Below are 140814 nucleotides of genomic sequence, written 5' to 3' on the forward strand. Positions count from 1 at the left end.
GAAAATTCAGTGACTTAAGATTTTAGCAAATATATAACCTGACGTCAGAACTCTAAATATTAAGGACATAAATATATCAGAAGAAAGGCTTGATAAACAATGAATTTTTGTATTTGAAAACACAAAACCTGCTATTCTTACTAGTTTTATATTTTCTCTGAACTTAACCAAGAGTTATTTTCTCTTAGCTCCTTGGGTTATCCTCTTCAAAGAAAATGCTTGTGACCTGTAGAGATTTAGAAAAGGTTATCCCCGACTAAAACGAGTGCTTCAATAAAGGGAAAAATTCTGTGCAGATCTCTTCCATTTGACGTTGCTAAACTTAAGTACAATAATGTCACATGTACTTACACAGTAATTGTGGGCACGCCTAAGTCCCTCCCTCTTTCCTAAACCAAATTCCCCAGATCCTAGAAATCCAGCCCTTCTGCCCTCCGGAGGCGCCTTTCCCAACGTAAAGTACAATTTAAAATTTAAGCTCCTGACTAAATAATGACTCTGTAGTCAACTGCTAGGGGATCCGGGCACCCCAGTGCCTCTGGAGGGTGCAGCGGGGTGTAGCCAAGGGCAGGGGAGTGGGCGAAGCTGCTGGTTGGTGCCTGAAATCTGTGCGTTGCCCCTTTAATTGTGTCCCCAGCCCTCGGGCGTTTCTGTCCAACGCCCACGTCAGCAAATACCTTTTGTTTCTCTCACGTTGGGGCTACTTGTTTTAGGGCGCAAAGGAACGGCTTCGAAAGGGGGTATTTCCCCTGCCGAGAACCGGGAATCTTACCCCGGCCCGCGCACGCGACCCGCCGGTGCGCCTCGGCCCGCGGTAAGTGGCTGCGCGCGGCGCGAGCGGAGGGCGGGCGGGGCGTCGGGGCAGCCCGGGACGGGCCCGCGAGCTTCGCTGCGGGCGGGGGCGCGGGCTAAGGCGCCGCGGGCTCTGGCACCGGGCGGCGGCAGCGGCGGGATGCGGCCCGGGTGCGGCGCCCCCCAGACGTCCCCGGGCCGGGAGAGCGGCGGGAGGCGCAGAGGCGAGCGGGCGCCATTTGCAGCCCCGGGCGCAGTGGCGGCGGTGCGCCGGCTCCGAGGGTCTGGAGACGGTCACAAAGGAGGCGCGGCCGGCCAGCGCAAAGGACCCGGCCTCGGGACGGCGGCCGGCGAGGAGAGGCGGCCGGCGGCGGGGCGCACCGGTTCCCGGACTGCGCGGTCACCCCGCCTGCCCAGCCGCCCGGCCCTGCCCGCCTGCGCGCCCGGGAGGGGCAGCGGGACAATGGCCGCGCCGTCGCCGCCCGCGCCCGCCCGGCCGCCCCCGCCGAGCGCCGCGCCCGCCTGGCCGCCCGGCCCGGCTCGGCCGCGGCGCGGGGAAAGGCGGGAAGGCGCGCGGAGCCTCCTGGCGGCGGCGGCTGGAAGGCGGCGCGGGGCCGGTGCCGGGCGTGTCTGGAGCCGTCGGGCGCCGCGGACTCCCAGAGGGTCGGCGGCCGGCCGGGCTCGGGCTGAGCGGCGAGTGATGGATGGCCCGCGGGATGGGGCGGCCGAGGTCTGGGGCTTCACCCCTTCGGCCCCGGGCGCTTCCTCGGGAAGGTGGCTGCCTGGGCAGTGGTCCGAGATTCTCCGTACATCCTTCATCCTTTGGTTTTATATCGTGATGCGACAGATCCGAGCTTAGAATCCAAGGCAGACTTACTATACCTAACAAATATTGTGCTATAATTATTGTTTTATGACGGAACCACACAGACGCACCTCCTATCTATGCAGACGGCATCTTTTTTAAGTTAATAGCGGTTTGGCCCCTTCCCCTTCAAATGCGCTTATTTATTATTGATCGTGTCAGTAGCCAGGCTCTGTATCGTTCAAAGGCGTGGTTTTTTTCCCCTCCCCTTTTTCTTTTTTCCCTTTTAAATTGAGATATCGTAGACATATAACGTCGTGTTAGGTTTAGTCCGAGACGTGTTTGGAAGCGGTAGATTCTCACCTATTGGGCTTTTAAACTACACACGTCAGTATTACTTCTGTTCTTAATAAACGTTTATATTTGCAGAACTTTAGTCAATGGAGTGCTTTCGCCTATATGAATTATTTCACATAAAACAACCACCCAGTCAGGCTGATGCTTTTTCCACTTTCTAGGTGAGGAAACGCATTAAGCATTTAAGCATTAAGCCGGGTGACCGGTGGCAGCCTTCCAGCGCCCTTGCCTCCTGTTCTTGCTCTTTATTTCCTCCTAAAGTCACCTCCAGAGTCTTCCAGTAAGCAAGTCATATCGCTACCGTGCTCTAAAGACCTTAACTGATCTTTATCAGAAACAAATCTAAAATCCTCAGCAGAAGAACCAAGGCTCAAACTTCTGTAATCTTCCCCAAGCCTCAGGTATGGTTAGGTTTGTGACACCCCTGGAGCAAGAAGAGCCCTTCACTGATAACCGGGGATGAGATATCTTTATTCCTGGGAGCCCCTCTGGCCACACAAGCAGTAAATGGGAAGTGAGAATCTAACCTGCCACCCTTGGCCAAATGGGCATGTTTGGGTTTGGCTGTAAAAGGTCAGAAGGAGGCACCATGAGGACCTAGGCTTCTTCCAAGTCATGTAAATTTCCAACCGCCTGAAAGACGGCCCTCTGCCAGACTTTATCTCATGGCCTTGAAATCACCAGCTCTGCTGTTGATGATTTGAGCCCAAAGTTTGTAAGATAGGGTAATACTTGATTCATCCTATATCATTTAAATCTTATTTTCTAGATAAAACGGAATTTACATCTAAGAGGCTCAACCTCTTCAGTGACCTAACTATATGTTTATAATATTTAAAGGATTTGGTGCAAGCTTTTTGATCCCCTTGAGGAAAGTTTTTGTCACTTCTTTGCTCAGAATTGGTCAGTGGCTCCCCATCTTACTCAGACCAAAAGCCAAAGGCCCCTAAGTAGTCTACAAAGTCCTACAGGGACTGGTCCCATGATGTCCTACCTGCCTCACAATCTGTCCTTCCTTTCTGACTCCATTTCTCATTGCTCTCCCCAGCCCTCCTTGATGTCCTACAATCCTCCTTGCCTGCTTCACATCAGAGCCTTTGCACTTGCCGTCCAATCTGCTTGGAGCACCCTTCCTCCAGGTGCCCAAATGACTCTCTCTCACCTCCTTTGGTCTTTACTTTAAATACCATCTTCTCATTGAGACTTTCCCAAATATGGTTTTGATTTTCTTAAACACTTTTATACTTAATTCTGAATCTCTCCAGTGTTAAAAGATATTTATCCATACAGTTACCATGCCAGTTTGCTGAAGTTCCTTATGGCCCAGAGATTTATGCTGAGAAGGCTAATGAGATTTGTGTTGGTGACCCTGATGGGACACACTAAATTCTTAGTTAAAAACTATGTGCCTTGGGCTTCCCTGGTGGCACAGTGGTTGAGAATCTGCCTGCCAATGCAGGGGACATGGGTTCAAGCCCTGGTCTGGGAAGATCCCACATGCCGTGGAGCAACTAGCTCCGTGAGCCACAATTACTGAGCCTGCGCGTCTGGAGCCTGTGCTCTGCAGCAAGAGAGGCCGCAATAGTGAGAGGCCCGCGCACCGCGATGAGGAGTGGCCCCCACTTGCCGCAACTAGAGAAAGCCCTCGCACAGAAACGAAGACCCAACACAGCCATAAATAAATAAAAATTTTTTAAAAAGGCAAAATTCCTTTAAAAAAAAAAAAACTATGTGCCTTTATAAAGATGGTCTTCTATCCCACAACCTTAATTGGAGTTACACTCGTTACCTAAATCTTTCATCTGCTTGTGGAAATTCATGTCTTTCCTTCTGTTCCAAAGACCTTTGCACTTAATGGTTTCTAAAATATGTATTGTCTTTTTCACCCACCTTTAAAGATCTTTGAACTTGATGGGAATCATTAATTCTTTAATATTCTTAGAACTATTATAGATATTAAACTCTTATAGATATTTTAAATGTTTCAAATTGAATTTGGACTGTCTACATGAACTAATACAACTAGCTGTTTCAACTTATAAGGTCAATCTACTGAAAAGAAAATTTGAAACATATTACCCATTTCCGTGACTTAATCACTTTTGTGTGTGTGTGTGTGTGTGTGTGTGGTACGCGGGTCTCTCACTGTTGTGGCCTCTCCCGTTGCGGAGCACAGGCTCCAGACGCGCAGGCTCAGCGGCCATGGCTCAGGGGCCCAGCCGCTCCGTGGCATGTGGGATCTTCCCGGACCGGGGCACGAACCCGTGTCCCCTGCATCGGCAGGCAGACTCTCAACCACTGCACCATTAGGGAAGCCCCTTAACCACATATTTTGAGAATAACTTAAACCTTTCCTGGTGACTCGAGTACAATTATGAATGCAGGTTATGTTAATGCTTTGTAGTATTATGAAGTTGTAACTGATCCCAATTTATAGGACAATTCCTATTTTCTTGCAAAGGTTCCTGTTACCACTTCTGTTATTCACTGTCCTCTGCCTTAATTTAGTTCCTCTCCATTTCTTGCTTTGACAACTGCATCAAGCCTTTAAAATGATCTCGCTGGCCCTGCCTCTCCCACTGTTTCTCTTCCTCCATGCTGTCTCAGGTTTTCTTCTGGGTATACAAATTGGATCATCATAACAATAATACCTTATATTTATTGAGCCCTAACTGCATGCTAGGTATTGTGCTAAGCATTTTGCATACATTATGGTCAGAAGAAAAGTGTGAGACTTACGAGTGCTTTGGTTTGGGGTCAGTCAGCCTGAATTCCAATCTCTGTTCAGCTGCTCATTGCGCAGTCTTGGAGAAGATTTTCTTTTCATTTCTCTGTGCCTCCAGTTCTTGATCTATGCAACGTGAATCACAGCAGCAGTTACCTCGTGAGGCTATTGTGAGGAATGAAATAAGATAACGAGTGTAAAATGCTTAGTACTGTGCCTCGTAAACATTCAAATATTAGCTATTTAGTTTTATTAAGATATAACTTATATACCATAAAATTCATCCTTTGAAAGTGTACAATTCAGTGTGTTTTTAGTGTATTCACAAAGTTGTGCAACCATCACTACCCTCTAATTATAGAACACTTTCACCACTGCATAAAGAAACCCCATATCCATTAATAGTCATTCCCCATTCCTGCATCTCCCTAGCCCCCGACAACCACTAACCTACTGTCTGTCTGTTTCATCTGCCGATTCTGGATATTTCATATAAATGAAATCATAAAATATATGGTCTTCAGTGACTTGCTTCTTTCAGTTAGCTTGAGGTTTTTAAGGTTCATCCATGTTGTAGCAGGTAATCAGTTCTTTCCTTTTTGTGGCTGAATAACATTTCATTGTATAGATCTACCACATTTTGTTTATCCATTTTCCCAAATGTTGATGGACATTTGGGTTGTTTCCACTCTTTCACTATTATGAATAATGCTGCTATAAACATTTGTATACAAGTTTCTATGGAGACATATTTTCATTTCTCTTGGACATATACCTAGGAGTGGAATTGCAGAGTCCTTTGGTAACTCTGTGTTTAATCATTTAGGAACTGCCAGACTATTTTCCAAAATGGGTGTACCATTTTACATTCCAACCAGCAGTACATGAAGGTTCTGATTTCTCGACATCGTGGCCAACACTTGTTATTTTTGTGTGTGTGTGTGTGTATGTGTGTGTGTGTGTTGTAGTCATCCTAGCGAGTGTGAAGTCGTATCTCATTATGATTTTTACTTGCATTTCCCTAATGACTACTGAGGCTAAACATATTTTCATGTGCTTATTGCTGTTTGTCTTAATTTATTTCTTATTGCTGTTAATCTTATTTATCTTAGCTATTATCTTATGTAATCCTCTTAACAGACTTCCTTAGAGCCTCTTAACAGTCAATATCCTCACTTTACAAAAAGGAAACTGATGCTTAGAATTAAGCAACTTGACTAAGTCACATAGCTAGTCATTGGTGGACCTATAACCATGTCACTCTTCTTAAAATCCTTCAAAAATGCCCCAAACCTACAAAAGTGGGGGGGCTTCAGGATCTGGCACCTACATACTGTTCTCCGTTCATCTTCCACTGCCCCTCCACAGACCCTGAGTCTCTAGTCATAGCACACTTTTTTTGAAGAGGTCATGCTGTTTAATACGTGTCTGTGCCTTTGCCCTTGGTGTTTCTGTTGAGAATGCCCTTTGTCCTCTTTTTCATGTATTAACTTTTACTCATCCTTCAAGACTCGACGGTTCTGCCTTTTGGAAACTTTTGTGGACACTCCCATGCAAAGTCATTTGCTTCCTTGGTTTTATAGTTTACTTCTACTAGGAGTATTTTCTTTCTCTCTCTTTCTCTGACTCTCTCTCTCTGCTGATAGACATTGAGTTGTTCTAGAGCACTGATCTTTGACATGTCATCATCTTTGTGTTCGCAGGGCCAGGGATAGCCTGGCATAGAGCAGATGCTCAATAAATAGGTATTGAATGAATACATTTCACATTTCAGTTTGAATATCTGACCTCATGAAAATAGAATTAAAAGATTTTTTCTTAAAAAAAAGGAAGAGAGGGGCTTCCCTGGTGGCGCAGTGGTTGGAAGTCCGCCTGCCGATGCACAGGGGACGCAGGTTCGTGCCCCGGTCCGGGAAGATCCCACATGCTGCGGAGCGTCTGGGCCCGTGAGCCATGGCCGCTGAGCCTGCGCGTCTGGAGCCTGTGCTCCGCAACGGGAGAGGCCACAACAGTGAGAGGCCCTCGTACCGCAAAAAAAAACAAAACGGAAGAGAAAATATGTATAGCTGTATGAAGTTCAGAACAGTGTAAACCTAACTACTGAATCAAGGATGAACTTGCTTTCTTTCAATTGTTTTTCTAACCCTTCAGGAAATCTGCACTGCTTTGGGTCCTGGACTCTCAGCAGCATTTGAACCGTCGAGGGTATAACAAAAACACCTTCGTTTAGGCTTCAGGTCCCTCTATCTCACTGGCTTTGTTGGATAAGGCGCAACACAAGGTTCTTACAATTTCAGGATATTTGGGGGAAGCTTTATTCCAAAATCTACAATATATTTTTTATCATCAGAGGACACTTCTGCAAACCAAACCAGGCCATCATTTTATCTAAGACCTTCTTAATATGTAAATTAGAATAGTATTCTAAGCCTAAACATTAAATTTTAAACTTTGAGATTGCAAATCTTATACACATCTCATTCTTATGAAACCTCCTCTGTGATAACATTTTAAAAACAACCTAGTTTTGAATAACACAACAACCTAATTGTTAATGGATGAATGGATGAATAAGATGTGATGTATATATTATTATTATATATATATAATATGATCATATATATACTGGAATAATATTCAGCCATGAGAAAAAAGAAATCCTGTCATTTGTGACAACATGGATGGACCTGGAGGGTTTATTATGCTAAGTGAATTAAGCCAGACAGAGAAACACAGATACTGCATGTTATCACTTATATGTGAAATCTGAAAAATGAAAGTCCAATTCATAGAAGCAGAGAGTAGGAAAGTAGTTGTCAGGGACTGGAGGGTAGGGGATGTTGGGTGAGGTTGGTAAAAAGGCACAAACTTTCAGCTATAAGATGAACAAGGTCTGAGAATCTAATGTATAACATGGTGACTATAGTTGATAACACTGTATTGTATAATTGAAATTTGCTGAGGGAGTAGAACTTAAATGTTCTCACCAAACAACAACAACAAAAAAAGATAAATATCTAAGGTGGTGGATGTATTAATTAACTAGATGGGAGGAATCCTTTCACAATATATATGTATACCACAATGTACACTTTAAATATCTTACAATTTTATTTGTCAGTTATATCTAAATGAAGCTGAAAAAAAACCTAAGTAACAAACACCCTGGTTCATAGAGCATAATTAATGAGGTAACATTTGAAATGGGAAAATGACAAAAATTGTTTCTAAAGAATAACTCTTCCACACTGTTGGTGAGAATGTAAATTGGTACAACTACTATGAAGAACAGTATGGAGGTTCCTTAAAAAACTAAAAATAGAACTACCATATGATCCAGCAGTCCCACTCCCAGAGAAAAACATGATCCGAAAGGATACATGCACCCCAATATTCATTGCAGCACTAATTACAGTAGCCAAGACATGGAAGCAACCTAAATGCCCATCGACAGAGGAATGGATAAAGAAGATGTGGTACATATATACAATGGAATATTACTCAGCCATAAAAAAGAATGAAATAATGCCATTTGCAGCTACATGGTGGACATAGAGATTATCATAGTAAGTGAAGTAAGTCAGACAGACAGAGAAAGACAAATACCATATGATATCACTCATATGTGGAATCTAATTTTTTTAAAAAAGAAACAAATGAATTTATTTACAAAACAGAAACAGACTTAAAGATATCCAAAACAAACTTACGGTTACCAAAGGGGCAATGTGGAGCAGGGGAGGGATAAATCAGAAGCTTGGGATAAACACACACACACTACTATATATAAGATAGATAACCAACAAGGACCTAGTGTATAGCACAGGGAACTCTACTCAATATTCTGTGATAACCTATATGAAAAAAGAATCTAAAAAAGAATGAATATATGTGTATGTATAACTGAATCACTTTGCTGTACAGCAGAAACTAACACAACATTATAAATCAACTATACTTCAGTTGAAAAAAAAGAATAACTCTTCCTTAGGATGAGGTCTCCAATAACTAGTTAGAGTAACTAATTAATTGACTAGTTAGAGTAGAGGTTTGCTGTCCTCAGGTACACTGTGGTTTTGAAATGATCACTCTCTCTGAGTATACAAATATGGGAACCAGTCAAATTTTTTCTGTGTCCACTTTTGTATAAGTAAGCATTCTTTAGGCTACAAGAAGATGTGTGGTAATAAAATTCTAAAATGTTTACATTTCCTACTCAGTTAAAGTAGTGTTTTAAAGTGGCCTGCATAATGAATAATAGTGATTACTATTATTACTCTGATAGTAGCTAACATCTCTCAGGGGCTTGTTATAAGACAGCCACTGTTGTAAGCACTTAGATTATCTTTTCATTTACTGTGTCACATAACTCTAGATGGTATAGGTATTATTACTAGTCCCATTTTACAGATGAAGAAACTAAGGCACAGGGAGGTTAACTTCCCAGGGACGTTAATGTGTGGCAGAGCCGGAATTTGCACCTAGGCAGTCTGATTCCAGAGCCTGTACTGGCAAGCACACTGCCCAGTACTGCTGCCCACAGACTAATCACCCTTCTGCTTACATTTTGAGGCAACTGATGTGCTAATATGTCATCTGGGCCTAGTTGCAGGAAAGAGCAACCACTCTAGCATTCTAATTCGTTTGCAGAATCATTGGAAGGGCTGAGAGGAGTGGGCTGTGGGCTGGGCCTTCAGAAACTATTCCCAGGACCAGACTGCCAAACAGGGCCTCCAAGGGAGGGAATCGGGAGGCCACCACTGGCACTTCTGAGTTCCAGATGACACTGCTCACTGCAATTCAAGGGTCAAGAAAGTGCTATTCTGAAACTGCCCCTTAACACCCACCAGCTAGTCACGGCTGTCTCCACCAAACTTGTCTCTTGACAACCATGAGGCTCTGGGCACTGGAATGCTGCAGAAAAACCCAATGTTTCCATAAATGTGCTTGCCAGCATTAACAGCCAGAGCAGCAGAAAGGTGGCTCCCACCTCATTTCTGCCTCCAAATCTCACGGAAGAACATTGATAGATGGACCCCATTTCACGTGGGGAAACGTAACTGTAAAGGAGTCTGGGAAATGGTCTTTTTAATTTTCCACAAGGAAGTTAGGATGCTGGGGGTTAATACACAAATCTACTCTTAACTAATTTCTGCCAGGGTAGAACTTCGTTATCGCTAAAACTGACATTTCATCAAGTATGTATAAACTGTTTAGGGCACAGACTATGTTCAGAAGTCAGTTCTCTTAAAAAGCCTCGGAATTAATTTTGCTTGCCCCTGTACAGACCCAGTACACTGCACAGTGCTAGTTGGTGCTCTTAAGTAGCATTGTTGAAATACTGACATTAAAGCTATCAAAGTGAATACCCTTTACTAAGTGCCCTCCTCGGGTAGATGAGCTTTTAGGGTCGGGAGGAGTTGTTCTCAAAAGTTATTTGTTTTTTATAAAGCAGAAACTAACACACCATTGTAAAGCAATTATACTCCAATAAAGATGTAAAAAAAAAAAAAGTTATTTGTTTTGTTCCTCCAAGTACAGAATCCTAGTTTACCCCTAAATTAGATCCTGCTGTTTTAATTATGGGTATTTCTTAAAATCCTTTTCATAGCCAATTCTATTCTTTGCTGTACTTTAAATGTAAACACATAAAAAGTGTTGATAAACCACTGTAAGAAGTTTGCTGCTTCCCAACTCCATCACCTTCTGCTCTTAGTTTGTTTTTTGTCCCTTTGTTTAAAAAACAAAATTTAGGGACTTCCCTGGTGGCACAGTGGTTGAGAATCTGCCTGTTAATGCAGGGGACACAGGTTCGAGCCCTGGTCTGGGAGGATCCCACATGCCGCGGAGCAACTAGGCCCATGAGCCACAACTACTGAGCCTGCGCGTCTGGAGCCTGTGCTCCGCAAAAAGAGAGGCCCGCGCGCTGCGATGAAGAGTGGCCCCCACTTGCCACAACTAGAGAAAGCCCTCGCATAGAAATGAAGACCCAACACAGCAAAAATTAATTAATAAACTCCTACCCCCAACATATAAAAAAAAAAAAAAAAAAAAAGATTAAAAGAAAAGATTTTTTTAAATCTCCCATTCTTCCCACCTATAAAGACTGTGGGACTTGTTTCTTCTTAAATAAACTTTGCCAATCATAAGAGGAAATCACATGACACTTTATGGAATACTCAGATCATCTTGGCTATTTTCTCTTTTGGTTGCTGTTCAAAAAAATTTTTTTGTAAACTTCTAGGTCAGTGTTTTAAATAGCAGTGTTTTGAATGGTTTAAGTTGCCAGAATTTAGACCTCCTCATGAGTGGATAGCTGATGCATTTGTTTTACTAACTAAAGTATATTTGAGCAGTTCTCTTTTCTCTGGTGGTGTTTTCAGGAGGCTCATTTAAAAGTTATTTCATTTTGTTTTCTTCTTTATACCTACCTGTATTTTTAAAATTTTCTGTAAGTATATAATACTTTTATAATCAGAAAAAAACATATTATTTTAAAAAGGGATTTCATTAATTTAGTCAAAATTATTTTGGCGGGAATTCTTAGCTTAATTCATTGATTTAAAAAGCATTAAATTCATTTTTCCACTGCCTATGGACATAAAGCTTTAACAGTCACTACATTAACCAAACTTCATGGTCAATGTACAAAATAGTTGAACAGATTTTTTCTTTTTTTGGTAATGAAAAAGGTTTGGAATATAGTAGAAACTGAAACGTTTTTAATACACGTTGTAGCAGCTCCTCTCGCAAATTGTGGTACACTGTAGTACAATCTGGCAAATTGAATGATAGATCTGGGTGACTGCAGTGCGGCTTTCTGAACATATGTAGTAGGACTTTTCCCCCCCACTTCCCTCTTAACCATAGAGTTTTAAAGAAATGTTTAACTTTTCAAGTTGAATCTTTAAAGCTATTCTGTTTGGTTTTCTTGCAAATCATATTGATGCCACTTGCAGGAAAAGAGTAATAGAACATATGTTGCTGTCTTGGTATTTCATCTATTGGCCTGCCTTTGAATAGCTGTTGTCTTAAGAAGTTTATTTTATTCTCAAAGTTAAAAAGTATGTTTGCTTTCAGTTTGCCATAATATATTTTAATTTTGGAAATCTTTTCTTGCAGATTTTAATTTTAAGGTTTGGGTTATAAATAGGTAGATAGGTAGGTGGATAAGATTCCCGTCAGCTAATATTCTGTGCCAGGTGATGTATTTTTGTATGCTAAAAAATGATACCTGATAAATGCTCCCATATAATTTATTTGAATATTTATTATGTACCTTAGCAGATGTTTCTGTCTCTTATTACAAAAGTTCATTGTAAATAGCTCTTTTCTGTCTCTACAGGACAATCCTTCATATACAGACTTGGAATCTTCCCTTTTTTTACTCCATTCAATCAACTTAGCAGGGTTTCAAGAGCAGCATTTATAAATTTCCAGGTATGAAAAATTTTAATTCTTGATGTTATACCTGACTTAAATATATAGATAAAAAGTAGAGTTTTGCAATTATAGATTTTATGTATCAGAGTATGGGTTTATTGCTTGAAAAGTCACTGTATAAAACATTCAACATTCTGATTTTCTTGGCCAGGTCTCCCTGTTCACTTATGGCTAAGTTTTTAATTCATTGCCTATCTTGTGTATGTATTTCTTCCATTCTGCTTTAATCAAAGACTCAAATTTACATATGAGCTGGAGTTTATCTAGACCAATACCCTCAATTTGCAGAGAAGGAAATGAAACTTAGAAAGGGAAAGTTACTTGTCTATGGACATATAGCTAATTTAGTGGTAGAACTAGTGTCAGAACTCTGATCTCCCAGCTCTCCCCGAGACAGTGTTCAAGGAGTATAGCTCATCAGTTACATCCTGCAGCTTTGGAGTCGCTGTCTGGGTTAATATCTGCCCACCGCCCCCCCTTTTTTTTTGGCCTTGCTGCGGCTTATGGGATTTTAGTTCCCCAGCCAGGGATTGAACCTTGGCTCTCAGCAGTGAGAGCACAGAGTCCTAGGGAGTTCTAACCATTGGACCTCCAGGGGATTCCCTGGGTTAATACCCTTTTCTGTAAAATGGGGCTAGCAATACCATCTACCTGGTAGGTTGCTGTGTGTCGGGATTCAGGAGACAATGCACATTGCTACTATTATTATTGCTGTGGCCCTTTCATTTCTCACCGTGTTGACCCCTTCACTGCTTCTTAAAGCTCCCCACCCTCCGTTTACATGTCACATGCTCTCCTGATTCTCCCTGTAATTCTCTGTCTGTAACTCTGGCTTCTCTTCCCCATTCTGCTCCACGGTCGGCACAGTCCTCCTGGTTCTTTCCTCAGCCCGGATTTCCTCTGAGCCCCTTCATCTCTATTTGCAAATATCTCCCACGTCTCCACCTTCAAGTCTGACTTCCCCTCTTAAACTTCAGACTATCATTTCCAGTGGCCCTCTGGCCACGGCTACCTGATTTCCCACTCACATCAAACACCATGTACTTAAAACCTAAGTCATTATTGCTTTTTCTCTAACCTGGCTTTCTTCCTCCTGGCTTCCTAATTTCTGTTAGTGATACTACTAAACAGCTATGTTTTTAAAATCGCTGTGTTCTCTTTATGTCTCTCTAGCCTTCCACAGCCAATTACAAATCATGGTACACTTTGGTACAATTAGGCAAATCGAATAAGAATTATAAGAGCTCTGGGGACTACTGTGGGGCTTTCTGAAAATATGTAGTAAGATTTTTCAATCAGCCATCAAGACCCATGGATTTATTTCCCATTCAAGACATTTGTATCTTTTCCTTCCTTCCCACTCCTGTCATCATCGCTGTGTTCAGACCAGTAAGCAGATTGACAGTTGCAGCTGTTTGTGCCTCTGGCAGTAGCTTGGTTGTTCTCTCTGTCTCTCTGTCTCTCTCTCTTTCTCTCTCCCCTTTTCTCCCAAGAAATACAACCTCTTAACATTTCATAATGGAATGTCATCTTGTCACTTGTTCATGTAGCACATGAATCTTGACTTAAGTAGGCACAGAATATCATTACTCTCAGAGCTCCCAAGATATCTTAATCTTGAATTACAACCTAGATCTGGCTAAATATGAGACTGATAGTTAATATTTCACCCACTTGTTTGACACACTTTAAAATTTTTATTTTTGAGTATATATTCATATGATTCAAACTCAAAATATTGGGACTTCCTTGGTGGCGCAGTGGTTAAGAATCTGCCTGCCAATGCAGGGGACACGGGTTCGAGCCCTGGTCCGGGAAGATTCCCACATGCCGCAGAGCAACTAAACCCATGTGCCACAACTACTGAGCCTGCGCTCTAGAGCCCGTGAGCCACAACTACTGAGCCCACGTGCCACAACTACTGAGCCCGCGTGCCACAACTACTGAAGCCCACGCGCCTAGAGCCTGTGCTCTGAAACAAGAGAAGCCACCACAATGAGAAGCCTGTGCACCAAAATGAAGAGTAGCCCCCACTTGCTGCAACTAAAGAAAGCCTGCGTGCGGCAACAAAGACCCAACATAGCCAAAAATAAATAAGTAAATAATTTTTAAAAATTAAAAAAAACCTCAAAATATTAAAAAATTATACCATATAAAGTCTCCCTTCCATCTTTGCCTCTGTCTCCCAGGTCCCACCTTGCCTCCAACTGGCAACCATCATCCTGGGTTTCTTGTTAATCCTTCCAGAGTTTCTGCTTTTTTCCCTTGTATTTTGTGTGTGTATACACACACACACACATATACTCTGTTCCTTGCTTTTTAAAATTTTTTTATTATTTTTAAAATTTATTTTTTTGGCTGCGTTGGGTCTTAGTAGTGGCACGTGGGGTCTTCGTTGAGGTGTGCGGGATCTTTCGTTGCGGTGTGGGCTCTTCGTTGTGGCATGCGGGTTTTCTCTCTCTAGTTGTGGCGCGTGGGCTCCGGGGTGCGTGGGCTCTGTAGTTTGCAGCAGGCCGGCTCTCTCGTTGAGGTGTGCGAGCTCAGTTGTTGCAGCACACGGGCTTAGTTGCCCCTCGGCATGTGGGATTTTAGTTCCCCGACCAGGGATCAAACCCGCATCCCCTGCATTGGAAGGCGGATTCTTTACCACTGGACTACCAGGGAAGTTCCTGTTCCTTCCCTTTTTTAAAAAAACTTAACTATGTGTATCATGTATCATATGTGTCATGTATGTATCATAGCCATCTTTCCATCTGACTGTCCTCCCCTACTGACGGACATTTTTCTAGTCTTTTGCTATTCCAAACAGTGCTGCAGTGAATAACTATGTACATGTGTCACTTTGATCATGTACCAATATACCTGTAGGATAAATTCCCAGAAGTGAAATTGCTTGGTCAGAGAATATATGCATTCATAATTTTGAGAACTGTTGCCAAATTGCCTGCCATGGGGTCATACCAATTTATATTCTTGCCAGTAAAGATTGAAAGTACCTGCTTTCCCACAGTCTTATCAATATTATCAAATGTTTGGATTTTTTTGCTCATTTGAGAGAGGAAAAATGAAACATCAGTGTAGTTTTATTTTTTTTTTCACATCTTTACTGGAGTATAATTGCTTTACAATGTTGTGTTAGAGTATAGTTTTAATTTGCATTTATATTTTTATGGCTGAGGTTGAACATCCTTTCATATGATAAGGGACATTTGTATTTCTTTTTCTGTGAACTATCCTTTGTCTTATTTTATCTTAGGTTACTGTGCCAATTTCTTAGAAGCTTGGTGTATATTATGGAGATTGCCCTTTCTCTAATAGACATTTTTGCCATGCTGTTATTTGTCTTTTGCCTTTTTGTGATTTTTTCTGCCATACAGAATTCTGTTTTATCTTTATGTAATTAAATGTATCAATCTTTTCTTTTATGGCTTTTGTATTTTAAGTCATGGTTATAAAGGCCTTTCCCACTTTGAGTTTATAAATCTTCCAAATGTTCTCTTAGCACTTTTATGGCCTTATTTTCACACTTAAGTCTTTGATCCATATGTAATTTATCCTGATATGCGATGGGAGGTGAAAATCCAGCTTAATTTCTCTTTCCAGAAGGCTAAAAATTGTCCCAGTGCCACATAGTAAGTTGCTTATCTTTTTATTGTTCATCATATATTAAATTCCCGCATATACTGGGGTACATTTCTGGATTTCCTAGTATACTCCACTGGTCTGTCCTTCTCTCTCTTTCTTTTTAAATAAATTTATTTATTTATTTATTTTTGGCTGTGTTGGGTCTTCATTGTGGTGCGCAGGCTTCTCATTGTCGTGGCTTCTCTTGTTGTGGAGCATGGGCTCTAGGCATGCAGCCTTCAGTAGTTGTGGCATGTGGGCTCAGTAGTTGTGGCTTGCAGGCTCTAGAGCTCAGGCTCAGTAGTTGTGGCACACGGACGGACCTAGTTGCTCCATGGCATGTGGGATCTTCCCGGACCAGGGCTCGAACCCATGTTCCCTGCATTGGCAGGCGGATTCTCAACCACCGCGCCACCAGGGAAGCCCTGAATGAATACTCTTTTTGTTTGTGGTAATTTTACAGTTGATTCTGTTGCATTTTCCAGGTATACAATCATCTTATCTGAAAACAATGGTAATTTTACCTCCTACACTCCAGTGTTCCTTTCTGTAGTTTCTTTCTCTAGTCTAATTGCATTGGCTAATGTCTCCAGAACAGTGTTAAATAATATGTAGTGGTAATAGAGGGCATCCTTGTTTTGTTGCTGACTTTACTGGGATGCTTCTATTAAGATGCTGGGTTTGGGGCTAAAATAGATATATTTTATTACCAACAAACTTTTAATAGATTGTAGACCAGACTCTGGGCCATAAAATGGGGATTAAAAAAAGATGAGTATGACTCCACCTGCCTTCAAAGAGTTTACAGGAAAAGACAGACACAAAAATTAGTGTGATATATGTCACAGTAAAGTTATGTATAGTACACAGTGAGGACACAAAAAAAGGTGATAGCTAATCAGCTTGAACCCCATGTCAAGATAAAATTCCAAAGGACAGTGTACTCAAAGCATATTAGCTTAGCTTGCCTTTGAAATGTTTTTGTTGAATTAATTATAGTATGTCCTTGACTTTATTTTATTTTTAGTTTTTAAATATTTATTTATTTATTTAGGCCGCACTGGGTCTTAGTTGCAGCACACGGGATCTTCACTGGGGCATGCAGAATCTTCAGTTGCGGCACATGAGCTCTTAGTTGCGGCATGCAGACTTCTTAGTTGTGGCATACATGCGGGATCTAGCTCCCGACCAGGGCTCGAACCCAGGCCCCCTGCATCGGGAACGCGAGTCTTACACACTGGACCACCAGGGAAGTCCCAGGACGTCCTTGACTTTAGAGGCAACATATAGGGAAAGTCATGTAAAGAACCTTTGTTAGTTCAGGACTTTCCTGGTGGCACAGTGGTTAAGAACCCGCATGCCACTGCTGGGGACGCGGCTTCGAGCCCTGGTACGGGAAGATCCCACATGCTGCGGAGCAGCTAAGCCCGTGTGCCACAACTACTGAGCCTGCACTCTAGAGCCTGCGAGCCACAGCTACTAAGCCCGCCTGCCCCAACTACTGAAGCCCATGTGCCTAGAGCCCGTGCCCCACAACAAGAGAAGCCACCGCAATGAGAAGCCCACACACTGCAATGAAGAGTTGCCCCCGCTCATCGCAGGTAGAGGAAGCCCACACACAGCAACGAAGACCCAATGCAACCAAAAATAAATAAATAAATAAATTTATTTATTTAAAAAAAAAAAAAGAACCTTAGTTAGTGTAAGGACACTGGTGCAGATATTTATTGAATGTCTACCACATCCCAAACATTAAACTAAAGTTGGGCATACCCATAGACATCGTCTCTCCTCATATGGATATTATTCAATACAATGTAGCAGGGAAACATACATCAGAATAGACAAATGCATTCTAGCACTTGCCATGGCATACCTGTATACAGTACAATGGGGCATGGAGGGAATAGCAATTAACATGAGCCCAGAGGGGACTTCCCTGGTGGTCCAATGGTTAAGACTCCACGGTTCCAAGGCAGGAGTCACGGGTTTGATCCCTGGTCAGGGAACTAAGATCCCATATGCCACGTGGCATGGCCAAAAAACAAACAAACAAAAACATGAGCCCAGGGAAGTCAAGGAAAGCTTCCCGAAGGATCCTCTGTTTGAGCTGACTCTGAACGAAGAGTGAGAGTTTCTCAGACTGAGAAGAGTGGTTTTATTGTAGCACAGGAACAATATGTACAAAAGCTTGGCGGCATGAAAGGTATAGCGTGCCTGGGAATGGCATATAGCTTAAGAGTGGGAGGTGAGGTAGCTGGTAGGAGATGAGAGTGCAGAGATTGGCAGAAGCTGGGTCGTAAAGGGTACTAAATCCATTCATAGAAATATGGACTTTATCCAGTAGGCAGGAAGGGGCCACTAAAGAATTCTAAACAGGAGAATCTGGAAAGAAAACATACTTCAGGGTGGATTGAAGAGAGAAAGATAAAAGGCAAGGAGACCAATTAGGAAGTTTATTGTATTAGTCCAAATATTCTCTATAATGAAATTTTATATCCTCATAATAATTCACATACAAATTCTTCCTAAAAGGTAGTGCCAGAACAGTGCTCATTTCTACTGGGCAAATGATGTGAGCACTATATAAATTGTTTGTATTTCTCTGTTTTTTGCTTTTGCCTTGGATTCCAGGACAAATGGTGCTAAATGTCAACCTACAGAAACCATCTCATCTCCATTTAAAATGTCTAGTTTCTATTGTAAAATGTGTTTCATATATATGTATTTAAAACTACTTTAAATCACTTTAAAAAGGATGTATGATCCTTTTGGAAAATATAGACAAATATAAAGAAAAAATATAAATTCCTGAAGTCATCTAGCCCCACCTCTCCCCAAGTGTATTCACCCTAAGTCAATGACATTCTGCCTCTACCTCAACTGCAAATAAAACTCATTACTTTGCAAGGGGGCAAATTCTGTTGTTGAACAGCTTAACCCAGTATTTCTTTTTTTTTTTTTTTTTTTTTTTGCGGTACGTGGGCCTCTCACTGTTGCGGCCTCTTCCATTGTGGAGCACAGGCTCCGGACGCGCAGGCTCAGCGGCCATGGCTCACGGACCCAGCTGCTCCGCGGCATGTGGGATCCTCCCGGACCGGGGCACGAACCCGCGTCCCCTGCATCGGCAGGCGGACTCCCAACCAATGCGCCACCAGGGAAGCCCCCTAACCCAGTATTTCTCAAAAAAAAATTTTTTTTTACCAAAACCCGCAGTAAGAAATACTACATTTTACATCTTGACCCAATACACACATACCTGGGATTCTGCTTATTAATCTCTGTCTCTATCTGAAACAAAAAATTCATATAAGAATTCTTACTATTTGCAATAAGCTCTACTATTTTAAATTCTATTTTGTGTTCTTTAAAATCCTAACTAAATTGATTTCAAAACCCACTAATGGACTGAGACAAGCAGTATAATAACCATCGACTTAAAACTTTCCAAACCTTAGTTTGCTTGCATATAAATATGAAGGCACTAGATCAAGACACCTGAGTTCAAAAAAATCCCATCAAGTTCTCATTTTTAAGAAACTGTTCTTTATACTGAGTTAACATCTGTCCCCCTTTAGTCCTATCCATCCGTCCTTCTTGCTTTTCAGAACTACACTGAACATTTATTCAACAAATATGACTGAGCATCTGTGTGCCAGACATGCTCTGTGCAAGGGATGCTGAGGTGAACAAAACAGTCAGCTCTTTTGGAACTTACGTTCTAGTGATCAGTCCAGAGGACTAGTCTACTGCTGAAGAATAATTCTACTTCCTCTTCCACATAATTGTCCTTCAGTATTGGAAGACAGCTATCATGTTTCCTTTTAATCCTTTCCCCTGGTTTCTAAACTGTGCCACATATGACATAGTTTCTATGACAACAGCTATTGAGCCCTAGTGATCAACTGAAACTTCCCACACTAAAGATGGATTTGTCAAGATAACCTCTGATAGTGATACTGAAGCAAAGATTTGTATAAAGTTGGGGAACAAGTTATGTGAAGATCTGGGTGAAGAGTGTTCCCGACACAAGGACCATCAGGAGTGCATTGGCACATTGGGAAACATCAAAACCAACGAGGTTAGAGCTAGGGGCAGGTAGAGGGAGGAAGGGAAATCTTGCAGCCCTTTTAGACGAGGGTAAAGATTTTGGCATTCTTTCTGAGAGGGAAACCATTGGAAGTTTTGAGTAGAGGAATGATATGACCTGACTTACATTTTAGCAGATCCCTCTGGTAAAAGCAGAGAACAGAAAGGAAGCTAAGGTAGTAGTCTGTTTATTCAAGTGTTCTTTTATGATCCTCATTACAGAGCTTTATCATATTCTTCATAAAGTTTCTGCATATTTCTTGTTAAAATATTTAATTTTCACTATTTTGGAAGAAGAACCTTCCATTGCAATCTGATAACTAGCTACTCATTTTTTGTGTATTCACTTTGTGTATTTTATAACTGGGATATCTTCTCAAATTCTCTTGTTTCTAAGGAGTTTTTAAAAATTGACTTTAAGCTGTAATTTACATACAAGAAGATGTACCGGTTTTAAGTGTACAAGTTCAGTGGGTTTTGATATGTATTCATGTGTGACAATCAGCATAAATAAGATATAGAACATTTCTATCACCCAGAACTTCCGTCCTATCTTTTTTTTTTCTCATGCCTTTTTTTAAAAAAAATATTTTTAAATTAATTAATTAATTTATTTTTGGCTGTGTTGGGTCTTCGTTTCTGTGTGAGGGCTTTCTCTAGTTGTGGCAAGCGGGGGCTACTCTTCATCGCGGTGCGCGGGCCTCTCGCTGTTGCGGCCTCTCTTGTTGCAGAGCACAGGCTCCAGACACGCAGGCTCAGTAGTTGTGGCTCACGGGCCTAGTTGCTCCGTGGCATGTGGGATCTTCCCAGACCAGGGCTCGAACCCGTGTCCCCTGCATTAGCAGGCAGATTCTCAACCACTGCACCACCAGGCAAGCCCTCCTCATGCCTTTTTGAAGTAAACGCCCCTGTCTCACTCTCAGCCCCTGGCAATCATCAATCTCCTTTCTGTCACTCTAGATTAATTTTGCCTGTTTCTAGAATTTCATGTGACTGGAATCACACAGTTTGTACTGTTTTGTGTCTGGCTTCTTTTGTTGAGGCTAATGCTTTTGAGATTCATTCATGTCATTGTGTGTATCAGAGGTTTGTTCCTTCCTGTTGCTTACTACTATTCCATGGTATGGATGTACCACAACTGATCTATTCACCAGTTGATGGACATTTCTTTCTAGATTAGCGCTAGTATGAATGAAGCTGCTATGAAGATTCTTGTATTGATACAAGTCTCTTTGTGGACATGTTTTCATTTCTCTTGGGTAAATACTTAGGAATGGAATTCTTGGGTCCTAGAGTAAGTTTAACTTTATTGGAACTGCTAAACAGTTTTCCAAAGTGATTGATTGTACCATTTTACATTCCCATCAGCAGTGTATGAGATGCACTTTCTCCACATCCTTGTCAACACTTGGTACTGTCAGTCTTTTTAGTTTTAGCCATTACAGTGGGTGTGTAATGACCTTTCATTGTTCATTGTGTAAAACCACAATTTGTATTTCCCTAATGATTAATGATGTTGAAATTTTTTCATGTGCTAATTTGTATATCTTTAGTGAAATATCTGTTCAAATCATTTGCCAATGAGTTGTTTGTCCTATTATTGAGTTTTTTGAAGTCTTTATGTATTCTAGATACAAGTCTTTTGTCCGATATATGTATTGCAAATATTTTATCCTAGTTCATGGCTGGGCTTTTCATTTCCTTAATGGTATCTTTCAAAGAGCACAGTTTGTCAAATTTTTCTTTACGGTCCGTGCTTTTTGTGTCCTAAGAAATCTTTGCCTACCCCAAGGTCCTAAAGATTTTTCTCCTATGTTTTCTTCTAGAAATTTAACTTTTACATTGAGTTTTATGATCCATTTTGAGTGAAAATTTGTATCAATATGTGGTGTAAAGTAAGGGTCAAGGTTTATTTTTTTCCTGTAATGGATATACAGTCATTCTGGCACCATTTGTTTGAAAATATTACTCCCCCCATTGAATTACTGTGTCACCTTTGTAAAAACAATTGATGAAATGAGCCTTACTTAAAAAAATTGATTGATAAAATATTTGCATGTCTTTTTCTGACTCTATTCTATTCCATTAATCTGTTGTATAGAGTGTTCTATAAATGTCAATTTGGCCAGGTTGGTTGATAGTGTTGATCAGGTGTTTTATATCCATATTGATTTTTCTATCTTCCTTCTACCAATTACTGAGGAGTGTTGAAATATACAATAATAATTATGAATTTCAGTATTTCTTTTTTCACTTCTGCCAGTTTTTGCTTTATGTATTTTAAAGCTGTGTTATTAAGTATGTACACATTTATCATTGTTATATTTTCTTAATGAATTAATCCTTTTATCATTATAAAATATCTTTTTAGCTCTGGTATTGTCTTGAGCCTGATTTGTCTGATATTAATATAACCACTCCAGCTCTCTTACAATTAATCATATGCTTTTTTACCTTTATTTACTTTAACATTTGTATCTTTAAGTTTAAAGTGTGTTTCTTGTAGACAGCATATATTTGAGTCATCAATTTTATCCAGTCTGACAATCTCCTTTTTAAATGCAGTTCAGAATATTTTCATTGATATAATTATCAATATAGTTGGATTTAAGTGTACCGTCTTGCTATTTGTTTTCTATTTATGCCATCTCTGTTGTTCCTCTTCCCCTTTTTTCCTGCCTCAATAAAAGAATATTAAGTAATTTTCAGTATTCTGTTTTATCCCCACTGTTGGCTTATTAGCTTAATTTCTTTGTTTTATATTTAACAGTTGCTCCAAGTGTTGTAATATGCATTTTCCCTTATTATTATCATATATTGTACCACTTCATATATAGCACAGGTTAGCAGACTACAGACTTCAGGCCAAATGGGGATTACTCCCTGCTTTTGTAAGTAAAGTTTTATTGGAACACAATCACAGCCCTTCACTTACGTATTGTTTATGGCATATTTTTATGCTACAGTGGCAGAGTTGAGTAGTTGCAACAAAGACTACTAGCCTGCAAAGCCTAAAATATTTACTATCTGACCTTTTACAGAAAAGGTTTGTCAACCTCTGATGTATAGTGTAAGGACCTTATAACTGTATATTTATGTTTCTCCTCTTTGCTTCAAATATTTTTTCTGTCCCCACCTTTTCTGGAACGTCAATTACAAATATATTAGACCAATTTGATATTGTTTAACATGTCACTAAGGCTCTGTTTATTTTTTGTCAGTTCTTTTTTTGTTTTTTTGTTTTTTTTTTCGGTATGCGGGCCTCTCACTGTTGTGGCCTCTCCCATTGCAGAGCACAGGCTCCGGACGTGCAGGCTCAGTGGCCATGGCTCACGGGCCTAGCCGCTCCGCGGCATGTGGGATCTTTCCGGACCGGGGCACGAACCCATGTCCCCTGCATCGGCAGGCGGACTCGCAACCACTGCACCACCAGGGAAGCCCGAGTTCTTTTAAAAAACTTTAGTTGGGATAATTTCCATTGCTATGTCTTCACATTCATGGATTATTCTTGTGCAGTTTATAATATCTGCCACTGAGCCCATCTACCGAATTTTTAATTTCAGATATTGCATTTGTTTCTAGAGTTTTTTGATTATTTTTATATCTTGTCTTTCTCTCAATATATTCATGTTTTTCTTCAAATTTTAAATTAAACTTAAATATAAAATTTTTAAATATAAAATTTTATTAAGTATATTAACTCTTTTTTACATCCTTGTTTACTAAGTCTAGCATCTCTTTCATTCCTGGATCTGTTTCCATTGACCAGTTTTTCTTCTGATTTTAAGGTGACTTTTTTTGCTTTTTCACATGTCTAGTGATTTTTGATGGAATCGTGAACATTGTAATTATATGTTTTTGAGTATCTGAATTTTGTTGTTTTCCTTCAAAGACTTTTTTTTTTTTTTCCTTCAGAGACTTTTGAATTTTGGTTTATGTGTTAGTTAAGTTGCAGATGAATCAGCTTGATGATTTTGAAGCTTGTTTTTGAACTTTGAGGCAGTTCTAGAGTCATCTTTACTGTTGAGTTAGGTTAGTCCTTCTACTAAGGTGTTTCTCTTCTGGGGTCTCTAGTAATTGCCCTAGGTGTTCAGTGAAGAATCTTTATCCTGACTGTCAAAACCTAATTGTCTCTTAACCCTGTGTGAGCTCTGGGAATTTTTCTGCTCACAGTTCCCCAATTGTTTTTCAGCTGAACTCTTGTAGTTTAACCGTACACATTTGTAGATTAGTGTTCAGCACAGACTCTAGAATACTCCTGTGCAGATTTATTGATCTCTTTGCCTGTGTAGTTGCCTCTCTCTGGTACTTTGCCCCACAACTGCCAGGCGCCTCAGCCTTCTTGAACACCACCTCTGTCTATTCAATCCAGTTTGATTTCCCCTCCCTGTATCAAAATCCAGAAAGCCAGAGTGATAATAGGCTGCCTCATTTGTTTCCTTTTCTTGGAGATCACAGTCTCACTTGCCCTGTTTTCATTGTCCGAAGACAATTTTTTCATGTATTTTGTCCAGTTTCCTAATTGTTTATAGCAGAAGGCAAAGTCTAGTACCAGTTACTCCAACATGACAAAAGCCCAAGAATTTTACTTTATTTTATATATTTTTTTAAATTTTTATTTATTTATTTATTTTTGGCTGCATTGGGTCTTCGTTGCTGTGCATGGGCTTTCTCTTGTTGCGGAGAGCGGGAGCTACTCTTCATTGCAGTGCACGGGCTTCTCATCGTGGGGGCTTCTCTTGTTGCAGAGCACAAGCTCTTGGCACGGGGGCTTCAGTAGTTGTGGCTCGTGGGCTCAGTAGTTGTGGCTCACGGGCTCTAGAGCACAGGCTCAGTAGTTGTGGTGCAAGGGCTTAGTTGTTCCACGGCATGTGGGATCTTCCCGGACCAGGGCTTGAACCCATGTCCCCTGTATTGGCAGGCGATTCTTAACCACTGTGCCACCAGGGAAGCCCAGAATTTTACTTTAGAAAATAGTTTTCTAATTTTACTTTTGCATGTAAAGATATATAATATCTGCAATAACAATAACCATTTCCTCTTTTCCAATATTCATATTTTAATTATATTGCCTAAGTCATTGGCTCGTAATTCCAGGACAATGTTAAATAATAGTATTGATATTTCCCTGGTATTTTTCCTTAAGGGTAGAAGAGAAGCATTTTAAAGAGATAATATCCAGAGTTAATGAAAGTGTTGGGGGGAAAGGGCACTGTCATTTCATGTTGGTAAAGATTTAAATTGATATAGTGTTTTGGGAAGGTAATCTGTCTGTACTCTTCTAGGAATCAAATTATTTCACAAGTGCTCAAGGATCTGTGTGCAAAGGTACTCATTGCAGCATTATTTATAATAGCAAAAAATTGTAAAGTCATGACCTACTACTGTGCTTCAGATTAGAATAGAGGAATTATTAGATTTTAACTGATAGGATATGATAGTAAAAGATTGGGTATTGATTTCATGCTTCTTTAGCAATATTCCCAGATGTCCTGTTTCGGCAATTGTATGATATAACCTTGAGTATATTCTACCTCTGTTAGCATAGTGTCCCTGGTTTGTCTGTATTCCAGAGACTTGGGCATATAAGGATTCAGCAAAAGCTGGATCTTTGGGCCTATAATGAGAACGTGAAGGCCCCAGTCTCTAGCCAACTGCTTTTTTAGTCTTTTTTATGAAATTTCTGGGAAGTTTGGGATTTCAAAGCCTACTATTAGCTAGAACCTAGATTATTTTAAACATGAAAGAAATTTCATTATAGACGTAACTTCTTGCGCACTAATTTATTATAGTGCTTTTCATCTCTGTATATGTTCTTATTTATAAATTTGATACAGTACTGAATTGTGGTTCATGCGTTTAAAAAATAACCGCTCAGCCAGTGAATACAATTAGCACTAAAGAGAGCTGATTTAGCAGATGGTATGTCCCTGAGTTTGAGAGCCCTCACTAATCTATTTGTGTTTCTATGCCACGGTCTCACTTTCTGTCATTATTTCATGTTCCACCGAATGATTTTGACCCGTAATAACTTATCACACGTGTTAAAGCTACCGTAAGAGTACTAAACAAAAATACTACTTTGGATGTTAAAATCGATACTTTACAGTGGTTCAAACCAGGGAAACACTTTTAAAAAACTGATCAGCTGTTAATTAGAGATTGCTGGAAGACTTCTGACATCATGAGAGCTCTCATAGGAATTACTGTAGCCTGAGAAGAAATGACTCACAACTGTCTGAATGAACAAAGTTGGAAGAAACTTTGCCTGGAGGCATCCCAGGATCTCAGGGAATATGAAGGGAAAAAATAACTGCAAAATAGCAACACCAGAAACTATGCTTTAGTGATATGATGACCTTAATGGCACTGATTCTGTTAACGTTCCCATTTATAGAAATATGTTCTCCCTGCTAAATAGAGTATTCTTGAATGGGCTATCGCTGCAGGCTTGGAGAGTGTTATGAATTAGTAATACATAACTCTTGGTCACACATGATAGAAATCCAACTTAAATTTAAGCAGAAAAGGAAATGTATTGGCTCACATAACTAAAAATCCAGAAGGAGCATTGGTTTTAGGCACAGCTGGATTCAGGTATTAAAATAATATCATCAGGACTCTCTCTGAAACAGTTCTATCTAGTTTTCTTCTGTGTTAGCATAGTTCTTAGGTGGGCTTTCCCAGTTGTTGAGGGTAACTTTTTGCAGTTCTAGGTTCATGCGATCCTTAAGGCCCATGCCCTTGCGTAGTGAGACCTTTATTCTCTAGCTTCCATAACACACTCAGACTGACAAGTGTAGTTCACATGTCCATGGAGTCAGGGAGGCAAAGGGATGAACAGCATCACCAAATTTTGGAAGGCAGTTCCCAAAAGAAAAAGAAGAAACCTATGCTGAGGAAGAGAAAGGGGTCCTGTGCAGGCAAAGGATAACAGAGGTCCAACTGTAATTACAGAAATGGAAGGAGGCTCATGTCGAAAGTACACAGGAAATATTGTGGGTGAAATGGTTTGATGCCTGTGATTTTATTTTAAAATATTCTGGGTGGAAAATGGAGGCAGATACAAGACACAAAATTAGCAAAATCGATCAGTGTTTAAGCTGGGTAATAAATACACCAAGTATTCTCCATATTATCTTTTTTACTTTGGTGAGGGCTTAAAATTTTGCTTAAATAAGTTAATGACAAAAAACAATGCACCAACAGTACCAACAACAAAATAAATGCAGTTTCTATTGACTATGGTTGTTTGTAAGAAGTAAAAGTTAAGAGAGAAGCTGAGAGGGAAGATTATATCATTTGTCCAGAAGGGCAAGTCTCAGGATAGATCCTTTTTTTAGATTTATCTCTTTTAGGGACTAGAAATGTTATCAGTCAGGGTCTCCTCAGGGAAACAGAAACCACTCTGGGTATTTCAAAGAGAAGAAATTTAATATATGAAATTGCTTCCAAAAGTTTAAGAAGGGCTGGAATAGCAAAAGGAAAAAAAAGGGGCCAGGGGAGCTAGAAGAACTTCAGTCATAGGGACTTCCCTGGTGGTCCAGTGGGTGAGACTCTATGCTCCCAATGCAGAGGGCCCAGGTTCAATCGCTGGTCAGGGAACTAGATCCCGCATGCATGCTGCAACTAAGAGTCCACATGCTGCAACTAAGAAGTCTGCGTACCGCAGCTAAGACCTGGAGAAGCCAAAATAAATTAAATAAATAAATATTTTAAAACAACAACAAAAAAGAATTCCAATCATAGATCAGAAGCTGCTGTGCCCCTGAGCTGGAGCTCTCAAGTCTGTGCTGGCTGCTGTGCAGTTGGAGTTGCTGTCACAGTCGTTCTAGATCTGCCGGAGAGGTACCACTTCTATCAGAGAGGGGAAGTCCAAAGGCTGGAAAGTCTACTGGAGTCCAGAATCACCTGCTCCTGCTGCCGCTATGCCAACAGCCAGCAGCCACCAGAAATTGCTGTGTTTTCACTGCCCAAAGCAGGAAACATTTTTCCTTTTACTGATCTCCTGTTGGCGCCTCCTACTGATAGACTCTAACAGGAAGCCAGCTGCAAGGATGGAAGCCTGGGAAATGTCATTTGCAGAATTCCAATTACATCAGTAGAGAGTAGAGTAGAGCATGGCAGGTGTTGAACTGAGAGACAACAGGTAAATGACCAATATAGTCCGCCCTCTTTGGCTACATGGCATCCACATATACCACTCTTCCCATATTTAAAATTCTAAACAAGTTCACGAGTCTGCTTTCCAGTATGCAACTCTCCTTCATACAAACAATGACACCATCATCGTTTCCCCAAAATGGGTGACGTTCATTCTTCTTTTAGGTCAGTTATGATCAAATTTAGTGGAAACATGCACTGTTTCCCTGGTGGCAACATTCCTATTTTGAGAGACAAGATCTCTGTAGGGACAGAAAGCAAGAATTCTGTAAGTGGGCTGTTAGAGGTAAAAGTGAAAGGAGGCACTGCCACTTTCATCCCTTGATTTCTAGAAGTGAGTATTCTAGTTATGGAAATAATAGCATCTGTATTGGTCAGTGGCTAAAACTATATACCACATCCATTTGGATAGCACCCCGATCTCTCAGGGTATCACCTCTCTTATGGGGCCATAATGGAATATTCAGTTGGTTATTCCACCATTTTATCAGGTAAGCTGCTTCTGGGTGATGGAGTATACAGCAAGCTTCATGGTGGCTAGGGAAGGAGGCTGCCTGACATCCACAGAACAGATCATCTTGTCTACCTGATTTCTGAGAGCCTCCTCTGCAATGGGTACCCTTTATTAAGCATTCACGTGAGACTAACGTCTCTTACCCTGTGGCCATTCCAAGAGGTATTTCCACCTGCCTCTTCGCCCCATGCCTTTTGCTCACCAGTTCTTCTGTCTGGTTCTTTCTAAATCCTTAACTCTTTGGCCAACTTGTTAGCTACTGTCCATGAATCAGGGTAAAATCTATACCTGTGTCTATCTCTTTCTCTATGCAGAGTGGGCAACCAGATGCTCACTGGGGAGATTTTCCTTCCCAGAATCTTTCAGGGACACTCCTGATGGGATTTGTGATGTTTCAACTATCCACTTCCAGCTGATGCCGGCATATGGTGCCAAACCATCTCTAAATCGGCCGTAACTTTTTCTTCCTCGGTCAACTTGTTGTAGGGACTTTGGAACCATATGTATGAGCTGAGGAAGGGCAGCAATTACACTTCATCTCCCAAAGCACTGCCTTCAATAGGACTTCATCCTAAGCAAACACAGGTGATAAGGTAGGTAGGTAATCATAGTGCTACTACATCTCCATTTTCCATTGGCAGTAAGGCCATCACTCTGTTCAAGCTTAGAGGGTCTATTTCCTGGAACCTTTTCTGTCGCCAAGATTATATAGTCCTATCCAGAAAATGGGAGTCATTCTAGATATTCCAGACAGAGATAATATAATACACGAAATTATTTTCCATAACATGTTACGGAAAAACCCAAATGAACTTTTTGGCCAACCCAATACAAGGGTGTGGGAAGGCCTAGAAGAGCACAAATGAGGATGGGGTCTAGAGGAACAAAAAGAAAGAAGGAAATGATACTCAGAGGCGACAAGCTGCTAATCACAAGGGCTTAGAGTTCACCAGCCCTTAAAGCTGAGCCCACAAGCATATACTGCTTGCTGGACCTTTGGAGACACAGTGTTAGATCTGCTGAAGAGTTGCCACCTCGATCAGAATTGGAACCACCAAAAAGGTTCTGCATCTGCCTGAGCTGCTGTCCAGAATCCTCCCATCCTGCTACTATTACAACAAACACCAGCCACTGTGAGAGCTAGAAGCTGGAAATTTCTCTCTTCCCCTGGTCTTCTGATATCCATTATGACCCATTTAGCATATCCTACAGAAAGTTAACTGATGAAAGATCCTGGGTCAGACTCTCAGCCCCAGACGCTACCCATCAGAACAGAGCAGAATACAAAAGGACAGTTGTTTGGCTTAAATAGGTAAGGAAGAGGTAAAAATGATCAGTACGGAAACCAAAATCCGTTGCCTTAGTTATGAAAGCCCTGCTTCCTGACGAGCAAAAAACAAACTTATTCATCCATAGATGGGTAGGTTAAGGAAAAATGGCAACTTCTCCTGCCTGTCAATTGCTATAGTCTAGCAATGAAACAGTTTCACCTGTACAAATCCACTGAATATTTATTGAGTATCTACTATGGTTTAAGCTCAGCTTATGTTATGATACTTTAATCTTGTGATTTGAGTGAAAAGTATAAATCAGAGTAGATTAAAAATCAGCTATACATTTTTACATTTAACTACTGTAATTCTACCACATTTCCCCCATCCTCATCATTTTCGTAAATAGTGATACTTTAGGGATCAACGGCATCTGTAATGAGCTCCCATGTCACCTCCTTCTCTTAGATATCTGTACATTTTTTCACTCTCTCTTCCTGTTGCAGAGAGGGTACCCTCTTCTCCCACCCCTCACTAATCCTTTCTAATAGTAACCATTTTAATGTGTTCTCAACCCCTTCCTGCTTCATCTGGAAGTTTATTTCTTCAGTTATTTTTTTTTCTTTCTAAAAGATTCAGCTTCTTCTTCAGCCTTGACCCCAGTTTCCTCCCTTATTCTCCTTCTCTTAAAGCAAAACTCTTTGAAAAGAGTTGTGTGTGCTTGTTTCTCTCATTCCATTCTCCCTTAAACCCACCCTAACACACACACACACACACACACACACACCACTGATAAATCCCAGTGGTCAACTCTCAGTCCTCATCTTACCCAAACTAACAGAGTTGATCGCCCCTTCTTCCCTGAAACACTTTCTTCACCTCCAGGATGTTTCTTCCTATCTTTCTGGCTTTCCTCTCAAGTATCTTTTCTTGGTCCTCTTCATCTCTCTGTTCTCTAAATGTTGGAGTGCCAAGGACTTGCCTCTGTTCTATGTAGCTTCCTCCTTTGGTAATCACATCTAATCTCATGACTGTAAATACCGTCTATATGCTGACGATTCCCAATTTTATATCCCCAGCTTGGACCTATTTCCTTAACGCTACTCATATATCCAGCTGCCCACTCTTTATTTCTTATTAGATAAATAACAGGAGATGTTAAACTTAATATGTCCAAAATTGAGCTCCAGATACCAGCCCCTACAACCTGTTTCTCTCCCAGTCTTTCCCATTTCAACAAATGGCAAGTCCCTTCTGCCAGTACTCAGGCCATAAAGCTTGGAGTCATCCTTGATTGTTCTCTGTCTCCTCCCTGCCATATGTGTGTTACCTAGATGTGTGTGTGTGTGTGTATGTGTGTGTGTGTGTGTGTGTGTGTATGTGTATGAACTGCCTTTTCCCTTTTATTTATTGGAGTCTTTTCATTAAGCCCCTGGAACTCACTCTCAATCCTATCTTGAAATTATATTTTCAAGAGTATATAGCACTAGGAATTCAGCTGCCAACTTGGGGTATTTCACTTTAGGGAAGAGTTGTGTGACTGCCCTTTGACACCGTCCGTTGCTGAAGTCATTCCCCACAGCTCTCAGCCTTTTCAGAGGTCCTCTGTTGTTTCTTCTGCTTGTCAAAGGCAGTGCTCAAGTCTCTGCAGTCAGGAGAAGAAATTTTCCACTTTACTTTCACTGTTAACATCCCCCCACTCCCTATCAACTCTCAGCAAGGAGCCTGTTTAAATTTGTACAAAGTGACTGCAGTTTGCAACTCTTAACAATACTGATGCTCACTTCAAATGTCTACAAATTGCCTGGAAAGCAAATTCTTATTGAAACTTAAACTGAAAAAGAAAATCTGTTTCCCCCCCAAGGAATTAACTTTTTATTAAATCTTTTAAGAATAGAATTTGTGTTTATGTAACACTTTTATGTCTGAAAAAGAACTGGCAATGACTTGGACATCAATTAATCTTTCCTCTGTGAAGCCAACTTTGATTCCTTTCCGGGTTAAGAATGGATTTTAAACAAAAGTTGCACTAATAGTTAGATGAAAGTTACCAAAGAATTCAGATATAACATAAATTGGGATTCTTTGGTTACAAGTTAAAAGGAAAGCCAACTCAAATTGGCTGAAGGAAAAGGACATTTATTGGCTCAAATAACTGAGAAGTCCAAGGATAGATATAGCCTAAGCCATGACTGGGTCTAGGGCTGGGGTTAGCAAAAGGAGCCTGTGTCTGTTTTTGTAAATAAAGGTTTACTGGAACACAACCATGCCCATTCCTTCTCATATTGTCTAGATGGTTTTGTGCTCTGACTTGAGCAATACAGTGGTGAAGTTAAGGAGTTGTGAGAGAGATCTATGGCCCACTACAATGTGTGGTTTTTTTCCCCAAACCAAGCAATTCTCCCAACACTAACTCAACTCAATGGCCATTGGTGATTGATTCAACCTCCAGCCTCTCTCTCCAGAGGTCATGAGGTGAGACTGTAAGTTCCAACCCTCTAATCTAATTAATCTAATCCACGGATTGGTTTCCCTGGCAACTTCCTCCAATCTTTAGGGGACTTCTGAAAGTCACCTTATTAACATAAACTCAGTTATGGTTGAAAGGGGCTTTTCATAATAACAAGATGTCCATTTCACCTTTATGGCTCTGATGCGACTTCAGGAACTGAGGACAAAAGACCAAATATTATAACAAAAGATGTTCCTATTGCTCTTACTGCTTAGGAAACTCCAAGGGTTTGGGGAGCTGTGAGCCAGGAACCATGGACAAACTCCAAAATATATATTTATTATAAATCACATTCTCACACCTACAAGCCCTAAAATATTTCCTATCTGACCCTTTATAGAAATGAATGACCGGGACTTCCCTGGCGGTCCAGTGGTTAAGACTCCACACTTCCAATGCAGGGGATGCAGGTTCTTCCTGGTCGGGGAACTAAGATCCCACATGCCATGCTGCACAGCCCAAACACCTCTGGTCTAGGGAAAGATGATGTTGATAGGAGCTGGCCTTTCTGTTTCTTTGCTCTGCTTTCCTCAGTGTTGGTCCTTTCTCATGTCGGCTCTCTCCTCATGGTGGCAGAAAATCTACTATAGCTCCAGGCTCACATCCTCATAAGAGTGGTCTTCTTTTCTGGTCGCTCCAATAAAAAATGCTAAGATTTGTTTTGATTGAACCTCTTCTTCTGGCCTTGTTTGACGTGTCCATGCCCAGACCAGTAACTGGCCATGGGAATGCAGTGCTCTGATTTGCCAGGTCTAGGTCACAAGTTGACCTCTGGAGTGATGAGTTGAGTCAATATCTCCCAAACCATAAGAACCAAAGAAGTGAAGGGGTGATCCTCTTAAGAAAAGTTGAGGAGTTATTACCAGAAAAAGGTACTGAGTGAGTAGGGGGAGTAGTAGGAATAGAATAATGAATAAACAGAAGGGAAATTACATAACAGACTGGTAAACAAAAGCATCCACTGAAACAATTAGAGTAACAGCTTTTAAATAGATACAGCTTCAGGACTTCCCTGGTGGTCCAGTGGCAAAGAATCTGCCTTACAATGTAGGGCACGGGGGTTCCATCCCTGGTCAGAGAACTAAGATCCCACATGCCACAAGGCAACTAAGCCCTCATGTCACAACTACTGAAGTCACGTGCCTCAACGAGAGAGCCCGCGTGCCGCAAACTACAGAGCCCACGTGCCTTGGAGCCCGTGCAACACAACTAGAGAGAGAAAACCCACACACAACAATTAGGGAGAAGCCTGTATGCGGCAACTAGAGAGAAGCCCACGCATCACGACGAAGAGCCCGCATGCCTCAACGAAGATCCCAAGTGCCACAATGAAGACCCGACGCAGCCAAAAATAAATAAATAAATCTTTTTTTAAATTAATTAATTTTTATTTATTTATTTATTTTTGGCCACATTGGGTCTTCGTTGCTGCGCATGGGCTTTCTTTAGTTGCGGCGAGTGGGGGCTACTCTTTGTTGTGGTGCACAGGCTTCACTGTGGTAGCTTCTCTTGTTGTGGAGCACAGGCTCTAGGCGTGCGGGCTTCAGTAGTTGTGGCACACAGGCTCAGTAGTTGTGGCGCATGGGCTTAGTTGCTGTGCAGCATGTGGGATTTTCCTGGACCAGGGATTGAATCCATGTCCCCTCCATTGGCAGGCGGATTCTTAACAACTGCGCCACCAGGGAAGTCCCTAAATATCATTCTTAATGGTAAAATTTTAGCAGCATTTCCATTCAGCTGACGAAGCCTGCTATCCCATTCACTATAGCAATAAAACCTATAAGCAACAGAAATAAATCTAACAAAAAACATGCAAGATCTTAAAGAAAATAAGGAAACATAACTGAAGAATATGAAAGAAGACCTGAGTGGCGAATTATACCATATTCATGGATGATAAGACTCAATATTATAAAGATGTGAGTTCTCCCATAAACTATAAATTCAATTCCAGAAAAAAAATCCCTATAGGATATTTTTAAGTGAAACTTGATAAGCTTATCCTAATTTTTATATAGAAGAACAAAGAGACAATCAGAATTTTAAAAAAATATTTATTTATTTATTTTGGCTGCACCGGGTCTTAGCTGCGGCACACAGGATCTTCGTTGCAGTGTGCGGGATCTTTAGTTGCAGCATGTGAACTCTTAGTTGTGGCATCAGACAGCTCAGAAATAGATCCATGAATTTATGGAAACTAGATGAATAACAGAGGTAGCATTACAGATTAGTGGGGAAAGGATTTGCTGTTCAATAAACAGTGCCAGAAAGATTGATTATCTATATGAAAAATATTAGAATACCATATACAAAATCAATAGTAGATTAAAGCCCTAAAAGTGAAAAACAGAACTCTAAAAAATATCTTTATGTCCTTGAGATAGTGATTTCTTAAACAAGATAGAGAAAACACTTTGATAAGTTGACTGTATTAAAACTGAAAGCTGCTTTTTAATGAAAACTACCTTTAATGGAGCTAAAAAGACAAACCACAGATGAGAGAAGATATCTGCAAGGCATGTAACTGATAAAGGATTAGTATGTTAGATATATAAAGGATACCTATAAATCAATAAGAAAAAGATAATCCAGTTTTACAAATAAGAAAGGATATGGTGTAGATAGCATTATTGGCCCAGTTCATCACCCCCTACCAACATTCACACACTTTGTTGTATGACTTTGCAGTTCTTCTCACTAACAGACCAGAGGATATTTCTCCCTTTTGGCCATGTGATTTGCTTTGGTCTATTAGAATATGTGACAGTGTGGCAGTTACAAGCCTAAGCCTTAAGAGACCTCATGTATTTCCACTTGGTCTTTTATACTTCAGCCACTGTTATGAGAGGAAATTGTCCGGGCTGGCCTACTAGTCCCAGGAGGAAGATGTAAGACCATGTAATAACACAGCCACTTTAGACAAGCTGCCCCATCCAACCCAAAGGCACTAAGCTAAATAAATACTATTGTATAACATTGTTTTTGTGGTTAGCTGTTATTCAGTGTTACTTGACAACATTGTAATGAGCAAGGAAATTCACTTAATCATGGTCAACAAACATTAAAAGTTGTTCAGTCCATACAAATAAAAGCAATAGCATACCATTGCATATCCATAAGATTGGCAAAATTTTAAAATCTGATAATATTAAGTGTTGGCAAAAATTGAGAAGTAGAAATTAATATATACCATTAGTGGGAGTGCACACCTAAAAAGTAGGTGACATGATTCTGGCCATTGAGTTGCAAGTGTCAGTCCCCTGGATGTGGCATCTGGAAGAACTTTTTTTTTTTTTTCCTGATAAAAGAGAAGATAGACTGGGCTGGTAATTGCCTTTTGTCTTTTTGTCTTCTTCCTGCCAGGAATATGGACATGAGACTGCAGATGGGGCACTCATCTTGCAGCATGAGGTGTTTTAATTTCATTACTTATATTTTTCATATATTAAGTTCATTTGATTCCTCTTCAAACCTACCTCTTCTTTTTTTTCCCTTTTCTTATGGATAATAATAATAAAATAAAAGGAGAATAGCTAAAATTTGTGAAGTACTTACTACATGCCAAACACTGTTTTGAGTGGTGTATGTACATCAACTCATTCAATCCTCACAATAATCCTATGAAATAAGTGCTACTTTTGGTTCCACTTTACAGATAAGGAAACAGCAATGCAAAGGTTAAATACATTGCCCAGGTTCACACAGCTAGTTAAGTGATAGCACTAGAATTCCAATCAGGCTACCTGGTTCTAGTGTCTGTGCTCATAACTATGTGCTAGTCTACATCATCTTTTATCTTTGATCATTTTAAACATACTTATTTAATAGCCTACTATATTTTTGTACTATTTTTCTCAAATTCTTGTGGTACTAATTCCCTGCTTGTTATGCCTGCTGATTCTTCTTTATAAAGAACAATTGCCTTGTGTCTTTTAGTATTTTTGACTCATTCATTCAACAGCATTGATTGAGCAGCTGTTGTTTGCTCAAGTGCTGTTCAAGGAGCTGGGAATATATAAGTAAACAAAACAGGCAAACTCTGCTCTCTTGGACCTTAAATTCTAGTAGGAGAAAACAAAGAGTAGACGAGAAAGGGGACGGAGAGTAGGAGGAGGTGCTTACACGGAATGGTAAAGGGGGCTTCCCTGGTGGTGCAGTGGTTAAGAATCCACCTGCCAATGCAGGGGACACGGGTTTGAGCCCTGGTCTGGGAAGATCCCACATGCCACGGAGCAACTAAGCGCATGCACCACAACTACTGAGCCTGCGCTCTAGAGCCCGTGCTCCACAACAAGAGAAGCCACCACAGTAAGCCTGCGCACTGCAACGAAGAGTAGCCCCTGCTTGCCTCAACTAGAGAAAGCCCGCGCACAGCAACGAAGACCCAACGCAGCCAAAAATTAACTAATTAATTAATTTTAAAAGAATGGTAAAGGAAAGCCTTTATTTAAATTAATTTATTTTAATTAATTTTTTAAAAAAGAACGGTAATGGGAGAAGAAATCTTCTCCCTTCATTCTTCATCTGGCTAACGGTAAAGGAAATGGTAAAGGATAAGGTGACATTTGAGCAGAATCCTAGAAAATGTGAGAATGTGAGCTATGTGTATATCTGGAGGAAGCATTTCCAAGCAGAAGGCATAGCAAGTACAAGGCTGCATGACAGGAACATGCCTTGAATGTTTGGGAACAAGCAGAGGTCTTTGGAGCTGGGATGCAGTGTGTGAGGGATAGAGCAGAAGGGATGCGGGCAGAGAGGTACCAGGAGGGGCAGGATGCAGATGGTGTAGGTCATGAGAAGAACTTTGGGGTTGGGTGGGGAACCTTTCTTTGGAGGGTTTTGTGCAGAGGGGTAACATGATTTCACTCGTGTTTCAGAAGCGTCACCATGGCTGCTGTATTCAGACTAGACTGAAGTTGCAAGGAGACTAATTAGGAGGCTGTTGATAATAGGTGATAGAGTGAAGTGGTAACAGCAGTAGCACAGAAGTGGTAGGATTTTGGATTTGTTTTGAAGGTAAAGCTGACAACACACAGTCAAAGATGACTCTTCATGTTTTTGGTCTAAATAAGTGGACTGGAGTTACCATTTCCTGAGATGGATAGGACTATAAGAAAGGCAGGTTTAAGGTGAGGATGAATGAAGAGTGGTTTGGGATCTGTTGAGCTCGGGATGCCTATTAAACATCTAAGTGGAGATGCAGATAAACAGATAATTTGAGTCTGAGGTTCAGGGAAGAGGTCAGGGGCTAGATATGTAAAATGGTATTTAAAGCTATGAGACTGGATGGGCTCACCTAGGGAATGATATAAGTAGAGGAGAGGTCTGAGCCCTGAGGCCTGCGACATTCCAGCTGTAGGGGAGAAAAAATTTACCTTGACCTTCTTCCGGGCTGTGTCTGAAAATCAAACTAACAGATTAGCAGGAGAAATGCATACAAATTTACTCAATATAAATTTTACATGACACAGAAGGCTGCATAAGGAAATGAAGGCCCGAAGAGACAGACCTGAGTATTTTTATGCTAGGCTTGGTGAAGAGTGGAGAGTCGTGGAAGAATGTGGTAGAATAAGGAGTAAGAGGTAAGGTTAGAAAACTGGAGCACACCCAGCAAAGCCTGTTTGTTCAGAGTCTTCTCAGCGTCCCTTTGTCTTCTGAGATAAGGAGGCTCCTTTCCTCTGGGTGTAGGGTGGACACCTCTCACCTGAGGGTTTTGTGATCTGTTGCAGTGGAAAAGGGAGGGGGTGTCAGAGTGACCTTTCTGATTCTGCTGTTTACTCAGACTCCTTCAGTTCAAAATACTCAATATGCCAAGGTGCCATCTTGAGGGGTAGCATGTTCTGAATCCCAAAGCACTTAGAGATTAGAAAAGGAAGAGCCAGGAGAGGAGACTGAGGAGTGAGCAGTAGAAGAACCATGAAGGAGTGGTGTCCTGGCAGCCAAGTAAGTGCAACAAGCGTTTGAAAGGATGAAAAGAGTGATCCACTGTGTCAGTAAAATGAGGACAAAGAAGTGACCATTGGATTTGACAACATGCAGGTTACTAATGATCTTTCAAAAAGTGGGTTTTGATGGATGGGGATGGAAACCTGATTAGAATGGGAGAAGTGAAGAAAGCAAATGAAAAAACCAAGACAAAAAACTCTTTCAATGAACTCTGTGTAAAGGGAGCAGAGAAATGGAGTAGTAGCCAGAAATAGATGTGAAATCAAGGGGAGTTTTTAAGATAGGCCATATTAGACATCATGGTGGTACAATATTGGAAATGATCCACTCTGTACAGAGACGGGAATGACTGAGTTTGGTTTAAGCAGAGCTTATTTCCCACCTGGCCTGGGTTCTGAGAGCTTCCCTCCTGAGCAGTTTGGCATTTGCTTCTGCAAGGTGTCCCCACAGACACCACCAGCCCAGGACTAATTCTCATGGTAATTTTTCAGTTTGAGGTTTCCCACACCAAGCAGGTAAAATAAATTTGGACTCCAGAACCTCACAAAGCACAACCTTGGGTTTGATATCTCACCTAGGGATTTTTTTCTTCCCAACTAAGGCCCTGCAAAGACAAACTTTCTTTGCCTTTTCCCTGGACTTCGGGGCAAAGTTTACTAGTCCTTTTTCATTACGGTTGAATCCTTAGAGAGTTCCAATTTCTGTTACTGATAAAAACCGGAGCCCATGTTGCTGCCCCAGCAGCTCAGCCATACAGTTTAAAGCTTTGGCAGTATTTTAGCCAGCATCTCTAGAGATTTGTGACAGCAAAGTTTCAGCACTTTCTAGACCACCATTTTGCTGGAATCAGAAATCTTCTCCCTTCATTCTTCACCTGGCTAATTCCTAGTCGCCTTTGAGGTCTCAGCTTAAATGTGACTTCTTGGAGAGGTATTCCCTAACCCTTTCCATCCCAATCTAAACTAGTTCACCTTTTTATACTAAGAGCACGCTCCTTCTGTCTTAGCACTTAACTTGTCATTTATAACTTCATATGAGTATTTGTTTCAAGCTGGTACCCGGCTAGATTAAAAACTACATGGAGGCAAGAATCAAGCCTGTTTAGTTCACCATATAGAGCAGAAGGCCTGATTTATAGAAGATGCTCAATCAGGTTCAGTGACTGAACAAATAATTGTCTAAAAATGTAATAACTAACTAAGAGTAGAGTCTTACATGATATCCTGAAACCCATTATCTTCTGTGTCTTGGAGACGATACTCTCTAAGGAGAAAGTGTTTTTAATGGAAAAAGGACAGAGGTTTCTGACTGTCATTTTACTTGACTTGGAGACGCAGTGTTACTCTGATTTTGGTAACCACTGTTTCTTTTCCTCTTTAGAATGGAGATCTCCTCTCATCAGTCTCACCTCCTGCAACAACTGAATGAGCAGCGCAGGCAGGATGTATTTTGTGACTGCAGTATTCTGGTTGAAGGAAAGGTCTTTAAAGCCCATCGAAATGTATTATTTGCTAGTAGCGGCTACTTTAAAATGCTTCTTTCCCAGAACTCCAAGGAGACAAGTCAGCCAACCACAGCAACGTTTCAGGCTTTCTCCCCTGACACTTTTACAGTTATCCTGGACTTTGTCTATTCCGGCAAGCTCTCTCTCACAGGTCAGAATGTCATAGAAGTGATGTCCGCTGCTAGCTTCCTTCAGATGACTGATGTCATTAGTGTATGTAAGACCTTTATTAAATCTTCATTAGACATTAGTGAAAAAGAAAAGGATCGCTATTTCAGCCTTTCGGATAAAAATGCCAGTTCTGATGGTATAGAACGCTCCTCTTTTTATAGCGGTGGCTGGCAAGATGAAAGCAGTTCTCCACATTCTCACCTAAGCCCAGATCAAGGAACAGGTATAAGTGGGAAATCTTGGAGTAAGTATAATTACCATCCAGCCTCCCAAAGGAATACTCAACAGCCTCTGGCCAAGCATGAACAAAGGAAAGATTCCATTAAAAAGTCCAAACATTTGAGGTTGTCACAGCCTTCTGAAATGGCTCATTATAAGTTAAGCAAACGAGAAGCACGAACATCTGATTCTTCCAGCCACGTTTCGCAATCTGAAGAACAGGCACAAATGGATGCGGAAATGGACTCTACTCCTGTTGGCTATCAGTATGGTCAAGGATCTGATGTCACATCAAAAAGTTTTCCAGGTACCCAGAAAGAGAATCAGTCCCCTCAGTCAGGTTCCAAGACTCTGATGTAAATCAATCCTATCTCAACATGCCCTTACTTTTAGGTGTTATGGGCAGTTGAAACAAGTGATTTTTTTTAAGTCATACTTCTCTAATGAAATCTATGCATAAAACACAAATTTTAAAAATTATAATACTGGATAAATTTAATGAAGTCAAAACAATAGAGTTCTGAGGGTCAGAAACCCATGAATTTCGAAACCTGCTTATCTGTGGGCAATTAGATTACTGTTAAATGTTTAAAGCTCTTTTGTGAAATGGTTCAATCCTTAAGACACATATTTTCACTTTATTTTTTAAAATTTTATATTGGAGTATAGTTGATTAACAATGTTGTGTTAGTTTCAGGTGCACAGCACACTTTGCTGTACAGTTATACATCATATTCAGTTATATATCATATTTTCACTTTAAATAGTTTACTTTTTTTTTTTTTTTTGCGGTACGCGGGCCGCTCACTGTCGTGGCCTCTCCCGTTGCGGAGCACAAGCTCCGGACGCGCAGGCTCAGCAGCCATGGCTCACGGGCCCAGCCGCTCCGCAGCATGTGGGATCTTCCCGGACCGGGGCATGAACCCGTGTCCCCTGTATCGGCAGGCGGACTCTCAACCACTGTGCCACCAGCGAAGCCCTACTTTTTTTTCTGAGTATTCACTCAGGAGCAGTATTTTTATACAGAAAAGTTAAATAGAGCAACCATACATATTGGTAAAGGTTCACAGACCCAGTATCGAAAAGAAATTAAACTAAATCTGATTTTATTAAGATATAAATACATGATTTTTAAAAACTTAACTAATACAACATATAATATTGATACTGTATCTCTGTACCACCATGAAGCATCTCATTTTTATGATAGTAGTAAAATCAGAGATATTATTGGAGGCTGATAGTTTCAAAGTAGAGAACAGAGATTAGAAATGTATACCATCCAGTTCCCCCACCAATTAATCAGTTAGCAAATTTGCTTAATAGTTGACATGTGAATTTAAAGAAAAATTATGATAAAATTAAACTCTTGCAGAGTATAAGATTTAGATGACAATTATACTCCAATAAGGATGTTTAAAAAAAAAGAAAAAAAGATTTAGTTGATATATTTAAGCTTTTAATTTTAGAAAAATTCCAAGTATATATAAAAGTAGAGTAGTCTAATTAACCGCCATGCACCCATTACCCAGTCCCACTCATGACCAGTCTCGTTTCATCTGTACCTCTGCCCCCGACCACTCCCATTTTTAAGCAAATCTCAGACATCATATGTTTTCATGTGTAAATATTTCAGAATGTGTCCCTAAAATATAGTCTTAGAAAAAAACTACAATACCATTATTATCTTACCTAAACAAAATTAACAAGTCCTTAATATCACTAAAAGCCAAACAATATTCACATTTCCCTGGTTGTGTAAATTTGAAAATAATTTGGTTATCGATAACATATTTAAAAGTAATAGGCAGGGCTTCCCTGGTGGCGCAGTGGTTGAGAGTCCGCCTGCTGATTCAGAGGACGCAGGTTTGTGCCCCGGTCCAGGAAGATCCCACATGCCGCGGAGCGGCTGGGCCCGTGAGCCATGGCCGCTGAGCCTGCGCGTCCGGATCCTGTGCTCCGCAATGGTAGAGGCCACAACAGTGAGCGGCCCGCGTACCGCAAAAAAAAAAAAAAGTAATAGGCAACCTGATTGATTTTTACTAATCACATTTTCCTGTAGGATACTAACATGAAAATACATGAAACTGTATCATATTATAAAGCTTTCTGAAAATGCTGAGGCACTCTACCATTGACCAAGGCAGACAGAAATAACAGAGCAAAAATGGGAAATCTCTGTTGCATTTTAAAACAGCAACAAAGTTATCCTTTCTTGGGCTTTGCACTTTTGTAACTATAAGTTATTTAAATCTAACTTGAATAATGAACAGCTGAACTTAACTGCTGTTAAATTGAGGTTTGCCTCCAACCACAACTAACATTTTGAATATGTGTGAGTTTTAAAACAAACGATTAAAGATCCTTGACACTTTATAACCTTTAAAAGAAAAGCAGTACAGCTGTATGAAAAGTAAGAGCAAGGGGGTTCAGACATCTGGTGTGTGTGCTTGGCTGCGGAGCCAATGGGGTGAAGCTACCATCTGTGGGATTATGACTGAATGCCTGCGAGTCAGATTCCTGCCCAGGTGGAACGATTAAAAAAATTTTTTTAAAGAAAAGTTAAGAGCGGGGGTTGGGAGGGGTAGGGGGTGATAAACCCATGTAAATAAAACAAATTACTTAAAAGCGTAAAGACCCTGGATTGTGTCTGTAGTTTTAAAATCTAGTAGTACTACTTCTTTACTTAAATCTAGTGACTCTACGCCATTAAATAAAAAGATGAGTGGGACAGTCTAAATCTACCCAGGCTTCGTAAATATATCAAATCCTGAAGGTACGGTTCTATACTTAGGATTACACTGACAATCTAGTCTTTATAAAATTTCTTCCTTCTCCTTGTTGCCTACCTTTCCGAGATTGGACTCTCCAGCCCCTTTTGGATTCTTGATGTTATCAGAACGGTGATTATGAACTTTCCGGTGACTTAATCAAACTGTCTCTTGACAGATGACCTGCCCAGGATGAGGTTCAAGTGCCCGTACTGCACACATGTGGTGAAGCGGAAGGCAGACCTCAAGCGCCACCTTCGTTGTCACACAGGAGAAAGGCCCTATCCCTGTCAAGCTTGTGGGAAAAGATTTAGCCGGCTAGACCATCTAAGTAGCCATTTTCGAACAGTATGTATATGGTTTTTCATCATTTTACTTTTTAGGAAATACATGCATTTATCTGCTCTAGGATAATCTAGTTCACTGAGGAAAATCTTTTCACACAACTATGCAATATTAAACAATTTTTCCAATTTAATGTTTTACTTTGCACATAATTTTATATATTTTAAATTTTTATTTATTTGTTTATTTATTTTTGGCTGTGTTGGGTCTTTCGTTGCTGCACATGGGCTTTCTCTAGTTGCGGCGAGCGGGGGCTACTCTTCTTTGCAGTGCACGCTTCTCATCATCATGGATTCTCTTGTTGTGGAGCACGGGCTCTAGAGCGCAGGCTCAGTAGTTGTGGTGCACGGGCTTAGCTGCTCCACAGCATGTGGGATCTTCCCAGGCCAGTGCTCAAACCCTTGTCCCTTGCATTGGCAGGAAGATTCTTAACCACTGCGCCACCAGGGAAGCCCCATATTTTTTAAAATAGGTTTTTTTTTCTCCTCTGAAACCTTGAAATAAGATATTCTTTTGAATATCCATTTCAATTCACTTAAAATCTATTATTTTTATATCCCGGTTTTTTCAGAGCCAAAGACAATGTAAACTTCTAAAATGTTTAAAACTTTTAAAATATCTATGTCAGAATCACCACTTCAGATATTAAGCATCTGCTAGTGATTCTTGAATCCTTGTCTGGTAGGTTGTCAGTCTAGTTTCTGCTGTCTGACCTCTCTCCACTACAGCCTCTTTCTAGTGTCTCTCCAGTTTCTCTGGTCTCCTGAAGGAATGGAGTGAGATGGGCAATAGGGCGACTCTCAATCAAGGACTGGACTGTCAGCAGTCAGAAAAATCTCAGGGAATTTTCTGTTCAGTGCTCTGGTGGTTTAATAAGGTAGTGATGGGACTTCCCTGGTGACATTGGTAGTGACATTGGAATTACTCTGCTGTTCATCTTGCAGCAAAAATTTTTTCCAAAATTGATGTTCTATTACCCATACTTTTATTTCATTTATATGAGCTCCTTTTAATTTGGAAGGGTATTGGTCACTTGATGCATTGCTTTCTAGGGATTCATCCAACAAATATATATTGAGCACCTACAATGTGCCAGACCCTTTTCTAAGAGCTAGGTATATGGCAGTGAGCAAAACAAACTCTCATTAATCTCTGAAGCTAATTTAAAAGTTAAAATAACCTTTTATTATTACAAAAGCAATAAGTATGCATTATAAAAACTACAAAAATAGACGTAAGAATAAGAAAATAAAAATATCATATTTTTACCACCCAGATATTACCATTCTTAACACTTTATCATGTGCATTTATTTTCTTTAACCAAAATGATATCATACTGTATATGCTATTTTGTAACCTGCTTTCTTTTTTTGTTTTTAGATTTATTTATTTTATTCATTTATTTTTGGCTGCACTGGGTCTTTGTTGCTGCACGTGGGCTTTCTCTTGTTGCGGCGAGTGGGGGCTACTCTTCCTTGCGGTGCGCAGGCTTCTCATTGCGGTGGCTTCTCTTGTTGTAGAGCATGGGCTCTAGGTGTGCGGGCTTCAGTAGTTGTGGCTCGTGGGCTCTAGAGTGCAGGATCAGTAGCTGTGGGGCACGGGCTCAGTTGCTCCGCGGTATGTGTGGTCTTCCCAGACCAGGGCTCAAACCTGTGTCCCCTCCATTAGCAGGTGGATTCTTAACCACTGCGCCACCAGGGAAGCCCCTGTAACCTGTTTTCTTTAGTGAATAATCTCTACCTTTCCATATCAATAAAATTTTGTGTTACACAGTTCAAATTTACCTATAGTTTCCTAAAATACCACTTATAGCTGGTGTGTCTGAGCCAGAATCCAATCCAGAACTCATCTCATTGTTAGATCCCTTAAATATGTTTTTGAGCTAGCATAGTTCCCTACCCGCCCCTGCCACCCTCCCACCTTTTTAAAAATAACATTGACTTACTGAAGATATTGAGCCAATTGTTTTACAAAATATCCTACCTCTGGATTTCTCTGCTTGCTTCTGCATGGTGTCATCTTTAGCTTGTTCTTTTATCACCCCCTGCATTTTCCGAAAACGAGTTTTATCTGGAGGCTTAATGGACTCAAGTTAAATACTTTCATCAAAGACAAAATTGTATGTTTCATATTGTGTCACATTAGGAGACACATCATATCTGGTGGACCCATCATTCATGTTGTTACAATTGATCACTGGATTAGGGTGATGATACTATGATCCCACCATTGCATTGTAATTAGAAAGGAATCTCTGTGTAACTATTTTGGTATTATATGACTATCCATTTCCCCATGAACTATTCATTTAATAGTATTAATGCCAATTGGTAATCTCTGTCCAAATTATTAATTTTACTTGGAGTTGTGGAATGATTTACTAATATTATCCTTCCTTCTATATTATTAGCTGGAATTCTATAAAGTAAAGCTTTCCTTCATCACCTGGGGCTATTTGGTTACTTTGAAATAGGGTTCCTGCAGGAGAAGCAAGATAAATGTTTAATTATTTCCCTTTAACCACCAATTTTCAAAGTAAAGAGTGATTTAATAGTAGCCTCAAATGGTATATGAGTTTTTTCTGGCTTTGTTTTTTTAAATAGCATATGTTCTCATGAATTTTCATTGGTTCATTATGTTTGGATCCATAACAATTATTATTTTTTTGATACTCAAAATTTCAGATTTGTGCAGTGGGGACCATTGAAGCTGGCTCTTGTGTCCTTTTGTCACAACTCCATTAAATTTTCAGTGCTCTTGTTCTCTGGCTCCAAAAGAGCCCTAGGCTCATCTTGTACTTCCCACGCCGCAAAACTGGAATCAGCCATTTCTCAAAGGAGCTTTGGTACCTCTTAGCGGGGAACGAAATTAGAAACCAAAATTTGGACACCCAGGGTGCTCATTGTTATTAGGGTATCCTTTTCAGATTGTTTTTGAGCTAGAAGGTATATATTTTTAAAAGAGTGAGTTCGTGATGATATTTTCAGTTTTAACATTCCAGTGTTTCACTTAATTTCTTTGTCTTCATAACTGTATTGGATTTGGAGGGGGATGAACAGGAATCTGTGTCAGAACTTTGTACTAAAAACAGTGCCACATAGGATAACCATAATACTGATTCTATCTCAGGAGAAATAAAGGTACACTCAAATTATGTACTTTCAACATTTACTGACTAATATGTCAGTGGTTAAGCAGAAGATAATAACTGTACTGAGTGGTAGTCCCATACATTTTCTTAGATATTTTACCAGACTGCTTTAGTTCTCTTGGGTTTTTTGACTATTTGTGTTTGGTGGCCCACTTTCATACCATTCTGACATTATCTAAATGAATATGCCATAAACATTAATTCAGCATATATAGTTAATTATATGTAATAATTTTTAGATTAGAATCTATAATCTATTGCTCTGACAGCTATTGAACAAAATTACTAACTATAATATACAATTATTCATCAATTACAACTTCTTCCCAAAGCATTTCACACATATTAACTCATTTGGTCCACACAACCTGAGTTGTATCCCTATTAGTAATAACGGAGCAGTTAGGAATAATAATAGACTGATATGTAGCAGAACCACCACAGTGGTTGTTTATAACCAGTGTCCATTCTGATAGTCAGGCTTCTATTTTGTTTGGGTGGTGCCCATACCTTACCAGTTGTTAAATATTTTGACAGTCACCCTGGAAGCAGGTTTATAATGTTTTAAGTTACTTGCTTCAAGATAACATCGTTATTAAATGACAAAAGCAGGACTAGAACCCAAGCTTTCCAGTTCCTAGTCCAGTCTTCTTTCTATTAGATCTTTCATTAATAAAAGTGGCAATAATCCTTATATTGAAAATATTTTTTGACAAATTTAAATTTGGGACAATATTTTTTCTTTCTCTAGCAAAATAACAAAATATTAGTATTCAAATGAAATGAGTTTTTTCCCCTGAATTAAGATATGGAAAGTCCTGGGCTTCCCTGGTGGCGCAGTGGTTGAGAGTCCGCCTGCCGATGCAGGGGACATGGGTTCGTGCCCCGGTCCGGGAAGATCCCACATGCCGCAGAGTGGCTAGGCTCGTGAGCCATGGCCGCTGAGCCTGCGTGTCCGGAGCCTGTGCTCCGCAACGGGAGAGGCCACAACAGTGAGAGGCCCGCGTACCGCCAAAAAAAAAAAAAGATATGTAAAGTCCTTAGAAAAGTATATGGCAGATATTAAGTGTTTGCAATAATTTTGTATTATTCTGGGAATGTGTCCCTTGTTACCTCAGATATAAAAGTATTATTGGATTAAGGGATATGTGAAATTATTAAGTATGTAATATTACTCATAAAAACATAGTAGACATTATTTAGAGAAAGCTGGTATTTAATATTTCTGTGACATTAATTTATCACCAAAACCTATGATTTTTTTCTAATAACTAGATGTTAATTTAATACTAATGCTTGGCTTTGAACATTTTAAATTTATGAATTGGTACTTAGAATATCAAACTGTTCTGCTTTTGAAAAATCTTTTTTTATCACTATTTAAATCTCTACACAGATTCACCAGGCATGCAAACTGATCTGCAGAAAATGCAAACGCCATGTGACTGATCTAACAGGTCAAGTGGTACAGGAAGGAACCAGGCGCTACAGACTCTGTAATGAGTGCCTTGCTGAAGTTGGCATAGACAGCCTCCCCATTGATTTGGAAGCTGAACAGCATCTTATGTCCCCATCAGATGGAGATAAGGATTCCAGATGGCACTTGGGTGAAGATGAGAATAGATCATACGTGGAGATTGTAGAGGATGGGTCTGCTGATCTGGTCATACAACAGGTTGATGATAGTGAAGAAGAAGAAGAAAAGGAAATAAAGCCCAACATCAGGTAGCTGGGATGTGAACCAACAGATCTGGCATGTCTGCAACTTACATTGACTTCCCATAACTCTCTCTTTCCATGGTCAGAGTCTGGTTAACAAATTATCAGACTGACCTGAAAGTAATGAATGACCTGATATCACTTGCATGCTTTCTGAACAGGCCATTGTATCCATTCTGAACTTTGTTGCCCTAAAATCTGTTGCTGCACTGGAAAGAAAGACCTGGCTTGAGTTGGCATGATGGATGAACAATTAATCCTCTTACTTTTATTACAGAGATACCTTTTTTTTAATATTGGAAGATCTACTTAGTGAACTTTTTTCAAAGAAAATATTTTAAATAAATTCACCACAACCAAACTGTATATAATATAATTTCAAGGTGTTTCAAAAACATATAAACTACCACTATTGAATTTTCACAGGGAACCAGGTAAGAGCACATTTAAGGCTCTGGCACCCTACCTGACTAAACTAATTAGTCCATTACCTTCAGACTGAAAATGACCTATCATTATTCCAATATCCTAAATATTTTAGAATTATGGCAGAAAACAAACCTAAACTGTTTGAAATCATTCATATTTGAAACTTTTGTCATTAAGTTAAAAATTACTCTTATGTAGTCAGTGTTTAAAAAGAACAAACTCTAAAATAGAAGCTGATCAGAGATTATGTGCAGACATCACTTTCTTAAAGCCTGAAACTGATACTGTCAAGGTAGTTTTTTGAGGATCTGTCTATATAGCTCTCTTCCTCTCCAGAGAAAAAAAGAAAACTGGAGGTTCTTACCGGTTCTTAAGATTAATTTCCTCCTTTTATATACTACTATATTACTTATAAAGTGCTCTTTCACACATCTCCCCACCTAATCAGCAAGGTAAATAGTATTGTCTCTGATTTACAAATGAGGAAATTAAGGTCAGAAAGTTTAAGTGGTGGGACTGGTGACTGGACGGGTTTTGATTTTAAACAGTCCTCTTTCAACTGTCTCTCCCTGGATAGTCCCCTGAAATGGTGAAGAAGTGAAGTCAAACCTCACCAATCTGCAATAATTATAAAAAGAAGCCTATGAGAATTAGAAAGTATGAAAGAAGAGGAATTTAATCAACTTCAACAACATATAATATCTTGAACTAGAGTTATTCAAGTAGTGCTAAGTAATGTCCCTATAGTACCTATTGACATGTTTTTATGTTATTTATATATAAATTTTATATATAAAACTATTTGAACACATTATTCTCCTAAGTTCTTTAAGCAGTTTATATAATTTATAATTTCTTCAAAACAAACTTTTCTACTAGAATACAAAATTAAGTTTTAACTCCTCCCCTATATGAATTATGAAACATTCCAAAATTACAGTCAAATTGGAGATGCATTATTTTAGTTGTAAAGATAAAATCTAAATACTAGAAGTAAAGAACTGTTCATAAAGGTCTTGGCAAGTTATCCCAATTAAGCTTGTTTTAATTTTGATAGAGGCTCCATGTATTATATTGTATTTTTAACTGCCATGACATACCTCAAGATACTTTTTATGTTATTTTCTCTTACTCTTTAATTAATGATTGTCCTTAATACCAATTTGTGGGCCAAAATGGTTAATTTCTTTAAGTTTTTTTATAAATAGATGAATAACCACTTTGTTTTATGGTACCTAATTCTGAGATTTTTTTCAAGATTCCCCTGATGGTAAATTTCCAATTGCTTCAAGACCGGATAGTGTGCATTGAGTTCATTGTCTCCCAACATGACCATTCCTGAGTCAGGAGTCTTAACAATTACATTGTTCCAAGTGAGGGAGGGAACTTGTCATTCTTTAGTCTCACCAGAGGATGATAACATCTTTCAAAATTGTAATCTGATTTTTAATCATTGGAACCAATAGGAAAAATGACTGACTTGAGCTTTATTTATAGAAATGAAGTTGTGCTTGCATGTGTATACTCTAATGCACTTTAGTCTATGATCTAAATGTTCTTTGATGCTACTATATTCTGCATGCAAACATCAGCATGATTGTCAGCAAGGTCCACTGAACACAGTGCCACCAGCACTTGTAGAGCCTTATCAGAAATAATGCTTTCTCATAATTGTTTACAACAAGCATCAAGCAATCTCCACAAAACAGCTATCAAATTCACCAAACTAGACAGTGCATCTGTTCTATCATTTTAGTATCATAAAAGAACATACGTGACATGTTTGTAAGTTGTAAATAATAACTCCAGTATCATATCATATTTATCTAAGACTTTAGAGACCAATTCTTTTCTAGAGTATAACTATTAATGGTTTCTAAGAAAACTGAATTCTTTGGCTCTTAAATGTGGGAAAATATTACATAGGGGTATAATCTGTTAATATAAGCTTTATTTATGCCAATTTTTTTTTTTTTTTTTTTTTTTTTTTTTTGCGGTACGCGGGCCTCTCACTGTTGTGGCCTCTCCCGTTGCGGAGCACAGGCTCCGGACGCACAGGCTCAGCGGCCATGGCTCACGGGCTCACGGGCCCAGCCGCTCTGCGGCATGTGGGATCTTCCCGGACGGGGGCACGAACTCGTGTCCCCTGCATCGGCAGGCGGACTCTCAACCACTGCGCCACCAGGGAAGCCCTTTTTCTTTTTAATGTTAGGAAAATAATGGAAGTTGGTTAGACCAAAGTTTGCTCTTACAAGAATGCTGTTTTATCAGCTTCTGAACACCCTTCTAAATCTATGGTCCTCAAGATCCGGTTGATAGGATGAAGTTTTGCAAAATAAAGCACCACTGAGTCGTGCCTACTGTCTGGAGGAAGCAAAATTGACTAGGCCAGTGGGTTAAAAGATTTTTTTTTACCCAAGAAACCCTTCTTCAAATGAATTGTTTCATAGAGAAGTTCAACATTTAAGGAAACTCTAAAGGACAGAGCTGCTCTGGTTTAAGCTCCCTACAAACCTTTCCCCAGACACTCTGCAGAGCTCAGGAGTCCAGCACTGAAAACCTTGGGCTGTATCACTTTTTGAATTCCCTTTGAGCATTACAGTCTCACTTCATTACTCCTGTTACTCCTTGCACTTATAAGCTGGTAACCATAGAGCAGCAAATCACATCTTTACAAGGTTCCTTCTATAGTTATCATATATCTTAAGACCTTTTTAAGAACAAATCTTTCAATATTGTATGTCTGAGTGATGAAATCAAACAGTTACTGCTTTTATGTGGCCAAGTTACTGCTTAATGGATGAAAAGCTTAGTGTTTCAGTTACTTATGAGCTCAGAACTCAATTCGTTAAAGTTATTTTGCTGAGTCATGCTAAGATATATTGAAATTTCCACTCATATTGGTTATATATGTTTGGAGTCCTAAAATTAATACTATGGAAAAACCCTAAGAACAGTACAGCATAAGATGTGTTTAACTGGGAAGGGTGATAACAGTAGGTACTGGAGGACCAAACTTTAGATTATAAATGGAAAGTTCTAAGTTATTTTATATTAGAGTGGATCAGTATTACTATTTATCATTTATATAGCATTTTATATTTGCAAAGTATTTAATAATTTTTGTTATTCTTTACATATCTATGAAATAGGACATTTATCACATGAAAGGTAAAGAAATTGAGGCACAGAACAGTAAAGCAACCTGCCTAAGACAACCCAGTGAAACAGTGGCAAAAATAGGAATTAGAATGATCAGATTTTCTGAGTCCTAGAATATCAGCTTAAATCACTGAGGTGTGTTGTGTATTACTCTATTTTATAAGATGAGTTTATACAAATTACAGTCAATTGTTTTAAAGCTGACGTCATTGTATGTGGATAAATCCTATACAGAATAAATATTATGTAAAGGATGTGACTTTGGTTACAAGAGTTTCAATGATAAAAATTCAGGTTGTCACACAAGTGGCATTATTTAGCCAATTTTATATATTGTGAAGTATAATTAATATTTTATTTTGATACAGGAGTTTCTCAACTATTCATGCCAATTGAGCCATGAATAGAACAGAAAAATGAAATCCACAGAGAATCTATAAACTTCATTTTCTAACTTATCAGCCTTCTCCCTAAAGTACCTGTGTTAATGCCAATGAAAAGTGAAATATGTTAATAAGCCACACACAGGAGAAGCCAGGGGACTCTTAATTATTATTATTATTATTTTTGGCTGCACTGGGTCTTCATTGTGGTGTGTGGGCTTCTCTCTAGTTGCAGTGCGTGGGTTCTCTAGTTGTGGCACGCCAGCTCAGTAGTTGCTTAGTTGCCCCACGGCCTGTGGGATCTTAGTTCCCTGACCAGGCATCAACCCCGTGTACCCTGCATTGGAAGGCAGATTCTTAACCACTGGACCACCGGGGAAGTCCCAGGACTCTTAACTTTTAAATGCAAAATATTTTGAAATGTATTTACTTAAAAGCACGATAAACACTTTTCCCTGCCTCTTTTAATTTTCTTCACACCAGCAAAAGCCATTGGTACTTCATCATCTTTAGATAGGAAACCAGTGACCAGGGTAATGCCAGTCATCTCTTTACCTTTGGGCTCGATTAGATCATTTGCAAACATTATTAAAGACAACTTGTAAAGTATATCTAAGAACTGATTATACTTTACTTCACTCTTTTGGATTTCTAGATACACAGATCCATTATATAGTTTCTTGATTTTCCCACTGGGAAAATCTTTTAATTCCTTGTTGATATTATTTACAACTACTTAATTCTTTTATTGAGTAAATTATTTTATTCAGCCTATAAGGGAAAAAATGGAACATTTTTACCTAGATAGTAGTTCCCAACCTTGGCTGCACTTGAGAATCACTTGTGGAAATTTCAAAAATACAGATGCCTAAGTAAAGCAGAATCTCTGGCAGATGGGGCCTGGATACATTTTTTAAAATCTTTCCAGTGTCTTTTATGTGCAAAATAGGTCCCCTAGTCAAGGTTTCCCTTTTTCTCCCCAGATAGATAGATGCTAAAGTTGGGCAGTGGAACCATTTCACATTCCAGTCCACTGGTTCGCAACCCTATCATTAAGGAAAAAAAATTAAAATATGGTTGCCCAGTCCAAGAAGATATTAATTTTTGTGAAATTTTAAGATATTGTGTATGCCCCCTCATCTAAACTTTTTATTAGGGTCAAATAGTATGGACACTAAATTAAAATAGCCCATTTTTACTTTGAGATGTATTTGCATTTTTATTTGATCATGGGTTGCAGTCTGGGAATTCACACAGTAATTCAGAGTAATTAAAGAACTATATTAGGAAAATGTGACCGAAATACTATATCCTGAAATTTTGCAAGCTTTAATGTTTTCTTTGCTTTTGAAAAAGAAACCAGAACACTCTCCAAGCACTGTGAAACTTAAATGCTACACATTTGTATTCCATCAATGAATTGAATTAAATCAGTTTTTATTCAAGTTAAATGCCATACCAGAGAAACCAAGAAAGATGTCTTATTTAAAGAAGCCTTCAGATTAATTTGGAAAGAAAAATAAATGTCTTTGCTTTACTTCAAGTATTGCCATTAAAATTTTTTTTTGGAAAATAACTTGAAACGACTTTGGCATAAAGCACCATCCTCATTCCCATAATTGAGGTTATGTATGCAATTCAAACATGACAAGTATATCCGTTCAGTAGTACTGTATATGCAGACACCATTGCTTAATCTCCTACCAAAAAAGAAAATTATCCAATAAGGAAGTGGCACTTTCTTGCATAATTCAAAAAGGTAAAACGCTGAAATACAAGAAGATAATGTGTCTTTTGTTGCATATTTGAGTTGATTTTAAACTTTTTTTCCCCTGGAGGAAAAAAATCCACAAGGATACAGCAGTGGAAAACGGCACCTGCACCAGACGCTCCAGTATTTGGGGGCCGTGTTAAAAAATGAAAGCCCTGTGTTTTCCCCTAAGCAGCAGCAACATCTATTCGCGCTCAGGCGGTTGACCACGTGGCTTCATCCTACTCTCAGGGAGGGCTGCACCAGTGAGTGGGATTAAGGAGTAGGAACCTTTCTTTTCCTTTTCAGTCCTGTTTCCCGCACAACTACTTTTCCTGAAAAGTTATCACAGAGTCCAGCAGCGAGATCCCCGTAGAGAACCCCAAAGTTCCCCGTAGAGGGCCCCGACATACCAGACACCCCTAAAGCTAAATTCTGGGGGTGCAAGATGAATAGAAAACGCTGTGTTGTGTGCAGTGTGCACCCGATAAAGAGCCCCTATTTGCCGGGTCCCTACTCGATCCAAGGCCGCTGAGGTAAGCACACATGCCTCCCCATTTAAAACAGGAGGAAACAGGCTTGAGAACGGACCCGTCATTGAGTCCAGCCCACGCAGTGGGTTGGCTAGCGGTGTCCGAAACCGCCGCCCTACCGCCAGGGGGAGCTAGTGTCCTTTACCGCTACTCTCGGTTCCCATAGTGCAGTCTGTGCGTTACAGAGGGTCACTGCCTTGGGCGTCACCCCCATTCCTCCCCACCCCCGTCACACAGAGCGGGGGACCGCGCCCTTGGCCTCGATGCTGCTGGAAGAGATGTACCGGATGAGAGCCTAGCTCTCCAGATTCTGTGGGCACTTTACTGACGTTTTTTAGTTTACCTGTCTTGCCTCCCTCCCCTCCTTCCTTTTTCAGGGAGTCGTAACTCTTTTAGAGAAAAATTGAGCAACAAATGTTTTAGCCTGACAGCCAGGTGAGGTAGGTACTACTGTATTATGGCAGATGAAGAAACTGAAGCTTAGAGTGGTGAAAAGACTTGGCCAAGTTCAGAAAATTTAGGAAGTTTCAAGAAGGAAACTGGAAGGAGAGGCCTTGACTCCTACCTTTAGGTAACAGACATACATATAAACATCCACATATTGGAAGATGAGGCATTTGTAGTGACTTCGGGAACCCTTGTCACATGCAAGGGAGAGAAATGAAATAAAGTCCTGGGGGAATTTTACATTCCAGCTGGAGAGACATACATATATGGCCAATGACGATGTGTGGTAGAAAGTACCAACAGCCAGAAGTACATCCATTTATTCACCCAACCAATGTCTTAATATCTACCAAGCACCCAGATTCCTAAATGGAATTCAGACAAAAAATTTGGGTGGGGAGAGTATCACATTAATTAATTTTGTTTTTACTCAAAAATACAGATAACAAAAATGGTCCTTAATGCCAACATGTAAAATAGCAATGCTATATTTAAAATGAAAAAAAAAAGATGATTTTAAGCTACACCTTGAATAATGGAAAGAACATCCAATTAGGAGACACAATGAAAGGAGAAGATAAATGATCAGTATAACTAAGGAAAACTAGCAAATAGTTGAGTACAGGGGATGGAAGTGTAAGAGGAGTTCAAGAAAACTCCAATGTGGGCTGTGGAAGGATAAGAGCACTGTTGATAAAAACAAGGAACTCAGAATTTGGATATGAAAACACGACATTAAAGATCTCTCCCTAAGGAGCATGTCACCAGGGGGCTTTGGAATCAGGAAGAACTGGAAGCATCACTGAAACAGACCATTAAAAGATGGAAGGTACAAATAATAACCAGAAGCCAGTTCCCTTGCTCCTTAAGGTGCTTCCAACTTCAAAGCGGAGTTGACTACTACACACATTAGCTGACTTAAGGAACTTTATGCAATTGTTGTAAAACAAAGAGAAAAAGAATCTGCACAAGAATTCAAAGGTAGGAACTGGTGAGTTGTATGGTGTGAACTTTGATGGTGGGTGATGGTGGGCGGGCTACACTGGTACTGAGAAGACTTGGAGAGGCCATGGGAACATAAAGGCAGAAACAAAGTTACCCTATAATTGACTCATCTTTCTTCTAATTGTGACACACCCCTTGAATGGTTAATACTTCGAGCTGCAAGGGAATCAGGATGGGACAGAAAAATGGGGGTCCTGTAGAAAGGCACCCAGCTTGGCATAAAGGGACAAGCACAGCTTTTGAAAACAGCTCAACTCTGATAATGGAAGAAAGAAAATTAGACTAACAGGAAAGATTTGGAGTAGAGAAGCAAGAAAGGAAAAAGTCTGAAGAGAAAGCAGGAGGAGAAGCAGAAGGGAGTGGCTTTGTTTGCCCTTCTTAATAAACAAGAGACTCTGGCAGAATTGCACTGGCTCCAGGGTTATCCTTCGGCTGGTCACCCCCTAACCAAGCGCTGTGGCCTTTTTAAAAAATTAAAAGGTGGGGCTTCCCTGGTGGTGCAGTGGTTGAGAGTCCGCCTGCCGATGCAGGGGACACGGGTTCATGCCCCGGTCAGGGAGGATCCCACATGCCGCGGAGCGCCTGGGCCCGTGAGCCATGGCCGCTGAGCCTGCGCGTCCGGAGCCTGTGCTCCACAATGGGAGAGGCCACAATAGTGAGGGGCCCGCGTACCGCAAAAAAAAAAAAATTAAAAAAATTAAAAGGTGAAAAAGTAAGGGGGCTGTTAGCATTTAAGCTTGTCCCAATAATAGTACTAGCCCTCACTGAGCATTACTATGTGCCAGGCACTGTCTTGAGTTTTACATGTATACATTTATTTAATTCTCTCAACAACTATTGTCACGAGTTAAAATTTGGAAATTGAGGCACACGGAGATTCAGCAACATGCCCCAAAGTGGACAGTTAGTAAATGGTGGAACCAGGACTTGAACCCCCATGATCTGGCTCCAGTTTGTGCTGTTAACCACTGTACCCCCCAAAGCCTCAAAATAAAACTGTTAGCACAGTAGTGTTTAAATTCCACAGTTCCAAGTATAATTCCAAAATTACTCCCTTTCTCTTCTTCTACAAAATAAGATTCTTAACTATGGTAGCAAAGCTGGGGACACCTGGTCTGTGAGTAATCACTATCTCCATTTCAGTGTTGAAGAAACCCAGCCTCAGCGAGGTTCAAGAAATTTCCCAAAGTCATATAGCCAGTGAGTGACATGGTCAGGATGTGAATCCATGACTCTAATGCACTTAAAGTTTGTATTTGGAAGTAATTTAAAAAACACACACAGTTGTGTATTTATTTGGCAATGGGAAAAAATAATATAAACCCACTATTTTCTACTGTCTTGTACTGATACAAGATATTTCTATAGTCAAAATGTTTTTGCTAAATAACATTAGCTTTTGAACTTTTAGAGTATGTGTCAGAGAAAATGAGACAGCCATTGTCAATCATCTATTTTTGAGTTGCACCTTACAAATATCACCCAAATGTAAAGTGTTTCCTTATATATAAAAACTGAGGGCTTCCCTGGTGGCGCAACGGTTAAGAATCCGCCTGCCAATGCAAGGGACACAGGTTCGAGCCCTGGTCCAGGAAGATCCCACATGCTGCAGAGCAACTAAGCCCGGGCGCTACAACTACTGAGCCTGCGCTCTAGGGCCCGCAAGCCACAGGTACTGAGCCCGTGCACCACAACTACTGAAGCCTGCGCGCCTAGAGCCCATGCTCCACAACAAGCCACTGCAATGAGAAGCCCGTCGACACAACTAGAGAAAGCCTGCGCGCAGCAGTGAAGACCCAACGCAGCCAAAAATAAAATAAAACTTGAGTAATGAGAGCTGTTGTGCTAACCTCACAGGGCTATTACCTGGATCAAAAGAACAACAGAACATAAATGTGATTTGTTATATATTAAAAGATATTGTATAAATACAGTGAACAGAGTCCTAAGTCCCAAATCTGCCTCTTCTAGCCAGTAGGTTTTAGGTGTCACTAATCCCCTTATTTGTAAAATGTAGGACAACTGTACTACATATAGAATTGCTGGCAGGACAAATGGGTAATATACAGAAAGCATCTGGGAAAATGTTTTGTACAGAGGAGACCTGGATGTGTTTATGACAAAATAAATATGTTGGCCCTAAGACTATTTTCTTGCGTGTCCAGAATTCAACATTAATTGTTCATTTTACAGGCAACAGAACAAAAAAGTACAGAGCATGTTATATGGGAAAAAACATTGACAAATTACTACAGTCACTAAATTCTGAGGAAGTTTGCTCTGGAAGGAGCTTTTGGAAGCTATCTTTTCCAATTTCCTGTCCCCCCCCCCACCCCCTGGTTTTTGTAGATGAAGAAACTACATTCTCAGTCTCAATCTGGAATTCCCCAAACCTTCTGAAGCTCAGACTTCAGGAAGGGGCAGAACTGTAGTCCACTTGGTGCGTTTCCCCCACTTTGAGGAGGGTATAAACTGTACTTTTTCCACCATTTCTTCTTGAACATTCTCTTCCAAAGCCCAAGTGGTAATAGCAAGGTGGAAAGAGAACTAGCAAGGGTGGCGGTAAGGACACACATAACCACTTAGCCTTCTTGGAGAGGCACCAGTGAGAAAAAGTCATCACATCACTACTGTTACTTTCCTGAAGTCACTGCCATCATGTAACACAGCCCTGTACCCATGACAATGACTGTCTGATTAGTGAGCAGACCTGGATGGTGTGATCTGGACCTTTTAGGCTAAACTGTTCCAGTAAGATACCTTCTTTTTCTCAGCTCAGTTGTTTAAAATATTACTAGATCACAGAAACTTAGAACTGGAAAGGAATTGAGGAATCACTAATACACACCTATAATACATAGATGAGGAAGTAGGTCCAAGGTCAAACAGTAGTAGAGCAAAGGCTAGGAACTGAGGCTTGTGGCTTGGGATTCTTGTTCTTATAGATATGCTCAAGGAGCTGACCTGCAGTCTCTGCCTAAGAGTTTGACATAGCTCTAAGATGCTTAATCCACTGACCACTAAGTAGTAACTGACCATCTATTATGTGCCATCTAGGAGCTTTCCTTCTATTCAGAGGTATAAGACTAGTGAACATTAAACAATTATAAAATTGAATAAGCCTGCAAATCTTTAAAGCTAACTAGAGAGGCATAGTTCAGAGACCCCTGAAGGCTGAATGGTAAGGGAGGCATTGTGGAAATGTGATTTGAGTTGGGTTTTTAAAATTTATTTATTTTTGGCCACTCTGCGAGGCTTGTGGGATCTTAGTTTCCCTACCAGGGATTGAACCCAGGCCCACAGCAGTGAAAGCACCAAGTCGTAACCACTGGACTGCCAGGGAATTCCCTGAGCTCGGTTTTAAAACAGAGCTGCAGACTAGCAACCTGTGGACCAGATTCTGCCCACACACAACCTGTCTGTACTTCATTGTGATGACCCACAGTGGTTTGGGTTTCTTTCCAAAAACTTGGGAGGTTTTACATAAAAATCCCACTCTCTGGGGGTTTATGAAAAACTGCCACCCTAGGCTTGTATTCCCATTAGAAATGAGGGCTGGAGCTGAGAGGCAGCTGCCCGCTTGGCCCCTGCGTAACCCCTCAGTTCAACACCTGCAGCCCTCCCATTACCTGCCTGACTCCTTGGGCAGCGGATTTGCTACCCGACATTTTCAGAAATGAGAACGGCAGCCCAGAAGTAAGACAGAGCGAAGATGGGTGGGTACATTATGGGGAAGGAGAATTAGCTCTGCAATGGGGGAAATCTGTTCCTTAGGGAAAGACACATACTTGAAACTGGCAGAAGAATCTGGTGAGAGCACGGTGCAACCATCTCAATAAGTAAACTAAAAATAAATAAAACGTGTGCTGCTACTGACGGATCAAGAATGCCAACACTTCACGTATAAACGGTAACATACTCATTTTCCTTCTATTCAGTATCTTTGTTTTGGCATATTTTAAAACTAACACAAACTAAATTTTAAAATTTACCTGAAATTGTAATGTTATAAATTTATTAAAAATAAGAAAATATAATTTGTATTCCATAATTACATCTGCCTTGTTTTTATTGAGCCCCATTATACAGCTCTGGTGGTTAAGAGATATGGCTGTGCTTTCCCCCCACCCCACCAAGTCAAATGTGTACCCTACTTGGCTTAACACATCCCAAGAGCTCTTCTTACTTTGGCTTCAGCTCTCCCATTCCCCTCACAGTATCCCATTGTTCACTTGCACAATCAACCCCCCCAAGTAGCCCATGATGTGTAAAGGAGTCGAAAGGAAGAGCCCCATCTCAGGCTGGAAATTCATCCTAACAAAAGGTAAAGAGATTCTTCTAGACATTGTTTTGCTTGGAGGTCCACAATTTACATTATAAAATATGCCTGAGAATAAAGAAGGTAAAGGAGTGCTACCTCAGAGATCCTGCTGTGTATCCATTTGAAGAGCTACTATTAAAACCACAGGCTTGGGCTTCCCTGGTGGCGCAGTGATTGAGAGTCCGCCTGCTGATGCAGGGGACGCGGGTTCGTGCCCCCGTCCGGGAAGATCCCCACATGCCGAGGAGCGGCTGGGCCCATGAGCCATGGCCGCTGAGCCTACGCAACGGGAGAGGCCACAACAGTGAGAGGCCCGCGTACTGCAAAAACAAAAAACAAACAGAAAAAACCTCACAGGCTCTTGCCCTTGTCTTCATTACCCCCCGCTACTTTCTGTTAAATTCCCAGAGAGGGACTTCCCTGGCGGTCCAGTGGATAGGACTCCGAGCTTCCAAGACAGGCGGCACGAGTTCGATCCTTGTTTAGGGAAATAAGATCCCACATGTCGTGTGGCGCAGCCCCCCAAAAAAAAAAAAAACAAAAATCCCCAGAGTAAAAATAATGTGGTGCTCCAAGAGAACAGTTAGAAAGCTCACAGACAATCTCTTCCTTTTAGGTCAAGTTCAGCACACTATAATGATATTTGGCAGCACCCAGTGGCAATCATTTTTCACATATGTGTGAATAAATAGCAACTTTGCAAACTCTTGCATCACAAGGAAGAATACCTCAATCAATGAATAGAAAATGGAATAATGCTGCAAATCAAATGAATGCAGCCTCGTTTTCAAAGGTTATCTACTTTGAAAAGTTCAGATCATTTTAAAGTTGTTTTCCTGGCCTCCTGTCTCCTTAGGAATGAAAAGCTTAGGTAATTTTTAAAAACCAAAGACATTTAAAAAAATTCTCCTTTTCTTCTCTAAATATAATGGCTTTAATATAAAACTATATGTTAGAAAGAAGGGCCCATTTGTACATGCATCAAATTTTTCTTATGGGAAAACAGGAAAGTGTCAATACTTCAGTGCTTAGAAAAAAGTGAGAACAGTAAATCAGGGCTCTTTCTAGAGAAGCCTTCCAATTGTTTAGCTATAATTGTTTCATCTGAGAAAACCAACTGGAATACAGGATGGCTCTTTCCCACAGCAATCTAAAACGACCTCTTTTCATGTATGTATAGAAAATATATGTGTTAACCAATTTGGAAGAAAAGCAAAATCCTGGTTGTAGGATTCCTCAAATTTCTTTTTTTTCAAGCTGCATTCAGTAAGAGCATGGGGGCTTCAGAGTCTCTCAGGCTGCTCTTAGATCAATGATCCTTTCTGGGACCAGGCTGGAGGGCTGGCGTTCCATGGGAAGGGTGTAAGGCACCTGCTGCTACAGCAGGGAATTAACAAATGAGATACCATACTTGCCACCTAAAGGTTTCTTTAAACTTTGAATATTTGGATAACACAGACCAAGGCTGTACCTAGATTTTCCATTTCTGTAAGTCACATTTTAATTTAAAAATTTCTGTTCTGCAAATCTCCATATATTAAGATACTGTAGAATTTATATCATGGTATCATGGTATCTTCTCAAAAGGAAGAGAAAAAACAGTTCTTCATAGGGAGGCTCTTTTTTGTGTGTGTCTTAAATGTCAAGGATCACAAAAACTTCTGGCTTCTCTTCATTATAGACCTGCATTGCTGAATATGTTATTGCCTTGACTTCAGTTCCCTGAAGTTGGGGTTAAAGAAAAAACAGGAAGAAAAAGGACATCAAAATCAGAATCATTAACTCTAGCAACGATTGGCAGAAAGTCAAAATTCTAATATTGCTCTGAAAAACTCAGACGAAACAATTAGTTATCAAATTAGTATAGTATTATCCACTGATCCAGTAAAAATGAGAGGCAAATATGTACAGCAGAAAAATCACTGAGTTAGGAGACGAAGCATATTATAGTCCTGGCTTTGTTTGCAACTGGATACAGAAGCTGTCTGACCTCTCTGGGCATCAGCTTTTTCATTTATCAAATGGGTTGAATCCAAGAACACAAAGCTTTCCTACTGTTTGGGTCAGGGCTCCCTCTTAAGGCTTCTTCCATACAGTTGAACCTGGGCCCTGGGAACTCGGCCTATTCCCTTCTCTGAATGGCAGTCAAATGCCTATTATCCAACATCTCCGTTTAGATGTCTAATAGGTATCTCAAATATAACATACTCAAAAGAAAATGCCGGGCTTCCCTGGTGGCGCAGTGGTTGAGAGTCCGCCTGCCGATGCGGGGGACACGGGTTCGTGCCCCGGTCCGGGAAGATCCCACATGCCGCGGAGAGGATAGGCCTGTGAGCCATGGCCGCTGGGCCTGCGCGTCCGGAGCCTGTGCTCCGCAACGGGAGAGGCCACAGCAGTGAGAGGCCCGCGTACCGAAAAAAAAAAAAAAAAAAAAAAAAAAAAAAAATGCCACTATCATTTGTATTATAAAAATAATTTGTTTTCAGTCCACATGCTCCCTCTCTACTGGCTTCTGTTCTTTTTATGCTTCTCTTCCCCGAGGCTCCCTCCCAGTCTTCATTTTATTGCACTGTGGTTGAAGAAATTCTATTGCAGCTACCGGAAGCAAACAGGATTTTCCAGTCACCTCCAACTAACTTAGGTCTCCTTGGCCTAAACACAGGAGTCAGTGAACTACAAATTGAAGGCCAAATCCGGCCTGCCACCTATTGTTGTACAGCCCCACGAACTAAGAATGGTTTTTACATTTCTAAATAGTAGTGGAGGAAATGTTTTAAAAAAGTTTTACTGGAACACATCCACATTCATTCATTAATGTGTTGTCCTTGGCTGTTTAGTGCTATATATAAGAGAAGAGTTGAATAGTTGCTCTTCCATCATTCTCTGCCCACAAAGCACAAAACATTAGGAAAAAAATTGCCTACCCCTATTCTAACAGATTTGACTCGTATAGAGCGAAGCCATACATGCTGGCAAATACTGAATCTGGAGAAGCACAAAAGGCAGAAGACACTTTAGAGAACATCTAGTCCAACACCTTCATTACGGGGGAGGACATCAAAACTCGATAAGGCAAAGGGATTTTTACACCCCACAACTCTGTAACAAACCTGACCCTATGACCCAAGTGCTGATTCCTAATCCTCCAAATCAGGTGTGTGAAATCAGTGTTTTAACATAATATGTCCCGACAGGTCATATTAGTCTGAGAAAAATTTAGGACTTTACACCAACTTATTAGAACTAGTTAACTGTCACATTTACTGACTTTATGGTAAGGTAGTATAAAATGTTTCTAATGGCTGGATTTAAAAACATACCTGAGGGTGCTTGGACAATGAGAATTCTTCTCCCCACCTTGAGAAGGAAAAGTGAAACATGATTAAGATTTCCAGGATTTAACATTTATTCTCTCTTTCCACATTTTAAAATAAGCCTTATAAATGTGGTTTAGATACTAGAAAGCCAAAAGAGATGGAGGGGGAAGGGAGCTATAAATTTCAATTTGATTGTTAGCAGATACAGCTGTTGAGGGACTTATGTGTACAATAGCCGTTTCAAGAAGGTTGATAGTTGCTTTTAAAAAAAAAAAGTGTCCTAGTATAATGTGCATAGGTAGATTCTCAATAAACATTGTTTACTGAATATTGGTTCACAACAGAGTAGCATGTTCAAAATTTTCACTGTACTCAGGACTACAGAACTAATTAATATCTTCCACTGGAGAAAGCACGTCTGAACACAATAAAGGCAAAATACTAGATTCTGTAATACAGTCTGAACTTGGTTTGTATTTTATAACTTTTCAAAAAATGTCCATGGTGTGTACATGGAAGGCCCTAGAAAGGTACTGCCCTGGAACCTGGGATGAACATCCTCTCTCCCTTCAACACATGTGGCTGAAGATCACAGTAGCAGAAGCAGTAGCAGTAGTAGAAAGAGCAAAGTTTTAAAATTCTGTTCAACTATTTATTAGCTAAGTACCCTTGGACAACCCTGTTTTCTCACCCATAAAAAAAGGGAGGAGGAGATAATAAAAGCTCTCACTTTACAAAAAGAAACTAAAAAAATTCAACATAAAATAGAAAAGATAAGCTCTATATAAAAATAACCTAAAAGAGCTGCGTAAGGGTTGGAGTGAGCCCTCACGTGGCTGAGTAAGACCAGAGGAGGCAGTGAGTGCTGGGAGGAAAGTGTAAGGCTCAAGATGGAAAATCATGAATCAGATGATACTGTCAAGGAGAACTTAATTGATATCACAACCAGAAAAATTAACCAAATTCCAAAACAGAAAGGAATCTGCTTGAAAATGGATCAACATATGTTGGACTTAATGCTGCCCTCTATGGCCTAATAGCAGATAGTCTTTTTTGATGAATCCTACATGTGACACAGGCTCATATACCTGCTGGCTTAGCAATGGCAGAGATCCCATTTTTGACGGCACACGTATCTTACAAAGATTTTGTAAGTTTACCTTTGAATACAGGTGATTTGCATTGTGAAACCTGTACCTTCACACGAGGTGAATTGGTTGGTCTTGTTTTTGGTGGTCTGTACCCTGTGTTCTTGGCTATCCCTGTGAATGGTGGCCTAGCAGCAAGATATAACTCAGCCCTGCTACCCGAGAAAGGAAACATCTTAAATTACTAGATTAGGATTTCTAAGCCTATCTTTAGAAAGATGTTATTTCCCATTTTGCCCCAGATTGGGTTTGCAGCATACCTTGGGTCCAGAGAATATAAACTACTTATAAAGGTTTTTAGTTACCTGAACCTGTCCTAGAAACTGTGATTGTTAAGTAAATCTGTACACAAAAATAAAAGAGTAAAAATAACCTGTATCTAAGTATGAATAAACAGAGACTTGTTAAAAAAAAAAAAAAAACACCTAAAAGATATCATTAAATGACTGAAGAAACTCGGAAAACACCAAATCCAATCAAAGTGCCATAATCAAGTGTTTGCAAACTCTGGAAGGAAGTGTATAACTTGTTAATAGAAGGAAATGGAGTCCAGGTGTGAGGATCTATAAGAAAGGATGCATCAGCATTTCTCATCACCAAGCTAAGCTTTATGCAAATATCTGCGCCCTCTACCAATGATATATTTTTTGTGCTAAAAATCAACAAATTGGGAATCCTGTTTAATAACACACATCAACTTTGTTCTGACAAGTTTCTGGTCCACCAAACCTGAGGTGAACCCTGGCTCCTAGGTATCTCAAGAAGCTTAACCTGCAAAGCCCTACTGGGATGCAACTGGTCTTCTGACTTAATATTGCTATTTGTCTTCCTGCCCACTGAGTTCACTGAAGAATAACTTAACATCTTTCATGACCCGCTACTTAAAAGGTTTTCAAAACTTACCCAATTGACCGTAATTTGAAATTTCTTTGATCAATATTAAGTACTTTTACTTCCTAAAGAAGAAAAAGAATTTCTTTTAATTTTAATATATGCTCATAACAGACCAGCTCCTAAAACATGTCTAGGTTATCATCTTTTCAAGATAATCGCATAAAACTTCTCTGAAGCAAAGAAAACTAAAATGTTAACTAAAACAGAATAACAAACTATATATTTCAAGGAAATAGTTTTTTCTTACATATTCAAGGGACATATTCTTAAAAATGTACAATCTAAAAATATGAGTCAGAAGAATTTTTCTGTAAGATACATAGAGGAGGATGACCTAGGATTTCAATCACTCTGGATTTTTTGGTTTTATTTATTTAGAGTTGACAAAACTCTCAGCCTATTTTTATATAATATTGTAGGACGAATGACCCAGTTCTGTAGGACGAATGACCCAGTTGGAAGAACATATGTAGTGGAGCTGGTAAGGGAGAGAACGGAGGAATTACGGAAGCAAGGAAGGCCATGTGTGTTAGATGACAATGAGGTTGGAGAGGTGTTCCCTCTGGAGGTTGGTGGCAACAAGTAAACTCCATTTGGCTCTTCCTTTTTCACATTAAGGAAAACTAAAAGCATCAATTTTTAAACTTAGGCCAACATGGTAGAACTGCCAAATTACAAATGGGACAAAAGGAACATATGGATGGACATAAATACAGTTCAAACTTGGGAGACATAAAATGTGCAGAGACAGTGGCAACAATAGGTGCGTTCTTGTCACACAATCCTGATGAGTGACAAGTATATAATAAGAGATCTAAATACAAAATGCACATACATAAGCAAACTCGGGTTATCCAAGAAGAGCCTATGGTTATTATAATTTCTGCAAATCATCATCTGTATGGCTTGGTTTTGCATCACATGTTCTATTTTAAATCACTAGTCTTATTATAAAATATGGGTAAGCACGCATTTGCTCAGTAAAAAAGAAAAACTATTGCTTACCCGGGCTATGAAGAATTCATCAGCACTGAATTTATAAAGCCATTCATTCAAAAAGTGAAACAGAAGAGATTGTAAGTCATCTCCTACACAGGATCAAAAAGAACCATGACAGTATCATGTTTAATAACTCTTGTCTCTAAAAAACTGGTTTGAATTTAACAGTGCAATGAATTTCTTAGGCTAGTTGAAAGAACAAGCTCATAATCAATTTTGTTGTTCTTACTGTGAGCATATACTGAATTTACATAGAATACTGAACATCTATAACAATTTCTTCCTTGTGAATAAATTGGTTACCTTGGGTTTCTACTTCTGTTGCTTGGAGGGGCTCCACTGTCCCAGTATCTGTCATATAACCAAACATGGCCATTGCACATTGCTCAAATGCTTCCTCCAGAGTATCTCCCCATGCGTGTAACCTAAAGAAATACATTCATGCCCTGTGTAATATAATCCACTGCAAAGCAGAAAACTTGTCAGGAAAGTCAAAATAAAATTAACATGATAAATACAAAACCAAAGGTCTCAATCAGTTTAATGACACTGAAACCAGGTGCTTTTAAACCATCATTTGCATGTCCTAAAGGAACCAAAAGACGAGGAGAAAAATTAAAACTCGGGACATCAAGATGAAAACATCAGCCTTCCTATGTTAAGCACGTGGCTGCAAAGGCATAAACTCTAGCTGTACTCACTGGACATCAGCTGTGTGATCCAAATCTGAGGGAGAGAGGAAAAAACACTTATAAGTAACTAAACTTGACTTGCAAATCACAAGAAAATAACTCTAGATCATTACTAAGAACATAATCCTTGAACAGCAAGAAAATGTGGGCTGGCCACACACCTTTCACTAACCATTTACACAAAAGTTGATTGTTCTGTTAAGGGTTATTTTTTATTTTTAAAAATTTCTTCTAAGCATTCACAGTTATTATTCTGTTAATATTAAATGAACTAATATTAAATAAAAGAATTAATAGTTCCATAATATTAGCATATTGATGCTAAAGGGTTATTTTTTTAAAAGCCTAGATTTATATTTAAATGAATGACAATTTCTGGAAGGCATCACGGCCACGGTCTTCTAGGTGATCTAAAAAGTGTCTAATACATCATAGTTTTTCAATAAACAAATGCCATTCTCTGCCATTAGTTACTTTTCCTCAACAAAACAAATCAGTATCTTTTCTAAATATCTACTTGTGTGAATGACCAAAATTCTAGAAACTACATCATCAAAGATATAAAATTCCAGATTTCATTTCACCTTTTCATGAACAGCTAGCCAAATCCCAGACAAAACAGTTTTTTATTTTTAACAAGAGCCAAGTTTTATATTTGTTGATTTCTTTCACTTGAAGGACTCCTCAATGATATCCTTGACCAATAAAACTGTTTTGGAAAGTAAACTCTACAATATATATTATGAGCTTTTTCCTGATATTCTCACAGCAACACTAGGAAATAACAACTGCTACTACAGCAAGTTCCCATTGGATCTGTTATCTCAAGATTTCAGAGTCAGGACTTCCCTGGTGGTCCACTACTTAAGAATCTGCCTTCCAAGGCAAGGGATGTGAGTTCGATCCCTGGTCAGGGAACTAAGATCCCACATGCCAAAGGGCAACTAAGCCCACGCACCACAACTAGAGAAGCCCAAGCGCCACAATGAAGACCCAGGGCAGCCAAAATTTTAAAAATTAACTAATTAAAAAAAAATGATTTTAGAGTCTATCCTTCACTCTTACCTGACTTCCATCAATTCTTCCTGCTTAGAATCATAGAATATTCAGGCTATAACGAAGTCTTTGAGTTCGTTTAACAGAATTCCTTCAATTACAAGAATAAACCTGAAATCCAGAGAGATTGTGCGACTTGTTTAGGACTACACTGCTGATTAGAGTTGGGACTAGAATTGAGATTTTCTGACTCCCAGTTTAGTGCCGTTTACATAACACATCTTGTTCTGGTAACACTCAAGGTTTAAGCTCATCTCTAATTTACTCAGAATATTACTGAGAACTCAATACATTTTAGGCATTAAGAGGCTCAATGATCAGCAGAGATGACAAACAAGTTAAAAGAAAATAACAGGTATTATCCCTAGAGAAATGAAGGTATGTGGCCACAAAAGGACATAGAAGGTTCACAGCAATTTTATTCCCCCCAATTAAAAACCCCATATCCATCAAGAGAAAGGATAAACAAACTGAGGAATACAATGCCACACTACTCAGCAATAAAAAATCATGAACTACTGATACAATGCATTAACAAGAGTCAGGGAGCTCACCTCTTTCCCCTGCTGTCAGTAGTTGCTGAATAAAATCCATTCACCACTTTAACATCTAGCTGTGTTTGATACTGAGTGAAGAAGCCAGACAGAAAAGAATCTATACTGTGTGATTCCACTTATACAAAACTCTAAAACAGAAGTAAACTGTGGTGATAGACATCAGAGCAGTGCTTGCCTCAAGGTAAGGGGCTAGGGGACTAACTGGAAAGAAGCAAAGGGAACTTTCTAGGGTGACAGAAATGTTCTAGAGCTTGACTCGAGTATTGGTTACACAGATGTCATTTGTTTATCAAAACTCATTGGACTTTATACTTAAGATGTGAGCACTTTTATAACATGTAAATTGTACCTCAACTTTTTAAGACGGTTTAGAGACAATGACAGATTGCTATAGGGCAGTAGTTCTCAAATTTTTTGGTCTCAGGAACCCTTTATTCTCTTAAAAATTACTGAGGACCCAAAGAGCTTTTGTTTATATGGGTTGTATCTGGCAATACTAACCTAGAAATTTTAACTGAAAAAAAATCTTAAGTATGTATTAATTCACTTAAAAATAATAAGCCCAGGGACTTCCCCGGTGGTGCAGTGGTTAACATTCCACCTGCCAATGCATGCCACAACTACTGAAGCCCGTGCGTCCTAGAGTCCCAAGCACCACAACTACTGAGCCCACGTGCCGCAACTACTAAAGCCCGAGTGCTATAGGGCCCACGGCTGCAACTACTGAAGCCCGCGTGCCTAGAGCCCAAGGTCTGCAACAAGAGAAGCCACTGCAATGAGAAGCCCGTGCGCTGCAACAAAGAATAGCCCCCTCTCGCCGCAACTAGAGAAAGCCCCAGAGCAGCAACGAAGACCCAATGCAGCCAAAAATAATAAATAAATACAAATAATAAGCTCATTTTATTTAACATAAATTATATATTTTTATGAAAAATGACTACATTTTCAAAAAATGTAGTGAGAAGAGTGGCGCTGTTTAGCATTTCTGCAAGTATTTTTAATGTCTGGCTTTTCAGTGTGCTGCAATCTCACAGACATGCAGGAGGAAAAAGGAGTATTTTAAGAGCTAAAAAAAAATGTGGACTTCCCTGCTGGCACAGTGGTTAAGAATCCGCCTGCCAATCCAGAGGACATGGGTTCGAGCCCTGGTCCAGGAAGATTCCACATGCCGTGAAGCAACTAAGCCCGTGTGCCACAACTAGTGAGCCTGTTCTCTAGAGTCTACGAGCCACAACTACTGAAGGCCGTGTGCCTAGAGCCCGTGCTCTACGGCAAGAGAAGCCACCGCAATGAGAAATCCATGCACCGCAACAAGGAAGAGCCTCCACTCGCCGCAACTAGAGAAAGCCTGCCCGCAGCAATGAAGACCCAATGCAGCCAAAAATAAATACATAAATAAATAAATTTATTTTAAAAATGCATATGGGCAGCACAGCCGGAGTAAGGAAAAAAAATTGTATATAGTCTTCCTTCACCAAAACTAGAAACTGGTGGTTTTTTAAAGGTTAGTTGCAATGCAGAATCTGAGGTTTTAACAATGAATTTTTTGAACTCTGTAACATTAAAATCCATTGCTCTATCTTGTGCTTAGACCAGATCTTATCTTTGCCTGATTGTGTAATATCAAGCATTGGTTTTTGGGATAATATCAGTTCATCGATGTTGACACATTCTATAGAATTTTTTAAAATCTATTTGTTAATATCACCTCCAATCTCATCAGAAAAGTCTTTAAGCACTGGGAAACCGTGAAGCTCATGATGGCAGATACAAGTTTTCCAAAATTCTGATTTCACTTGAAAGCTTGAACTTTATCATTATATAATATACATTATCAATATACCAACAAATGTTGTTATTTTCCTTGATGTGACAGATTACTTTATTTTCAAGAAGATATTGGAAATACCCAAGTCTGAATAACAATAGTATGTCTTTCAGTCATTCTTTTGAGAAAAAATAGTGTTCCGAGAAAAAAGGCATCTCACAACTCAAACAATCACAGAAGTTCTTTTCCTCAAGGTAAGCATCAATACTTTGAGAAGCAGCAGAAACACTATGCATACTTCCCATTTTGTTACACAGAATATTAAAAAGGTGTGTACTCAGTGGTTAATATTTAATAAAATTAATAGTTCTTGCCAAGTCATCAAGGACATTTTTAAGTAAAAACGACTTTTTCTTTTTTTAATTATAAGTACATAGTGGTAAACAATACAATGGCTACCAATACAGTTTGGTGCCACTGCCTCAATTTGTGCCAAGGGGCCAGGACTTTACCTATTACTGCCTCTGCACCACGAGTGCAAATATCAACACAGTGAAAAGAGCAAGTAACATCTAGTATTATTAAGAAAGTAGTTTTAATTTCACAGATACTTTGAAAAAGTCTGGGGAAACCTAGGGTTCTAGAGACCACCCACTTTGAAAATTCTATTATAGGAGAGAATAAGAGATAAACTAAGCTAGACTAAGAGGTTCAGGTAAGAATTCCCAAAGGAAACAAGACTTAACACTTTATGTGCCAAGAGACTAAGGATGATCTTTATCTATCTACTCACTCATTTATTCCCAGTTTCCGCTCAGTGTCTGATACACAACAGGTGCTCAATAATGTTGCTGAATGAATATATGAGATGACGATTGAGCTGAGTCTTAAAGGAAAAACAGGGCTACAGGGAGAGCTTGGGGTAGATCTGGGGGTAGTCAGTGGCAAGAAATGAAGCTGGAAGAAACAGACTAATCTCACATTACACATCAATGCCAAGATTCTGTACAAAATGTCGGCAAGTAGAATCCAGAATGACCAAGTGGGATTTATCCCTGGAATGCAAAGATTCAATTCTTAGGAAACAGATTACATCATCTCCATAGATGTAATCATGAGGCATAACATAAAAATTTTTTTTTTTTTTTTTTTTTCGGTTTTTTGCCTCACTGCAAGGCTTGTGGGATCTTAGTTCCCCGGAAAGGGATTGAACCCCAGCCCGGCAGTGAAAGTACCGAGTCCTAACCACTGGATGGCCAGGGAATTCCCAAACAAAATGTTAACAGGATTTTTGAGCAAATGGTCTTTTCTCAACTATTTCTCAAAAATACACTATTGTTTATTTTTTCTCTCATTCTTATTTTTTTTTAAATAAATTTATTTATTTTTTCTGGCTGCATTGGGTGTTTGTTGCTGCATGTGGGCTTTCTCTAGTTTCGGCGAGTGGGGGCTACTCTTCGTTGCAGTGCATGGGCTTCTCATTGCGGTGGCTTCTCTTGTTGCAGAGCACAGGCTCTAGGCATGCGGGCTTCAGTAGTTGAGGCACATGCGCTCAGTAGTGGCTCGCAGCCTCAGTAGTTGCAGTGCATGGGCTCAGTAGTTGCGGTGCATGGGCTTACTTGCTCCGCAGCATGTGGAATCTTCCTGGACCAGGGCTTGAACCCATGTCCCCTGCATTGGCAGGCAGATTCTTAATCACTGTGCCACCAGGGAGGCCCTTTTCTCTCATTCCTAATTGCTGCTTTTCACTGAATGTTTTTGTGGTATAATGAAAATATATACTTGGTCTTTGTCCCTGGTTCCTGGAACAGAGCTCTTAAAATCCTGGGAATTTTCTGAGTGACAGGAGTGTCACTCAGTGTTATTCATAAAGAGCCCCTTCTGACCACACTTGAGTCTATGCTAATAAGGTGATTCAGGGTTGGGCCCCTAAGTAGCCTCAGGACGGAGAGAAGATGAAACAAATGATTAAAAGGGGGGAGGGGATACCAACAGTAATTCTTACGGATCTTCACAAGCTGATTTTTATCTACATATAGAGAAAAAAATAAAAACAATAAGAATGGCAGGAAAGGAGCAAGTACTGAGAGGGAGATTGTCCTAGAAGATATTAAAAGATACAATAAAGCCTCAATAATTTAAAATGTGGCACTGGAACATAAAAAGAGAGCTAAAACAAAGGAATAGAATACTAAGTCCAGCTATAGACCTAAATATAGTTAGAGGAATTCTGTATACGATAAAGATGTCATATTTCAATCACAGGGGAAAAGACAGACTGTTGATAAATGATTTTATAGCATCTGGAAAATAATTATCAGATATTGATACTTAATTTCCACCTTACCCTAATCCTAAGGTATTCAAAATTTAAATATATATTTTTTAAAAACCATAAATACTAGAAACATGAACAATCTATAACTATTAGCAAAAATACTGTTCTCATAAATATGAGACAAAAAAAGCCAAACACAAAAGGAATACATACTACATGATTCCATTTAGATTATGTACAAAAACACGCAAAGCTCATGTATGGTGTTAGTAGTCAGGCTAATGGGAAAAATACGGAGAGAGGAGAAAGGAGCATGAGAGGGTCTTCAGGGATGCTGTAACATTCTGTTTTTTGATCTGGTTACTAGTTATACAGGTGTATCCAGTTTGCAAAAATTCATTTGTAACATGTGTACTCTACTATATGTACCTTATACTAAAATATGTGTTTTATTTTGGGGAATTCCCTGGCAGTCCAGTGGTTAGGACTCTGTGCTCACACTGCCAAGGGCCCAGGTTCAATCCCTGGGCGGGGAACTAAAATCCCACATCCCACAAGCCATGTGGTATGGCCTAAGAAAAAAAAAAAAGTTTTATTTTCAAATGTACTAGAAGAAAACATGGGAGAATTAATTTACAGTCCCAGAGCGAGCAATGCCTTCTTAAGTATGATATCCCAGTAGCCATAAAAAGGGTTAACAAATTTCACTACATAAAAATAAACTTCTGCACAGTAAAAAAGACCAACAATCCAATAGAAAAAATGGGTTAAAAATATGAATATACACATTCCAGAAGGTAAATACAAATAACTCCAAACATACTAAAATACGTTCAGCCTCACTTATAAGTAAAATGCAATTAGTATAAGATGTTTAACAGACTGGAAAAGATCAAAAAGTGTGGTAACACAGTAAATTGGTAAAAGTGTGAGAAAAGAGGCACAGTCGGGACTTCCCTGGTGGTCCAGTGGTTAAGACTCTGCTTCCAATGCAGGGGGCACGGGTTCACCCCCTGGTCGGGGAACTAAGACCGCACCTGCCACGCAGCACAGTGCGGCCAAAAAATAAATAAATTTTAAAAAGTAAAAATAAATTTAAAAATGAATTAAAAAAAAGAATTCAGGCTTCTTAAAAGGAAAGAAAAAAGGCACACACACAATGTTAGCAAGGGTATAAACTGGCACAACCTCAATGGAAAGCAATTTGGCAATAATTGTTGAAGCTTAAAATGCAGATATCAAAAAGAATGTCTATATATGTATAACTGGATCATTTGGCTGTACAGCAGAAATTAACACAACATTGTACACCAACTATACTTCAATTTTAAAAAACATTGATAAAATGCAGATACCCTTTGAAAAAGCAATGTAACTTTTGGAAATTTATTCTACAGATACACGTGCACGTGTGCCAAACAATAGATGCACAGGTATATCCACTGCTGCATTATTTTTATTGGCAAACGAGTATAAGTATAAATGTCCATCAACTAGAAATTGGTTAAGTAAATTAACTAAACATACACCTTTGCATGTACACATAAGAAAATGTTAAGGATGGTCGATCTGTATAGCAAGACTAAGGGGCTGGGGATCGGGGCTGAAAGAAAGACTTTCGCTGCATACCCGTTGTATTTTTTGAATTCTAAGTCATATATATGACCTATTAAAAGTAATTTTTAAAAAATTAAGTGAGAGACAGTGAGCTAGGGAGATATGCAGGGTTCAGAAAGTACAGAGCCTAGTATGCTACGGTAAATAGTTGGACTCTATACAGAGGACAATGGGAAATCAAGGAAAGAACTTTAAGAAAGGAAATAAGAGCCAGATTTGTGCTCCCCAAACCACATCCACCTTTAGGGACGGCAGCTTAACGTTTATGTAGAACTTCAGAGTCTGCACTATACTCTCACATTTATTATTATCTCATTTATCCTTCACATGAAGGAACTGAGTGCAAAGAGGTTATGTGATTTTTTTGCCTAAAGTCACTAAGCTAAAAATGACAAAACCAGGTCTTTTTGCTAACAACACGATACAGGTAAGACACAATTTAGAAGTCCCCTACTCAGAGCTTTCCGAGTCCTCTACCCTAGGCACACTCTAATTATCCCACAGTTATAGGGAGATACTTGGGGGCGACAACCCCTCAAACGCTTGAAAATACGTTACCTTCAGAATTAATACGGAAGTAAAATTCCCACAAGATAAATGTAATTAGGCATATGCAGAAAAAGTTCAAAAGGCTGTAAATTTGGGAGCCCGGGTTTCCCGACTCTCAGACCAGGAGGCTTTAGCCTTCAGCGTTCCCCAGAGAAGTACATAAAAGCCTACAATAAAGGGCAAAACGGGAATGCCTAAGCCACCCGATGGGGCAAAATGGAAGAGGAAGCCGGAAGCCCCTGGCAAGGAGAGAAGTGAGCCACCTACTCACACTCGTACTTCCGATTGACTGGAGGATACTTGGCCTTGATCGCCTTCTGCTTCTCAGTCAAATTGTAATCTCTAATATCTTCCCTTTCCAGCGCCATGATTGCGGCTTGGGCCCCAAACTCAACTTCCGCCCTTCGTCAGCCGGACTTCGGCCCGGACTTCCAACTTCCGCCCTAGACTCCGCCCCTTAACACACACCCTTAAAGGGCCAGGCCTCCATTCTCGAGGACTTACTTAATCCCCTAAGACTTCCGTCCTAGGTCCCGCCGCTTGGAGATCTTTAAAAGTCCAAGGCCTCATTTTCTGGGCTTGCTTCATCAATAGTTCTTTCTAAGAACTAAGGGAACAAATAAATTGGAGGACCTAGGAGCAAGGGACACTTAAATTAGACATCTCGAGGTCTGATAGAAGCCTTTTCTTGCAGCCTCACCCCCAGAGTTGACAACTAGACCCGAAAACATTTTAGACTCCTCATCTAAAGTCCTACTTTGAAGGGATCGCTAGCTTCAAGAAAATGGCTGCACCCAAGAGCGTGCGGACTAAACCTCTCACGTGACCTCGAGAGGCGCACTCTCACCAACCCCGCGCGCGCGCAATCGAAGGAAGTCGGCTCCGGGCCTTGTGGGGGCAGGGGAGGAGCGCGCGCTTCGACCCCGCGGCAAGCGACTCCGCGCGTCTGGATAGGCTACGAACGCGGCTTCCCCGCCCACCTCGCCGCTCGGCGCGCTCCGATTGGCCGGTGTTGGCGCGAAGGTGCGCGAGTCGGCCCTCACTCAGGGGCAGCAGGAAACAATAGAGGCCGCGCGCGGAGCGAGCGCCCGCAGCCTCCCCGCCCCTCTCGCAAAGCTCAACCCGATCCCCTCGGCTTGCCTGCCCGCCATGGCTGACAAGGAAGGTGAGGGTGCCGGGGCGGCCACAGGAGAGCGGGGGTGCCGGGCTTGCGTAGCGGCCTCTACACGGCCTAACAGTGAGGACAGGCCGGACTCTGCTGAGTGCCGTACCCGCCATCGCAGGCGTGAGGAGAAATCGCCCCGCGGGGCGGGCTAACGGCGCGCCAGCTCCTCGGGAGCGGAGGCCCGGCGCAGCGGCGGGAGGGTGGCGGTGGGGGCCCCGGCGGGTGTTTGGTCCCTCCCCGCGCTCCCTGTCGGTCTGCCTGTCTCTCTCCGGGTCCTCTCTGCAGCGCTCGCTACCCGCAGGGGTCGGTGTTCGGCCCTCCTCGCGGGTTCTGTTCTGCCGACGCTGTCGCCCGAACGGCTAACGGCGTCTGGCCGGGATGACCCCAGCAGTTAGGCCCCGTGAAGCTGGAGAGCGGTGTTGGTGCCTGCGCCTCGGGGAGATTGAGACAAACCTCCATTTCAGAATCGGGATTCTGGAGCCGTGCCGGTAGCTTTGAAAGTGTCTACTCGGTTTCCATTTGTGGTCGCTAACTTAAATTTGTTTTTAATGTTTTAGCAGCCTTTGATGACGCAGTAGAAGAACGTGTGATCAATGAAGAATACAAAATATGGAAAAAGAACACTCCTTTTCTTTACGATTTGGTGATGACCCATGCTCTGGAGTGGCCCAGCCTAACTGCACAGTGGCTTCCTGATGTAACCAGGTGATAGGAATCTTTTGAACGTTATTTTGTTGTGTTCTCGGTGTAGATTTCTTGCATTGATTTTCCCTGTTTTTCTTTTCTCCAGTCACCCGTAGCGGGCACGTGATCAGAACCTAGTGGTGACATTTTTTTTCCTAGGCCAAAAAAGGCAAAATGTAAAACAACTTTGCAGTTTACCTGATAAGAGAAAACATGTTGTCTTCTTTGTCTGATTCTGAATTGAATAGCTGTATTATAACTATCGTTGACCAAACAGTAATGTGAAATTTGTCGGCTTTCAAAAAGTATTATGAGTCCAGTTCTTTCAACAAAAGAAATTTGAATCTCACAGTCATTGGTAGTAGCTGGTTAATGCAAAGATGAATGTGACATGGTACCTGCCATTCAGAGCAACATTTAGAAGTTCTATAAATGTACTAAGTAAGTAAATTCCTTCAAAACTCAGGTCTTTAGAAGTCAAGATATTTGCGAATTGTGGTTATTTGGCTACGTTTCAGCTCAACAAGTTTTATATAAATGTTATTAATAACTTAAGAATGAGCCTGCTGCCTTCACATTGGCATTTTTTTAAAAAATGGCGACATCTGTCCTAAGTATGTTAATAAGTACTTAGAAATTTAGAACTGGAAGCTGGTTTATCATGACCAGGAGTTCCCATAGTCAGCTGATCATCAGAATTACTTGAGTTCAGGATAAGTGGAGTCATTTCTGTCAGGAGTTCTCAGTTCAAACCGCTTAGGAACTTGCGCCAGGATACTTGAGAATAGTTGAATGGTGATTCCCGATTTACTGTAGACATGTGCTAAATGATATTGGACCAGAGGATCCCAAATATTGGCCACCCCATACCTATTAAGTCATTCTAGAAAAGCTTTCCACATAATGTGATTAGCTATGTTTGGAAAGCAGTGAATTAAGACTAAATAACCCAAGGCTGAAATCTGTGCTGTAGCCTTAGTAGCTTTCTACTTTATGAATCGAGGCAAATAAATCTTTCTGCAGTATTAGACATTGGTCCAAATATCCTTCCCCCTTTTTTTTTTCGTATTCTGCTCGAATAACAATGTCATTTACTTATTTATTTTTTTAGAATGAGGGGTCCTTTAAGCAACTATCTCTAATGTCTCCTATTTACTGTGTGTGTGTGTTCTTTTTTATTCATATTTTGTTTCTAAACACAAAAACAAAAAACCATACAATCACAGTTTTGTAATATTCTTCTTCCCTCCCTCACTTGCTCTGAGTCTTTAACTTTCTAAATGCAGGTATCCCCAACTTTATGTTGACAGCCCTCTTATCTTTCCTCTGTTTTTTCCCATGTAAGATGTAGACACCTATTAACTCTGTGCAGAGGAATTTCTGTTGATTTATCTCCAGACCCAACTTCTGAGCGCTACCTGAATTTTCAGCTGTCTTATCTGGAGTATTTTATTGGCTTCCCCAACATGACATATTTCAAACTGAGTATATTTTTTCCATGGAGGTCCCAACCCAACTTTTTCTATTGTTCCCATTTCTCCTTTTCATAGTTGACTTTGGTTTGACATTTTTTAGGTTTTTCCCCCTTTATCCACTTGACAGTCCATTTATAAGCCCTGATCAATTCTTTTGTAGCATCTTTCCCATCTAGACCATGGGTTCTAGAACTTTAACAGGCATCATAATCAGCTGGAGGGATTGTAAAACAGATTTTTTTTTTTTTTCAATTGACCACGCCTTGCAGCTTGCGGGATCTTAGTTCCCTGACCAGGGATTGAACCTGGGCCATGGCAGTGAAAGCGCTGAGTCCTAACCACTGGACAACCAAGGAATTCCCTGCAGAACAGATTGTTGAGCACCACAAACCCTCCCCTCCAAGTTTCAGATTGAGTAGGTCTATAGTGGATATCAGAATTTGCATGCTGAAGTTCCCAGATGATGTTGATGCTATTCCTGATACCACGCTTGAAGAACCTCTGCTTTGCACTGTTAAATTAATCTTTCTGAGGTAACTCAGATGATGCTGTGTCCCTTATAAATTTTCCATGGTTCTTTGTTCCTTACAGTAAAGAGTCCAGAATGCCTTAAGCTGGCATTCAGTACCCTAGAGTCTGATTTTTATCTGCTTTCTAGCCTTCTCTCTCACTTTGTTTTCCCACATTCAAAGTCAGATTTGGACTTCAGTTCTAGTTCTGTTAGTTGGTAGTTGTGATCTTAGGCAAGTTGCTTAATTTTCCCAAACCATCTTTAAATTAGAATAGTACTTCAGAGTGTTGTTATGGTGTTTAAGTGATATGAGGTATGTGAAATGCTTAACGTGATGTCTGGCACTTTGTAATCTTCCATTTGCTTACTTGCCTTAGAATACTGTCTTCCAAAGCCCTTGTCCCCCTCTTCTAGATTATCTCTCATTTTGAGACCTGCTCAGGTAACACTTCTTCTAAGAACGTGTCCTTTATTCCAGAACTAATCTTTCGTATCTAAATTTCCATGTTCTTGGGTACTTTTCATGAATTACATGTTGACTTGTGTTTAAAATGTTTGTGTATATGACTGTTTAATTGTCCCTGGTTTTTTGAGGATATGAATCACATCTTAATCATCTTTGTGCTTCAGTAGTATTTGAACAGTTAGTTTACCTGATGTTACTTCCTTTCCCTTTTAATGATGTTAACCTAATGAAGTAACCTAAAGTGGTAGTATACCCACCAATTGGTTTCTTTCCCTCCAACTCCTTGTAAAGGGTGAGTAGCTAATTCGTATTTTATTCCATCAGACTTTTTCCTCAAAGTAATTGTAAATATTTGGCTAAGTTAAGAAATAATTATGAAATTAAGTGTTCTGTGGTCCTTATACTCAGCTCTATGGAAGATATGTGAAAAGTAGGAACTATGGCTCTTAATGACTTCTTCCTCTGAAAACCTGGTTGTAATAGTGCCTTGTGCATACATGTATGTCACTGACTTTGTAGTCTCTCTTAGTGTACTGATTTGAATACTGACCATATATTCCTATTACAGACCAGAAGGGAAAGATTTCAGTATTCATCGACTTGTCCTGGGGACACACACGTCAGATGAACAAAACCACCTTGTGATAGCCAGTGTGCAGCTCCCTAACGATGATGCTCAGTTTGATGCTTCACACTACGACAGTGAAAAAGGAGGTAGGAATCTTAAAGGTGAAGGAAGGAATGGTGTATGGGTTCTATTTTTCATATCTCTAAATTATCATAAAGAGTGTGTACAGTTTGATAAAGTAGTCTCTCAAGTTAGGAACAAGATAACTAAGCTTTGGAAAGCCTGATTTTGCAGTATAGATATTAGATGTCAGAAGACATATTTAACACATACTTGGTTCTGTACCTTTTCTGTAAACTTTCTTCAACTAAATTTGGTGGTGGGGAAATTTCTAGAATTGAAAGAAGCAAAAATCACCATATATTACTGCTACGCATGCTTGCATTCTCAACATGGGAGATACTGCCCCTGCGGGAGTGAAAATTGGTTCTCAGAGGGGTGTGTGTGTGAAAACAATCTTATTCTTTGAACTGTTTAAAGCACAGAAATACATAGCAGGCATAAACAAATACACAGGAATTTCATCAAGGTATCAGAAAAAATGTCCTACAAGGTTCCTTACAGGGGCAATAATGAAAAAAAAGGTTGAAAAACACTGGCTTAAATTACACTTTCTGGGTTTAATATAAATGACTTAACCATGGCATTTGCTATATAGTACATAAAAATTGAGTGTTTAATTATATCCTATTTTTAGGAGATATCCTAAGGGCTTACCTGTTCATGAAATACTTTTTCCCTTTCAGAAGAGATACAAATGAGTGGGTTTCCTTTATTGTTGTCCTTGAACTCAAATTATTACTGGGAGGTAGAAGATAGGCTCTCAGTATTGAGATTTGTGCCAAAAATGAGTGTTTAATGTTTTTTATCTTAGATTTCTCCTGATTAGCAGAATCCATTCTTTATCTAAGATATTTTGGGTTCCAGTTACTTGCCAGGATTGTAATGTACAGTTACTCTTTTGATCATTCCATATTTAGCTTAGGGTAATATAGAATGCAAAATAAGTCCTTAGGATAAAGGTCAGCAAATGATTTTGTGTCGCTGACCCAAGTGTGTGAACTATAGGATATGGTTACTACAGAGTTATTCTCTAGGTGGGCATCAGTGATTGAGGGGATAAAACACGGAACTTAAGAATCAAGACTGGGACTTCCCTGGCAATCCAGTGGTTAAGGCTTCGCCTTCCAATGCACGGGGTGCAAGTTTGATCCCTGGTCGGGGAGCTAAGATCCCACATGACTTGCGGCCAAAAAACCAAAACGTAAAACAGAAACAATATTGTAACAAATTCAATAAAGACTTTAAAAGTGGTCCACATCAAAAAAAAAAAAGAATCAGAAGATGGGCTTGAGACCCTGTTGAGCTGCTCACTAGCTGTGTGGTTTGAGGATAAATCATTTAGCCTCTCTGAGCCTGTTTCCTTTTTATTAAATAAATTGTCTTTAAATAGGACTTTTGGTTATTTAGACATAAAGCAAATATTCTGATTGGTAATATAATAAATCATCTTTAATAAAGCAGGGAATTCCCTGGTGGTCCAGTGGTTAGGACTCCATGCTCTCACTGTGGGGGCCCTGGTTGGATCCCTGGTCAGGGAACTAAGATTCGGCGAGCCTGTGCAGTGCAGCCAAAAAAAAAAAAAAAAAATTGAAGCAAATATAAAATACTGTGAACCCCCCTCCCCCTGTAAATCTATCCCTTATGGATTGCTGTTAAATTGATAGTTTTCTGAATGGTTTATCTATCCCATTTATTGGATCACTCATTCAACAAATATATTAAGTACTTACTGTATGCCAGGCAATTTTTCTTGGTACTGGGAATACAGCATAAAATATAGTTTCCTGGCCTGGTGTATCTTGGACATCTTTCTGTGTGAGCATATGGAGATGTGCCTCCTTTTTGATGGCTGTATACTATAATTAACCATCCCTCAATTAACATTTAAGTGGTTTCCAATCTTTTGGCTTCAAAAACAGTTCTTGTACATGTATCTTGCATAGTTTTGCTGTAGAATGATTAAGTGGAATGTTAATCAAGTAGTAAGAACATTTTCAATTATAATTGGTACTGCTAAGTTGCCCTCCAAAGAAAGATTCACAATTTCACCAATAGCAGATGTATTGATGTCTGTTTCTGCATGCCTTTGCCAACACTGAATGTAATACTACACTCTTTATTTTACTTTGCTTTTTTTTTTTTTTTTTCCCCTTTAATGGCTGCACCACGCTGCTTGCAGGATCTTAGTTCCCTGACCAGGGATCAAACCCGTGCCCTCAGCAGTGAAAGCACGGAGTCCTAACCACTGGACTGCCGGGGAATTCCCTACTTGGCTTTTTAAGTTATTCGTAATGTTGGACCTATTTTAAAATATTTGTCTGTCTGTCTCTCTTGAGCTGCCTATTTATGTTTTTTGCTCATTTTTTCTTTTGAGTTATCTCTCTATATAAGGTAAGTTATCCCTAACTAATAGGTTATAGGTAATTTTTTCCCTCTTTATTTTATAATTTTGAGTCCTATTTTGTTTAGAAGCTGTGAATTTTAAATTATCCAGCTTTCCTCTGGTGTCCTTCCGATTTTGTCATTCACTGAAAGGCCTTCATTCCAACATTTTAAAATAGTTAGCTGTTGTTTTCTGGTACTTTTGTGTTTTGACTATTAAAACTTTAATCTTTCTTGTATTTGTTTTGGTTTTAGGGATGAAATAGGAATCTGAGCTTTTTTCTAAGTGGTTAGCAATTTTTTTTTAATGCCATTTGCTGACTAATCCATTTTCTTCACTGTTTTTGTTGTTTTAAGTAGAGTTGATTTACAGTATTGTGTTTCAGGTGTTCGGCATAGTGATTCATTAGCTCTGGGGGGTTTTTTTGGTTTTTTTTATATTCCGTTATAGGTTACTACAAGATATTGAGTATACAGTAAATCCTTGTTGCTTATCTATTTTATGTATAGTAGTTTGTATATATTAATCCCATACTCCTAGTTTATCCCCCCAACCCCTCCCCTTTGGTAACCATCAGTTTGTTTTCTATGTCTGTGAGTCTGTTTCTGTTTTGTATATAGATTCATTTGTATTCTTTTTTAGATTCCTCATATAAGTCTTCCCTGGCTTTTGAAATGGCATCTTTTAACATACACTCCAGTCTTTCTGGTAACTGAATTTTTGAGTGGCATCAAACCAATTTACTTTTATGTTCTGATGATACCTTTATCCCCCTTACTAATACTTAATAATAGAGGAACTATGAAAAATACCAGTAATATGTATGATACATTTGTATGACTGTATTTCACCCTATTTAATCCTCACAGGGAAACCGATACTTACAGTTGTTTTGTAACTTGCCCTAAGGTTACATAGCATATCAGCTCCCATTCCTTCCTTTTCTCTTACTTTTACCTCTCCTTCGTCCTTCAAATCACCCTCGGATGACTGAACAAGCTTGGTGCTTGAAGCGGGGCAGGTGCTCTCCGTGTGATCTCAACAGTGCTGGAAGTAGATATATACTAATGTCTCTTAAAGCTTCTTGGGTTGTTGTTATATAGATAGCTTCCTAGTCCCTCCTTGCTCTCAGATGAAATGTCCTGGACTCTCAGATTGAACTATTGTAATTGATTACCATCTACTTGACCCCATTTGGTTTGAGGTACTTGGTGGCAGACAGCTTCAAAAGATCATTAAACTTTCAAAGAGAAAGAACTAAAAACTGGCTTAGGCTTGTTTTGACATTAAAAAGAATGTGTGTGTTTATATTAGATTCAGCCAGGCTATGGTCACATTTTAAGCCTGAAAATAGATTCGGTTTAAAAGTTTACTTCAGACTCTTACCAGGATCTTCAAATATAAACAGATTTATTTTTAGCAACTTATTTGGGGAATGGGTTGGGGGGGGCGTTTGTTTTTGTTTTTAAGTAATCTTTAGTCTTTTGCCTCAATATATAATAAACTATTACTAAATCATGATGAAATAATGGAATATTTGACTCAAGATGTTACAACTTATTCTTCTTAGTTTCAAAATGTTTATGGACTCAAAAAAACGGTACAGTGATAGAAATTAGAATGCCGGTTATCTAGTTTGTCAGGCAGCATTGGTTAGGAGGGACACAGTGGTACCTTGTGGGAGGATGAGAGAGGGCTGGAGATGTTCCGTATTTTTATCTGTGTGGTAGTTCCCTGGATATGCATATGTAAAAATTCATCAGGCTAGACACTTTTACTATATTGTTATGTCTCAGTCTTTTTTTTTTTTCAAAAGCATTGACTAATTTAATCCTCACATCCACGGTGACATTGGTACTTTTCTTTTTAATTAATTAATTTATTTTTGCTGTGTTTGGTCTTCGTTTCTGTGCCAGGGCTTTCTCTAGTTGTGGCAAGCGGGGGCCACTCTTCATCGCGGTGCACGGGCCTCTCACTATCGTGGCCTCTCGTTGCGGAGCACAGGCTCTAGACGCACAGGCTCAGTAGTTGTGGCTCATGGGCCTAGTTGTCCCGCGGCATGTGGGATCCTCCCAGACCAGGGCTTGAACCTGTGTCCCCTGCATTAGCAGGCAGATTCTCAACCACTGCGCCACCAGGGAAGCCCCAGTCTCAGTCTTTTTAAATGGTATTTTATATGGAGAGAAGCAAACAAAATAGCAACATAGTTAGACCTTGATAGTCATTCAATTTATTGTACATTGCTACCTCAGTCTTTCTTTCCTACATCAGATTTGGCCTTTTGCGTATCACCTTCAACTTGGGGAATCTATTTGTTAAATAGATAAATCCTCATCTTCATAAATCTCAATTGTGAATCCTCTAAGCTGATTTCTTATTACTGTACTTCAACTACAGTTGGGGGGGGGGGGTGGCTCTGATTAGTAGTATATAGCTGATACTGAAATAACCCACATTATATAACAATTACCCCCTTGCTCTGTGGGCTCCATGCCAGCTATTGCTCTTTCCTTGTTGGTATCTCTTTTCTGGCAATTATTCTTTTCTGTCATAGTCATCTATAATTGTGTGCTTATCTTATCTCCCTGTGTTTGGACTAAAAGTTCTTTGAGATCACATATTCTAATCATGCCTTCTTTTTTTACAATGTAGATGCTTGTGGTCTAGAATTCTGGGGGGAAAATTGTTTAATGTGTTTGGGGTTTTTTCTCTTTTAGAGTCTATTTTGAACTGTTTCTAGGTTTTTAGCTTGTTTAAACCACTGCTTTTCAACTTATAAAGTTATTTTGAGGTTGAAAGTTATCTGCTAATTATATTACCCAACTATGTCTCTGCTTTTTGAAAAGATTTTTGTCCTTCAGAGTGTCATTTTCATCTACAAGTTACTCTCATAACTTTGTTTTATGGGTAAGGTGTTTGAGGTTCACAGAAATTGAAGGCCTTCACCAAAACCACCAAGATAGTAAGTGGCAGAGTCAGTTATGCCATGGCCTGACTCTTACTCAGGTACCTTATCATGCTGCCTTCTGTAATTCTTTGGCTACTTATTAACTACCTTTGTTTAAATATTGCTTTGCCAAGATTTAAATAGTCACAAATTATATTGTTATACATTTTATAATGGTACTTGGGAGAATTCTGTAAGTGCATACAGTAGTCAAATATGAATAAAAAATGGTTTTGTCTAGTCCTTGCCTACCTGGTTTATTTCAACCAAGGACTCTGGTTGGCAAGTGTAAGTGGGAGGTCAGGAAAGTGGAACCAGCTGTTGTGGCTCTGTTTTTCTTCACTGGTGTGAGGAAAGATGTGATGGTATTTCAGAAAGGTCATCCCAGACTAGAGTTTCAAATAAATAGTAAAAGGGACTCTTTAGTACCTAGCACACTGTGTACTTAATATTCATTAAAACAGTAACTTCGATTTTATTTATTGAGCACGTTTTTTTTTGATAGTTTAAGTGAGGCTTGAAAGCCACTTAGTGAGAATTTTTGAAGTGGAGTCAATAGTGTTCCTTACTTTTAGATAGTAATGTAATACTTATTAGGTATATTATTACCTAAATCATTGTAGGTATAGCTGAAGGAGTACCAGGCTAGGGATCAGAAAAATAGGGATTCAATTTAGGTTCTGCCATAGTCAAGTCACCATAAACAAATTAATGTAGGTCCTCTGAGCTTCTCTTTTCTTGTGTAAAATTTTTATTTACTTATTTTTTATTTTTGGCTGTGCTGGGTCTTTGTTGCTGTGCGCGGGCTTTCTCTAGTTGTGGCGAGCGGGGACTACTCTTCGTTGCAGTGCGCAGGCTTTTCACTGCTGTGGCTTCTCTTGTTGCGGAGCACGGGCTCTAGGCTCGCGGGCTCTAGAGCTCAGGCTCAGTAATTGTGGCGCACAGGCTTAGTTGCTCCGCGGCATGTGGGATCTTCCTGGCCCAGGGCTCGAACCCGTGTCCCCTGCATTGGCAGGCGGATTCTTAACCACTGTGCCACCAGGGAAGCCCTCGTGTAAAATTTTTGGAGATAATAACTCTTCCCTACGCTGTAGGGTTATGCTAAGAATCAAATGAAATAAGGAATGTGAACGCACTTTATACTGCTAACAAATTTTTAGATCGCTTCTAGTATTACACCAGTTCGTTGATTAAAAGCCTTGCCTGTGTCATACTTTGAATGACATAGAGTAGCTCTTGCTTTGTCCTCATTTGCAATTAATTTATTGTATTTACAGAATTTGGAGGTTTTGGCTCGGTTAGTGGAAAAATTGAAATAGAAATCAAGATCAACCATGAAGGAGAAGTAAACAGGGCACGCTATATGCCCCAGAACCCTTGCATCATTGCCACAAAGACTCCATCCAGTGATGTTCTTGTTTTTGACTATACGAAACATCCTTCTAAACCAGGTACTTGCCCTCTTCGATTCAAATACAAATGATGAGTCACTGTGGGGATACATTGCTTCTCTCAATTTTAATTGCTTGTTATTCTTTGTATAACTTAATATCTTATATTTATATTGATATGTGTGGGTACTCTTCCTTCATCCTTCTTCCCTACGCAGGGGAAAAAATGCTTTTTTACATAGGATAGAATGTGCAGCTCTTAAGCATTATCTGTTTGGTCATAATGGGTCTGTATGTCTCATAAAAAGTAAGAGCTTTAGACCTCTTGATAAAAATTCCATTATGCTTAGTAGATCCAAAGAGGAAGTGGACTGGATAGTCTTGATGTGTCTGTTACTTTGTAGACCCTTCTGGAGAGTGCAACCCAGACTTGCGTCTCCGTGGACACCAGAAGGAAGGCTATGGGCTTTCTTGGAACCCAAATCTCAGTGGGCACTTACTTAGTGCTTCAGATGACCATGTGCGTATCCTTTACATTTTGAAGCAAATCTGGGCTAGTTATATCAGTTTTTTTCCTCTGGGGTGTGTCAGGAAGTGAGACCCTTTTGTGTAATAGTTAATTTTTCATTTAAGACTATCTGCCTATGGGACATCAGTGCTGTTCCAAAGGAAGGAAAAGTTGTGGATGCGAAGACCATCTTTACAGGGCATACAGCAGTAGTAGAAGACGTCTCCTGGCATCTGCTCCATGAGTCTCTGTTTGGGTCAGTTGCTGATGATCAGAAACTTATGATGTGAGTAGAATCCATTTTTTTCTCAATATATTATCTAAGTTTTATATTTAGTTACCCATTTCAAGCTTTTTTCCTGTTTTTTTCTCTTTTACTAAAGCTGGGATACTCGTTCAAACAATACTTCCAAACCGAGCCACTCAGTTGATGCTCACACTGCTGAAGTGAACTGCCTTTCTTTCAATCCTTATAGTGAGTTCATTCTTGCCACAGGATCAGCTGACAAGGTCAGTGTGATTTATTCTACAAGAAAACAGGGTGGATTTCTTAACAACAAAAGGCTGGATTTCTTAACAACAAAAGGTGGATTTCTTAACAACAAAAGCCTTAACAACAAAAGGCTTCTTTTGTTGTTAATATTTATTTATTTGGCTGTGTCGGGTCTTAGTTGTGGCATGCAGAATCTTTCGTTGTGGCGCGTGGGTTTTCTCTTCTCTAGTTGTGGTGCATGGCTCTCTAGTTGAGGTGTATGAGCTCAGTAGTTGTGCTGCGCGGGCCTACTTGCCCTGCGGCGTGTGGGATCTTAGTTCCCCGACCGGGGAATTGAACCCGTGTCCCCTGCATTGGAAGGCGGATTCTTTACCACTGGACCACCAGGGAAGTCCCTCTCTGGCTTCTTTTGAATGCACAGAGATCTTTTAGTTATGGATTTTCTTTTTCTCGATAAAAAAATTTTATTGATTGTACTTGCTTTCATTTTTGTATGTAGACTGTTGCCTTGTGGGATCTGAGAAATCTGAAACTTAAGTTGCATTCCTTTGAATCACATAAGGATGAAATATTCCAGGTGAGAGAAACTAATGCTCCTCCCCCCGCGCCAAGGGAAACCTGAATGTGGGAGTGGGCACACTTGTGCCTTATCCCATTGCTATAAGTAATAAAAATCATCTTTATGCCTATGCTGATCTCTATATGAATTGGGATTGTTTTCCCTGCATTGTTTCTATATTAAACTTAGTGCCTGATTATTTTATCTGCCTTGTTCCTGACGCTTGTCTCTTCCCTTATTTCCACTCCTTTATCCTTTATAACTTGCTGTATCTGTTAATTTCACAGTTCATTCATAAAGTACTGACTCCGTGTTTTCTGCCACATCCATTTAATTAAGCTCCATATGCAAAGCCCTCTGACTCAGCTTAAGAAATAATTGTTAACATTATGTTGGAAGCTTAATGCAAGGGCACTGTGAGGAGTACATTATAGTCTTTGCAGTCCTATGTGTAATACTGAATTCATTATAAGTACTTGGGTAAATAATTACTTTGTGTGTGATCTGTACTTTAGTTCTTAGGTCAGCACTGGATGACATTTGGCTAGAAGCTGGAATTAGACAATAAGAATAAATGAGATCTTCAAAAATATGAAATAGAACAAGAGCTGATATTCTGGGTCTAGTAATGGGTTAAATTGTTAAATATAATGTTAGATTTTTCCCCCTCAATTTTCTAATTGATGGCTTTTTTCTTATGTATAGGTTCAGTGGTCGCCTCACAATGAGACTATTTTGGCTTCCAGTGGTACTGATCGCAGACTGAATGTCTGGGATTTAAGGTAAGTCTTGTTAATTATTACTCTTTGTGGAGTTATTTTCTTACACTTTCCAGAATTACTCAAGGTAAATCTGTTTTAACTTTTTTTAAAATTTATTTATTTTTGGCTGCGTTGGGTCTTCGTTGCTGCGCACGGGCTTTCTTTAGTTGCGGCGAGTGAGGGCTACCCTTCGTTGTGGTGCGCGGGCTTCTCATTGTGGCGGCTTCTCTTGTTGTGGAACACGGGCTCCAGGCGTGAGGGCTTCAGTAGTTGCAGCACGTGGGCTCAGTAGTTGTGGCTCGTGGGCTTAGTTGCTCCGCGGCATGTGGGATCTTCATGGACCAGGGATTGAACCTGTGTCCCCTGCATTGGCAGGCGGATTCTTAACCACTGCGCCACCAGGGAAGTCCCTGTTTTAACTTCTAAAAATCTTTTTGTGCTAGTAAAATTGGAGAGGAACAATCCCCAGAAGATGCAGAAGATGGGCCACCAGAATTGTTGGTATGTTACAGATGTTGAGCAGAACTGAAATAGTTTGTGGTTTATTGTCCTCTGTCTGCTTTTCATCTGTTTTCCTTCCTCTTTCAGTTTATTCATGGTGGTCACACTGCCAAGATATCTGATTTCTCCTGGAATCCCAATGAACCTTGGGTGATTTGTTCTGTATCAGAAGACAATATCATGCAAGTTTGGCAAATGGTAAGTGTTTCTTTATTTGGGCGAGTTTAGATAAATGAGACCTAGTATCACTTGATATTTATATACTCCATCAGTACAACTGGCAGCTCAGTTCAGTTTACTCCCGAGTGTGACTTGCCTGCACATTATCATTTTCAGCTGCCTACCCTTTAACTTTATCAAGTTGTCTCACTGGTATCTCGAACTCAACTAAACAAAACTAATCTTTTCTTTTCCCCTTCCTTTCCTTACTCCCCTTACCTCCTGACTTTTTGTTTTCTATATGGCTTCAATGTCTCCCCAGCTCACTAGATTTGAAAACTCAGGTCTTCCTCTATTGTCTGTTCACCTCTAGGTGCGGTTCACTTATCAGATTTTATATTGTTGATCTCTGCAATGCTTCTCCTGTCTTTACTCATCTTACAAACAGATATAACCAACTTTCCTGTTTGTATTCCACACCTAGTTTTTTGGTCAGGTTCTCATTACTACTTGCTGGGCTGTTGCAGTAACCTCCTAATTGTTGGCTTGCCTCCTGTTTTTCCCTCTTTGCTAGCAGTCGAATCTTTAGGAATGATCATTCCCTTGAAATTACTTATGAACATACCTAGCACAGTTCCTACTGCAATGTCACAGCATCAGAGAGTACCATTTCTTCATGAAACTTACCTAGATGTCAAAAACATTCCCTGCCTTTATACCCCAATTGAAGGTGATCACCCTTTGAATTTTCAGAGCACTTGAAATTTAATAAAAGCAGCTGTAATGTCTGATATATAGCAATACAAGAAACAGTTGCCTTCTGGAGATGGATGGTGGTGATAGCTGCACACAGTGTGAATGGACTTAATGCCACTGAACTGTACAGTTAAGAATGGTTATGATGGTCAATTTTGTTATGTGTCTTTTACCACAATTTACAAAACAACTGCATGACTTTTAAGTGACAGTAGCCTAATAAATGAAAATAATTCAAAAGAAACTTTTGGTGTCTCAGAGTAGATCTAGAGCCAGGAAGAAGCTCCAGAGGTGAGTTTTTGGCTCAACATGAGGAAAAAAGTTTTTGATATTCAGAACTTTCTTACGGAATAACCCTATTAATCAAAAATAAAGAAATAAAATGGGAGTATTTGTGGCCTATGAGATTAACACATTATATACTGCATCAGTACTTTGGAATATTATGTATCAGAATGAAGTATACTTAGTTTTATAAGCTATTCATGATATGCTAATAAGTAGGAAAAAAGCAAATTATAGAACAGCATGATAGAATCCCTCTTATTAAAATTTGGGTATCTAGTCTTATGTTTAATTATATGTAACTATTTAATAGAAGGCTATTTGCCAAAATGTGGTTGGTATGTTTAGAGAATTCTTGTTTCCTTCTTTATACCTTTCTGTATTATAATTTTTTTATAATAAGGATTTGTTTCATGTATTAACAGAAAATCCACTTTATCCTTTTCCTTGTAACACACCCACACAAAATTAATATAAAAAATTAGAGTTCTAACAAGAAAGTGAAATGGGCTGCCTTAGATAGCCTGTCAATGAAAGGTATTTTAGTGGTTGTCATGGGAATGTTGTAGGAGATTAAGCTACATCTCCTTCAAGGCCATCACCTCCAGTCCAGGTTGTTACTTTACTCCGTTTGGCGGGGGGGTGTTTGTTTTGTTTTGTTTTTAAGAATTATTGTGATATAATAAGTAGTAAGCATTTGGTCTTTGTCCAGGTTCCTGGCACAGAGTTCCCAAAACCCTTGGGATTTCCTGAGTGGTAGGAGTCTCTATTGCTATTTATAAGTAGCTGCTTTTGGCCTCACCTGAGTTTAGGCTAAGGAGGTAACTTAAGGGGGCCCCTATAAAAACTCTTGGGAAAGCTCCATAAAAAGCTTTTGATTTCATGAGCTTCTGGGTTGGTGAATATATCAATGCCACCAGAAAGGGTGTGGAAGCTCTGTGCTCCATCCCCACCTTGCCCTGTGCATCTCTTCCATTTGGCCGTTCCTGAGTTATACTCTTTATAATAAACCAGTAGAGCGCTTTCCTGAGTTCTGTGAATCATTCCAGCAAATCATCAAACCTGGGGGGCGGGGGTGGCTGTGAGAAAATTTATAGCCAAGTTGGGCAGGAGTACTTGTGTAGCCCGGGCACTCAGGGCTTGACACTGGCCTCTGCTGAAGTGAGGGTAGTCTTGTGGGGTTGAGCCCTTGGTCACAGTGCTACCTCCAGGTGGTCAACATCAGGATTGAACTGAGTTGTTGGACACCCCATTGGTGTCAGGGGAGAAGATACCACACTTTTGTTGTCAGACTACTCACATAATTGTATACATTGTTTGTCCCTGTAGTCGGATTGAAAGCTAAGACTATCCCATCCTCTGTACCTACCCTAGTGATACTAAGTGCATAGTAGATACTAAGAACAGTAAGTTTTGCCCAAGTGAAAGTGGTATATGTGTTTAAGATGCTCTTGGATATGGGTGTTTCATCAAGTCGTACAAGTAGAGTTTATTTTATGCGAGAACAGTTTCTCTTTTTAAAATATTTATAAATTGAGATTTAGAACATGGGTTTTGCAGTACAGTCACAGAATTGTGCAACCATCACTACAGTCAGTTACCCCAGAAAGAAACCCCACACCCAGTAGCCATCCCTCCCATTTGCCTCCAGTCCACCCAGTACTAGGCAACCATTAATCTACTTTCTCTATGGATTTGCCTATTCTGCACATTTAATATAAATGAAATCATACAATATGTGACTGACTTTTTTTATTGCCAAATAATACTCCATTGTATGGATATATCATTTTATTCGTCCATTTATCAGTTGATGGACATTTGTGTTGTTTTTACTTTTTGACTGTTACGAATAATTGTCTGATTAAAAGACTCAAGGTTGATTATCAAGACAAATGGTAACCTTCAGTTTTTAGGGACTGTCCTAATCCGGGGGGTTGGCCTGTGGCCAGCTGCCTGTTTTATTTGGCATGCAACTATACTTACCCATTTGCAGGTTGTCTGTGGCTACTTTCATCCAACAACCGCAGAGTTGAATAGTTAAAACAGACTATATGCCCCACAGTCTGTCTCCCTGGCCTCGTCTATTTGAAACTTTAACTTCAAGAAGTAACTTTCATGTTTACTCAATATCCTTTTCTCTTTTTCTTGTTTTTGGCAGGCAGAGAACATTTATAATGACGAAGACCCTGAAGGAAGCGTGGATCCAGAAGGACAAGGATCCTAGAGAATGTCTGCACTTCTTGTGATTTTAGACTCCCCTTTTCTTCCTCTCAACCCTGAGATTGATTTAACACTGGTTTTGAGACACAGACTTTGGTTATCCCTCTATAATAAGTTCTATCAACGATGTTATTAGTCCAAACAGAAGGTGTTTTCTAAATATTAACTGGGGGCTTCTTGATTCAGGAAAGCCACAGACTTATATTTAAATTTTCTTCAGGAATTTTCTAGTAACAGAGGTCTAAAGTAGCCACAAAAAGGGGAATATTGTGAGTGGTTATTTTTCTTCTTATGCTGTATCCCCAAGTTTTTCTGACTCATTTAAGTAAATGCTAGAGTGAGTAAGAAATAGAGCCAAGTGAGGTAGGTGTCTGAGCCATGAAGTATAAATACTACAAGATGTCATTTTTATTCAGGAAATAGGGGAGATTCAAGTCATACAAATTCCTGCTCTAAAATCTTCACACCGAACTTGCCAGGATACACATTTTCTTACATAGACCAGTCTCCTCTCAGTTTCTTCAGTTAAGTCAAAACAATGTGTTCCTCTTTCCCCATATATTTTTGCTTGTTAGTGTATTTCTTGAGCTGTTTTCATATTATTTCTTTCCTTTCTGTGAAATGGTTTAAAAAAAAAAAACAAAAAAAAAAAACTTGGGACCACCAAGTTGTAAAGATGTATGTTTTTACCTGACAGTTATACCACAGGTAGACTGTTCAGTTAAATTGAGAAGAGCAAATCAATAGCTTGTATTTGTTTTTAAAATTAAATTAATCCTGGATAAGAGTTGCTTTTTTTTTTTTTTTTTTTAAGGAGTTAGTCCTTGACCACTAGTTTGATACCATCTCTATTTTGGGTGACCTGTTTCACCAGCAGGCCTGTTACTCTCCATGACTAACTGTGTAAGTGCTTATAATGGAATAAATTGCTTTTCTACATAATCCCACGCTGATGGGTTTTATTTAATATATAATATCCATCAAACACCAGTCTCTGGCATCTAGAAGAGTTGTTCAGGTGACAGTTATTTTCTATGGTCTTTGACTACCAAGAGCAGAATTAAATATAATAGACCCAGAGGTATAGCAAAGAGCTTTACTCCTTCCCAGGGGAAGTGAAAGACATAAAATGCTGAATTAGAGGTGCACAGATTAGTCTTTGATAAAATAACATCTTTTTGAAGTCTATCTCTGGAGAACTACATGAACTTTCAAGAATGTCAGAGGCAGTGTGGCAGAGAGAATTTAAGGCAAAATTTAAATTTGGAAAAGGTGTTTGACCTTTTCTCATAGAGAGGTTGAATCTCCCCAGTATTTTTTTCACTGGGGCCGGTACTTAGAGGTTAGAAAAATAGGCTCTTGAAAGCCAAGTGCCATAACCAGGTAAAATGCCAGGTTCTTCAATCACCCAATTTAACGGAGTAGATCACTCTGACCCAGAATCATTTTCATGAGGTGAAAAATCAAAATCACCTTTGGGGAAATCTGGATTGGTTCTTTTTTCTAAGTCAGTAGTTTGTTTTTTTTTTTTTTTTTTTTTTTGCGGTACGCGGGCCTCTCACTGTTGTGGCCTCTCCCATTGCGGAGCACAGGCTCCGGACGCGCAGGTTCAGCGGCCATGGCTCACGGGCCCAGCCACTCCGCAGCATGTGGGATCTTCCCGGACCGGGGCACGAACCCGCGTCCCCTGCATCGGCAGGCAGACTCTCAACCACTGCGCCACCAGGGAAGCCCAGTAGTTCTTTTATTAGAGTATAGTGAAAATTACCATGACACATAAGTAAATCTACATGAATCAGCACAGACTTAAAGTAAACTTTGTAAAGGGATTCAATTAAAGTCTAACATTCGTGGCACAAAAGAATTCAAATTGTAAACCCATGTACAGTTGACCCTTGAACAACGTGGGTTTGAACTGCATAGGTCCACTTACAACATACTTTTCAATAGTAAATACCACAGTACTATACCTGCAGTGGTTGGTTGAGTCCGTGGATGTGGAGGAACCTCGGATACCGAGGGCCAACTAAGTTATGTGCAGATTAACCGCCACATTGTTCAGGGGTCAACTTGAATATAAGGAAAATCGTCTGCCTTTTTGACTCCACCTGTGTGTCTGAAAAACTTTCTGCTTTGGGTCAACAGAAGGTAAGATACATTCTTCACAATACAGCAAGGTGTGTCCATACATTCTTCCTTTACTTTGTGCGTGTGAAGGGTTGCTGATAGGTGCCAGGAGACTTATTTTTCCATTTCTCAGTGCTTTGAAATCAGTACCAGCAGCCTATGAAATAGAATCCAGCTAAGAGTTGACTGATAGTATTCTGCCTCCAGCCAGCCCTAGAATCTTTTTAAACAGGTCAGCCAGTATTTGTAACTTTCCCAGAGTGAACTGCTTGCCAAATCCCTGGCACTCCCTTCTCTGTTTAGAAAAAAGTATGTCCAAAGGGTACTCAGTGATCCTTTGCTAAGAAGTTTTTTTTGTTGTGTCTTGGTTACAGATTCGGCCATATGTTTCTAAACAGCCCCTGTAAGGTTGAGAGAAAAAAGGATAAGTTTAAACTTTCTGCAACTTGAAATAATACAGTATAAAGTTTTTGTGGGTTTTTTTTGTTTGTTTTTTGGGGGTTTTTTGTTTGGGTATGCTGCATGGCTTGCGGGATCTTAGTTCCCTGACCAGGGATTGAACCTGTGCCCATAGCAGTGAAAGCGCTGAGTCCTAACTGGACCACCAGGGAATTCCCAGTATAAAGTTTTTAATAATGAATTTCTGAAGCTTAGTGCAGGCCATATTGAGGAGAGATTGCTAGAGTGTGTTTTGCATCTAATCAAGGATGACTTTGGGAGGGGCTAGCTAAAAAGTTTTTCTGCCCACGTTAACTTTACACACAGGTATTACAAGGCCTGAAATTCTGTAATTTCGATTCTTTGGATTAATCATTGTCTTTTCCATGTACTTTTCATCTTATCCACACAAAGGTGTTTAGCAGATAATTTTCTTCAGTTACAAGGTTCTAGTAATCTCCCAAACAATGGGCATAGTCAGTTATGCCTGGATGAAACATGGTAAAAGGAAATCCTAGTATGGGAGTTCCCTGATGGTCTAGTGGTTAGGATTCAGAGCTTTCACTGCTGTGGCCCGAGGTTCAATCCCTGATGGGGGAACTGCAAGCCATGCAGGCTGGCCAAAGAAAAAAAAAAATCCTAGTAATTTAGGAAAAGCATCAGTAATAATAGTTATTTGTGAATTTATATACAAAATGTAGGATTAACTAGGAAATTAATAAAAATTTATGGATATTTATCTAGTATCCAACTTGATCTTTTTTAATCCTTAGTTTCTTTATCCAAGAGAATCTAGCACTTTATAAAGAATGTGAGGACATATTGGTATGTAAAGAACTTAATGGATAGGTGTGTTGCTTGTTTCACAGATTAAGCAATAATCATGTCCTTTAGTCTACAAACAACACCCTCTTCAGCTTTGTAAATGACTGTTAACAGATTAATTTAGCCTTGGCCTCCTTAGTCATAGTCTGAATTAGGTACCCTAACTGCCTTCTCTGCTATTCTAAGGAAACTTTATGAATAGCAGATGGGGTCCCGTAGGGTGAGGAAAGTAAGAATGCACAGAGCCTAGATGTTTTATCCTGTTCTGGATTTCCTGATGATAATCAGGACATAATTTTAGGTCCTACTAGAAATTGAAACATTCCAAATGAAGCCTGAATGCTTGAACCAGGCAACCTGGAAGTATGTGTTATCCCTAAATGACTTACTTGTCATGAGACACACAATCTTTTTTTAAGGCACTAGTCTTGTTAGGTTAGGAAAGCAGCAACAATGCAGACACTGCTCTTGTAACCTACAAGGATCACCTTGCGGCTGTGTCTGGATTCCACCTGCCTCAGAAGTGGGAGCATTAGCCTGTTCCAGGCTCTTGGGTAGCATAGCTGTTTTTAAAAAAAAAGCCATTTTCCATCTGTTCACGGATGAGCATAATTTGAAAATTTTCCCCCAGTTTTCTTTTTTTTTTTTGCTTTTCACTGTCAAGAGAAATTTCCCCTGAGCAACATCTGCCCTCCCCACCATTCCCTCAGCCTGTGTTAGTTGAGATTTGGGTAGCAGCAAAAACTGACTTGTACGTTGAGAGCTCTTCAGCAAGGCTGATCTTTAGCTGCTCCATCTCTTTGTTCCTCTGTTGCTGGAGTTGCACCCCGCTTCTTAGCTGCCTCTGTTGTTCTTCCATTTCCTCCAGCTGTTCCTGCATGAGGGCCAAGAACATTTCTAATGCACCAAACAACAAAAACCTGACATTGTCCATAATAGTATATTTCCTTACACATTGTTTAATCTCCATAGCAGTACTGAGGTTGAGAAACAGATTCAGAGAATTTGTGTTTTGACAGTGATACTGTTTTTGACAGTGATACTGTTCTGAAAGGAGTCTTGTCTGTTAACCACAGCTTACGTCTTAAAATCCTGCAAAGGGTGGACAGATTTTCAGAGGGACTTTTTTGTTTCCCAATTTTAAGAAGTGTTGGGGGCTTCCCTGGTGGCGCAGTGGTTGAGGATCTGCCTGCCCTGGTCTGGGAAGATCCCACTTGCCACGGAGCAACTAAGCCTGTGCGCCACAACTACTGAGCCTGCACTCTAGAGCCCGCAAGCCACAACTACTGAGCCTGCGCGCCTACAGCCCGTGCTCCGCAACAAGAGAAGCCACCACAATAAGCCTGCGCACCGCAATGAAGAGTAGCCCCCACTCTCCGCAACTAGAGAAAGCCAGCAACGAAGTCAGCAACAAAGACCCAACGCAGCCAAAAATAAGTTTAAAAAGTGTCGGGGAGGATTTTGATTATCTAGTGGTGAACTAAGAATTTTATAGACCCCTTGCTCTATGTACAAGTTTGTTTCCATTAATAATCAGTAGTCTTTATAATGCCCAACAACTTCAGCAATTTAAGTTGAAAGAAACCAAGTCTTTGTGTAAGCAATTATTCTTTTTTTTTTTTTTATCACTACATTTATTTATTTATTTATTTATTTTTTGCGGTACGCGGGCCTCTCACTGTTGCGGCCTCTCCCATTGCAGAGCACAGGCTCCAGATGCACGGGCTCAGCAGCCATGGCTCACGGGCCCAGCTGCTCGGTGGCCTGTGGGATCTTCCCGGACCGGCGCATGAACCCATGTCCCCTGCATCGGCAGGCGGACTCTCAACCACTGCGCCACCAGGGAAGCCCTAAGCAATTATTCTTGAATATTATATTTGAATCTCCTTGAAGTCAGAGATCTTTACTTAGTACTTACCACAACATGGCATGCAGATAGATGCTTTATTAGTGAGGGTATCAGAGTTGTTAATTTCCTATATCCTTTGCTTATTACATCAGGACAATTCGTTCTAAAGTTGGAAGATGAAGGTGCTATGCCCTGGAGGCCCTCAGGGGTCTTCAGATAACTTTCCCATTCTGCCAAAACCAGGCAGGATGCATTCTGTAAACTGTCTCTGCCTAGGATTAATGCCTGAGGAATGAAGATGTCAGCAAATCAGTCTGTGCCTTGGTTGCTAGCTGACATGGATCCTCAGGATCCATGGGGTAGCTGGGAAGGGAAGGGAGCATTGAAATTGGAAGGCACATCTTTAAGGAGCAATGACTTTACCTCAGATTTTGAAGAACAATAGGAATCCAGTTTAGGTGCATACTGTCATTAGAAGGATCTAAATAATTTGTTCACTGAGTCACCCTTGATATACTTGTGGCCTGTCAATCTGCAGTGTTTTGATACTCTGGCTGAATCTCAACTTTCATCAACATTGTCAAAGGTCTTTTTTTTAGTGCCTAGCCATGCTTTGATACCACACAGAGATGTAGCCTTACGATCTAAGAGCATGTTATCTAAAGGAAAGCATCTGCATACCTCTGTGCCCCAGTTTCCCAAGCCTCACCATCTAGCAAACCTGTTGTCTGTGAAGACCTGCTTGTGAAGGCTGTCTGCACCATCACTGATAAGCTGTTGACAGGGAGAAACTGTCACAGAATGAAGGAAGTATTGTACAGTGACAGAAATTAAGGACAATCTCCATTCTTAATCCTGTGTAGCACCACTGGGTTAACTTTTTAAAAACTGCTTTATTGGCACTTCCCTGGCGGTCCAGGGGTTAAGACTCCATGCTTCCACTGCAGGGGGCACGGGTTCGATCCCTGGTTGGGGAACTAAGAACCCACATGCCGAACAGCGTGACCAAAAAACAAAAACTAAAACAACAAAACAAAACAAACCTGCTTTATCATCTCAATCTTTCATAAGCTTTCCATTTTCTTTAGTCTGGCATTCAGACTCCTGCTAGTTGGACCCTTATTTCTAACTAGAACCTCCATTATTCCTGTAGTCTGCACTGTCCACTATGGAAGTCACTAGCCACATGTGGCTATTGAGTACTTGAAATATGGCTAGTCTGAACTGCGATGTGCTGTGAGTGTAAGATACATAGCAGATTTCTAAGACTTGACACCAAATATATATATATATATATGTGTGTGTGTATATATATATATATATATATCTCAAATTTTAATGTTGATTACGTATTATAGTGGTAATATTTTTGCTATGCTGGGTTAAATGTATTATTTTCACCTGTTTCTTACATTTTTTTAAATGTGGCTACTAGAATTTTTTTCTTGTTTTGGCCACGCTGTGTGGCATGTGGGATCTTAGTTCCTCAGCCAGAGATTGAACCCACGCCCCCTGCATTGGAAACGCAGAGGCTTAACCACTGGACCGCTAGGGAAGTTCCCCTAGAAATTTTTAAATGACATCTGTGGCTTGCATGATACTTCTGTTGGAGAGTGCTGCTCTAGTCTGACCAAGTCAGATTTCTGTGCCTTTACTCCTGCCATTTCTGTCACCTAGATAGCATCTGTTCCCTTATATTGTAGTTTTTTATTCATGTCTAACTCCCAACCAGATTGTAGGTTCCTGGTTCTTAGTATGTCCGGCACCCTACACATAATGCTTATTGAGGTGAAGCATGCAGATAGTAAGCATATTCCATCTTTTGGCATTAGAAGTCTACCAATTTCAAGCTAAAAACTTTGAGATCATTCTCAGCAAATTCCTCACCCCGCCCACTGCAACCAGTCACCAAATGCTACCCATTTAACTTCACATCTCTCATCTCTCATCTCTCCTCTAAGTGGTGTTTCCAGGCTCTTTCAATCTACCCTCCACACTGCCACTTAGAGTACGTAATTACGTGGCAGGCACCATTAGCAGCACTTTACAGATATTAACTAGTTCATTCCTTGCAACAGCCCTATTAATCCCATTTTACATGTGAGGAAGCTGAACCACAGAGGTTAAGTCATTTGTCCAAAGTTTCCCAGTTAGTAAGTGGTAGAGCCAGGATTTGCCACTGACTTACAGCTCATACTCTTAATTGCTTTATTGCCTTCATATAGATAGATATAAAAGTAGACATAGATGATAGATAGATGATTGATAGATGATAGATAATAGATGATAGATGAAAGATGATAGATAGATGATAGATAATAGATGATAGGTAGATGATAGATGAAAGATGATAGATGAAAGATAGATGATAGATGATAGAGAGATTGATAGATGATAGGTAGACAAATGATAGATGATAGGTAGATAGATGATAAATAGATGAAAGATAGATAGATGATAGGTAGATAATAGATAGATAATAGATAGGCTCTTAAATGGTCTTCAAACTGTTTTCCAGGAAACCACAGGAGGAGGCCATGCTGGAGTGACCTTGTCAGTCTTTAGTTAGACAGTAGCTCTACTTTTACTTGTTTTACATGTTGGCATTCCATATAAAATTGTTTTGGGGAAAAGGTCTGTGGCTTTGAAGAAAACCTTTTTAGGAAAACCACTGACCTAAAGAATACATAAAGCCGGGCTTCCCTGGTGGCACAGTGGTTGAGAGTCAGCCTGCCAATGCAGGGGACACGGGTTCGTGCCCCGGTCCAGGAAAATCCCACATGCCGCAGAGCAGCTGGGCCCATGAGCCATAGCCGCTGAGCCTGCGCGTCCGGAGCCTGTGCTCCGCAACGGGAGAGGCCACAACAGTGAGAGGCCCGCGTACTGCAAAAAAAAAAAAGAATACATAAAGCCCTTTGCAATCTGGTCCCAACCTACCTCTCCAGCCTCATCTCTCTACTTCTCACATTCCTTATGATCCAGCCACACTGAGCTTCTCACTTCCCATAACAACGTCTGTGTTTTCATGCTTTTGTATAAGCTGTTCCCTCTGCCTAGAATACCCTTCCCTTGTCTACACAGTGAATTCATTCTTTAAGGCTCAGCTCAAACACCCTGTAGTAGTTGAGTGTGGACTTGAACTAGATGGCACAGGGTTACATCCTTCCTTCATCACTTCCTAGCTGTGTAACCCTGGACAGATGATTTCTCTGACTCACCTGTTTTCTTGTTTTTCAAATGGTGACAGCAGTCATACCTATCTCAGATGTAAGAATTAAATGAACTATTGCATGTAAAGAACTTCACGTACATGCTAGCTATTGTTAATCCTCTAATGAAATTTCCCCCTTATCTCCCCAGGTGTAATTATACCTGCTTCAGTACAATGCTTTATTCCTACAACTATTACATTGTCTATCACACTGAAGCATATTAATTATTTCATTGATTCTAAAACTCACACTTTAACATCTTACTTGGATCAGGATGCATCTTACGATCAAGTGTATTAGATTTTATGAAATTTTATCTGGCATCCTTCCTGGACTATAAACTTTTATTTCTTCTTTTCTTTTTCTGTTTAATTTTTATTTTTTGTATTTTTTGTTCATTTTATTTATTATTATTATTATATTTTAATTGGACTATCAACTTTTTGAGGACAGGAGCTGCCCCCCATCTCCACCCTACACCACAACGTCTCATCCCTTGCCAGCACATAGCTCATTGCCTGGCCCATAGAAAATAGGCACTTAGAAGATATTTGTCAAATGAATGGATGATGGTGATGAAAGAGGTAAAGTTTATAGTCATAAGAGTGAAGCGTACCCTTGAAAAGTAATCAGATGCCATACATGGCCTTTGGCAAACAGTTTAGGAAGAAGCCATTTCAGAAAGAAGAATTGGGACTTCCCTGGTGGCGCAGTGGTTAAGAATCCGCCTGCCAATGCAGGGGATACGGGTTCGAGCCCAGGTCCGGGAAGGTCCACATGCCGCAGAGCAACTAAGCCTGTGCGCCACAACTACTGAGCCTGCACTCTAGAGCCCGCGAGCCACAACTACTGAAGCCCACGTGTGTAGAGCCCGTGCTCCACAACAAGAGAAGCCACTGCAGTGAGAAGTCCGCGCACCGCTACGAAGAGTAGCCTGTGCTCGCCGCAACTAGAGGAAGCCCGCGCACAGCAACGAAGACCCAACGCGGCCAAAAATAAATAAATAAAATAAATAAATTTTTAAAAAAAAGAAAAGAAAGAGAAGAATTAGCTCTTTCATACCTTTATTCCTACTTTAATTATGGTATGGCGATAGGAGACACCCATCAAGATTGTTTTCTATAGAATGATCTTTGGAAAGGTGCACAGATCATCAAATCTGAAACAAATCCAGTACAGTGACGAAAATCACTGGGGGAAAAGTTCTACAACTCTAGTACTATGTCAGAAAATTCTAATCCTGAGGATTCCTTACTTAGAGCACCACCATCCTAGTTAGTCTTGCCTGAAATCTAAGCATCCTCTTTGACGTCTCACCTCTCTGCCCCACTCATTCTGTAGCCAAGTTTATTCTACATTTGTTCTTGTATCCTTCCCCTTCCTTTTATTCCTGCTACCATTGTTTCCTTTTACCAATAGTAGCTTCCTAATTAGTCTCCTTGCCTTTGGGTCTCTAGCCCATTTTACACACTGCCATCAATACTGTTTCTAAAAGGAGAGCAACGATCATGTTAATCCCTTGATTAAATACCTTTATGGGGACTTCATTGGTGGCGCAGTGGTTAAGAATCCGCCTGCCAATGCAGGGGACACGGGTTCAAGCCCTGGTCCGGGAAGATCCCACATGCGGCGGAGCAACTAAGCCCTTGTGCCACAACTACTGAGCCTGTGTGCCACAACTACTGAAGCCTGCGCGCCTAGAGCCCACGCTCTGCAACAAGAGAAGCCACGGCAATGGGAAGGCTGCGCACCGCAACAAAGAGTAGCCCCCGCTCAACACAACTAGAGAAAGCCCACACACAGCAACGAAGACCCAACACAGCCAAAAGTAAATTTTAATGAATAAATAATAAATAACAAAATAAAAAGAAGCTCTTAAAAATAAAAAAAAACCTTTATGGATGCAACTGACCCCTGAATAAAGTCCAAACTCCCTAATTTGGATTTCAAAATCCAATGTGATCTGCCCCGATTTACCTTTACAGGTTCAACTCACCTCTCAGTTTTTCACCTTTCACATGCAGCCAAGTTACAAATTATATTTTAGATCTATTAGATTAAATAAAATATATTAAAATTACCTTCACCTATTTCTCTTTTATGTGGTTATTAGAAAATTTCAAATTATATATGTGGCTTGCGTTATATTTCTGTTGGACAGCACTGCTCTAGATCTTACCTATACTTCAACACTTAGCTCAAATAACATTGTCTTCCGTTATGGGTTCTCTGATTTAATCCACGACTATTATCCCATAGCATTCTTATTTGTACCTCTCTTAAATCACGTTACTTCCTACCCTGGGTTACAATTGTTAATGTAACATTTGATTGAGTGTAAGCTGTTAAGGTTAGTATTTGTTTATGCAAAGATAATTAGTGCCCTTTCACTAGATTGTGACCCAGTAAAAAAGCAGTGCAGTGAAGGCGGCGGGCAGTGTTGGGTGAGTGAGGGGAGTGCATATATGTATAGTTTGAAAACGTTCAATATTATGACCAAAAAACCCCACCGTTTTCATAATACAACTACAGAAATCTTGACAAAATCTTCAGTGAAGTAAATGCAGCCATTTTCAACAGAGGACATGTTCCCTTAAGGATACGTCAAAATCTCTGGTAGGGCATAAGATTACGTTCATCCAGAAAAAGGGGGGTTCCAAAAGACAAAAGTACTGCTCTGAAAAGCACCACACTGTGGTCTTCTCATGGTACCCAGCAGCTCTTAAGTCAGTGCTTAACTGATGCATACTCTGAGCCTGGTGGCAGAGATAAGTAAAACATACTCCCTACCTTCCGAAAGCTCACAGTCTGTGCGGGAGAGAGACTTGTTTATGCACTTAGTGTTCGTCTCCCACTCTGTTCTAAAAGGGATTAGAACTGGCTCACGATCAGAAATAGCCTGAATACAAGTGAAATGGTGACAAATGCACAAAAAAGGAAAACGAGGAATTGAGATTTATAGATTTCATCCCGGTTTTTTAAGACTGGAAAAACTTCAAGGCAGAGATCAGATAGGTGGGGCTTGAGGGTGAATATGGGAGAGGGGAGAGAATGAATACTACCTAGCCTCATTCCCTCCTGCTCTATATAAACCCAAGTGTGATTCACTTAGAATTGGAAACTTGTGCCGTGGAAAGAGCACTGAAATATTTGGGGGTGGTCAGGCTAGAGTTCAAATTACTCCAACTCACTGGGCCTCAGTTTCCTCATCTATGAAAAATGATAATAGTTGACTTGGAGGATTAATGAAGATCAAGTGAGATAATTGGTGTAAAAGTGCTGTGTAAATTAAGAGTACAAGATAACTTTCAGCCCTAGCACAGGCCTGAATGAATGAAATGGAAAATGGCATAAAGAAGTGAGTGAATGGCCCAAGGAACAAATTGTTCTTCCTACATATGCTAGTATCCTTCAGCCCAAAGACATTCGGCCCCGATCCCCTTTTCCTCCCCAGACTAAAAGACTGTACTTCCTTTCATGCCAAGTGGGCCTACCCTGTACTGCTGCACATCCTCGTCTCGTTTTTGCCTCACAAGGGTGGTCTGGTCCTCCAGATTCTTGTTTTGCAGCTGGAGCTGAAGGGCCTCTGCTTGCAGGGGTCGCAGAGCCTCCTTCATCTCCTGGATCTCGGCCTGGGTTTTCTGCAGAGCTTTGGCCGCAGCTTCTTTCTTCTCTAGGAGCCGCAGCAGCTGAGGCTCATACTCCTGCTCCAGGCCCTGGCGGCTCTCTGCCATGAGGTTCTCGAACTGGGCAGAGAGCTGCCGGCTCTCCTGGAGAAAGTGCCCATCCCTCTGGCTTGGAGGTGCTTCTAGTTGTTGCCGTAACTGCTCCTTTTGCTTCTGATAGGCATCCCGAAGCTGGGCCGATTCCTCCGAGAGCTGGGCTGCCTGGGTGGTCAGCACTTCCCGGAACTCGGCAAACTGGGCCACGTCCTGCCGGCGGCACTCCAGCTGATATTGGTAGGACACACATTCCTTCGTCACCTTGAACAGCTTCTGCTTGACCAGTCGGATCTCCTCCCTCAGCCCATCCCTCTCCAGCTCTGCCTGGGCGTGCAGTTTGTAGGCAGCCAGGATGTCATGGTGGACCCGTTGCACCTCCTGCAGGGCTGGTTCCCGGAGCAACACAAGCTCATGGATGAGCTGATCCCTCTCCTCTTCCAGCTGGGCCACGGCTTGGACACACTGCTGGAAACGCCCCTCCAGCAATTCCAGGTCCTCTGTGCTCAGGCTCCCCTCTGTGCTGGGACTCGGCCCAGCTCTGAGGCTCTCCTCGGGGTTAGGTTTCTCCTCACTCGGGACTGTCTCTCCCCCACAAACCATCTGCTCTGGGCTTGTAGTCTTCCCCGGCTTCACCGGCTCTTCCACATATAGCATCTCCTCTGGCTTTCCTGGCTCCTCCACATACAGGGCCTCATCAGGCGTCCTGGTCTCCTCAATATGCAGCATCTCCTCAGGCTTCTCGGTTTCTTCCACATACATAGCCACATCAAAGTCACCTGTGTCCCCCGGGTAGAGAATATCCTCTAAGTTCAAGGTCCCTTCCAAAGACAGAGTAACTTCTGGGTTCCAGGTCCCCACCTCATACGGGGATTCAGAGTTCTCCTCTTGCAGAGAAGTGGCCTCTGCTCTTGTGTTCCTGCAAGAGAAACGACAAGGTGAGAGGGCAGCCACAATCCTGGGATGGTTTGTGACTGGAGCCAGTAGGACACAGGCCTAATTTATATCAAATTCTCACATCTCAGAGAGCACACGTCTGCCCCTTCCCTCCATCGATCCACCCCGACACAGGCCATTGCTTAGATCTGACACCATCCCCATGATGTCAGTGTCGAGTCTCTGCTTACATACCTTCAAGGACTGGAAACTCACACCTGAGCTACTATATGTTCCACCGTCATAAGAAAATTCTAGTGTTGAGGTAAAACCTTCCCTGCAATTTTTCCCTGGGTTTGATTCTTCTTTCTAGAATCAGACAAATCTAATTTTTCTTCCATGTAAGTTCTTTGAACACTTACAGAGAACTGATTTATCCTTCAATTATTCCATGCATGCCAAGGTTTCCAGTACCCTCCTCATTTGGGTCACTTCTTTCTGACAGGCTCCAAGTTGACAGGCTCCAAGTTGACAGGCTCGCTATCCCTTGGGGATGGGTATAGGAAGCAATACCCAGGTGTACTCTGAGCAGTGATTCTCTGGACACTATACTCCTATTGTTGCAGTCAAGATGCCCTTAGCATATAGGGCAGCTCCATCATATTCTTGATAAATGCTGAGTTTGACTAAAATCCTGAAGACTTTTTCACACCAAGTGCTTTTAAACCACATCTCTTGTTCCTATAAAACTTCATCTTGTTGGAATTGGCCCATCCTTCTAGCCTGTCAATGCTCTTGAATTCAGATTCTGTGATTCTAACAGATGAGACCCTTAACCCAGCGCCCGTCGCCTGCTAGCTTACTCCTGTTGAGGAATGCTCTCCTGCTGCTTTGGCCCTCAAGTGGCTTTGGTCTTTCCTGTTTCAAATGCATCTTACTTACCTTGGATCTCTGAGCAATTCTTTGAAAATATAAAATACCATGGAAACAATAATAAATTACACTTTTAGAGGTCTTATATATACCAGGCCCTGTTCTAAATGTTTTACATATATCAGTTCATTTAATCCTCATAACAATTCTATGAGGTGGTTACATTTATTATTCCCATTTTACAGATCAGGAAATGGAGGTTAAAGAGATTAAGTAATTTGCTCAAGGAAACTCAGATACTCAGAGTGCACCACTTATAAAACAGACTAAATTTGAGTGTAGCTTTCAATAAACTTTTCTTTTTTAAGATATAAAGTATAAATGAAAAGCCTCACATATCAAACAAAGAATTTGATTTCTCTTGAAAAGGCTTACTTGTGTCCAGGTTTTCAGCTCTATTTCTCAGCTCCAAGTTCCCAATAAAGATTATTTTTATTCTAAATCGTGTTCTCAGTCCTCCTCTCTACACCCCAGGAATCCCTGGCTTCCCTTTTGTATCTCCTGATGGCCCTCTGGAAACCACAAAAGTGTGTCTTCACCAGGCCCCAAACATCACTGGCCTCATTCAACCCCAGCACCTGCACCAAAATCTAAAACTTAATGACAACTCAACAATCATCTAGTCCATTCACTTCACTTTACCAGAGATGAAGTGCTTTTTTTGTTTTTTATAAATGCATTTATTTATTTATTTTTGGCTGAGTTGGGTCTTTGTTGCTGGGCGCGGGCTTTCTCTAGTTGCAGCGAGTGTGGGCTACTCTTCGCGGCGGTGCATGGGCTTCTCATTGCGGTGCCTTCTCTTGTTGCGGAGCACGGGCTCTAGGTGTGCAGGCTTCAGTAGTTGTGGCTCGCAGGCTCTAGAGCACAGGCTCAGTAGTTGTGGCACACAGGCTTAGTTGCTCCGCGGCATGTGGGATCTTCCCGGACCAGGGCTCGAACCCATGTCCCCTGCATTGGCAGGCGGATTCTTAACCACTGTGCCACCAGGGAAGCCCTGGAGTGCTTTTTTAGATATCTTCATCTGATGTTACTTGGCACCTCAAATTCAACTGCCACCAAATTATCCTTCTCCCTGAGCTTGTTACACCTGTATTTTCCAGCTCAGAGAAATGTATCACCATACACCAGGCTGATGAAACAAGCAGTCTTTTTTTTGTTTTTTAATTAGAGTACAGTTGATTTACAATGTTGTGTTAGTTTCTGCTGTACAGCAAAGTGAATCAGTTATACATATACATGTATCCACTCTAATCTTCTAGATTCTTTTCCCGTATAGGTCATTACAGAGTATTGAGTAGAGTTCCCTGTGCTGTGCAGTAAGTCCTTATTAGTTATCTATTGTATATATAGTACTGTGTATACGTCAATCCCAATCTCCCAATTTATCTCTTCCTCCCCTTTCCCCCCTGGTAACCATAAGTTTGTGTTTTACATCTGTGACTCTATTTCTGTTTTGTAAATAAGTTCATTTGCACCATTTTTAAAAATATTTATTTATTTCTTATTATTTATTTTGGCTGTGCTGGGTCTTAGCTGCAGCAATGTGGGATCTTTAGTTGTGGCATGCAGATTTCTTAGTTGCAGCATGCATGTGGGATGTAGTTCCCTGACCAGGGATCAAACCCAGGTCCCCTGTATTGGGAGCGTGGAGTCTTACCCACTGGACCACCAGGGAAGTCCCTGTACCTTTTTTTTGGATTCCACATATAAGTGATATTATATGATATTTGTCTTTCTCTGTTTGACTTAACTTCACTCAGTATGACAATCTCTAGGTCCATCCATATTGCTGCAAATGGCATTATTTCATTCTTTTTTATGGCTGAGTAATATTCCATTATATATATGTACCACATCTTCTTTATCCATCCGTCTATTGACAGACAAGTGGTCTTTAAACAGCCAACTCACTAAGAACTGACATTTCTATCTCAGAAAGTCTCCAGTCTCTATCTCCCTCTTCACCCCACTGCCAGGACCCTCGTCCGAGTCATCATCCCTCACCCGCACTTTCGTACCAGCCTTCCCATAAGCCTTCTTCCTTCTCATCCCAGTCTGTTCTTGACAGTGCTGTAGCTTGCTATAATATAAAGCAAACCATCTTGCTCCACTTCACCATATATAGCCAACTGCTTAGCATAGATTTAAGGCCCTTAAAGATGTGACCTCAACATACCTCTTCAGCCTCATCTCACATTACTACCCATAGCCCACCCAATGCTTGACTACCCGTAACATGCGTTAACTTTTCTACCTCCTACTCCTACCCCACAATGTCTAAAGGGTCCAGCTGAGAAAATACAGTTCATTGTATACCACCTGACTAGAGAACAGTCCTACACTACCTGGAAAAGTAGAGTTCCTAATGCCAGGAAGGATGCACCTGCTCAGCTAGCCAGACCCACCCGGATCCTCAACGGAGTCCCTGCTTTGCCAGCAGACGGCCCTCACATCATGCTCCAGCTGGGTACTCCACGCTGGAATAACGTAATTGTGTTCAAGGAAGTATTCTAAGCGTTTCCCATAAATACTAATTTATCTGATGCTCATCCATTATCCCCACTTTATAGATTAGGAAACCAAAGCACAGAGTAAAGAACTCACTCAAAGTTCTACAACTCGTACGTGGTGGAGCCTGGCGAAGGCCGGCAGTCTGGCTCCAGTGCCGGAGCTCCTTTTTACCACTCTCGTCTTAGAACAGGCATAAGATCTGAAAGAGGTAAAACAACTACGGCAGGTATAGAGCTCGGCCCTAGCATTCAAAATATATTTATATCTATTTACCTAACAAATTTCTACTCATCCTTCAAACCCTGCTCAAACTCCACCTCCTCTGTTAAGCATTTCCCAGACAACTCCCATTCTTGTGTTCTCAAGGCACTTTGTAGGCAGCTCATCTTTGAACTAAGTGCTTTGTGTTACAGAAGAGCATGTGTCTGTCTCCCCTGATAGTCCATTTCCTAACAACCAGTACAGTTATTCTCTCTATATCCCAGGGTGGGGCTCTGTAGAAGGTAGGCAGGCAGCAACCAACTGAGCTCCAGGGAGGAAACTTGCCCAAGGTCGAGTGGCAAAGCTGGAAGTAGATTCCAAGTCTCCTGACTTGCAGGCAGTGCTGTTACCACACACCACTCAGTCACCCCATCCACAGTGCCAGGCCTCTGCTAGGTGCTGCCCTCACACTGCTGTCTCTCTCTAAGGAGCTGGGGGAAAGTAGATTATGGGAGGCCTAGGGGCAAGGGGGCCAGCTTAACTGGGGCCCCTGACCTCAGGTTTCCTTGGGCTCCAAGCAGCCTCCCTCTCTGCCACTTTGTCCCTGTCCCTAGAGGATTCCAGCAGCTCCCAGCCCATCAGGGATGTGACTGGGAGTGTAGGTGATACTGTGCAGGCATGAGTTGGTGTGTGACTCTATGTGTACCCCTATGTGTGTACAGGTGAGTGCACATGTAAAACAAGGCTCAGCTTTGTGCCCTTGGTGACAGGGGAGGGGTGTCAGGTGTGTGTGTGTTTGCACCTCTACCTCTTGGTACAAGAGGAAGTCCAGGGCTACAGGCTGACCTGGGGCAGAAATGCTCCCTACTCGCCCCAAATCCTTCAGCCACAGGTCCCTTCCCCGCTAACCAGTGGCGGAGCTGACCGTTGAATGTTGGAGAGGGCCTCCCCTCCAGGGCCCCTGCCAACCAAGGCCCTCTTGCTGGTCTGGGACAGTAGACTCTCCCCTCAACCCCGCCCCGTCCAACACCACCCCAAGCCCCAGACCAGAGAGAACCAGCTGCTTGAACACTCTCAACTCCAAGCTGGCAGCCGCCCAACCTTGCACGAAGTCTCTTCCACACGGCAAATCCAGCAACTGGAGGCCTCCATCTCCAGCTGCATTTGGGGTGAGCAACGAAAGAAAACGGGTAGCGTCTTTGGCCACTGGGGGCCAAATGGCATCTCACGGTTGGTGCCCGCTAGTGTGAAGCGGTTAATCCTCGCACCGCCGGTGGGAGGGGGAGGGGTAATTATAAAAAGTCCCAGACAACCGGAGATGCCAGGCCGGGACGAGACGCCCCGATCTCCCTTCGCGGGTGGCTCCGCCCCGTGCCCCACCCAGGCTGGACCCCCGCCCCCGCCCGGCGAAAGGCGCTCGCGGGGGGTGGGGATCCGTCCAGCACCCCTTCCCCAGGGGGCGGCGACGCGGCCCCGGGACGGTCCTTTCCTACCTCGCGGCCTCGGCGGCGCCGTCCCCGCCGCGCCGGGGCTCCGGGCTGGCCATGGCTGCGCGACCCGGGCTGGGCGGCCGCGGTATTAATAGCTGGCCCCCCGGGCAGCCCGCGACCGTCCGCCGCACTGCCAGCTGCAGCCGACACCCGATCCCGCCGGCCCCGGGCCGGGCGCGCCCACTTGGCCCAGGCTCCCGCCGCGGGAGGAGGGAGCGGGCCGCTAGGCCCGGGGGCGGGGAGATGCCGCCCCTCCCGCGACCAGCGGAGGGTGTGGGGGGAGGTATGGGGGGGGTCGGCGTCTCCAAAACCAATCCCCCTGAGGTCTTCCCGAACCTTCTTTCTCTCCACCCTTCCCGTCCGAGGGTCCCGGTTTGGGCTGGGCGGGGCGGGGGGGCAGTGGAGGAAGGTGTCTCCGCAGCCTCAGAAGAGCGCTTGCCCTGCCAGACCGGCCCGGGAGGGGGGCAGGGTGTGGGGTTGGGGACCTCGAGGGACACCGCACCCTGCCCGCCGCCCGCAGGAGTTCGGGGGTGTCAGCCGCCGCCCGGCGCCCTGCGATGCCCCCTCGCCTGAGCGCTGTGCCCCGCAGCTGTCGCCGAGGGCTGGCGGAGGAGGGGGTAACACTACACCCCGTACGTTTGGGGACAGTCCGGAGCCTGGGGAAGGGCGGTGGGAGGACTGCGTGGGAGGGTTTAAGCCTCTAAGGTTCAGTCCATATTTAACACCGCTTTCCGCCCTCACGCTGCGAGGTTTCCAGGGGTCTCTCCGCTTGCTCCACCTGTCACCCCCCACCCGCCCTGCTTCTGCCCACTCCAAGGCGTGCCCCTCCCCCAAGTCCTTAGGCCACCAGTGTCAGGATCAAACTCAACACTGAAGGCTGTCTCCCTAAGCGAGAAGTTGCCAGGCCCCTTCCCAGACCTGGGCCTCGGGCATTCTCCCTTCTGATGCCTTTTTTCCACTTAGCCCCTCTGTCTGGGGAGGTCTTTGACTCAATCGCAGAAGAATGCTGTTCACGTAACCAGCAGAGGGGCTGGATGTGTTTAATCAGAGAGGCCTTGAGTAAAGGGGGGTGTGGCGGGGGGGCGGCCGTGCGGAACGCTTGTGGGCTGTGCGTTGTGATCCGTGTGCCCGCTGCCAGCTGTGTGAACACCACGTGGTTGTGTGTGTGCCCTGTGGAAGGGCAGGCTGTGTGATGGTGTGTCAGCGTGACTCTGTGATGACTGTGGAGTGCCTGTCCGTGTGGGTGTACCCCACGCGGATATGTGACTGTATAACCATGGGGGGGTGATTGTGTGTGTGGTGATTGTGCTGGTGGTGGAGTATCTGTGTGGCCGGCTGTTGTGACTGTGTTGTGGGGCGTGTGTATAGTTGTGTGCGTGACTGTGTGCTTACAGGAGACTGGGGACTGAAGTGTGTGGGAGGGAGGGCTCATAAGCAGCTGTGTGGAGTGTCTTCTGTGTGTCACTGGGGACTGAGTATGTGGTCCTTAATCCAAGTTTCTGAGTGTGCTGCCTTTGGCGTATATTTATATCTCTCTGTGTAGTGCAAGGGGGTGGGAGATTAACACCCAGGGCAGCCAAATATACCCTTGTAAGGTATGCACGAGAAAAAGTCGAGTTTTGGAGGCTGCTGGTCATTTTCTGACTTACCTCTAAAATATTCCAGAGGAGGAGGTTGGCAAAGCCTCTGGGGCTGGTCATTTGACAGCCATTGCTGTCATTGCATGTCAGAGGGGAGCCGAGGGAACAAGGGCAGGGCCTGCCAGCAGCACTATTTGCTGTGGTGCTAGGCAACAGGCAGCAAGGGTGGCATTAAGAAGGGCTGTCCCTTCCCCTCCAACCCTCAGCCCAGGACCTGGCCCTGGGCCGCCCCCAAGACTAATTCCTTAACCGCTCTTAAACTCCCCCTAAGCCCTTCTTTAGGCTGAAACACTGAATCCCCCAGCGTCCCAGAAGCACCTCCGGTCCTTTGTTTTTGCTGTTCCCTCTCCCTAGAACACCCTTCCAGCTCTTCATGTCCTCTCTTCTTGAGGTCTCAGCTCACATGTGATCTCCTCAGAAAGACCTTCCCTGATGTGCTCCTCTCCCACATAAATATCCATCCTTTTACTGTTTGTCTCATCATCTTGTTTATTTTCTGTACAGCACTTACTGCAATCTTTAATAATATTGTACATTTTCCATTCCTTCCTTTTCTGTTTCCCCCACTAGAATGGAAACCCCATGAAGGCAGGGACTTTGTGTGTCTTGTTCACTTCTGTGTCCCCAGGGCCCAGCACAGGGCCTGGCATATAGTAGGATCTCAAAAAGTTGTTGAATGAATGAAGGAAAGGAGGATGGTCCTCCCTAGGCCAATTCAGGCAACATTTGATGCCTGCTGTGTGCCTGGCCTGGGCCACTCGCCACCAAGGAACCCCTTTGTACTCAGGGAAACAGACATACACATGTGCCCAGGCTGTATACACCAAGGCAGAGGGAGGTGGGTGAGGCCACAGGACTCCGTTCACTTGGCAAACATGGGCACTTGGCCTGCGCAGGGTCCTGTGTCAGAGCAAATGGCCTTCTTTGGCCCAGGGCCCTGCCTGCAAAGAGCTCACAGTGTAGAGGATGCTAGAACTGTCCCCTGGGGTGACAAACCCCTGCAGAGAATAATGCTAAATCACTGAGCTGAGTGATGGGCTAGGCACTGAGAACCAAGGAAGCCAAGAATGGGAGAGATTAACTCCAGGACTGGGGACAACCTCACGGACGAAGTAACATGGGCCTGGAAGAGGAGAAAGGGCGTTCCGGCGTCAGGCACAGACTGCTTGGAGAGACAAGCACAGCCACTCTGTCTCTCAGCCCCTCCACAAAGCCGAGTCCACGAAGAGAGGAGAAGCCCCTGGGCTGGCTACTCTTTGCCTACCCTTCATTCTCTGTGCTTCTCTGCCCTGCCCTGTGTCCTGGGGCTGACTACCACTGACAGTCTCACCTGGGCCCACTTGCCTTACGGTTTCAGGTAAAGTTTGGCCAGTAGGAGACATTGCCAGATCAGAGGGAAGGAGGAGAGTGAGATCAGGCTATTTATAATACTGTGATTTTGACAGTTACTATGTTCCTCCACTGAAAGGCACAGCTCCCGTTGGGTGGCCTGCAACCCCAGGGCACGACTTCTGCCAGGTTCCTTAACAAGGCTCCCTCCCTTGCCCCTTCAGGCCCTGGGGCTAGTGACTCTATCCCACTGTTGTGAGCCCCAGGATGCTTCACCATTCCTGCCAACACCTCTGTAAATAGTTCCTTCATTAAACCCTCTTCTGGCAAATGCTTTGAGTTTTCTCCCCTGCTTCCTGCTGAGACCAATAAGGTAAGAACTAAACTTAGGGAAGATGAGTCTTTGGCAGAGAATTTGGGGAGACCCTCTTTCTAAATCACCACCCAAAACCAGAATCAGAAAATGTTGTGAACTACCACAAAGCTACAATAATCAAAACAACATGGTATTGGCATAAAAACAGACACATAGATCAATGGAAGAGAATAGAGAGCCCAGAAATAAACCCACATGCTTATGGTCAATTAATTTATGACAAAGAAGGCAAGAATATACAATGGAGAAGGGACAATCTCTTCAATAAGTACTGCTGGGAAAACTGGACAGCGACATGTAAAAGAATGAAATTAGGGCTTCGCTGGTGGCACAGTGGTTGAGAATATGTCTGCCAATGCAGGGGACATGGGTTCGAGCCCTGGTCCAGGAAGATCCCACACGCTGCAGAGCAGCTAAGCCTGTGTGCCACAACTACTGAGCCCATGCACCTAGAGCCTGTGCTCCGCAACAAAAGAAGCCACCACAATGAGAAGCCCACACGCCACAACAAAGAGTGGCTCCTGCTCGCCGCAACTAGAGAAAAGCCCGCGCGCAGCAATGAAGACCCAATGCAGCCAAAAATAAATAATCTATTTAAAAAAAATAAAAATTAAAAAAGAATGAAATGAGAACATTTTCTCATACCATATACAAAAATAAACCCAAAATTGGGACTTCCCTGGTGGTCCAGTGGTAAAGAATCTGCCCTCTAATGCAGGGGACACGGGTTCAATCCCTGGTCAGGGAACTAAGATCCCACATGCTGAGGGGCACCTAAGCCCACGTGCTGCAAACTACAGAGCTCACGCGCTCTGGAGCCCCCACAACACAGCTAGAGAGAAGCCCACGCACCGCAATGAAAGATCCCGCGTGCCTCAACAAAGATCCCTCATGCTGCAACTAAGACCCGATGCAGCCAAAAAAAAAAAAAAAAAAGCTCAAAATGGATTAAAGACCTAAATGTAAGACTGGAGGGGCTTCCCTGGTGGCACAGTGCTTAAGAATCTGCCTGCCAATGCAGGGGACATGGGTTCGAGCTATGGTCTGGGAAGATCCTACATGCCACAGAGCAGCTAAGCCCATGCGCCACAACTACTGAAGCCCGTGCGCCTGGAGCCTGTGTTCCGCAACAAGAGAAGCCACCGCAGTGAGAAGCCCTCAGCAACTACAGAAAGCCCGTGCACAGCCATGGAAGATCCAACACAGCCAAAAAATAAATAAATAAAACAAATCTATTTTTAAAAATTAAAAAAAAAAAAGACTGGAGATCATGAAACTCCTAGAGGAAAACATAGAGAACACTATTTTACATAAATCATAGCAATATTTTCTTGGATCTGTCTTCTAAAGCAAAGGAAATAAAAGCAAAAATTAACAAATGGGACCTAGTTAGACTTCAAAGCTTTTGCACAGCAAAGGAAACTATCAATAAAACAGGAAGACAACCAGCTGAATTGGAGAAACTATTTGCTGATGATATGACCAATAAGGAGTCAATATCCAAAATATGTAAACAGCTCATACAACTCAACATCAAAAAAACAAACAACCTGATTTTAAAAATGGGCAGAAGACCTAAATAGACACTTTTCCAGGGAAGACATACAGATGGCCAACAGGCATATGAAAAGATACTAAACATCATTAATCATCAGAGAAGTGCAAATTAAAACCACAATGAGGGCTTCCCTGGTGGCGCAGTGGTTGAGAGTCCGCCTGCCGATGCAGGGGACATGGGTTCGTGCCCTGGTCCAGGAAGATCCCACATGCTGCGGAGTGGCTGGGCCCGTGAGCCATGGCCGCTGAGCCTGCGCGTCCAGAGCCTGTGCTCCGCAACGGGAGAAGCCACAACAATGAGATGCCCGCATACCGCAAAACAAAACAAAAACAAAAACAAGAAAACCACAATGAGATATCACTTCACACCTGTCAGAATGGCTATCATCAAAAAGACCACAAGTAGCTCTTTCCCATCTTGCAAGATGGCAGATGAAAGAGCTGAGAAGCCAGATACTAAGGAGAAAAAACCTGAAGCCAAGAAGGCTGATGCTGGTGGCAAAGTTAAAAAGCTTAAGAAGGTTAAGAAGGGGAAGCCCCACTGCAGCCAAAACACTGTCCTGATGAGAGGAATTGGCAGATATTGCCAATCGGCTATGTATTCCCAAAAGGCCTTGTACCAGAGGAAGTATTCAGCAGCTAAATCCAAGGTTGAAAAGAAAAAGAAGGTGACGGTTCTTGCTACTGTCGCAAAAAAAGCTGGTGGTGACAAGAATGGTGGTACTGGGGCTTCCCTGGTGGCGCAGTGGTTGAGAGTCCGCCTGCCGATGCAGGGGACACGGGTTCATGCCCCAGTCTGGGAAGATCCCACATGCCGCGGAGCGGCTGGGCCCATGAGCCATGGCCGCTGAGCCTGCGCGTCCGGAGCCTGTGCTCTGCAACGGGAGAGGCCACAACAGTGAGAGGCCCGCGTACCGCAAAAAAAAAAAAAGAAAAAAAGAATGGTGGTACTGGAGTGGTTAAACCTTGCAAAATGCCTGGGTATTATCCTATTGAAGATGTGCCTGGAAACTTGTTGAGTCACGGCAAAAAAACTCTTCAGTAAGCACATGAGAAAACTATGCGCTAGCATCACTCCTGGGCCCATTCTGATCATCCTCACTGAGCGCCACAGAGGCAAGAGGTTCATTTTCCTGAAGCAAGGTGAGCTTGCTACTTGTGACTGGGCCTCTGTCCCTCAGTCGAGTTCCTCCGTGTAGAACACACCAGAAGTTTGTCACCTCCATCAAAATTGATACTGGTGGTGTGAAAATCCCAGAACATCTCACTGATGCTTACTTCAAGAAGAAGGAGGGAACTTCCCTGTGGTCCATTGGGTAAAACTCCACACTCCCAGTGCAGGGGGCCTGGGTTTGATCCCTGGTCAGGGAACTAGATCCCGCATGCATGCCACAACTAAAGATCCCAAGTGCCTCAACTAAAACCTGGCGCAGCCTTAAATAAATAAATATTAAAAAAAAAAAAAAAAAAGAAGAAGAAGGGGGACTTCTCTGGTTGTCCAGTGGCTAGGACTCCGCTCCACTACAGCGGGCACGGGTTTGATCCCTGGCCAGGGAACTAAGATCCTGCAAACGTGTGCTGCTGCCAAAAAAGAGAAGAAGCTGTGTAAGCCCAGGGACCAGGAAGGAGAGGTCTTCAACACAGAGAGAGACAAATACGAGATTACAGAGCAGTGCACGGTTGATCAGAAAGCTGTGGACTCACAAATTCTGCAAAGAATCAAAGCTGTTCCTCAGCTCCAGGGGTACCTCTGCTCTGTGTTTGCTCTCACAAATGGAATTTATCCTCACAACATAGTGTTCTAAACATCTTATAAAGAACCTAATTAGGGCTTCCCTGGTGACGCAGTGGTTGAGAGTCCGCCTGCTGATGCAGGGGACACAGGTTTGTGCCCTGGTCCGGGAAGATCCCACATGCCGCGGAGCAGCTGGGCCCGTGAGCCATGGCCACTGAGCCTGCACGTCCGGAGCCTGTGCTCCGCAACGGGAGAGGCCACAACAGTGAGAGGCCCGCGTACCGCCAAAAAAAAAAAAGAACCTAATTAAGTAACTGGTCCATTAAAAAAAAAAGACCACAAGTAACAAATGTTGGTGGATGTAGAAAGAAGGGAACCCTCAGGGAATTCCCTGGCAGTCCAGTGGTTAGGACTCCGCACTTTCACTGTTGAGGGCCTGGGGAACTAGGATCCCACAAGCCACTTGGCGTGGCCAAAAAATAAAAAAATTAATTAAGTAAGTAAGTAAAATAAAAAAGAAGGGGACTTCCCTGGTGGTCCAGTGGTTAAGAATCCGCCTTCCAAAGCAGGGGACACGGGTTCAATCCCTGGTCAGGGAACTAAGATCCCACGTGCCGCGGAGCAACTAAGCCCGTACGCCACAACTACAGAAAAGCCCGCGTGCTGCAAGGAAGAGCCCATGCACGGCAACTAAGACCCAACGCAGCCAAAAAAATTAATAAATAAAATAAAATGTAACATGTATTAAGAAAAAAAAAGGGAACCCTTGTACCCTGTGGATGGGAATGTAAATTGGTGTAGCCACTGTGCAAAATGGTAAGGAAGTGTCTCAAAAAACTAAAAATACAACTACCATATGACCCAGCAATTCCACTCCTGGTTATATATCAAAAAAAAAAAAAAAATCCATGCACCCTAATGTTCAGCATTATTTACGATTGCCAAGATATGGAATCACCAGATGAATGGGTAAAGAAGATATGGTGTATATATATGATGGAATATTACTCAGCCATAAAAAAAATTAAATTCTGCCCTTTGCAACAACATGGATGGACTGGGAGGGTATTATGCTAAGTGAAATAAGTCAGACAGATAAGGACAAATACTATATGATATCACTTATATGTGTAATCTAAAAATTAAAGCAAACTAGTGAATATAACAAAAAGGAAACAGACTCACAGATATAGAGAACAAACTAGTAGTTACCAGTGGGAAGAGAGAATGGGGAAGGGGCAAGATAGGGGTAAGGGATTAAGAGGTACAAACTACTGTGTAGAAAATAAATAAGCTACAAGGATATATTGTACAACACGGGGAATATAGCCAATATTTTAAAACAACTATAAAAGGAGTATAAGCTTTAAAAGCTGTGAATCACTATGTTGGACACCTGTAACTTACATAATATTGTACATCAACTATATCTCAATTTTTTAAAAAAATTATTTATTTATATTTTTTTGGCTGTGTTGGGTCTTCGTTTCTGTGCGAGGGCTTTCTCTAGTTGCGGCAAGCCAGGGCCACTCTTCATCGCGGTGCGCGGGCCTCTCACTATCGCAGCCTCTCGTTGCGGAGCACAGGCTCCAGACGCGCAGGCTCAGGGCCATGGCTCACGGGCCTAGTTGCTCCGCGGCATGTGGGATCTTCCTGGACCAGGGCTCCAACCCGTGTCCCCTGCATTGGCAGGTGGACTCTCAACCACTGCGCCACCACGGAAGCCCAGCTATATCTCAATTTTAAAAAGATTTTTAAAAAACCCATTTTCTGCTAAAAAAAAAAGTTGCAAACAGATTAAAATCCCATTTTAGGTGAACAGTGACCTCCTGGCCACCACTCCAAGCAGGGTCCCAACCCAAGAGGTCCCTCTTAGTTCACCTTACTCGGGCTTAGGCCTCTAGTTACCCTGACCAAGAGAATGGGTCAGGGAGGGGCTAAGACTGTGGGGAGGATTGGGGGGATAACTGGCAGAGGAATGAGCTGGGAAGTAGAGAGGCTCCAGAGGGCAGCAGGTAGGGGAGCCTTGGCAACTGTCTCCACCAGACCCCAGGGCACACCCTACATAAGCTTGGGAAGGCAACCCTGAACCTCGGTTCCCTGCCTGTGAAATAGGCGACTAATACGGTCTTCACAGGACTGTCATGAAAAGTAATTAAACATGAGGCTCAGCACAGGAGTAATTGGAAGTGAACTTGCTTCTTGGAAGCTCAGAGTAGCACATTCCCCATTATTACTGGTGCAGGTGGAGGCCATTCTGCTGAGTTTCTTTTGCATGCCAAGAGCTCCAGCAGACCAACTAGACATGGGGATGTGGATGGTGAAAGATGCCCTAGCCGGGCCCTCCAGCCCACTGCTTCAAGGGAGCCTAGTACAAATCCAAGCTTTGGAGGCAGCAGACCCGAGCCTAACACCTGCCTCTGCACTTACTGTGTGACCTTAGGAAAAATCACTCTTATCTCACAGAGATTGTTTTCTTGTCTCTAAAATCAGATAACACTTTTGACCTCATGGGTTTGCTGTGAGGACAAACTGAGAACACAAAAAGCATTTACTCGAGTACCCGATGCAATGTAAGTGCCCAAATAATAGTAGCTATTATTTAAAAAACTCTCTTTTCTCTCTCTTACTCTCCCTGAAACTGCAACCAGGGACTGACTTACTACAATATGTCCATTCATTCACTCACTCCTTTAGTAGTTCATTTATTCATTTCAACATTTATTAAGCCGGACAAGGTGCTAGATCCTAGGAACACAAGACTAGGAAATCATTAAAGCAAGAAAAATACCTGTATTTTTTCATTGCTGTATCCCTAGCCCCTAGGCTTTAAATAAATAATGGCCATATGAGCAAATGGTTTTAGCTATTTTCTTGAGCACGTATTACATGCCAGGTGCTAAGTTAAACCTTTTTTTGGGGGGCAGGGGGCGCCATGCAGCTTGTGGTATCTTAGTTCCCCAACCAGGGATTGAACCCGCACCCTCGGCAGTGAAAATGAGGAGTCCTAACCACTGGACCGCCAGGGAATTCCTAAGCTAAGCATTTTGTCTGCATTATTGCCGTGTAACCTTAGAACAGTCCTAGAACATAATGCCTGTAATAAAGCTCATTTACAGATGTTTATGTAAAACTGAGGCTCAGAGGGGTTAAGCAGGTTAGATGACCAAAGTCACAGGTAGGAAATGCTGGCACTCAAATTCAACGTACTGCCTCCACTAATGACTGAATTTATTTTTTATAATCGTTATCATTATGCCTGACCTCCAGAGGCTTATAGTTCAGTGAGAGTCCAATGGCCTTTTCCTCCTCGGACTTACCCAAGACGGGCCCTTGGCATGGCCACACACTTGGGCAGAGTTGGGTTCAAACCCAGTTTTTCATCTCTGGCGAGTTACTTAACCTCCCAGAACCTCAGCTTCCACTTCTGGGAAATGAGGTTGGGTGGGCGTTAAATGAGAAAATGTGTTGGAAATGCCCAGCACTTTGCCCAGTGTACAAGAGTCGCTCGATAAGTGTTATTCTCATTATTTCCTCCTTCCTCCCTGCCCCCTCGGACCGCTGTGTGGGAGCCCCCTGTCTGCAGCCAACCAAGGGTGCAGAGGACGCCACATGGGCGGTCGTCCCTGGAGGCAACGCCGAGCACTGCCTCCAGGGGGCGCCACCACACCGACCACCCCATCCCCCCGCCCCCCCCCCGGGTCCCGGGGGTTGCTGTTCCCACCGCGGCCGCGCGGGGTCGTCTGGGCCCGTGGTTTTCAGGGGCCGAGGGCGCGCAGGCGGCGGGGAGGTCCGAGCCCGAGTTGAATCAAGGATGTTCTTCGGGAATCACAGGGATAATAATAGGCAAAAATAACAGTAACGGCACCGGATCCAGCAGTCATCAGCTGTTACCGATTTAAGAGGCGCATTCGAGTGCTGGGAGGGAGGTTGCGGGACTCAAGGGAAGGAGCCAGGCTTAGTCTCGGGCTGCGTTCTAATCCAGACAGCCCACTCTCGCGTTCCGCTCTCTAGCCTTGGGCCTTTTTGAGTCTACTTCATCAGCATTCAAATGGGACCATAATAATATAGTTCTTGAGAGGAATAAATGAGCTCCTGGAGAGCTCATCCGAGAGCGACTTGGGAATGTACATTTATTGTCATTCTCACCTCTACCCTGTGAGGGAGCTATTATTAAATTCCCTTTACAGCTGAGGATCCTTTGGGGGGCCTTTCCCAGGCTCCCTGCGCTGGGTCTCTCTCCTAGCACAGCCCACAGGCCAGTCCAGGAGCTCACCGCCTAAACCCACCACTCAGGAGTGTCTCCTCTCCTCTCTGGAGGTGCGGGTTCTATTTCAGACCCTCAAGCTCCTCTGGACACTGCCTTTTCATGCCTAGGTAACGGCTCAGGCAAGTAGACTTCCTCTGGCTGGTCCCACTACAAGCCCCTTCTCCATACCTACCTACCTCTTCCAAAACGCCATCCAGTCACCTCCTCCAGAAAACCTTTCCTGGGCTCTCTCCCCCCAGGTCCACAGCCTTTGCACATGCCGTTGCCTCTAGCTGGAACATACTTTCCCTCAGCCCTAAAGCCTGTTAGGGCACAGCTTAAATATCACTTCTTCCAGGAAGTCCACTTCCCCTATGCTACTGCAGCCCCCTGTGCTCCTAAACAGGTTGCAGCATAGGGGACTGCTTATTCTGTGCTTCATCTTCCACCCTTACATAGTGATGCCTCTGAAAGCAGAAACCACACCTATTGAAGGCTCCATAGCATCCCAGAGTGGGGCCCAGCAAACGGGACAAAATCAATGTTCAGTGAATGCATGTCCACTGAATGAGTGATTAGACCCAACTGGGTCCACTCACTGAGCCTTCTCAAGAGCCTCAGCTCAGAGGCACACGCCTGGTCACAGAAACAGAGGCGACAGTCATGCAGTCACATGCGAGCATAGAGTCACAGTCATACACAAGAGGCACGTGCACAAAGCCGCGTTCATCTGCGCTCATTTCTGCTTCTCTGTGTCTGGGTACCTTTGTGTCCTAGGTATGTATTCAGTCTCTTCTATTGTGACTTGGGGTCCCTGAGAACAAGAATTGTGTCTCCTTTCCTAGCCTGGTAGCCCCTAGGGAGAGTGAATTGCGTCCCTCGGACTGGGAATCCCAGGGGAAGTGTATGTCTCCCCAGGTAGTTTGAGGAGCTGGGCCAGGGAGTGTCTTCCCTACCAGCCTGGGTGCTCTTGGATTAGGCTGTCTCCCACATCAGACTTGGAGCCCTTGGGACAGGGCCACAGCCCCCCCCCCCCACTAGCTATTCTTGGGCCCTCAGGACAGACTGGGTCTGATTAAGCTGGGTACTCCAGGAGCAGAGCTGGATCTTCCGCATCAGATTGGTGGCTCCTACGGGCATGGCTGTGTCCTCCCAACCCCTCTCCACCCCTGCCACCTGCCCACCCGCCAGGCCCTCCTCCCACCATGGTACAGTGATTGGGGCTGGATTGGGCTGCTGGGGCTTTGGAAGCAGCAGCAAAACTAACAGCAAACCTGGGAGAGGCTGGTCGTACAGGATCCCCCAGGAGGTGACGGGATCAGGGAGGCTTCAGCAGGGGGGGACCTGGCCCAGTGCAGGGTATCTGGGCAAGTCCTTCACGTGTCTTCCATTCATTCACCAAGCTTGTCCCGAGTCCCTGGGCCTGGCCCTGCAGCCACCACGTCTATTATCTTGTTTAATTCTCTCACCAGTCCAATCCTGGGAGGTAGGTGTGATCATCACCACGTTTCTAGGTGAGGAAACTGAGGCTCAGAGAAAAGCAGTGACTTGCCCTAAGTCACATAGCTGGGAAGTAGCAGAGGTGGGCTTCCCACCGCACAGGCTGCTTCCTTCCAGCCCAGGTTTGAGGAACACCGGGGAGGTAGAGTCGGCAGGGTGCAGTGACTGTGTGTGTGTTTCTGGCTTGGGCCTGTGGAGCTGGCTACGGAGATGGGACTGCCAGAAGTGGGAGTGCCTGGTAGGGAGACCGGGAACAGTGAGGAGAGGCAGGTTCCACAGGCAGCCAGCCAGGGCAGGCAGGAGACAGGCCAGGCCTGGAACCCAGTGTTCTCAGTTCCCAGCATCAGCATCCCCTCCCCAGTCAGCTCCTGGCACTGGAGTCCTGGTTTCAAGTCCCATTCATCATCTGACCCCTCTCTGGGCCTCACTTTTCCCATCAGAGGGACCAGGACAGAGACCTGGTGGGGACCGTGGCCGGCACTCCTGCTTCTTTAAGCCTTCATCGGAGGAGGGTGCGGCCGGCTGCAGGTGAGCAGAGTTGCCACATCAGCAGGGTGAGCCCCGCCCCATTCCCTCCCCCAGCTCCAGAGGGAGCCCCAGAGGACGGTGGGAAGTGGGTGGAGAGAGAGCGCTGAGCCTAGCTGGCTGGAAGGGGGTGAGGTTGGCCGCACGGGTGAGTAGGGGAGACGGCGTGTGCATGTACCTGACCGTGCTGTACCTGACGGAATGTCTGTGAATGTTTCAGATCGTACAGGAGTGTGTACACAACGTGTGTGGCTTTGTGAGCATGTACTCAAGTGTGCAGGATTGTGTGCAAGAACGTATGAGTGTCCCTGAGCGCGTCTTTGTGTGCCCGTGTCTGTGCGAATAGCTCTGGGTTTGCCCTTTTGTCTGTGTGGATGTTGTGGACAGGAGCTCGTGTGAATATGTCTGAAGGTGTGGATATACTTGAAGGTAAAAACGTGTGTGGATGAGTTTGTGAGTGTCTCTGAGTGTGTCTCTGTGTCTGGGGGTGACTCTGTGAATGTCCTGAGTGTACAGGAGTATGTGAATGTTTCCAGGGTGCCTTCGTGTGACCACGTGGACAAGGGTGTGTGTGACTCTGTGTGTCGCTAGCAGAGTCCTCTCAGATGAGGTCTGAACCTTTGTGAGTCCACATTGAGCAGCCTGCTCCCACTGACCCCTGACCCTTCAGAAAAGCCCAGCCTCTGTGCCTCACTCCTTCATGGTGACTCACCTCCCTGCCACCCCTGCTCCCCACCCATCAACCTCCTGCCTTGAAGGGCAGTCCCTCTCTTGTCCAGTTTCCCTTCTTCCCACCCAAAGGAAGTCTCAGTTACTTCCTCCACGTAGCCTTCTGTGACCAGAAAAGGAGCCCTAACGTTAGCTAAGCAGTTGTACCTCCACTTGACAAATGAAAATGTGGGCTCAAAGCACCGCAGTGACCTGCTGCAGGTCCCATGGAGGAGACATGAATTTGACCCCATGACTCCTACAACTCAGGGTAGGACCCCTGGCCTCCTCCAGACCCATCAATGGTCCCAGTCCAGGGCTCTGAGAAGGAGAAAGGAAACTGACATTCAGGGACCCCTAGCCACTTGCTTGGCTGTTCCCGTGTTGTCATTTCATTCACTCCAGTCTTTTTTTTTTGTTGTTGTTGTTTGTTTTGTTTTTGTTTTTTTTCTGTGGTATGCGGGCCTCTCACTGTTGTGCCCTCTCCCATTGCGGAGCACAGGCTCCGGAAGCGCAGGCTCAGCGGACATGGCTCACGGGCCCAGCCGCTCCGCAGCATGTGGGATCCTCCCGGACCGGGGCACGAACCCATGTCCCCTGCATTGGCAGGCGGACTCTCAACCACTGTGCCACCAGGGAAGCCCCTCATTCACTCCAGTCTTGCTCAGAGAGGTGAGGCAGCTTGCCCAGGTCACAGTCAGGGAGTAGCTGAGCCAGGATTTGAACCCAGGTCTCTCAAGCTCCGGAGCTCATACCTTTAGGGACAGTGTTGACGGGTGAGGGGTCAGTCCGGGGCTGACTGGCCATTAGTCCCTGAGAGAAAAGCACAAAGGTGATGAGACATGAGTAGAAATGATGAAGGTGGCTTGAGATGGTTCCCATGTGGCATCATGCCCACAGCCGAGATGACACACTCTCACATGAGCCCTGGGGGCTGAGCCGGACTTCCTGTTCTAGCCCGAGTCTGGCTCCCTGTCTCGGGGCCCCCTCCCCTGGACAGAGCCCCTGGGTTGAGGGAAAACGTGACTAAATGGGCCCGCTTGAGCAACCTCCCTGCTGGCTGGTCACAAGTGTTTGAAATTCCACTGCTCCTCTGACCTCTGTGCCCTGGAGGCTCCCCTTTTAGACCAGAAGCCCCGGCTCCAGGGGAGGTATCTGGAGCCACCTCGCAGACTGACGGAGTCTGACTGGAGTGAGGGTCTCAGATTGATGGAAGTCCTGGATGCCCATCTGGAACAGGGATGGGAGCAGTGAGACAGGACAAGGGCCCAGAGGGAGTGTGGTGGGTGGACCCCTGGGGAGGCTGAAATGGGCTCTTCACCACAGCCTCATTTCACTCTCCCCAACAGCTCCTGGGGTAGGCTTTACTCCCATATTTCTAAGGAGAAAACTGAGACTCTGAGAGGCAGATACCTGGTAAAACTGGACTCAAATCTCATCTTTGGAATTCAAGTCCAGGGCTCTTGTTACCATTTGTGGCTCCCTCTGGATCAGCTGGGAGGAGGCCAGAGAGTCAGGGATGGAGAGGCGGTGTCCCTTTGGTTCCTTTGGATGAGAAGGACCAGGGAAATGCTCAGGAGACGGGGCTGAAGGAAGACGGGGGGAGGTGCCCCTCACCTGGGGCCTCACATGTCTCCACAGGTGTTCAGGAAGCGAACAGCTCCCCTGACCTGGAGTATCGTCTTGGCCACAGCTGCAGGCTCCCAAGTCTGGCCCTTAGAGTCACAGAGGCTCGGTCCTCCTGGGCCTTCACTGCTGTCTTTCCTGCACGTCTTGCCTGCGAGACTCCTTGCTGGACTTGGCTCCTGCGGCCTCACGATACTGCTCGTGGCTCTCTCTGGGTCGCCCGCTTACTCCCTGAGAGAGGATCTGCTTCGTTCAGTGAATCTGACTCCTGGAGGGCAGTTTCCAGCCAGACCACTTCATGGGCCCCTGGCCAGCTGAGTGAGGGCCAGGCCCACCTCTGGTCCAGTTAGGGGCAGGGCAGCTGGGCCACTCGGTTCAGAGTATAGTGGCCAAAGAAATCCTTAGAAAGGACTGTGGGTGAGCCAGGCATCTAGAGCATAAACTAATCCCTTGAGTCCAGACCCTGATTTCCACCGCTTCTATGAAGCTGGGGACAGTGCCTTGTCATCTCTGTGCTCCTAGTGCCCCACACAGGGCTGGCAGGGCTGAGTTGTGGTGACTGTGCTGAGGCACAGGTGAGTGAAGTCAACTGAGGAGCCTTGCGGCTCTGGCCAAGGCTGTGGCTGTGCAGTGGGGCCTGCGATTCCTGTGCCCTTGTCCAGGGCACTCAGGATCACCATCACCTCCAACCTCCCTGGACTTGGGTCTCCCTCCCATGGGTCTGCTTCTCTGTGTCCTGGAGACGCCTGGAACACCCGGTGGCCACCCCTGCCACTCCAGACTCAGGGCTGTAAGGCACAGCCTCTCTGGCTGTAGGTCTGACTCTGTGTCCCTGACCCTGGAGCTCACAGCCTTTCTCCCTTGCCCCCTCGCTGCCTGGGTGTCCTTCTGTTTCCGGCCTCCATGTGTGGCCCTGCCCGACCCTGGCCTGGCCTGAGGGGAGGGGTGGAGGGGATGGGAGGGTGTGCACAGTGCAGCTTTGTTCAGGGGATCGGGCTGGGACCGATGCCTGCTCTTCTGTTCCAGCGCCTGGCCTGATTCTTGGCAAGCCAGAGGGGGAGCTGCCTCTCTGCGGCAGCAGCAGCATCTCAACATCCGTGCCACTGGCAGAACGGGCCCAGAGCCACCATGGAAGCTGACCAAGAAGGCCCTTAGCTGGGCTCTCCTTCCAGGCTATTATTGATCCCTTTGCCTCTGGCTCCTCCATCTCACGACCTGGGCCCTGGGCCAGGACAAAGCCAAGGATGTGGCTGAAATGGGTATACCAGAGGCTGGGTAGACGCAACACTGGTCTCAGGGCTGCAGTTTGCAGTGGTTCATCCGGGAAACGAAGGTTTACCAACAAGCCTCCATTAGGGAGATAAGGAATCAGTGAGCGGTTGGGGCTCAGTGAGGGGGATGGGGGGTCTCAGTGAAGGGATGAGGGTCTCAGTGAGGGGATGGGGGCTCAGTGAGGGGCCTGGGGGCTCAGTGAGGGGGATGGGGCTCAGTGAGGGGGATGGGGGTCTCAGTGAAGGGATGGGGCTCAGTGAGGGGAATGGGGGCTCAGTGAGGGGAATGGGGGCTCAGTGAGGGGCCTGGGGTCTCAGTGGGGAGGACGGAGCTCAGTGAGTGAGACGGGGCCTCAGGCAGGCAACACCAAACAGTCCTCAGCAACAAACTGTGAGGCCTTAGGGGCTAGGGAGCCAGGGCCGAGAGCAAGGCCCTAGAAGCCAGTGAGAGGGAGGTCTGGCCTGGGGCCATGGGGGACAAGAGAGCCTTCCCAGGTTTTCTCATTTCCTGGGAGCTTCCTCCCACCTCTGGGGTCCTTAGGCTGGAGGCAGCTTCCAGAAAGACATTTGGAACCCTAGGATGGCCCTATTCAGGGATCTCAGGGACCACCCCACTGGCCCCTCAGGTCATAGCCCTTGGCAAGCCTGAAGGACTGGGAGGGGGAGAAAGGGATGGGCAGTGGGACCACACCTCGGATTCTTGAGATTTATCCACCTCAGTGAACTCCCACCATCCGTCCCCCTCCTCATCACTGAGTCCTTTCTCTTTTTTTTTTTTTTTTTTTTTTTTTTTGCGGTACGCAGGCCTCTCACTGTTGTGGCCTCTCTTGTTGTGGAGCACAGGCTCTGGACGCGCAGGCTCAGTGGCCATGGCTCACGGGCCCAGCCGCTCCGCGGCATGTGGGATCTTCCCGTGTCCCCTGCATCGGCAGGCGGACTCTCAACCACTGTGCCACCAGGGAAGCCCCTGAGTCCTTTCTCTTTTACAGAGGACCTCCCCCTTGATGGAGCCCATCCCCATCCCTAGAGAGTCCCTAGCTTTCTCTGAGTCTCTGTCCCCTTACTGAGCTCAGGTCCGCCTCACAGAGCCCTCACGCCGGAATGGGAACTGGTAAATCTTTCAGTTGAGTCCTTCAGGCACTGTCCTTTCTCACCTGCAGAGAGGGCTATCTGGACCCTGAACCCATCCACTCAGGTTGGGTTGAAGCCCTATTGCCCAAAGAACTGCAGGGCTGCTAAGGCGAGAGGATGTGCTCATTTGCATGGGATCATTTAATATTCAAATGCCCAAGCTTGGACTGGTGAGGAATGACTGCTAGAAGGCATGCTATTTGCATATTTCCTTTTTAGTGAGGAAAACACCCAAACCCTCCTCCCTCCCCAGCTCCCCTGTTTGGAGCCTGACTGGGGGAGAGCCTTAGTTGGGCTCTGCAGAGAAGGCACAACTATGGAGAATGTTGAGTAGGAGCTAGTTTGGGTACTAGACCCCAGAAGTACGCTGAACACAGGCCTTGGGTGGGAGAAGAAGCAAGGATTCCCTCCCCATTCCCCAGAGGAAGCCAGGATCTGGAACAGAAAGTAGAATGAAAAGGGGGAAAGTTTCTTAGAATGTTAAAAACTGAAGTGGTTCTTAGGGATTTCTTAGACTCTACACAGTGGCTACACAGGGTACATATACTACCACTGCTCCATTCTGCATCCCCTGCGTCCATGGCAGACATGACTAATTGATCACGGCACTGTGAACCCAGAGCCATTTGAGGCAGCAGTTAGCATATGAAATTAAATCTATTTGTCTTCCCTGATTACTTCAACCCTTTTCTTTCCAGACAGGGAACCCGAGGCCCAGAGAGGATGCAGAAAATGCAGATTTATCCACCCATCCTCCCTGGAAGCACATGGGTCATTCTCTTGGAGGGTGAGGGAGGGCAACTCCACGCTGTGTAAGAAAATCATCACAAAAAAGGTGCTTCTGGGTGGAATTACATGTGATTTTGATTTACAGCTTTGTACTTTTCTGCATTTCCCAGATTCTCTTTGAGCATGAATCCAGTTTGTAATCAGATATCTCCCAATAATACTAAGTATCTCTCTTTTTTTTCCTTTTAAACACTATGTGGTACCTGCTTTAGGCATTATCTAAATCAACCCCGACAACCACTCTGGTAGGGAGGTGTTATTATTGTTATTCCTGTTTTAAAGAGGAAGAAAGCGAGACTCAGGGAAGTCTAGAAATTTGCCCAAGGTCACACAGCTAGTGGCACATCTGTGACTCTAGCCACATTAAATGCAATTGAATCAATCAAAAGTTAATATCAGGGATGGTCCAGGTCTATGGGAGAATGCTGATTGGCTTGCTTTTCTGTATTATCTACATGGGCTGCCCCATTCAGGAGGAGGGAGGTGACTTGCCCAATGTCACTCTCAAACTCAGTGTTTGTCCACTGTTGTGTGGACAAACAGCCTGGGCCCCAGAGAAGGCTGCTGAGCAGCCTGAGGAGAGAGTAGAGGCCTGGCATGATCCCCCGCTCCTCCCCAGGACCTGGACACCTCTCACTGCTCAAGACAATGGGAACACTGTGCCCTGGCAGAGTGCAGAATGGTAGGACACCGCCTGCCAAGGTCCTTGCTATTCCTCTCAGCATGGCATGGTGAGGAGAGGATGGAAGATGCTGAGGAATGAGATAGGGGTGCCTCAGAGCTGAGCCAACAACAGCAAGGGCAGAGCAGGGAGCGGGGAGGAAGGAGGGTCTGCCTTCCACTGGGGCTTGGGAAAGGGGCCGTTTTGGCAGGACCATGGGCCTAGTGCCTCCCTCCACCCAGCTTTTGCAGGTGTCACCCACTGGTATGCCTGAGCCCCTCAGCCCCCTTGTCCACTGTCTCCAAACACCATCCCTTCCTGTGTGCCCAGAGCACAGGATGAGGACACCAACGGACCAGTCCTCCAATCTGTGTGACCCTGCCCAAGTCACTATGTCTCTCTGAGTTTCCTCACCTGTGAAAGGGAGGTGACAGGTCCTACTTTTTAGGCAAGACCCTACTTTTTTTTTTTTAAAGAAGATGTTGGGGGTAGGAGTTTATTAATTTATTTTAATTTTTGCTGTGTTGGGTCTTCGTTTCTGTGCCAGGGCTTTCTCTAGTTGTGGCAAGCGGGGGCCACTCTTCATCGCGGTGCGCGGGCCTCTCACTGTTGCAGCCTCTCTTGTGGAGCACAGGCTCCAGACGCGCAGGCTCAGTAGTTGTGGTTCACGGGCCTGGTTGCTCCGCGGCATGTGGGATCCTCCCAGACCAGGGCTCGAACCCGTGTGTCCCGCACTAGCAGGCAGACTCTCAACAACTGCGCCACCAGGGAAGCCCAAGACCCTACTTTTTAAAGGCAAGCATAGAAGCAAAGGACCCCAGCTGGAGTGGGTGAAGCAGCTCAGCAAATGCTGGCTGTTGATGTGACAAGGGCTATCCTCTCCCAGCCTGCCCCACTCAGCTGGCAAAGTGAGGACTGGCCAGGAGAGCTTGCTGGGGAGGAGCCCTCTTCCTTCCTGCCCCTTTCAGCTGGGTATCAAGATCTGAGACCAGATGTGTGGCAGAGTGACTCAGCCCTTTCCTGCCTGGAAGCTCCTCCCTGCCTGCCTCACCAGGCTGGGCCAGGGAGGGTGAGACAGCAGATTGGAGGTGGGGATGGCTGGTCCTGAACAACCTCAGGGGAGCGGTGAGGACAGGGTGGGGGAGGGAGAGGAAAGGATGAATGAGGCTAGTGTAGCTTGGCCTGCAAGATGGGGATGGGATGGAGGAGAGGGTTTGATCATGGGGCTGTCAAGGAAGAGACTGAGGGTGTCCTTGAGGCTAGTTGATGACTCAACCCACAGGGCTCATATGCTCACCCCCCCACCACCTGCTTGCATCCCTTCCCCAGTATTTCCAGGCCAGCCCCAACCTGTTTGCCCCGCCCTCCTAGGCCTGCATACCGATGGGATGCTCCCTTTCTTCCCTGTTCTCTCCTTCTCTTTCTAGCCAACCGCCTCCACTTTCTCACCTCCCACTCAGGCAGGTCCTATTATGGACTCCCCGAAGCACGTGGAAGCAGCTCTCTGGAAGGTTGCCTCTCAGTTGCTAAATCCCTTGCCCAACCTTGATCTCTCAGGGACAGTAGGCACTGTTGACCTGACCCTTCTTGGAGCTCTTTTCTTGGCCTCAAACACCACCCTGCTGGTTTCCCTTCTATCTCTTGAATGGTTCCCTCTCTGATCTCAGCTTCCTACTCTCACCCTTAAAGGTATGTGTTCTATAAACTCAATCCTCCATAGTCTCCATATGGAGGCAGGATTAAGTGCGTGGACTTTGGCATCGTGTGGATCTGGGTTCAAATCCTGCCTCTGCCTTTTATTAGCAATGCAACTTTGGAAAACTACTTCTCTGAGCCTCAACTTCCTCCTCCATCAAATGAGTTGATATTACCTATCTCTTGGGGATCAAATGGGATAAGGCACATAAAGCTTTCAGCACTGAGGGACTTCCCTGGTGGTCCAGTGGTTAGGACTCCAAGCTTCCACTGCAGGGGGCATGGGCTCCTCCCTGGTCTGGGAGCTAAGATCCCAATGCTGCAGGGCATGGCCAAAAAAAAAGTTTTCAGCACTGGGTCTGGCACTAGTCAGTATTCAGTTACTGGCACTTGCTGTTAATATCTTTTCTTCCTGGTCAATTTTCCTCCCCACCCCACCCCAACTCCTACCTAATAGGTATGTCCAGCTGAATGTCCTAGTAGCACTTCAGACTCCAAATGGCCAAAAGCAAAATCCCATCCCTTCTTTTTCCTCCCTAACTACTAGCTTCTCTTCTTTTTTTTTTTTGGAAAAATAATAACAAATGTTTATTAATAGCTTTTCTTCTTGATGCCCCTATTTCTTTTTTTTTTTTTAATTAATTAATTAATTTGGTTGCGCCGGGTCTTATTTGCGGCACGCAGGATCTTCTTCTTTACTGCGTGTGGGATCTTCCATTGCGGCATGTGGGCTCTTAGTTGCGGCATGTGGGATCTAGTTCCCTGACCAGGTGTCGAACTGGGCCCCCTGCATTGGGAGTGTGGAGTCTTAACCACTGGACCACCAGGGAAGTCCCAATGTCCCTATTTCTGTTAGAGCCCTTGGGATGTCATTCATTCATTCAATGAAAAGCTATGTGAAGGGAAGACAGACTTGAAAAATCATTGTCTTTGCCCTTAAGGAGCTCATAGTCTGAGGAGGGAGACAAGCAATTTAATACAGTAAGATCTATTAGAGGTTTGTATGGAGAAATCCATACAAACAAATCCTTACAATCCAGGAAGCCTTCCTAGAGAAGGGAGCATTTGAGTTGGCACTCGCAGGCTGAGTAGGAGCTTGGAAGGTGAATGAGTCAGGGAGAGCTAAGGAACCAGCCACGGGCAAAGGTGCAGCAGTGAGAGGTATGAGAGAGCAGAGAATGGCCAGGCCCTTAGAGCTGGAGGCTCATGGTTGGGTTTATTTATTTAAATTAAATTATTAATTAAGTTAAAAATTTTTTTAATTTATTTATTTTTAATTTATTTTTGGCTGTGTTGGGTCTTTGTTGCTGCGCTTGGGCTTTCTCTAGCTATAGCGAGCGGGGGCTACTCTTTGTTGGGGTGCGTGGGCTTCTCATTGCGGTGGCTTCTCTTGTTGCGGAGCATGGGCTCTAGGCGTGTGGGCTTCAGGAGCTGTGGCATGTGGGCTCAGTAGTTGTGACTCACGGGCTCTAGAGCACAGGCTCGGTAGTTGTGGCGTATGGGCTTAGTTGCTCCGTGGCATGTGGGATCTTCCTGGATCAGGGCTCGAACCCATGTCCCCTGCATTGGCAGGCGGATGCTTAACCACTGAGCCACCAGGGAAGTCCCTAAATTAATTATTTTATTTTTGGCCGCACCATGTGGCTTGTGGGATCTTAGTTCCCTCACCAGGGACTGAACCCAGGCCCTCAGCAGTGAAAGCACAGAGCCCTAACCACTGGACCGCCAGGGAATTGCCCACGGTTCGGTTTAGAGAGCTCACTTGGGGCAGCAGGGAGGACTGCTGGGAGGAGGCAGAAGTGGAGGCAGCAGGGAGACACAGGAGGAGGGTTAAGTTCTGAAAGTTTACCCCTGCTTTGCTCTGCATGCTCTGTGCAAACTTGGGAAAGTCACTTGACCTCACGGAGCCTCCATCCCTCATCTGTCAAATGGAGATAATAATAGGTACCCGAGGGGATGTTGGGGAGGGCTGGGTGAGCTAATGGAAGGGAAAGTGCTGGACAAATGCAAGCTGTTGTTGTAAAATGTCCGCCAGGGCAGGCTGGGTTCCAGCCACGCCCCACCTCAAAAATGGCCTCCTTGAGTCTTTTCTGAGTCAGCCCACGTGCTCCCTGGCTCTGAGGTTGGGGGTAGGATGCAGGGGAACAAATGCCCACACAGCTGACTCTGGATCTTGGCTCACTGGCTGTGTGACCTCGAACCAGTGTCTTCCCTACTCTGAGCCTCATTTCTCCAGCTGCAAAAATAGGGTTGAGAGCCTAACTGCAGGGCTGTTGGGAGGATTCCATGGCACCTGGTAGGTGATCATTAACTGTATAGTTCCCTGTTCCCTGTTCTCTGGTCCCCTTGTCCAGGGCCTGGCACCAAGCTGAGCAGAGTGGGAAACAGTAAATATTTAATAACAGATTGACTGAGAGCTCCTGACGGGAGGGATATGTGGAGGAGCCAGAGGACACCTGCTCCCCTAGCAGGGTCTGCACAGATGTCCCTGAGATCTAGGGGCAGACACATCCCAATCTTCAGGGAACTCTTGCCTTCAGTGACTTCCTGGGGAATCCCATCTAGCAGGGGTCCTCCCAGGGTACCCCAGTGTCTCCTCTCCTATCCTCTCTTATTCTGTCACAGCAAATGGATGGGGACCTCATTCAACAACGGTTCACTGAGCCCCTCCCCACTGTCCAAGCCTGTGCCAGCACCAGAGGTTCAGAGACGAAGGAGGCCAGGAAGAGACGAGGAAACCTGCTCACCAGGGCTTCTAGCTGAGAGGGCAATGGAAACATGTTTGCTATAATGTGGTTGTATGTGATGTGGCCAAGGACTGACTTTTGAGAAAATCAGACCTTAAAGAAGGGACTCAACCTCTCTGGGCCTCCATTTAACCATCTGTAAAATGGGGACAATACTTCTTATCTCTTTAGGGCTGTTGTAAAGATTAAGGGAGGCAATTATATAAGCACTTAGGGCAAGCCCTGGAAGCTGGTCAGTCCATCAGCGGAGATGCTTTGACAGTGATGATTGTAAGTCATGGCGGGTGTCTGCTGAGCACACTGTGGGGCGGGGGTGAATCTGCACGGGGGAGTCAGTGAAGGCTCAACAAGAGGAGCACTTGGGCTGGTCCTGAAGGACAAGTACTTTGCCAAATGCAAAAATGGGGAGAGGGAGGTCAGGCTGGAGAGTGAAGGGCCCTAGGTGTCCAAGAGGCTGGGATTTACACTGGAGTCAACAGGAAGGGATTTAAGCTGCCAGAGGGACAAGATCCAGATATAGCATCAGAAAAGGTGCCTCTGGGGTGTGTGGAGAAGGGATTGAGAGGTTGGGAGACTGGGGGAAGCTGGGGTTGGAGCTGTGCCTGCATCACTTAGTCACCTGCCTGGTGCTCACCTGGGGTCAATGATTCAAAGGTTCCTATCCCAGGAAGACATCTGCCCCTTAACAGGAATTTATAGGGGCAACGCCTTTAGCCAGAAGAACCACCCGGGGAACCCAGAGCAATCAGACAGAAAGCCTGTTGGGCCAGCCCTGAGGTGCAGCCCCTCCCCCTGCCCTGGGCCTCCCCTTTGTGAATTTGTGTCTCTGTGGTTGTCTGTGGCTGAGGCAGCAGAAAGAGTATTTTGGAGTGAGCCAGAGCTAAATCCAAATCCTGATTCTGCTAACTGGCTCTATGACCTTGGTCACATTTCTTAACCACTCTGAGTTGGTTTTGTGGGAAATGTTCAGACTTGTAATATTTTTAAATGCTTGTATGTAAACGCGTAGAAAAAATATATGCATACTCCCCACTAACACTAACAGTGGTGAGGTGGAGGTGGGGAACATGTGTGAAGAGGCACTTTCACATTTTACCCTATTTATTGCTGCATTGTTTGGGCATTTTATAGATACATATATTCTACGTTATCGCATTTGTAAAAAGGGGATAACAATGCCAACTTCACAGATTGTTGGAAGGATTTTAAGAAGATCCTACAGATATAATTCCTTTCACACTGCCTATGTAGAACTGACCCTCACCAAGTATTAGTTCCCTTCGCTTCCTCTTGCCTGAACGTGTGTTGGGCTTTGTGCATCGGTGCTGCCATCTGTAACTGTTTGTTTATATTTATGTGACTAGGCCTTCTGTATATCTCTCTCTGATTTATGGGCCAGTGGGTATCTGTGTGTGTTGTTTTTGTATCAGTGGATGACAGTATGAGTGTCTGTGCATCTGGGAATGTGAGCATTTGTGTATATATGTGTGTGTGTTAGCATGTCTGTGTATAATTGGGTATGTTTCTGTACCTGTGTGTGTTTACATGTGTTTAGATATCAGGCTGTCTCAGTGTACCTGGGCGTTTATGGGTACTCAGAGGTATCAGTGTGTATCTGGGTTTGTGTCTTGGTGTGTGCCCATGTATCCGAGTATGCCAGGGTAAACTGGTGTGCATGTGGGTCTGTCAACCTGTGTTTGTGTCTCGGCGTGTTTGTGTAGGCCCTGTGTGCGTGGTGGGCGTGGAGGGTCTTGCTGAGGATCCACACCCAGCTGTTTCCTTCCGATCATGGGCCCCATACATCTTGACCCCTCTCCCAGCTTCCAGAAGGCCCTGAGTGTGGGCACTTCCCTCCTAGCCCTGCCCTTGGGCACAGGGCCAGCCTTGCTGCCCAGGACTGGTGGAGTAGGTGTCTGCAAACACCTGGAGGTCCCACCCAGCAGCTCCCTACAGGAAGCCTTATCAACTGGCAGACCAGGCTGGTCATGCCCCTGTTTCGGGGGTGAGAACTGAGAACTGACCGCCCTCCTTGGACAGCAGTGAGCCCTGTGGATCTGGGGGTCAGGAAATCCTGGCTCTCTCAGCCTAGGTCAGTGTCCATCTGGCCAGCTTTTGTGCTTGTCAGATGCAGCCAGACAGTTGGGAAACAAAGCACGTCTCCATGGCAACTCGCCTCTGCCTTTGAACTTGGGCAGTTCAGTGGTTTTGTGGCTCCTTCTTCAGGTCTGGCACTGGGATGGGGGTGGGCGGTGAGGATGAGTAATGAAGTTTCCATATATGCTCAATGCATCACCCCACACACCCCAACCCACTCCAGTACCTCCACTCACACTCTCCTTTTCCAGGTGAAATCAGATATTCAGATGGGGTAACTGGTGCCCAGAGAGGGCAAGTGTCTTACCCAAGGACACCAAGTTAGTGGCAGGACCGAGATGAGAAACTTGTTAGGCTAACTTTTAACAAGCCATTAGGTTGGGCTGGCTGGATAACTCATTTCTGTGCAGACCTCAGATAAAGCTTCTCCTAACATTTCTACCAAGATGCTAAAACTCTTACCATTTGCCCTTGCTTGTCTATGAAGTGTAGTATTTTCTAATTACTGAGAGAAACTGCTGCAGAAATAAACTGAACGCTGGCTCTCTGTTAAAACAATGACCACACCTGTAACTCAGGATTTCAAATTTTTAGTCCATCAAAATGCTGGCCTTGTTCCTCCTGATTTATTTTGTGTTAAGTAAAGGTTATACATTTTGATTTATAAAAATAAATTCATATGTATAAAGCATTGCTTTTATCTGTTTTATCTGTCAGATAAAATTCAGGGGGCTTTTGTTTGCAGGGAAAAATAAAAGTTCCACTGCTAAAAGAAAAAGGTTGAAACCCACTTTTCTACGCTGTGTACAGCTCAGAGAGTGACAGTCTGATCACAGAATAGCTGGTCAGTCTGGAAGCCTGGAGCACAGAGCTGGTGCTCAGGAGATAGTGGCTGAAAGAATGCAAGGAATCAGAATTCATTCCACAGTGGAGACGGGGCAGTGGCAACAGCAACCTTTCCTTTCTCTCTGTCTCCCCCTCCTCTCTCTCTTTCCTTCCCTCCCTCAGCCTCCTAGGAGCTGGCAGCAACTCAGAGCTGAGAGCCCACAAGACTCCATCTCCATTCCACACACATCACTAACACCTTGGGCATTATTTCACCTCTCAACCCAGCAGGGAAAATGGGTGGAATTAGGCTTGGGGCCTGATTCTAAGAGATGCTGGGAGGATCAAAGAAGACCTCAGCAGGGAGGTTGTTTGAAACGTTGATACGCTGCCACAGATGCCAGGAGCCCCAGAGTAGGGGCCACAGGAGTGTCCACTGTGGGGATGAGACCTGCAGGGTCTCCCCGCGCCCCCAGGTTAGGGAGGAAAGAGAGGGCATCAGACACAAGGAGCCCGTTTCTATCTTCTCCCACTGAAAAGGATCAAAGTGTAGATTCTTAGTTCATTCTGAAACAGGAACCCCTTTGAGAATCTGTTAAAGCTGTGGACCCTTTCCCCAGAAAAAATGCATACAGGTGCATTTGAAGTTAAGCAGAACATTTCTGGAGGTTCCTGGAGGCCCAGCTGCGGCCCCAGGATAAATACTTTGCTTTTGCAGGGTCTTGACTGCCCACCCTTGAAAGCAGCAGGGGTGGGGCAGGGGCACAAAGCAAGTGATCAATTAGAACCCCCCCGCCCCCCCCAACACAAATCAGTTTTAAATTTCACCTCTGCCCAGAGGTAGCTGTGTGCCTGTTGGCAAGTCACTCCCCCTCTATTTACGCTTTCTTATCCATGGAATACGAGGACTATTAATCTCTCAACATCCTCGACTTTGCAGAACTGCTCTGCCCTCCAACTGGTCTAAGAACTGAGGGAAGCCAAAGGTGCTCCCACCCACAGCTGCGTGATTTACAGACTCTTTCCCTTCCTGGTGTTCCCTGTAAAATGAGGGAGGCTCAGCCATACCTTGGCGTGGCTGCTTAGTCTGGAGTCTGTAGGTGGAGGCCAGGCCTAGCAGGGGACAAAGCTGGAGCCTATGGGAGGCAGGTCTCCCAAGGGTGGGGGGTCAGGAAGTGTTGGATGGGTGTGAAGGCAACATGGGGTGGTCCTGGGTTTTCCAAAAACAGAGGGAGCAGGGAATTCCCTGGCATTCCAGTGGTTAGGACTCTGTACTTCTAAGATCCTGAAAGCCATGTGGCACAGCCAGAAAAAGGAAAAAAAGAAAAACAAAAACAGAGGGAGCAAAGCTGGATGGCCTCAGGGGCTGTAGCCCCAAGCTTGGTTATTGCTAGTTCCTCCCTGGGGACAGGCTGGCAGCTTCCTTCCTGGTCAGGTGACAGCCTGGCTCCAGGATGGACTTTGGGCCCTGCCGACAGCGGCTGCTGGAAGTCAGTTTCCTTAGCTGCCCAGAGGGCCAGCAAAGAAATGTAGCTGAGCTGAGCAATCATGAATCCAGAGACCAGTGTTGCAGGCTAGCCCTTCCCAGCTAGCCCTGAGGGGCTCAGAAGCAGGCCAGTCCATTAGGCCAGGGGACAAGCAGGAAAGCTGGGCTGCTGGTCTGAGGGGTGGCTGGAGATGGGAGGTGAGAATGTCTGGGTGTTAGAGTTAGGAGCAGTGAGGGGAACACAGACCTGACCTCTCCCCACTCCCCTTTCCTCTCCTCTTCTCCTAATCAGGGGACCCAATCTGTGAGTTGACTCCTCTGGGTTGTGTTTCTAGGGGAGCTTTTGCTGAGGAATTATATGAGCCACTGGCAGGGCCAACTTCGTGGGCGTAGTCCACACGGCCCTGCTCTCGGAAAGGCCCCATGTTTGGTTGAATGCTCTGCCGTTGCCTTCTTGAAATTTTTAATAAATTTTGAATAAAGGCCCTGCATTTTCATTTTGCACTGGGCTCTGCAAACTGTGTAACCAGTCTGGCCACCAGGAAGAAAGGAGGTGCTGAAAGGGTTGGTGGGCGGCAAGATTGCCCAACGTTCCTCTCCTGATCGCCACTTCCGAAAGCCAGAGCATGTTTGCTTTCCTCTTTCCTCCCTACCGATGCATCCAGACTCTCCAACAGGCCAAGGCCCTGTGCATCGCTCGCTCTCCAAGTCTCAGCCCTGCCTATAACAATTTTCCTCTGATACTCACCAATGGAAGGAGAGGTAGGGTCCTTAGGGATAGTGCTAGGCTGGGCAGAAACCAAATGAATGGTGGTTAGATGGGAAACTGAGGCCCAGCAAGGACAGTAATCTGCCCCAGGTCCCCTAGGTGGTAGGGGGGAGGTGTCAGTGATGGCCCAAGTTTGCCACAGCTGAGCCCCTGGGGGCACTCGGGGGCTAAGGCAGGTTAGAGAGGTCACAATGCACACTCTAATCCTTCTCTAATATAGTGAGTGTTGTCTATACTACAGCAGGGCTGACTGGGCTGGGTGGGGACCAGGAGAAAGCTATTTGACCAGGGTCAGGTTGAGTGATGAAGACAAATTCTAAGCGGTGGGGTAATCATGATGCCTTTCTGGGGACCCAGTGAGGGAGTCTAAGAGCGCTGAACCCACAGCTGGACCCTAGGGCAATTTCTAGCTCCTGGGGACCAGGCAGAGACAAGACCTAGGTTGTCGATCTTAGCTCCTCTGCTGCTGACCACCTCTGTGCTCTTGGGCAATCACTGTCCTCTTCTGGCCTCAGTTTCCCTTCTGTACTAGGGGGGTATCACTCCCTGCCCTGCTTCCCTCAGAGCCTGCTGTGGGATCAGATGATATGAAAGTGCTTGATCAGCTATAATAAAGAGTCAGAGGTCTGGAGGAAACAAGCACGGCATTTTCATGATTCTTAAAGGCTTCCTTTCCCTACCAGCTTCCTCAGTCACACTTGTCACCTGCAGACGATCTCAAAGCACCTTATAAAGTTGTGAGTTTAATCCAAGATCAGCTCTAATCAGTGTTGAGCATCTCAGTGGAAAATTCAGACCCAGGCAGGAGTGCTCTGGGGATTCCCTGCCTGGCCCAAGGGTAAACTGAGGCACGGCTCTCTTCATCCCAGTCACCCAAGGATGAAGCAGGAACCCAGGAGGCGTGGGTCCCAGCTCCACACCGAGGACAGATGGA

General features: G+C 43.0%; 4 protein-coding genes, 1 non-coding gene and 2 pseudogenes across 11 annotated transcripts; 5 read left to right on the forward strand and 2 right to left on the reverse strand.

Moving 5' to 3' along the window:
- Positions 1-671: 671 nt before the first annotated feature.
- On the forward strand, positions 672-48484 carry ZBTB8A (zinc finger and BTB domain containing 8A). The gene is made up of 5 exons (XM_032625834.1): positions 672-814; positions 12025-12119; positions 39622-40442; positions 43085-43254; positions 47801-48484. Exons 3-5 carry the CDS (start codon positions 39623-39625, stop codon positions 48131-48133), a joined length of 1323 nt encoding a protein of 440 aa, XP_032481725.1. The 5' UTR covers positions 672-814; positions 12025-12119; position 39622; the 3' UTR covers positions 48134-48484.
- A 12589-nt stretch (positions 48485-61073) lies between these two features.
- Positions 61074-75820, reverse strand: ZBTB8OS (zinc finger and BTB domain containing 8 opposite strand). 4 transcript variants are annotated; one of them, XM_032625920.1, is made up of 8 exons: positions 75300-75373; positions 68814-68884; positions 67213-67237; positions 66815-66936; positions 66518-66600; positions 65522-65574; positions 63474-63510; positions 61074-61875 (listed from the first exon to the last, which is right to left on the reverse strand). In XM_032625920.1, the coding sequence occupies exons 2-8, from the start codon at positions 68851-68853 to the stop codon at positions 61789-61791; spliced, it is 447 nt and encodes a 148-aa protein (XP_032481811.1). In that variant the 5' UTR covers positions 68854-68884; positions 75300-75373; the 3' UTR covers positions 61074-61788. The 4 variants fall into 4 exon arrangements, with proteins under 4 accessions (XP_032481811.1, XP_032481821.1, XP_032481802.1 ...); XM_032625930.1 differs by lacking the exons at positions 68814-68884; positions 75300-75373 and adding an exon at positions 75533-75820; XM_032625911.1 differs by lacking the exon at positions 68814-68884 and having other exon boundaries at positions 75300-75511.
- On the forward strand, positions 63534-65511 carry LOC116750776 (annotated as a pseudogene).
- A 240-nt stretch (positions 75821-76060) lies between the features above and the next one.
- RBBP4 (RB binding protein 4, chromatin remodeling factor) lies at positions 76061-93928 on the forward strand. Its single transcript, XM_032625845.1, has 12 exons — positions 76061-76193; positions 76751-76898; positions 79898-80043; positions 86628-86801; positions 87146-87261; positions 87375-87535; positions 87633-87759; positions 88242-88319; positions 89007-89083; positions 89506-89563; positions 89651-89761; positions 92925-93928. Exons 1-12 carry the CDS (start codon positions 76178-76180, stop codon positions 92988-92990), a joined length of 1278 nt encoding a protein of 425 aa, XP_032481736.1. The 5' UTR covers positions 76061-76177; the 3' UTR covers positions 92991-93928.
- Positions 81487-81558, forward strand: TRNAE-CUC. The gene has a single exon. It is a non-coding gene; the product is annotated as a tRNA-Glu (tRNA).
- Positions 93774-111624, reverse strand: SYNC (syncoilin, intermediate filament protein). Of its 4 annotated transcripts, XM_032625811.1 has the most exons (5): positions 111171-111616; positions 109570-109675; positions 104932-106075; positions 97126-97250; positions 93774-95514 (listed from the first exon to the last, which is right to left on the reverse strand). In XM_032625811.1, exons 3-5 carry the CDS (start codon positions 105916-105918, stop codon positions 95454-95456), a joined length of 1173 nt encoding a protein of 390 aa, XP_032481702.1. In that variant the 5' UTR covers positions 105919-106075; positions 109570-109675; positions 111171-111616; the 3' UTR covers positions 93774-95453. The 4 variants fall into 4 exon arrangements, with proteins under 4 accessions (XP_032481702.1, XP_032481687.1, XP_032481693.1 ...); XM_032625796.1 differs by lacking the exon at positions 109570-109675 and having other exon boundaries at positions 111171-111618; XM_032625820.1 differs by lacking the exons at positions 93774-95514; positions 109570-109675 and adding an exon at positions 96590-96936 and having other exon boundaries at positions 97118-97250; positions 111171-111624.
- A 4789-nt stretch (positions 111625-116413) lies between these two features.
- Positions 116414-117884, forward strand: LOC116750793 (annotated as a pseudogene).
- The last annotated feature ends 22930 nt before the right edge of the window (positions 117885-140814 follow it).

This window comes from Phocoena sinus, chromosome 1, assembly GCF_008692025.1.
Source record: "Phocoena sinus isolate mPhoSin1 chromosome 1, mPhoSin1.pri, whole genome shotgun sequence".
NCBI classification, from domain to species: Eukaryota; Metazoa; Chordata; class Mammalia; order Artiodactyla; family Phocoenidae; genus Phocoena; species Phocoena sinus.

What these genes read in the sequence shown, in the direction of transcription:
- RBBP4 (XM_032625845.1), top strand. An exon ending in CTACGACAGTGAAAAAGGAG is followed by an intron (nt 80,044 to 86,627) that starts GTAGGAATCTTA and finishes TTGTATTTACAG; the next exon opens with AATTTGGAGGTTTTGGCTCG. An exon ending in GAAACATCCTTCTAAACCAG is followed by an intron (nt 86,802 to 87,145) that starts GTACTTGCCCTC and finishes GTTACTTTGTAG; the next exon opens with ACCCTTCTGGAGAGTGCAAC.
- ZBTB8A (XM_032625834.1), top strand. Translation starts at nt 39,623, where the DNA reads ATGGAGATCTCCTCTCATCAGTCTCACCTCCTGCAACAACTGAATGAG. An exon ending in CACATCAAAAAGTTTTCCAG is followed by an intron (nt 40,443 to 43,084) that starts GTACCCAGAAAG and finishes GTCTCTTGACAG; the next exon opens with ATGACCTGCCCAGGATGAGG. An exon ending in TAAGTAGCCATTTTCGAACA is followed by an intron (nt 43,255 to 47,800) that starts GTATGTATATGG and finishes ATCTCTACACAG; the next exon opens with ATTCACCAGGCATGCAAACT.
- SYNC (XM_032625820.1), bottom strand. Translation starts at nt 111,223, where the DNA reads ATGGCCAGCCCGGAGCCCCGGCGCGGCGGGGACGGCGCCGCCGAGGCC. An exon ending in AGGATGTGCAGCAGTACAGG is followed by an intron (nt 97,251 to 104,931) that starts GTAGGCCCACTT and finishes GCCCTCATGCAG; the next exon opens with GAACAGCTGGAGGAAATGGA. An exon ending in CTCAACGTACAAGTCAGTTT is followed by an intron (nt 96,937 to 97,117) that starts TTGCTGCTACCC and finishes TAAAAACAGCTA; the next exon opens with TGCTACCCAAGAGCCTGGAA.
- ZBTB8OS (XM_032625911.1), bottom strand. Translation starts at nt 75,396, where the DNA reads ATGGCGCTGGAAAGGGAAGATATTAGAGATTACAATTTGACTGAGAAG. An exon ending in AGTCAATCGGAAGTACGAGT is followed by an intron (nt 67,238 to 75,299) that starts GTGAGTAGGTGG and finishes TCTCTCCCTCAG; the next exon opens with ATTTGGATCACACAGCTGAT. An exon ending in GATCACACAGCTGATGTCCA is followed by an intron (nt 66,937 to 67,212) that starts GTGAGTACAGCT and finishes GTATTTCTTTAG; the next exon opens with GTTACACGCATGGGGAGATA.